General features: G+C 43.5%; 1 protein-coding gene and 1 long non-coding RNA gene across 2 annotated transcripts; both read right to left on the reverse strand.

The window, feature by feature from the left end:
- Positions 1-17,584: 17,584 nt before the first annotated feature.
- Positions 17,585-83,257, reverse strand: SLC6A17 (solute carrier family 6 member 17). Its single transcript, XM_021000881.2, has 12 exons — positions 82,257-83,257; positions 58,919-59,296; positions 51,929-52,086; positions 48,346-48,472; positions 46,288-46,469; positions 43,365-43,475; positions 41,288-41,529; positions 40,797-40,989; positions 38,326-38,518; positions 36,284-36,443; positions 24,295-24,457; positions 17,585-23,028 (listed from the first exon to the last, which is right to left on the reverse strand). Exons 2-12 carry the CDS (start codon positions 59,202-59,204, stop codon positions 22,660-22,662), a joined length of 2,184 nt encoding a protein of 727 aa, XP_020856540.1. The 5' UTR covers positions 59,205-59,296; positions 82,257-83,257; the 3' UTR covers positions 17,585-22,659.
- A 12,247-nt stretch (positions 83,258-95,504) lies between these two features.
- Positions 95,505-111,031, reverse strand: LOC110218492 (uncharacterized). Its single transcript, XR_002327316.2, has 2 exons — positions 110,347-111,031; positions 95,505-96,021 (listed from the first exon to the last, which is right to left on the reverse strand). It is a non-coding gene; the product is annotated as an uncharacterized LOC110218492 (long non-coding RNA).
- Positions 111,032-144,179: the final 33,148 nt, after the last annotated feature.

Below are 144,179 nucleotides of genomic sequence, written 5' to 3' on the forward strand. Positions count from 1 at the left end.
ATTTATATCCCTCTCCCTTAGGTTAGAGGGCTAAGTGTGGGGACTTAGGAGACCTGGGTGCCAGCAGCTAATCCAGTCTGCATAGATGCCTGAGTATGTGAAAAGGTGTCACCAACTCACATCTCTTCTCTTTCTCTCCCTGTCCCTAGCTCATGCACGTCTCCAGGAGGCCCAAAGAAGCTGGGACTCATCCTGACTGCCTAGGCCCCCAGGGCTTCCTCCCTTTACTCCTAAAATCCAGCCCTTAAAGCCATGATCAGAACTAGGGAACTCTAGCCAGCATCTTCCAGAACTGCTGTTTGGATCCATCCTTTCCCAGAATCCTCTGCTTGAAATCCCTTCTTTCTGCCTGGTTAATTTAATTACTTTATCAGACTCCTTCAGTCAGGCTGAAGGTAATAGACTCTTTTCCCACACAGAGACTCAACCCAAGACTTTATCTGATCATTTAATTAGCTCCTTCTAGTCTCCTGTGAGGGATCTTCAGTTTCTAATATGAGCTCCAGCAGGTTTCCTAGGTGGGATTAAGGTCAGGGCATTGATCTTTGAGGACATTTCTTTGGGGGATGAGCTGTTCATGATGAGGGTATGGCCCTTATTAAACAGAGTTGGGGAAGGAAATTTTTAAAATTAAAGAAAAGTGGGGCTTTTTTCCTCCTTAGTCTGCCCTAGCTCAATGGGGGGGGGGAATTGATCACAGATTTAGAGTTGAGAAGAAATTCAGGATTTATCTAGAGCAGCACTCTTATTTTACAGAAAAGGAAACTGAGGCCTGGGGAGATTACATTAAATTAAAGGCCCAAGATCACAGAGGTAAGTAAATTGCAGAGTCAGAATTTGGACTCCAAAGTCAGCACTTATCCTAATGTCCTGGCCCTTGGAGTGCGGGGGTGAGCAGAGAAGTACTGGGCAGCAGGATGGGAAACAACCTCAGAAAGTCAGACGTCTCTGAATCACAGCGTAGCAGCCCTTCCAGGGCCCCTTTCCCAATGCCTGCTCTGTACCCGTGGCCTGAGTCCCCAGAGGGCAGCTGCTAATACTACCCTCGAGGTTCAAGGGGTAATGCTGAAGGCCGGGGGTTTCTAATCCTGTCACTAGGAAGACTCCACCAGTGGGTTTACTTATTAGCCAGTAGTCTTAATTAACTTTTAGAAAAGATTATCTACTGTGGTGGAATAGCTAGCACAAAACATTCCCTTCAAACCAGGGAAGCATTCTTCCCTTGTAACACAAGGTCCTTAAGGAGAGTGGCCTCAGGTTTAAGGTTCAAAGGCAATGAGGCACACATGTTGGGAACAGGGGTGGCAAAGGGATACTTCAAAAGTCCTGACACTGGGACTTCTCTTCTCCTTTTGTAAGAATCCTTAAGAAATTCACCTTAAGTATAGTTCTCTACTGGGCATCAAGGTGGCACAGTGGATAGAGTCCTGGGCTTGGAATCATGACAATTCATCTTCCTGAGTTCAGATCTTGCCTCGGACACTTACTAGCTGTGTGACCCTGGACAAGTCACTTCACCCTGTTTGCCTCAATTTCCTCATCTGTAAAATGAGAAGGAAATGGCAAACCACTTCAATATCTTTGCCAAGAAAATCCCAAATTGGGTTATGAAGAGTCAGACATAACTCAATAACAACAAAACTCTCTAGTAAACTCTAATGATCAGTACCTTTCCAGAGTCTGTAGCAGATACCCTCTCCATTTTAGGGGCTTCTTCCTCCCTTGGGTGGGTATTGTCCCATATTTGTTTGTGTTTGTCCTTGGTATGTTTCTCTCCACTCCTAATTTTGTATGTTGTTTTCAACTAGTCCCTTCTCTCTAATAATATGGTCAATGGAAGGAGGGGAGGAGAGAGAGTGGGGAGAAACTCTTCCCTTCTGAAAGGTGTTTCTCTCTCAGGAATCCTTTACCACTGGATTTAATGGCCACACAACTAAGTGGCTTCCTAACTAGCTTGCCATTTGTATACATAGCCCATGGGGCATGACTTTGTCTTTTACTAATCACAAGATGTTTTCTGTGTTGAGTTATCTGCTTTCATCCAATGATCTAAAGTCTCTATGATCCTTTCAAATTAATTAAAGCCTTATTCAAACCTAGTCTGCCTTTGATTTATTGATTTCATTGAGATGTCGGGGTCTTCTGGGATAAATTGGGGTGGGGGTGGATCTCCATTCTTACAAAAGAAAATTTTTTAAAAAATTATTTATTTTCAGTTACAAATTCTCTCTCTCCCTCCACCCCTCCTCCTACCCACTGAAATGGTAAAAAAAATGATACCCCTTATACATATGAAGTCATGCAAAATGTATTTCTGCATTAACCACATTCCCCAAAAAGCGAGAGAAATAAAGATATAAAAAAGTATGCTTCAATCTGCAATCTGATTACATTAGCCTCTGGAGGTGGATAGCATTTTTCATCATGAGTCCTGTTAAAAAATTTTGGAGATAACCCTATTTCCCAGAGCTAAGACCCAGTAAGCAAGCTGTGCCCTGAGGTTGGCATAACAATAATCCTTTATGATTTGGATGATTTCCCCCCCCAGCAAAGTATATTGCACCTGGCATTCACTCCCCCTATTTCCCAGGGACCTGAGAGCCAACATCCATCATGTCTCTGACATGCTCATAATCCTTGTTCCTTGTACTGTACCCCCCTCTGGTTCTGTACCCCACAGAGTAATCATAGTCCCCAAGACTTGGAACAATACTATTCCAGGAGGACCCACCGGAACAGTAATTCAAGATCTAACAGTAACTCAAGACCTAAAAATGTTTATGTAATAATACATCCCTGTATGTATATAAGCACTGTATGTAAGCATGTACTCCAACACGTTAACTCCTCCTACTCTAGAGAACATCCATTTGTGTTTTCCTCACTCTAAAACTAACTAAACTGTTACTTGACTCCTGACACATCTGCCTCTGACTTGCTGTGTTTTGGCTCCCGACATTCCCAGGTTAGAGACTGGTCCGATCTGCACTGCATTCAAAATTCTGTTGACAGTCCTTTAGAGTTCTGGTGAATCATTGTATTGATCAGAGTCACTAAGTCTTTCTCAGTTATTTATCTTTACAATGTTGTTGTTACTGTGTACATTGTTTCTCTGGTTCTCCTTACTTCACTTTGCATCAGTTTCTATAAGTCTTCTCAGGTTTTTCTGAAATCATCCCCTTCTTCATTTCTTACAGCACAATAGTATTCTATCACATTCATATACTATAACTTGTCTGGCCATTCCTTAGTTGATGGGCATCCCCTTAGTTTCCAATTCTTTGACACCACAAAAGAGCTGCTATAAATATTTTTATGTATATGGGCCCTTTACCTCTTTTTAAAAAAAATCTCCTTGGGGTAGAGACCTAGTAACAGTATTGCTGGGTCAAATGAACAATTTTATAGCCCTTTGGGCACAGTTCCAAATTGTTCTCCAAAGTGTTTGGAAAGTTCACAGCTCTACCAACAGTGCATTAGTGACCGATTTCCCTTCCAGCATTTGCCATTTACCTTTTCTGTCATCATAGCCAATCTGAGGGATGCAAGGTAGTATCTCAGAGTCATTTTAATTTGCATTTCTCTAATTATCAGTGATTTAAAACATTTTTATATGACTATTGATAGTTTTTTATTTCTTCCTCTGAAAACTGCCTGTTCATATCCTTTGACCATTTATCAGTTGGGGAATGGTTCTTATTTTTTTAAAAATAAATTTGGCTCAGTTCCCTATATATTGGAGAAATGAGACATTTATCAAAGAAATTGCTATAATTTTCCCCCTAGTTTCTTCTTTTCTTCTAATTCAATAGAAAGTTTTTTCATTTTTTAAATGATTAAATGATGGTACTCTTTTCTTTCCTTCTTTCTGTCTCTCCCACCCCCATCACTGTCACATTCCACTAACTGCCACCCCTACCTCCTGGTAGCAAATAAGTATAATCAATCCAAACAAATTGATATATTGGCTTTGTCTGAATATGTTCCTCTAGTCCACCACCTCTCAGCTCAGAGGCAAGAGGCATGCTTTACCTTCAGTGTTCTGAAGTCACAATTGGTCACAACATTGATCAGAATCCTAAAGTATTTCAGTGTTGCTTTCCTTTACATTATTGTGGTCATTGTAGAAGTTGTTGTCCAAATTCTTCTTACCTTGTTTATTTGCATCAATCCATAAAATAAGGGTACGTTGGAATCAGAGGACCCTGGTTCAAATCCTGACTCTGCTACTTGCCTCCTAGGTAACTTTGGGCAAGTCACTTAATCTTCTTGGACCTCAGTTTCCTCATCTGTAGAATGAAGGGTTCACACTAGATGGCCTCAGAAGTCTCTCTTGGCTCTAGCTCTGTAATTCTAACACTCAAAGTTATTTTGAATTCTTCATATGTGGTATTTCTTACGGCAAAATAAAATTCCTTTACACTCATATAGCACAACTCATTCAACAATCAATAGATACCCAATTTGTTTCTAATTCTTTGCTACCACAAAAAAAGTACTGCTATAAATATTTTTGTATGTATGGGACCTTTATTTTTTTTAACCTTTTCAGGATGTGTGTCTAATCATAGTATCTCTGGGCCAAAAGGTTTATGCACTCATAAAGGACCCAACAAGAGAAAGAACTCTTTAGATTTACACGTACCCAGGTTCATCCCCCCAAAAGGAGAGATGTTCTCTCTACGGCTTATTATGGCCTACCTCAGAGCTGAAAGAACAGCCTCACCAAAGAACTGTCAAAAACGAAGACTGGGTATGATTCATGTCTAGTTTCTTCCTAAAATATGAGTAAAAGGGTCCCTTTTACTCAATATCATTATCAGAGATAGGGTAGTAGTTTATTTCTTCCTAGAAAATGCTTAAGAGACAAAAGAACTCAAAAGTGATCATGAAGAAATACATTTCACATAGCTGGTTTATATTCATGATACTCTCCTGAAAAGCAAAGACCCTTTGTGGGACTGCTGGACAGATACTTCATTTTCACTTCAGACTTGTGCTCATGAGATCCAGCTCTCCTGGTCAGGGCATGGCTTGGGCTTTCCTTAACTGGTAAGCTTCTGGATGATCTGGTGATGGTCACCTCATCTGAGAAGCTCTCTTCCCTCTGATCAACTGACACCCTCCTCCAATATTTTGGAACTCTTGATCCACAGGGTTACAACTAATACTGGAAAAGTCCACTTTGCAGGATCACTAATTTCTGGCCTTAACTCAAAAAGGCAGAAAAGAAGAAAATATTGATGAAAGAAAAACCCCCCCGCCAGGAATTGAAGCTCACCTAGGTATATGTGCCTGTGGCTATATGCTTGTAGCGACCATTTTGCTGGGAGTGGAGGAAAGAGAGAGAAATCCCTTCCTTCCCCCAAGTACTTTCTTTCTGGAAGTTCAAGATTTAGAAAGCACTGGCAAGAGTCTCCAACAAAGGAGAGCCCTGAAGAGCAGTCTTAGAATTTCAGAGCTGCGAGGAAACTGAACAACTGCCCAATATGGAATCTGCAGCCAGGAGCTCAGTGCTTCCCTCTAATACCTGACACCTCTGTGACTTTGGGCGAGCTATTTCCCTTCTTTTTTTTTTATCTGCATAAGTTAGATTTGATGGCCCTTAAATTCCCTTTTAGTTCTCCATCTATGATCCTATGAGTAACATTGATTTTTTTTAAAAAATTCATCCTTTTTCACTTTACAGTTTTCAAAATATTTTCACATGCACTCATTATTCTATCTTGTGATCAGAGGCAGGGCAGGGATTATCATCTCAATTTTTAAATATTAAAAAAAAACCAAACTGAAGCTCAGAGAGTTTATGAGATTCTCTCAAGGTTATCCCATGGCTAGTAAGTGGCAAGACTGAGACTAGAAATCCAGGGCATCTGATTCTTAATCTCATGGGCTTTGCTCTGCAGCCCATTGTCTTTCTGGGAAGCACTGTTGTGCTGAAGCCAGCTTGGACAGATTCCCAAGAGACTATTGCTAAATTTTCAGTGTGAGCATTTACACTTTGGAAATCAGCAAAAGCTACAAATCAGGATTTGATTTATTGTTTTGCTGGCTGTCTAAACTTTAAAAAGTGATGGAGAAAATGCTAATAATGCAGATTAACCTTAGAAGTACATTGTGGGTATAAATTTATATATCTATATCTGTACTAGGGCAAGGATAGCTGGATGGTGTGATCGATAGAATGCTGAGCTTGGAATCAAGAGGACTCATCTTCCTGAGTTCAGATCCAGCCTCAGACACTTACTAGCTGTGTGATCCTGAGCAAGTCACTTAACCCTGTTTGCCTCAGTTTCCTCATCTGTAAAACAAGCTAGAGAAGGAATAGCAAACCACTCCAGTATTTCTGCCAAGAAAACCCCAAAGAGAGTCACAAAGTCGGACACAATTGAAACAACTGAACAACAACAAAAATACATGCACATATGTGTGTGTTCATATATATATGTATGTATATGTGTACATATACATTTGTGTATATATACATAATCTATATTTTTATAATGTTGTTTGTCCATTTCAGAGAAGACTAATGACATCATGAGGTGATGTCTTGACTCACACATGGCTTGGATTTAAGTGAGGCAGAGTTGCACACTCTCTCTTCCAGAGTCATCAAAGTCCAGTGGCTAGACAAAAGTCAGGATGACTGGTGAAGGCCTGGGATGCAGTGAATGATCTTGGCATCTTCCATGTCTGACCAAGCTCCGAGCACTCCACAGTGCCTGCCTCAGCTACCTTCAAGACTGTTGGAACAAATTGTTCTCATCCACCCAATCTGCTGGAGGAAGTCTTCACATGCTTGGGGTAGACAAACCCCTAACTCCCTGATGGGTTTGAGGTCTGTCAGTTACCCTCAACCTGGTTTGTCCATCTGCTGAGATGGTTTTACTAAGGTATGACCACTGTGTATGCTATAGCTTCTTGGAGCCAAAAGTAAGAGTTGGGTGAAAGTGGACACCAAAGATGGGTGAGCATCCCTGAGAAGGGCTTAGCAAGCCCTCGTGCCAGAAGTGCTAGTCCTTTCTGAACACCCATACACCTCATTTATATAATATAAACAAATATACATATATTCACACCTACATGTTTGTGTATCTATGCATATATAAAATTATATGTATTTATATAATCATATTATGCTTCCCCCCAGAAATCTGGCTGTTAAATATTTCTTAGTATGTCCCTTGTGGGAAGAACTTCAGAGTTCATCTAATCCAATTTTTAACTGAAGCTTGTATCACAGTTATAAAATCTTTAGCAAATGGTCATAGATCCTTGGCACGTAGAGGTCCAGTGGCCAGAAGCTTATGCTATCAAAAGGTAAACCATTCCCTTTTTGGACAGCTCATGTTATAAACTATTTCCCTATACTCAGTCAAAATATTTTTACCTATAACTTTCACCCACTGATTTAAATTCTTTCCTTTGGGACAAAGCAGAGCAAGTCCAATCCTTTTATGGGAAGATCTATCTTGTCACCTCTCATTCTGGACAGGGTACAACTTTAGGGATTTCAAAGTCTAAGAGAGTTGTGGCTGGCCACATACTCATAGTAAAAGCAGAAATTTGGAATAAAGAATTTAAGACACAGAGCCATAATCTCAAAGCAGCCTCATGCCCATTGATTTGTGTGGGAGACCCTGAGGATCTCAGCATTGTAGAGAAAAATTCCAGGCTTGAGAATCTCACAATTCTTGTGATGTTTCTTTGGCATAGTCCATCTTGTCTCCTGGATATCCTAGAGACATCTTAATCTCAAAAAGTCTGTAACTAAACTTACTGTTGTTTCCCCTAAACCCTCCCCTCTTCCAAATTTCCCTCTTTCTGAAGAGAGCGCCACCATCCTTCTAGTGTCTCAGGTTCATAAACTTAGCATTATCCTAGCTTCCTCACCCTCCCTCACCCCATATTTGCCATTTCCTGCCAAATCTTTTTTTTTTAATCTTTACAACATCCTTTCATATCCAGCCCCTTCTCTCCACTGACACAGCTACCATCTTAGTTCATACCCTTATCACTTCCCACCTAGATTATTGAAATAGCCTCCTAATTGGTCTCCTGGTCTCAAAAGAATATTGAAGAATGCCTCCCTCCACTCCAGTCCATCCTAGATGCTGCCAAAGTAATTTTCTTTAAGTTCAGACCTGACCATATGATTCCCTTACTCGACCAATCCCAACTCTTTCCTGTTGCCTCTAAAATAAAATAGAAACTCTTCTGTTTAGCTTTTAAAACACTACACTATCTGGAACTAACTTTCCTATCTATTTTTATTGGATATTACTCTTCCACCACACCCAACACTAAAATCCAACCAAACTGGCCTCACTCATGACACCCTATATGATGGTTTTTGTATTGGCCATCATCCATGCCTAGAATGCACTCCCTCCTTACCTCTACCTCATAGAGTCCATTTCTTCCTTTAATATGCAGCTCAGGCATCATTTTCTTCATGAAACCTTTCCTGATCCCCCCAACTGCTAGTACTTTGCCTCCTGATCTGCCTTGTATTTAGTTACTTTGTATATCTAACCCAAGTCCCAAAGCCCATTGGTATGGAACTCTCTCTATATTAATGGAGATCAATCCCCTGAGCCTGCCTGAGGGGGCAAGGCAGATAGAACCGAGAGGAGTGGGAGAGAGGTGAGCTCTTCAGTCTTCTTCCAGTCTTTTAGGGTTCTTTGGACTCTGCATTGGTTTTAGGTGCTTCTGGCTAACAGCTTCAAGACATACAATGGATAACAACAACTCCACTTGAGGCTGCTGAAGGAAAAAGCTTCTGAGAGGAAACCAACATGAGAAAAGCTAGAAGCCTCTTCCATAGTGCTACCCCTAGCTTACTACTCTGAAGGCTTTGAAGAACTTCCCCTTGGGTGAGATTTAGGACTATCTCTTGTTTAAGCTGAGTTACCTCTCTCACAATAGGAGAGCTCTTTCACTTTGAATTGTCTGGTATACATTCCCCTATGTATACTTTTTTCTGAATTCTGTTCTGCTTTGACTTGAATAAATGGGTTTCTTTGCTAATTACTATGTGTGTTCATTGTGAAGTTGGTATTTTGTGGGAAGAGAGTCAGGCCTTTGATATAAAACTTGGAGTCCTGCTTTCTCCACTAATAAGACAGCAATTAAAAGTTAGCATCCTCTAGACTAACAATATTTAAGAGAGCAGATAGATATAATCTTTCTGAGCCTTCCGAGCTTGAACTGGTCTGATCAGCTACAGTCAGGCACACTATATACCTTGACCCCAACATAGTGATGTCATTTTGGTCCTCTTGTAGAATGAAGGACAATAACCAACCAACCAAGATATCATCCTAGCCTGACCCCCCTCCCCACCTCCGCTCTCTGAGGACAGAAGAGTAGCTTCTGGCCCCAGCTTCCTGCTTCCTTTCCTGGCAAGAATTAAAATCTCCCTTAGTGAAGGGTGGAGGATAAGGGGTTAGAGTTGTCTGTTCTATCTCCCTTTAAGCCACATAACAACACCCCCATGCTACATGTGGAGAACAGCCTTTGTTGTATGTATTTGGATTTACTTCATATTAATACTGTTTATGTTTTTATAAATATAATGTTTCTCCCATTAGAATGTAAGCTTCTCAAGAGCAGGAATTGTTGAATTTGTTGAATATTTGTTGAATGATTGATTGATCATTTTGGCACTCAGTTTTTATCTTTTAATTATACTGTTGGGCTACAGCATATACCCATGCAATTAAGTACAAGGTAACTGGAGGAAGATGGAAGTACTAACAACTGGTGGGGGGGGGGGTGGAGAAATATCAAGTAAAGCTTCCCATAAGAAGATGGCACCTGAGTTGAGCCTTAAAAATAGCCAAGGAATCTGAGAGGCAGAGATGAGAAGGGAAAGCATTCCAGACATGGGGGCCAGCCTTGGAAGAGTCATGGGCCGACAAGATGGAATGTCACGTTCTGAGAATAGCTTGTAGCCTAGTTTGGCTAGAACATAAAGGGAGAGTCTAGGAAGATACCTTGGAAATAAGATATCCAGGGTTTTAAAAGCCATGCTGAGTTTGTATTTTATGCTAGAAGCAAAAAAGGGAGGCACTGAATACTTTTGAGCAACAAACCTTTTTTAAGTACCCTGTACACTTAAAGAATTATGCTAGGCACTGTGGATACAAAGATGAAGAAGAGACCCTGCCCTCAAGGAACTTATTTTCTCTTAGGGGAATGAAACCCAGCTTTAGAGCTATGATACTGTAACCCTAAGACAAGAGATAGGGTGTAGGAGAATGTTGAAAGGGGGAAGTTCCAGGAAGAGACAGGAGGGGAAGGTGTTATGTGATACAGTAGAAAGAGGGACCAATTTAGAGTCAGAAGATCTGGGTTTGAATATCAGCTCTGTCATTTATGACTAGTCAAGTTGAGCAAATTACTTTACCTCTGTGAGCTTCAGTTTCCATATATGCATGTAAAGTTAAGTCTAGAAACCCTTGAGGTTTTGGACTGGCCTCCAAGAATACCTTAAAACCAGGGTTGCCTTACTTCAATGACCCATTAGGTGGGTTGGGAGGTGCCCCCCAAATGCTAGTCATGGCTGGTAATCTTTGAACGTTAAGCCTCACTGACCCTCACTGATTCCCAGGAACAGAGCAGAATAGTAAAGATCCAGTCTTTGGTTCCAGGGCTCCTTTCTAATCTGACCTTAAACTATAGATACCCAGGCTTCTGGACCTTCTTTTTACCCTCAACTGTATCACTTCCTTATTTTCTCCGAGTAGGTGTGTTTTCTTGGCTTGAAAGACCTATTGCACCCAAACCCTAATCATGGGTTCTTTTTCCTTTGTCTTACTTACCAGGTGTCCCCATTTTACTCTCTCTCTCCATCCCTACCCTCATATACTCTAGACCTCCAGTGACATTAACTACTCTCTATTTACAAGGAAAGACAGAATAAATATATAAACTCAGAAACACTTCACCAGGGTGAGGTATTGAGAGATACACACAAAAGAAAGCCAAAGAGGAAGAAGGAGTGTATTATATATTTTTTTTATCTTCCATGGTGCCCAGTGCTGTACAGAGCACACAGTTCACTGAATACATAATTGCTAAATTAAATTAATTAGCATTTAGGGTAGGGAGAGGGGCAGAACCTGGAGCTTGTCACTCAATCCTTTACTGCTTCTGTTAAGTTGTTTCAGTTGTATCTAATTTTTTTGTGACCACATTTGAGGTTTTCTTGGCAAAGATACTGGAGTGGTTCGCCATCTCTTTCTCCAGTTCATTTGACAGATGAGAAAACTGAAGCAAACAGGGTTAAGTGACTTGCCCAGAGTCATATAGCCAGTAAGTGTCTGAGGCTGGATTTGCACTCAGGAAGATAAGTCTTCCTGATTCCAAGCCCACCAGTCTATCCACTACTCCACCTAGATGCCCCTCAATCCTTTACTCCCTACCAAGGTGTCTCAGATTCCTGGTCTGAGTCCCAGTAGCTGGGAGCTGACTAAGGGAGAAGGGGGAAGAGCGACATCTGACTCTGGTGATGATGCTGAGAGCATTCACTGGGAGTTCAATGAAGCCTCTCTGCAGGTCAACTTAGTTTTAAGGTGGATAAAGGAAGGGTAAGAAACTAGAGCTCAGAGATGTTCTGCTCTGTGGAACTCTGCAAGGCTGGATCCATTCCAGGACTGAGTGGGGGCCCTAGGTGGCCTAGACTGAAAACAGGTTCCCAGATCTCACCTTCAAACCAGCCAAGCTCTAGGGGTAGCCTCAGATTTCACCTGAGGTCTCATAGGATCATAGATTGAAAGCTGAAAGGGACCTTAAAGTCCAATACCTCAGTTTTACAGATGAGCAGGCTGATTTGCCCAAGGTTACCCAGGGGGTAAGAAGCAGAGGTGAGATCTGAACCCTTATCATCTGATTTCAGAGGTAGTGTAACTCCCACCTTTACCTCAACCAGAGAAGCTTCAGGGCATGTTGGGAGCTCTCTTCTCCTGTGCTCTCTTCCTCTTAGAGGGGGGATCCAGGGGCATGCTGGAGCCCCTCCTACCCACTAATTGTTAAATTTTCAATGTGAGCATCTATGCCTTGGAAATCAGCAAGCCCTAAAAATTGGGGTTTCATTTACTGTTTTCTTCATTGTCTAAATTTAATAAAGTAAAGAATAGAGATGTTAATAATGCAGATGAAACTTCAAAATGTATCATGATTTTGAAAAAAATATTTTTTTCAGGGAGTCAGTTGTTAATTATTTTTACTAGCATACCACTGGCTGTTAATCCTTCCTTGGAACATGTTTGCATTTTAACCAGAGGATTAAAGAACACCGACACTGAATTTCAAATCAAAGCCACCAGCTTCAGATCTCACATCTGCTACTTGGAATCTATATAACCCTACTTCCCTCTCCTATCCTCAGTTTCCTTATGGGAATCTAATAGGCATCTCTAAGGCTTTTGGGAAGAGAATCAAGTAAAGGATGATGGTTGAATTCATAAACATGTGCACCCAAAAATTTCTAAGGAATCCTTAAGTTTCCATTTTTCCTTTGCTGTTCAGATTCATAAGAGACACCTAGTCATTCTCCAGTAAGCTAATAAGCACTTATTAATTAGACGCTTACTATATACCTGGCATTGTGCTAAATGTCAGAGATGCAAAAAAAGGGCAAAAACACTATCCCTTCCCTTAAGGGGCCCACATTCTAATGAGGAGACAACATGTAAATACCATAATACATAAAAATATACACAGTATGAATGATAATACTTATATATTATATATAAATAAATATCAATCAAAAATATTTATTAAGCACCTACTATGTGCTAAGGCACTTGTGCTAAGCTCTGGGGATCCAAAAAAAAGGCAAAAATAGTCCCCACCTTTAAGGAGCTTACAATCTAATGAGGGAGGCAACATGCAAATACCATAGTACATGCAATATGAAAGGGAGGTCATCTCACAAGGAAGGTCTTGGGTAGGTGGGAGACTACTGGGAAAGCCTTCTTTTCGAAAGTGGAATTTCAGATGAGCCTTCAAGGAAGCCAGGAGTCAGAGGCGAGTCGGGCAAAGCACCCAGGCCTGAGGGTTAGAGAAAGGCACAGAGAAAGGAGACCAAGTGCCATATCGGAGGAAGAGCAGGCAAGTCAATGCTTCTGCCTTGCAAAGTTAGAGGAGGGAGTCAAGACAAGACTGGAAAAGTAGGTTGGGACCAATTTGTGAAGGCTTGAAAACCCAAACAAAGGACTTTATCTTTGATCCTACAGATAATAGGCTGAGATTGAGTGAATAGCAAGGGCGTGGGAAGGAGGGGATGGGGAGGAGGAGGTGACACTGTCAAACCTTCAATCTATTGGTTGGATACCTGGGTTCCTACATCTCTGTGATCTCGTGACCTTTCAGGGCCTCAGTTTCCCCATTTGCTTCATGAGATGTGAAGGAGATAGGCATAAAGAAGACTAGGGAAACTATCAAGGCTGATGCTTAGATGAAACAGCAGAAAAGAAGGACTGGAAATTTCAGCAGACTTTTCTCCCCTCTGGTGGTCATGTATAGAATAGCTTCTTTCTGCCTATCTGAAATGAAAAGAGAGCTGATCCAGAGCCTGCCCAATCACAATATTATTGAATTTGGGCCCCAGAAGGGACCTCAGAGACTATCTCATCTAACTCAAACCAGACAAAAATCTCCATAATACAATAATAAAAATAGTTAGCATTTATGTAGCTCTTTGGGGCAGTTAGGTGGCAAAGTGGGCAGAATGACTGGCCTGAAGTCAAAAATACTCATCTTCCTGAGTTCAAATCTGGTCTCAGACACTTACTAGCTGTGTGACCCTGGGCAAGTCACTTAACCCTGTTTGCTTCAGGTTCTTCATCTGTCAAATGAGCTAGAGAAGAAAATGGCAAACCACTCCAATATCTTTGCCAAGCAAACCCCAAACGGGGTCACAAAGAGTCAGACATGACTGAAACAACCAAACAAGAATATAGCGCTTTAGGGTTTGCAAAGCACTTTACAAATACTGTCTCATTTGATCATCACAATGACCCTGAAATTGCTATTATTATCTCCATTTTGCTGATGAGGAAACTGAGGTTAAATGATTCTCTTAGAGTCACACAGTTAGTAAGAGTCTAAGGTCAGATTGAAACTCGGGTCTTCCTGACTCCAGGCCCCGTGCTCCATCCAGTGCACCACCAGCTGCCTCTATACCTAACTCAACAAGTTCTCATTCATCCTCTGCTTGAAGACTTCCAGGGAGAATGAACTCACTACTTTCTAAGGTAGCCTATTCAACTTCTGGACCAATCTCATTATCAGGAAGGTTTTCCCTCTCATCAACCTCAAAACTGCCCCCTCAAAGTTTCCATCCATTGACCCCCTGTGGCCAAAAGGACCAAGTCTGATCACTTTGGAACATCCTTCTGCCATTGTGGCATTGTTCTTCCATTGGTGAGTTTCTCTACTTGGGGGATAAGACCATGCCAGCTATGTTTCATTCCTGACTCTCTTTTGCCACCATGATTCAAGTACCTTCTCACCCTGGAACAACCCTCCCCCATGCTAGGGGCCTTCTCCCACTGTTGATTTCCTTCCTGAGCCTCCATTTTAGGGACAGGCCCAGGCTGATCACGTTTTATGTTCCTCCTGGCTCTTCTTCTGACTAAACTTTATTACTATGCCCTTGCAGAATTTGTCCCCATTTGAGTACTTCCCCCACCCCCACCCTTGACCTTTCTCCAGCTCCCTTTTATGTATTATCTTCCTCCATTAGAATGTAAGCTCTTTGAGGGCAGGGACTGTCTTTCTGGCACATATTTAAGGGCTTAATAAATACTTGTCACTGCTTGCCTGCCTTTCTCACACAAGAGCCCTTCTCGTACTTAAAGATACTGATCCTGTCCCCCAAGTCTTTCCCACAGGTTAAATGTCCTAATTCCTTCCATCAATCTTTACATGCCATGGACTCAATGTCTTTCGCCATCCTGGGTTCCCTCATCTGAATGTTTTGCTGCTTATCAGTGTTCTTCCTAAACTGTGATGCCCAGAACTGAACTCAAGAAACACCACAAGCCTAGTAACCTTGGACTATCCTTAGCTCTTGCCCGTCCTCAGTTTCCCCATCAGTACCACCCTGCCTGGTTACTATGGCTACATGTAGTTCTTTCTTCTCCCAAAGGTGCTACCATAGAGGCTTCATGCTTGTTAGCCCTACATGGGTGGAGAAGGATCAGATAGAAGGCAAAATCCCTTCTCTCTGGCTCTGTTTGCTCTCAGTGCTTGGCACACAAGAAGCACTTAATAAATGCTTAGCAACCTGATATTTTCCCACAGGGTCAGAAATCCTTGGAAAGGTGGCACTTCTCCAAGATTAAATATCATTTCCATTTCTTAGCCCATACTACTATACTGGCAGGGCAGGCTATTGCTGCAGCCATAGTCTACCTGGATTTCAGCAAAGCATTGCTCTGTCAGCTTGGTGATGCAGTACATAGAGTATTTGGTCTGGAGTCAGGAAGACCTGAGTTCAAATCTAGCCTCAGACACTTACTAACTGTAACTCTGGGCAAGTTGCTTAACCTTTGTCAACCTCAGTTTTCTCATCTGCAAAATGAGGATAATAATAACACCTACCTCTTAGGATTATTATAAGTTCAAAGAAGACAACATAGAAGATGCTTTTATATATAGTATATATGCATACACATTATATATAATATGTATATTTTGTATATATATATATATATATATATATATATATATATATATATATATATATATATAGTGGTATATAAGGTGCTTAAAGCTCTGTATCAGCTCTAAGCATTTGCTGTTGATATTCACTTGTTTTTCAGTCACATCTGACTCTTCCTGACTCCATTTCGGATTTTCTTGGCAGGGGTTTACCATTTCCTTCTCCAGCTCATTTTGCAGATAAGGAAACTAAGACAAACAGGGTTAAATGAGCCCACCTTTGTTTTCAGTCCTAGCCTCTTACAGGAAGTCATTTACGCCACTGCTCCTGTGAAAGCAGATCAAATGGCCAGTTCTCTTTCAGATGATTCTAATATAGATTCAAAATAGTGCAGATGACGGTCCCTCCTCATTCTGTCCCAGTCTGGCCACAGCTAGAGGGCTGCGTTCACTTCTGGTCACCATCTGTTGGACAAATCTTAACAACCTGAAGTGTAACAAGAGAAGAGGGACCGGGAGAGGTCTCCATTGAAGAAGCTGGGGAAGATGAGCTTGGTACAGATTGGGGGGGGGGTGTCTGTGACTGTTGTATTTACATCTTTGAAGGGGTCTGTGATACAAAAATTAAATTTGCTTGATCTCAGAGGGTTGGACTTGGGCTCAATATAAATAGAATCTTCCTTGCATTTAGAGCTCTAACAATTAGGTGACTTCCGGGGTTCCTTACAGCTCTAAGAAGCTGGTGACCTTGCATATCCCTCCTTCACTGCATGTCATGGCATCACCTTCCTGATGTCATGGTCTTCTTCAAGGACTAAGGGCAAACAACAAGAGTCAATGATAGTATGGGGCAGCTAGATGGTGCAGTGGATAGAGCTGGCCTTGGAATCAGGAGGATCTGAGTTCAAATCTGGCCTCAGTTACTTGACACTTACTAGCTGTGTGACCCTGGGCAAGTCACTTAAGCCCAATTGCCTCACCAAAAAGAAAAAAAAAGACACAAACAAAAAAGAGTCAATGATAGTTTTGCAACCAGCTCCGGAGGTGGGGGTAGCAGAGGCATCTCAAAGCTCCAAAAACCTTGTCCCTGCAGCCACCCCTTGAGGGAATCCTGTGGCAAGCACAAGCCCCTTCTCAATATCCACTGCATGGTGTCTATATGTGCCCCCCTCACCCCACCTTCTTTTCTCATAGGATCATAGATTGAACTGAAAGGGACCGACCTTAGAGGCTAGAGAGTCCAACCCAGAGAGATTTAGGTCTTTGCCCTGGGTCACATAGGTGGTAAGCATCTGAGTCAAAATTCAAAGTTTTGTCTTCCCATGCCAACCCCTTTGTTCGACTGGTAACTTTCTCCTGGGGCCTCCATTTTGGGGATGGGCCCAGGCTGAACATCCTTCATTTACCTCCTGTTTCTTCAAGCTTTAGCTGCAGTCTCTGAAATTTCCCTCAGTCCTTGGAATCCTCTCACCTTGTCACACCTCTCTGACACTGACTCCCTTCTATGTATCATCTTTCCACATTAGAATGTAAGCTCCTTGAGGGCAGGGATTGTCTTTGCTTTTGCTTTATCCCAGAGCTTGGTATAGTGCTAACATACAGTAAATAGTTAATAAATGCTTGTTGTCTTCCTGACTTCTGGTGCTCTGTCCTCTGCGTGGCTTGGCTCTGGCCCTTTCCTGGATACAGATTCCCCCAGAATCCCTCCCAGACTTTTGAGATCCCTCCCCTTAAAGCCAATACCTTCGTGCTGCCCATCATGACCATTAACTTCTCTACCCTACTTCTCAGTCCCTCCCCACCTTTTCCCTAGACCCTTCTCCCTACTCTCCCCTTATTCTGTCCCATCCTTCATCCTTCCCCCTCCCTCACCCTCCTCCAAGCAGGAAACAAAGTCAATGAGAGCTTGGTAAGAACAGATACTTTATTGCGCCCCGTTGAGGGGGTGGCAGGGGGTTCAGAGGGACTGTTGCATTCCCTCCTCCTGCAGTAGGGCAGCTTGTAATTAGAGCTCTGACCAGCTACATCAGGGGGAGGGGGTGGGAGAGGGGAGGGATGATATCTGCTGCATTCGATTTCAACTTTTACTAGAAAACCAAGTGACTGTAAGTTGTGTGCTTATATCTAACTATCTGTGCAATGGAACCTGGGCGAGGAGACAGCGGCCTCCGTCTGTCCTTGAAGACCTTCCTCCCAATCCCAGTCCTATGTTTGCAGCCTAGTTGGGAGACAATCCGACCCCCAGAACTCCAGGGTCTGGTAGAAGAGCTTGGCCTCTCCTCCTGCAGCATTTGCTTGCTTTTTCCCTCCAGGAAACCACTTCAGCTGCCTCCAGGCTGTGCAAAGAATTCTGGGCCAAACTTGGTGTCCTAAGCTGAGAAAGGACTTTAGAATGCTCACTGAGCTGGTGGGAGGGAGATGAGGAAATAATGTCGGGGGTGGGGGGGAGGGTGTTACGCATTTCTGAGAGGCAGAACCAAATGCCCCTCATTCAGAGCAGGTGGGCAAGCTAACAATCTTGGACAGGGTTGAAGGATGGGGAGGAGGGCTGGAATGTAGTGGCCACAGGGACCAGTTAGTAATACTGCAGCAAGCACTGGGGGCCAGGACCACCAGCAGCTTCTAACAACAACTCACAGGCCGCAAATTACGTAGCTAACATCAGACTTGTCCCAGCACTATGGGGAATTTATTGCTAGAAAGCAAAAGCTATCTGGGCCAGGAGCCTGCCCACACCTGCTTGGGCTCATCTGGCTCGGGGGGGGGGGGGGGGAGATGGTGGAGGGAAGGGAAGCCTCACCCTGCCCAGTGCCCAGCTGCTCCCTTCCAAGCTGGCACTGGTCTCTTCCCCATTCACATATACCTTAGGGGAGTCTAGCTTAGTGCTTGACATACTGCCTTTGCCAGAGGGGTGGAGGAAAAATCTCCCTGAGCAAGAAGCTGGTGATAGGAGCAGAAAAGGAACCAGGGATTTGCTCAGCTCCTGCCCAGTCTTTCTACGCAGTGCTGCTACAGCCCACGGTTCCCAGATGTGGGCTAGGTGAGCCCTGGCCTGCCAAGGAGGGTTGTGAAAGTAGAAATAACAAGGGTCAGGGGAGAGCTTTGTTTGGGGCTGTCTGTTTACCCTGGGCTTCTTCCATGTGAATTCTGGCCCCATGCTAGTGTTTTACCAAGTCAAGCAGTAGTCAGGGAAGTTAAGAGGACACAAAAGGCATCCCCCCCCCCCACCATTCCCATGAACCTGTCTCCTAGGGCCCCAGAGGCCAATCTTTCACCCTTATCACCCAAACTCTTCTGTTCCATCAAGGAGAAAAGTTGGAGTTTTGGCTAAAAACAGTCTGGCTGCCTCTGTACTTCTTCCCCCCACCCTAGTACTTTGTCCCCAGTAAGTATGGGATCCTGGAGTTGGAACAAAACTGGAACACTTTAAGAACAACAGAGGTTCCCTCAACTTGCATCCCACATACTCATGCCAATCTGCCAGGCTAAGCTTATTTCACTGTCATCATCAATAAGGACAGAGGCACGGGGATAGATGAAAGGACCTTCCTCAGTTGGTGACATCAAGTAGTTTATTCTCTGTTAAAATGGATTATTAATTTGATGGGAGCACCTAAGTTTTTGGTGGAAAGACAAGGTTCAGGGTTTTCTCTGTCTCTGAACAGTGGCCAGGAATGATGGCTTGCTCTGCTCAGTCCTGTTCCTGCTCATACACAAATGCAAACCACTTCTAAACGCACAGGATCCATGGAGCTCTAGCTCACTTTGGCTACTTACAGAAAAAGACAGACAGATAGACATCACCCTGGGGTAAAATTCACTCTGTAGACTAAGGCCTCTGTTGTCCCAAGGCAAAAAACTAATAGGTAAAGGGTACCCCCACCAGTGGGGGCCTTTTCTTCCCTCATTTCCAATACATCAATTCAAGGTCTAGCGTGGGACAGCAGCAGGCAGGAGTGGGTAAGAGGCCCAGAAAAGCAGTAGACACAAGGAATCACAAATCCTAACACACACCGGCAGGGACATCCTACTTACCTAGCAAATGAGCCCTATGGCTATAACACACAAGAACAACACAGCTGCAACTGGGCCCCAGCCTACAGCAAATGGTCACAATGCAATACTGAACCCCACATAAAACGAAAGAATGGTCCCCCCTCCCCCCACCCAGCCCAGTGCCCTGCCCCTGCAGGCTGTCAGGCTGGGGTCTGACCCAGCCAAACACTAAAAAAAATTATAAATATCAAATATACAATGAAAATATTATCTGTACAGCACTGAGGATGAAAATAGTCCACTAATTACTGCTTTGGGCTTCTCATTAAACAGCATTTACACAGACATGTACAGTTCATATATACAATAGAAATAGAATATATGGAATATAATATATATTATATATATAATGTATTGTCTCTCTCGGGTTTTTACATTTTCCCTTTCCCTACCTAAGTTCGCTGAAAAACAAGCATAGGGCAAAGGTTGGGGTGGGGGTGAGAAGAGGGAGGAGTAATCAATCTCTGAGAGGCGAGGGCACCGCAGATTGGGGCAAATTCATTCATATACTCACCCTGCTGTGGAAATAAGGCCCTCTCACATAGGAAGCCCTCAGAGAAGGTGGAAAAAAGGCAAGGAAGAACCATGAAAGAAGAGAGGATGGGCAGGATGAAAGATGAGAAGAAGGAAGTGGATGGCCAAGGTGCAGAAGAGGGAGAGAGGAGGAAGGGACCCTGGGCTCAGTCTGTCCCCTCCCAATCCTGAGTGAAAACTTGGCCACATCCAGGGAAGGTACTTCAAGGTTCTTCCCCTAGGGACCTGGACCAAGCACTGTTGCCTAGTTTGCTCACCTTAGAGGAAGTTTCTAAAGGCAGAGGATCACTTTCTAAGCCAGGGAAAGTTTGGGGGCAATTCAATCATTCATTCATTTGTTAATTCATTCAACAGATACTCCGTTCCCAATTCAATTCTGAAGCACTTCGGATGTTTTCTTTAATTGCACAACTCCCAGGATCCCTTCTCCCCACCACCATCACAGAATTGAGAGCAGGAAAGGACCTAGGAGGTCATATAGTCCAACCCGCTTATTTTACAGATGAGATATATGGGTAGCAAGTGACAGAATCAGGATTTGAACTCAGGTCCTGTGATTCCATGTTTATGCTCAGAAATCCTGACTCTTCCTAGGGGTAGCTAGCCCTCAACCAGGCAAGTCTGGATGATAATACTGGGCATGATGTTGCTAAAAGAACCCCAGATGAGTTGTCAGGGGACCTGAGTTTGAGTTCTGTTTCCTAAGCCACTGGGGTAAAGGAACTCACTCATTCGGTAACTCATCAGGGCAGGATCTATGTTTCCTTGCAACAGTGGGGTTCTGTTAAGTTCCCTGTAAGATGGGACCTAAGAGGCTTGGGAGTGGTTCTAAAATAGTAAGGGATGAGGAAGAGGAAGAAGGGAGGAGGTGGAGAGGAAGCTGGTGACAGTGGAGTGGTGGGGTGGGGTGAGGGAGGGCAGTCACTGGAAAGACTGGCCACTGGGATTATTCAGACAGTCCTGAAGGGATTGTTCAGGGTGGGAGTGGCCATCAGGGCTGAGGAGGCAGTGAAATTGAAACTCTTTTCCCCAGACCCTAGGACTTCTCCACCTTGTGCCTAATTAACCAATCACAGGCAAGGAAGGTCCTGGGCCAGAGCCCCCCTCCACTCCTAGGAGCACAGAGAATTCCCCAGATCCCAGGGCCCTCCTGCTCCAGAGGGAGTAGCTGCCGGAGGGAGATGACTGTCCCCTGCTTGGAATGATGGGGGGAGGGTAGGAGAGGGGGAAATAGTGTGCTTCCGAAAACAAGTTTGGGAGCAGCCTTCTGCCCCCACCTCACCTCACTCCCAATTGTCCTTGCTCCCACAACTGGAGAGAATCAGAGGCCACTGCTCTCAGGCTCCACTCAGAGCACTATATCCTGAGGGCTAAGCAAAGCATTCCCAAGCTGAGACACTGACCTGACCCCAGTCAGGGCTATTCTCACAGACATGATGAGACAGGCAGCAGGACAGATGCGTCCATGTATACACACACACAATAAAAGCAGCATCCTGTAATAGCTCACCTTCTGTCTTCCCCCCCATAGCTAGGGAGACCTTATACTGGTCCCTGAGCAACCCCTCCCATACTTAGGGCAGTGGCTGGAACATTACATCCGGATCTTAGACACAGCAACGAAATCCATTCATCATCAGCTGACCACTTTGCCCTCTCCTCCCACCAGGATCAGATGTAAGGGGAACCCTGTGCCAACTATCTGAGCCTCCAGAGGCAATTTCCCTGGTCTCTCTCACAGAACAGATACCCTTGGAGGCCTCCCTGTACCAGGGGGCTGCCAAGTACCAGGCCTGAAGACAGACTTTTAGCCCACTCACTGCTTGTGTCTGTTGGGGAGCATCCTCCTCCCCGATCATCAGTGGTGTAAAACCTGTTGGTCCCAAGAGAGGAACCTCCAGTCTTAATGGAGTCACTGCCTCGTCAAGCTCTGTCCAGGTAAGGAGCAAGAAAACACCAAGGAAAGAGACAACCAGAGTTGGCAGAAAACAGGAAGAGAGGTGAAAGAGATGCCTCAGGAGTCACCTGGAAGAGCTGCTGGGCTGGGAATCCAGATTCCTGAGTCATCTCTGACACAGCCACCACAGCACCTAAACTGTTGTGATGGCACCTCCTAGGGTGTGTAATTTGGCTAGAGGTATGAAGGGGACCAGATGGAGTTACAGAGACAGGCAAATGGGGGAGAGTGGGGAAGGGAATATGTTCCAAACCCCTTGTTCCTTACACTGAGCAAGGTCCAGGAATGATTCTAAGAGGTAAGGTGGTGGCTCTGAGAATCCCATGCCCAGCTGAACTGGGGATGGTACCACCACCGGTCAGGAATATGGGCAGTAGGAAGGTAGACCAGAGAGGCAGGTAAGGGATAGAGGGTGGGAAGTAGAGTGACAGTGGTCACAGCTCAGATTCAGGGGTGCTGGCCAGCAGGTATCCACTCCCATAGCGTCCATTGGGGGCACTGCTCATCTCCAGGGGGGATGTGTTTCCTGGGCCAAGGTAGGAGCGATGGGTGGGCATCGGGGAGGGAGTCTCGCTGGGCATCTTGCTCAGGATAAAGCGGGTTTCATCATTTTCCTCCAAGTTGGAGATGTCCTTCATCATCCGGCCCTTCTTGTAGGACACAGACAGGGTATTGGAGCCATCTGACAGCAGGTGGAACTGGCGGAGGATGAAGACCACGGGGATGGGCAGAATGGCCAGGACAATGAGAGTGATCAGGATGGCCATGGCCCAGTTGGGGAAATAGAGGTACCGTTCTGCAGCCTGAGAGAGAAAGTAAGGGGAGAGCATACTAAGTAAAAGCATCAGCCAGATGTTCACCCTTGTCTGGTTCTCTCTCTAGGGATAGGAATGGTTCCTCTCTGACCCTCCTCACGAATTCATGTAGGCATCCCAAGGGGACAACTTCCTCATGCCCCTCCATGCCACAGTATTGAAGAGACTAGATCACACCCCTTGGCATACAATCATAGTTCTAGAGCTGCACGGTATCTCAAAGGCCACCAAATCCAACTCCATCATTTTACAGATAAGGAAACTGAGGCCCATGGAAAATAAAACAATGTAGAAGACTTCACTGTATCTAGAGAAGGAAGTGGTCTCGGATTCATTACATTTGATGTAACTGCTGATCTAGAGAATATATTTGATTGGAATGTAAAGTCGATAATCCAAAGCTGCTGCTGAAAGATATGAAATCAAAAGATTTTATCTTTGACAATGGAAATGGTCTCAAAGGAAATAAATATGTTACTTTCACCTTCTCTTGGAATATTGTACCAAATGTTGGAACTCTACCTCTACTTGACAGGACTGGGACTTGTCTCTAGTCCATTCCCAGATACATATGAAATAACAAAGTTATTCAATTATTATTCTGAATTTGAGTAACAAATTTTTATACTTAATGAATTTCATCTCATTTGCCCCATTTCTTTCCCTGTTCCTGCTTCCTATTCTTTTGCCCTGAAAGGAAGAGATACTTCCTTCTGGTTGTAACTTTTATTAAAAAAAAAAACAGATTTCTTTTCTTTTCTTTCTTATCAGAGCCAACATTGAAAAATATAACTAAAATAAAAGGTAAATGGGTGACAAATTTTTTTTAAGTTGGCCATCTAAATGAAGTATCACCTTTCTGATTAATAAAAGTTGGAAAACTCTCCAAAAAATCTCCCAAACAACTAGGCAATCATTTGAAGCCAGGTTCTCTGGCTCCAGAACCAGTACTCTTAAATGACACACCCTACAAATGATAAGAAGCAACATAGTAGAGTGGACCAGGAATCAAGAGACTTAGGGTCTAGCTTTGGTCTCACTGCTAAACTTTTTTTGGTCATGTGGTTAACTAGTATGGCTTCTGTAAGCCTGTTTCCCCAGATCCAAAATGGAGCATTAACTTCCTGCTGAGAACAAATAAACAGGTCTGAGAAATTATGGTGACTGAGGAAGGATTCAATGGATCCAATGTGACTCTGCCCTTTGGAACAGGGAGAGGGAGGCTTGGGGAAAGGTGACCTGTTTTCTCCTTACCTCCTCCTTGATCCAGGCACTATAGCCCGGTGGGGTGACACCCAGCTGGATGATGCTGGCAGTGGTGAGAACAGCCATGCACAGGGGGGACACATACTTCCACATGTAGAAGTAGAATTGGTAGGGTCGGAAGCCCAGCATCTCTGTCAGCTCCTGCATGAATCTGGCAAGAGAAGAAAACAGAGAGGACAGGAGGAGATGGGGTAAATGTCCTACCACCAGCCCAGAGCCCACAAAGGGTATGAGAGGGTATTTTTCATCACATTGCTCAGGGACAAAGAACATTCTCACTCACCCTCATTCCCCATATCTGCCTGGCTCCAAATTCATCATCGGCAAGTTTTCTCAATTAGCTCCTCCCTACTCCTAGCAACTCCATCCCTTTCTGCTCTCTCCTCTACTCTAATCAACCATAAAAATCATATATTCCCAGTATCAGAGAGAATAAATGTCAGAACAGGAAGGGACTTCAGAAATCATCTCATCCAATGTTCTCATTTAACAGATGAGGAAACTGAGGCTCAGAAGTGAAATGACTTGTCCAAAGATACTCACAGGTAGTAAAGAACAGTCAGGATTTAAACCCAAGTGTCCTGAAGTCAAGGCTAGCCCTCTTTGTACTATATTAAGTTGTGCCTATTGATATGACCCTTGACAAACATTCACACATCAAAGTTTAATTCAGTTCAATAGCTACTGATTAAGCTGCCACCAGGTGCAGAGCACTACTCTTGAAGACAAAGTTGAGTTCAGACATGGTTCCTGCCTTAGGGCACTTACAATCTAACAGAGTATAAGATACCTGTACAAAACACCAGAATTAAGAATGGAACATAATAAATGTGTAAGAGAGGTGCAAAACAAGAGCTACAATTATTTACAACTAGATGAATCAGGAGAGGAGAGGTAGCATTTGAACTGGGATTTATAGGTTGTGTGTAGGATTAGGGTCTTCTATCTAGAGCTGGAAGGGATGGAGGTAGAGAGGGTGAATACCTCATTCTCAGGTACACTGAAAAGTCTTCCAGAGTACTTCTTTGGTCTCCATTCATAATCCTAGCTCAGAGCTCTATATATAATGATAACAATAGCAAGCATTTATACCATGCTTTTAGGTTTGCAAAATACTTTACAAGTATTATATCATGTTATCTTCACAACAACCCTAGAAGGTAGCTATTATTATCCTCATTTTATCAATAAGAAAACTAAGTCTGGCAGCCTTTGAGTGACTTGCCCAGGGTCACACAGATAGTAAGTGTCTGAAACCAAATTTGAACTCAAATCTTCCTGACTTCTGGCTCAATGCTCTATCCACTGAGGAACCTTCTGTTGTGGTTTGCTGTTCAGTTGTTTCAGTTGTGTCCAACTCTTCCTGACCCTATTTGAGTTTTGTTTTTTTGGGGGGGGTTTTGGGTGAGGCAATCTGGGTTAAGTGACTTGTCCAGGGTCACACAACTAGCGTCAAGTGCCTGAGGTCAGATATGAATTCAGGTCCTCTTGACACCAGGGCCAGTGCTCTATCCACTTAGCCACCTAGCTGCCCCAATTTGGGGTTTTCTTGGCAAAGATAATGGAATTTTTGCCCTTTTCTTCACCTCATTTGATAGTTGAGGAAACTGAGGCAAACAGGGTTAAGTGAACTTGCTCAAGGTCTGAGGCTTGATTTGAGCTCAGGAATATGAGTCTTCCCAACTCCAGGCCAGTCATTCTATCCACTTTGCCACCTAGCTGCCCACTGAGCCACCTAGCTGTCTCTAATGCACAATACATAATATATAATAATACAGTAAGTCTTCCATCCTTCAAAATGAATCATCAAAGAATTTATTAAGTACCCACTATGTGCCAGGCACTGTGCTAGGTGCTACATATAAAGCTTCCATAGAAGGAGAAGAAAGAAGTCCAGCCCCCTCTTCATTTCCCACCAGCTATACTCTTTGGATGCTATTCCACCATCATCATGACCTCCCCCAGGAAAAGCTCATCACCAGGAAACTCATCATCCCCATAGACTGCTTCAGCTTTAGTTCTCACACCTCATCAGGACCCTCAGTAGCATCTGCCCCTCTGATTGGAAGGCTGGAGGAAGGAGTAAAAACACTTCTCTCAAACCGTCTGATAAAGAGGGCTCAGAAGCCCAATGAACTCTCTGTTTCCCAACAGCTGCACTCTTTGGATTCTACACTACCATCACTGTGCCCTTGCACTCCAACACCATGCTTCCTCCCCCTCCCCACCTTTTAGCTTCCTTTTGTATGTTGGGTTCCCCCCCCCCAAGACTATATGCTCCTTGAGAGCAGGGTCTGTCTTTCCTTTTCTTATTGTATCCCCAGCACTTAGCTCAGTGCCTGGCATATAGTAGGTGATTAATAAGTATTTGTTGTATTGTATCATGTTGTGATCGAGTGACAAAGACAAAAGTGAAACAGTTCTTGCTTTCAAAAAAGCTTACTTTCTAACCAAGGGAAAAACTGTACACTTGTAAGTATATCCAAGACATATCCAAAGAAATACAAAGTAATCTTCACCCCGGGCAAAAGTCACTTCACCCCGGGCAAAAGTCACTTCACCCCATTGCCTTGCCAAAAAAAAAAATACAAAGTAATCTTGGCATAGGAAGAAACTAGCAGTTTAGGAGGATCTGGAAAGGCGTTGTGTAGGAGGTGACATTTGGGCTGAGCTTTGAAGATACACAGGGATTCTACAAGGCAGATGGGAGGAGGGAGGGCCTTCCAGGTAACGGGGGCAACAGTCTGTACAAAGATGTGTAGACAAAAGACAATGTGTTGTATTTGAAGAAGATCAAGCGGCCAGTTTGGCTGAACTACTGGCTGTGTAAAGGGCAGTAATATATAATAAGCCTGGCAAGGTAGGTTGAAGCCAGATGGTGAAGGACTTTAAATGTCAAACAGGGGAGCATAGTTTTGTTCCTAGAGCTAAAGGAGACCACTGGAATTTTCCAAGCAGGGAAGTGACAGGGTCACACCTGTACTTTAGGAATATAACTTAGAAAATTTTGTGGAGGATGGATAAGAGAAGAGAATGGAGGCAGAGACACAAATTAGGAACTAGTATAATAATTAAAGTGAGAGTCGATGGAGGCCTGAACTAGGGGTGATTGCAGGGTGAATGTTTAACTACTAGCTCTGGGAAGGAGAAAGGATGGAAAAGACACACATACAATATATTGTTTAATGTATTTTCTCCAACACTTTCTTAAGTCTAGAAACCAGCAAAACAATAAGTCAGGCCCTGGTTTGTAGGAGACATTTAAACTCTCACGCTGAAATTTTAACAAATGGCTCTCCAGCCTTAGCTGACTCAAGCACAGCCCTGGGTGATTGAGTAGAAAGAGACTGATGTGAGAACGTCATCGAGGAAGAAATGGCAAGACTGGGATTCTGCCTGGATATGTGGGGTGAGAGAGAGCACAGAACCGAAGATAAGTTCAAGACTGGCAATCTAGATTCCTCCCTTCATTCCTTTTTTTCTGTCCACATTTGTTAATTGTGTCTCATGCATAAGGCAATGAGCATTGTGATGTGGTAGATAAAGAATCCATAGTGGAGTCAGAAAGACCTGGGTTCAAGTTCTGCCTTTGATACATACCAAGAGCAGGTCACTCAACCTCTTGGTGGCACCGTCCCCCTACCCCCCAAAGCAATTCTTGAAGACCGTTAAGTCATCAGATCTGCATTGGTGAAAGGACTAGTGGCTCCCCACACTGGTGAAACCACAGGTCTGGACCAAAACCAGGACTTTACCAAAAAACACAAAAGGAATTATGCTCTTCTCTGGGGTACAGAGGAAGACAAGTAAGATAAGGTCTTCACTGTTAGGGAGCTTACAATCTAGTGGGTGCTCAGGAAGGAGGGCAGTGAAGCATAATGGAAAGAGGTCACTAGACAGGAATCACCAAGGGTTGTCGACCAGCCAGTACTTTAATAGCTTATCACAGGAGCCAACTGACAAGAAGGATTTCTGTCTGGCTCTATACTGGGCTGGTATTTTTTTTTTTTTAGTATTTGTGTCCTACCATACTCTAAGCAGTGTGCTGATATTGGTTAATGTCCAGTCTCCCATCTCCAAATGAATGTTGGAATTGGATGTCCCATCGCCGTCTTAAACTCAGCGCATCCAAAAGTAAACTCAAGCTCCCCCAAAGCGCCCCTCGCTTCCTAACTCCCTCCCCCGTTACCCCGGTTTGCAGCCTCCGTCTCTCCACTTTCTCTGACCTCCAACATCCAATCTCTTGCCAAGTTTTGTTGATTCTACTTTTTTATGATTCTGTCTCTTATATACTCCCTTCTCTCCTCTGACACTGTGTTACCACTCTGCAGGTTCTCATTACCTTATGCTTCACCAATCGTTTGGTATGATTGGTCTCGGTGCCTTAAGTCTCTCCCCACTCTAGCCCATCCTTCACTGGATGGCCAAAACAATCAGCACAGGTCTGACCAACTACCCTCCCCCTTTCAGTAAACTGCAGGGGATCCCTATACCACTAAGATCAAATCTAAAATCCTCTGTCTGGCATTTAAAGTCTGGTCCCTTCCCACCTTTCCAGTCTTCTTATACTTTCCTTCCCTGCACATACTTTGTGATCTGGGGACATTGGCTTTCTTGCTATTCCATCTTCCAACTCTGTGATTTTTCACTGGTTGTCCTTCATACCTGGACTTCTCTTCTTCCTCATCTCTGCCTCATTACTTCTCTTGTTTCCTTTAAGTCCCAGCCAAAATCCCATCTTCTACAAGAAGCCTTTTCTAGTCCTCCTCAATCCTTGTACCTTCCCTTTGAGGCTTCCCCCAATTTATCTTGTATATAGCTTGTCTGTATATAGTTGGCTCCTCCATTAAACAGCTCCTTGGGAATGGGGACTGTATTTTGCCTTTCTTTGTATCCCTAGTGCTTAGCACAGTGCCTGGCACATAGTAAGCTTTTAATAAATGCTCATCAGCTTGGCCTGATTGACTTGGGGCACTCTTGGTGATGTTCCATGTAATAGCTTTAAAAAAAAGTTTTGATCTGAGTAATGCTAGGCAGGACTGAGAGGCATCCTAGATACAGAGCTGGCCTTGGAATCAAGAAGACCCAGCTATGTGGCCTTGGGCAAGTCATTTAACCTCTCATTGCCCCTCCCCCCAGTCTACTCAAAGACTAGTTGCAGAGAAGGTGGCCATCTGTATCAGTGGAGGGAGTTTCCTCCCTGGGAGCTCCTTGAATGGATGAAATCACAGTTTTTGTCAAATTTCCCCAACAACAACAAAAACAAACCTAGATTGAGTTATGAAATCTGGGACTGAGTTCCAGAACTGCCACTAGCTATTTGCATGTGATCTCTGGTGCCCAATGAGTACCTTCACTGGTAAAATGAGGGAGGTGAGTCTAAAAGACCTCTAAGATTCCTTCTGGTCCTGACACAATACTCACTTCCTGCCTAAAGCTGACTCGGCGTTCATGGTCTCTGTAGTTATCCCACAAAAACAGTCTGAGAACCCACTTCTTCATTCCCAGTGAGACTGGAACCCATCAGTGTCCTCCCTCTTCTTCCCATGTATGCTCTACATTCTGCACAATAATGACAAGTCATTATCACAAGATTGCCTCTACTTATACCTCCATAACCCCTTTTACCCGAGCAGGTGGTGCCAATGCCTGTCCTTCACCAGTCATAAGAAGGGGATTCGCTAGTAGAATGGAAAAGGTACTGGATTTGGAGACAGAGGTTCTTAGTAAGAGATTCTGAGTTCTGATATTTATCATCTGTATGACCTCAGAGAAGTAGCTTAACCTTTCTTAGTCTCAATAAATAAATGTTTATTAAGTACCTACTATGTGTCAGGTACTGTGCTAGCCTGTTAGGGTTATTGACCCCTACCAAGACAGGCAAAATGTAGTCCCTCTCAAAGGCCTCTCAGTTTAATGGAGGAGATAACATGCAAACAGCGGGCAAACATGTGAACATCTGTAAAATGAGGGGCTTGGACCAAATGGCTTCTAAGGTCTCTTCTAGCTTGAAATCTAAGATCAAGTTTGTACAGTCTCAGATGCCCTCTGCTGTGGAAGTGTGAAAAGTACAGCTTCCCCAGAGCCTCCCAGGTTCAATCAGACAAATATTTACGCAGTACCTGGATGAGTCTTAGTGGGCTACAAGTTCAATATGAGCTGACAATAAGGCTGTGTTAATGGAAGTACAAGGGAGGTAGCATTTTGTAGTGGAGAAAGCCTTGAGTCACAGTCAGGTTTAGATCCTGGCTCTGACACGACCTTTGAGGAAGTCACTTTAGTGTCAGGCACTGTGCTAAATCACTGGGAATACAAAGGCAAAAGACAGTGCCTGCTCCCAAAGGGCTCACAATCTAATAGGGAAGTCAACATGCAAATACTATGTACAGACAAGATACAGAGAGGCTGAGCTGGGTGTCATTTCAGAGGGAAGGCACTAAGATTGAAGACTGGGAGAACTTTTAGCTTCTTGTAGAAGGGAGGGACTTTAGCTAAGACTTGAAGGAAGTGGGAGGTAAAGATGAGGAGGGAGAACATTCCATGTATTGGGGACAGCCAGTGAAAAGACCTAGAGTCAGAAGATGAAGCGTTTTGTGGGGAGGAATAGCAAGGAGGTCAGTGTCCCTGGATTGCAGAGTATGTGGGGTGTGGTGGGGGAGGGGGATAAGGAAGGTATAAGAAGAATGAAAAGGTAGGAAGGGACCAGGTTGTGAAGGACTTCAAAAGCTACAGGGGTTTCTATTTGATCTTGGAGGCAATAGGGAGCCACTGAAGTTTATTGAATGGTGTGTGAGTGTGTGTGTGTGTGTGTGTGTGTGCGTGTGTGTGTGTGTGTGTGTGTGTGTGTGTGTGTGAGAGAGAGAGAGAGAGAGAGAGAGAGAGAGAGAGAGAGAGAGAGAGAGAGAGACCTGGTCCAACCTATGCTTTAGGAACATCAGCTTGGCAGCTATTTGAAGGATGTACTGCAGTGGGGGAGAGACTTAAGGCATGTAGACCAGCATCAGGCTATTGCAATAGTCCTGGGGTGAGGTGATGAGGTTTTCATCAAGGTAATGGCAGTGTCAGAGGACAGAAGGGGCTTATTTGAAAGATATAACAGGAAATAACAGGACTTGACAAGAGAGTGTGCCTGGAATAGAATGGAACCGCACAGGCAGGGCAGGTTAAGCGTTTTATAAACCTTAAACATGAAAGATTATTGGGGCAGCTAGGTGGCACCGTGGATAGATCACTGGCCCTGGAGTCAGGAGGACCTGAGTTCAAATCCGGTCTCAGACCAGATACTTGACACTTAGTAGCTGTGTGACCATGGGCAAGTCAAGTTACCCTAATTGCCTCACAAAAAAAAAAATGTGAAAGATTATTTAGGGTCCAGAACAAGGGAGGAGACTGTCCCATAGAACCCTAAACTAGTGAGACCGCACCTACTGTGCACTGACTTCATCTCATACTTACAGAACAACCTAAGTTTCACAAAGTGCTTTCCTCATTTAGAACAACCCTAAATGGCAGACCCCAGCATAGTGACTGGCACACAGTAGGTGCTCAATAAATATTTGACTACTTCAAGTAGTATTCTTCCATTTTTATAGATGAATAAACTGAGGCCTGTCTTTAAATGTTTAGTTTGGAGCACCGTATTTTAGGAAGGCACTCTAAAATATGGAAAGACATTGACAAGCTAGAGTGGGGTCCAGAGCAGGCTACAAGTATAATGGAGTACTAGAATGTGTTGTATGAGGATTGGAGGAGAAAAGATGTGGGGAGTGGGAGGATGTGATAGCTTCCAGTAATGATAATAACAACAGCTGAGATTTAAATAGACCGAAAGATTTGTGAAGGGTACATGCATTTGATTCTTCCAAGCTTGTGAGGTAGATACTATTATTATCTTCATTTTATACATGAGGAAACTGGATCAGAGAAATTAAATAACTGACCCATTGTCACACAACTAGTAAATGTCAGAGGCAGGATTCGAACCCAGGTTTCTCTTGACTCCAAGCCCAGTCCTCTTTCATCTATGGGGCTATTATATGAGGGCAGGATTACACTCTGTTCTGCTTGGCCTCAGTAGATGGAAATTGACAGGAGGACACTTTAGATTCTGCATAAGAAGGACTTCCTAACAGGGGATTTGAGGAGAGTGGACAAGGTTCTCTGTACTTGCCAATCTCATGGATTTCCATGGCTTCAACTATCACCCTCACGTAATAACAAGAACTTTTCTATAGCACTTTGAGGATGACAAATTGCTTCTCTCGCAACAACCCTGCAAGGTAGGTTGTATAAATATTCTTCCATTTTGGGATGAGGCAACTGAAATTCAGAATTTACATGACTTACCCATAGTTACAAAGTCCCCAAGTGCTAGGGTCAATATAGAAACCTGATTCTTCTTACTCTAAGTGAATTACTGTTCCTCTTCCTCTCCCCTCCATTGCATACCACAATGCAGAAATCTATAAATCCCCAGCCTTGACTTCTCTTCCAAGCTCCAGACTCAGATATCTAATTGCTTATAAGACACATCTACCTGGATGTCTTAAGCATATCAAATTCAATGTGTCCAAAACCAAACTTACCATTTTTCCTCCTAAATCTACTCCTCTACATAACTTCATTATTTCTGCCAGTGACGCTATTGTCACTCAATAGCTCATGTTCAAAATGTAAATATCTTTTATGCTTTCTTCTTCTTCTTTCACCTCTCATGTCTAATCAGTTATAACCTCCACAATTGCTCTTATGTTCATTCCTTGATCTATATTTCCATAGCCAACACCTCAGTAATTTTTTGATTAGCATCTGATTGGACTATGGTAGGGATTTCATTGAGCTGATTCTATCAGCATCTTGGACAGAGACTACACAGAACTGGGCCAGGAATTGAGTGGGAGGAAGAAAGCAGGCTATAGCATTTGGGAAATAGCACATCACTTATTTTGATCCCCAGCTGCTTCCTGAAATAATAACCCATCTTTTAAAACATGAATATTCTTCCAGCATTAGCATGGTGGAGTGGATAGAGAACTGACTTTGGAGTACTGAAGACCTGGATTCAAGTCTTTACTCTTGACTGTGTTACTCTGGGCAAGATACTTAACTTCTCAGAGCCCCAGGCTACTCTGTAAGACTAGAAGTTGAAGAGAAAGTGCTAGTCTTCATCAGCAGAGGGTGCTTCTTCATTACCTATACCAATGAAATCCATTCTACCCTTAGAATCCACTTTCTATCCTTATCCTGTTCTTTTAATGATACCATAGAGCTGTAAATCATTGAACATTGCAATCTCTGAAGAATCAAAATCATGGGTGACCCAAAGACCAATAGAGAGACATATGGTGGATGTAAATGAGCTGCAAAATTACCAATGAAGACATGTGCACAAGGAGGGGTGTAGACACCATCACCCAAGAGCAAGAAAGCAAGATGTAATGGAATGAGACTTAAAGTCTGGCAACCTGGGTTCAAATCCTGGCTCTACCACTTAGTATCAGTGTAACCTTGGGCAAATTACTTTGCCTCCCTGGGCCTCAGTTTCCTTATCTGTAAAATGGGTGAGTTGAACTAGACAGATTCTAAGGCCCCTTCCAGCTCTAAATTTATGATCTTATGGGATTTATGATCAGAAAAGGAGATGAGCTACTCATGTTAGGGAGGGCTCAGGGTAACAGCTAGACAAACCAAGTGCTCTACTGTTCTTGGCCTGCCTATATAGCAATACCTACCCTTTCAGTTTATTCAATTGTTTTTCAGTCACGTCTGACTGTTTGTGACCCCATTTGGGGGTTTTCTTGGCAAAGATACTGGAGCGGTTTGCCATTTCCTTCTCCAGCTCACTTTACAGATGAGGAAACTGAGGCAATGACTTGCCCAGGGTCATACAGCTAAGTATCTGAAGTCAGAGTTGAACTCAGGAAGATGAGTCTTCCTGTTCCAGGCCCAGTGCTCTATCCACTGCTCCACCTAGCTGCCCATGCCTACTGTAGGAATGCCACAATATCAAGAGGAAGGCCTCTAATGTGTCAGATGGTCATGCAATGGAAGATTTATGGAGGAATATGAATGAAGCATGAGGAAGTGTAAATGGCAGGGAGCAGGCACCACCGGAAGGTGGTCCCACATTGATGAGATTTCAATCTAGACTATTCAGGGGTCATTCAGCCATGGAGGAAGGATTCCATTCTATTCTGCTTTTGGCCCCTCATTGCTGAGGGGAGTTGGTAGAAGATTATAAGTGGGATGTGGAGAGAGTAGTATAACCTCATGGCAGAAATGATATAACTTCTGAGCAGAAAAAAATACTGGGCAATTTCATTAGGATAATAGTTTAAAAAGGGGAGGTGGGAAGCAAAGAACAGCTGGATCTTCTTTCTTTTGGCCTTGTGAGGAGGGCAGAAGGATTTGAAGGAGGGCTGGCCACCAAAGGAGAGGCTTTCCAGGAATGTAGCATCCCTGAGAGAAAGTGAGGTTTTCATTAGTTTGAAGAGGAAGAGTGTGTGGGTGGAACGGAAAACAAGAGGAAAGGACTGGTTTTCAATAGCCTAAGGCCCTAAACTCTAAAGTATTCAGTAGAAAAGAGAGGGAGAGGAACTAGGGAGCATTAGAGTTAAATTAGATGGGGATTAGAATGGGAATGGGGTACAGTGGACAGAGCATTGGGCCTGGAGTCAGGAAGACTATCTTCCTGAGTTCAAATCTTGCTTCAGATACTTAGTAGCTAGGTGACCCTGGGCAAGTCACTTCAACCTGTTTGCCTCAGTTTCCTCATCTGTAAAATGAGCTGGAGATGGAAATGGCAAACCACTCCATTCTCTCTGCCAAGAAAACCTCAAATGGCATCAAGAAGAGTCAGATATGACTGAAACAACTGAAAAACAGAATGGAGGGAGACTGAGAGGAACTAGGGAGCATTAGGATTAAATTAGAAAGTGATTAGAATAGGGAGGAGACAATAGAGAGCAAGGAAAAGGTGCTTTTCTCCAGAGCAGCAAATCACAATAACAATTAGGGAATTAGGAGGTCGATTCGAAGATTGGAAGAACAGAGTTAGCCACAGAGAAGAGAAAGTTCTGATGAGCATTTATAAAGGGCTCTAAGGTTTGCAAAATGCTTTATATAAATTCTCTCATTTGATTCTTACAATAACTATTTGAAGTAGGTGCTTATATTAACCCTGTTTTACAGATGAAGAAATGGAGGCTGAGAGAGGTTAAATGACTTGCCCAGTGCCATACAGCTAGTTAGTGTGAGAGGCAGTATTCAAGTCTGTGGCTTTTAAGTCAGAGCCATCTTCCTGTCCCAGATGCAGGATCGGAGGCACAGCCCTTCCTTGGCTCTATCCTAATTTCCTCTACATTCAGGGCTGTGATGGGCTCCTAGTATTGCTTATACATCATGGAGCTAGAACTAGAAGGGGCCTCGGAAGCCATCTAGTCTAAGCCCCTTATTTTACAGATGAGGAGATGGAAGCAGAGTTGGTGAAATGACTTGCCCAGTAGGTAAGGGTCCGAGATACTAAACATCAGAGGCAGAAGTTGAACTGAACCTAGAACCAGTGCCCTTTCCAGGTCACCAAGTCTGCTCTTTGAACTACTCTCTGGTTGTTTTAGCTAGGCCTCCTCTCATTGGCTAGGCATCCTACCCTGAAGGAGAGTGCAAACATCCACTCTAGCTTATATCCTTCTCTAAGTACCATAGGTACTTGAAAAATGCACTGAATTCCATAACCTGACTTCTATTGCTAAAAATGAAGCAGGGAGCTGAGTGGCACCAGGAAGAAGGGGTCAGTGAGTTACCAGCCCACCAGCAATCGGTTCTGAGAATGAAAGACGCCTCCATACCTCTCCAGTAATTTCCAGGGCAGGGAGCAGGAACCTCTAAGGAGAAATCTTCCCTTTCTCAGGCTTCCCACACTTGGAAGGCATTCCCCGCCTACCCCCAACATCCCTCCCTGCCCAAATCAGAACCTTACTTCTTGGTTCCATAAATCCAGGATACAGCGATGTTCTCTAGGATGACAATGACAGTGAGGGGCAGAGTAGCTGAGTAGTCATCAAACATGGTGACAAAGTAGTTCCCAGAGCGCTGGACAAACAGGAGTCCCACAAGAAATGCAAAGATGCAGCACCCGACTGCAAAAAGAACAGAGATTTCAGAGCCCTTAAGATCGTGGAGGCTCCCACAGAGAAGGAGGTAGCCTGGCCACCTCTCCCCATCACCTCTCACTCCCAGCTAAGAGTCAGAACCACCATGGTTCAAAGTTGCATCCCATCCACAAGTACCCCCTATGCCAGTTGATAGCACTCATTTGTTGTCTCACTACTTGTGGTCTTGTAGGGAAACAGCCTGGGCTAGAGCCTGGGACCAGGCATCAGAACCCCTCAGTTCTAAGCCTTTATGCCCTCTATATTGCTCCCAAGGAATGCAGTGAAACTGAGGTCTGGGAAAGGAGAAAGAAGCCCCATGGGTAATGTCAGGTCTGTGGCCACCCTTGCCAGGTATCAAGCAAGAGTATGGGTACCAACATTGGCCTGGAAAAGTCCTGAATACCAACTTGGGGGGAGGGATTGAAGGGTTGGTGAAGGACATTCCCAGGGTAACACGGAAGTTCTTCACGGAAATGAAAGAGAACCCAGGAGGCCTGATTCTCAGCTCAGGTACTCATTCACCAGCTTTGTCTAGGGAAGGGCCAGCTGGCTCTGCCAGCTGTATCCCATCTACACCTACAGTCTACAGGATGGATCAGAAAGGGAGGGGAAACATGTTCATTGCCCATAGAAACAAGGCTTTGAAAAGTGGCAATGGAGCCCTACACCTCACCTATCATAGCCTTGACCTCAGCAGCAGCCTTTTTCCTACTTGCCAAGAAAGGTGCTGGCACAGATTGCCAAGGACACTATTACCAAGCTCACCCCAGCTTTGCCAACCAAAACACCAAGGTTTTGGTGGGGAAATCAAGATAGAGCCCAGCTAGCAACCAGTCACCCAGGTTCACAACATAGGTGTCACCTTCAACTCTTCACTTTGTCACCTCCCATATCCAATCCGTTGACCAGTCATGTCTTCAGAATATTTCTCATATGCACTCCTTTCTCTCTTCTGACACTGCCACCACCCTGGTAAAGGCCCTCATCATTACCCCATGCCTGGACTAGTGCAAGAGCCTGTTGGTTGGTTTTCTTGCCTCTTCTACTCCAGTCCAACCTCCACTAAAACTGTCAGTGATATTCTTAACTGACCGAGTCACTCCTCTACTCAAAAACCTTCAGTGGCTCCCTATCACCTCCATGTTCAAGTATACACCCCTCTATTTGGTGTTCAAGTCCCTTCATAACTTTCCTCCTTTCTAGCCTTCTTATACCTTACACTCTACCCCTCTGGGATTCAGTGACTCTGGTCTCTTTGCTATTCCTTCTGAAGGACACTACATCTCCTGGCATTTTCACTGGCAGTTTCCCATGCCTAGAATGTTCTCCCTTCTCATCTCCAACTCCTGCTCTCCTTGACTTCTTTTAAGTCCCTGCTAAAATTCCACCTTCTACAAGAATCCTTTCTTAATCCCTCTTAACAGAGCCTTTGCTCTGTTATTATTTCTAATTTATCTTGTTTGTAAATAGTTGTTTGCATGTTGTCTTCTCCATTAGACTCTGAGCTCCTTGAAACCAGAGACTACTCCCCCCGCCCCACTTTCTTTGTATCTTCAGTACTTAGCATAGTGCCTGGCACAGAGCAAGAGTTTAATAAATGTGTATTGATTGACTGACTGACTAGAAGTTTCCCTGAGGGCACCAGCTCACACCAGCTGTGAGGTTTCTGGGTACTTGGGGATTAAGTGATCTGTCTACAAATGAACTGAGTAAAGCAGCAGCTATTCTTGAAATCAGGAAATTGGGCACTGTTGACAGTGAAGCTTTTCATCCCTTGTCCTACTGCAGAGGGACAGAGAATGGGGGATGGAGGGGTGTCCTGAGGAGGAGGAACACAGGGCTGAAAAATGAGGAGGGAAGGATTTACCTGTGAGTATTTCCTTTGGCACCTTGAAGGTATCGATGATGGGTGTGGTGATCCCAGTCATGGTCCCAATCATGCTACCCAGGCCCAGGTTGATCAGCATAAGGAAGAACATGACAGACCAGAAGGGAGAGGCTGGGAAGTGGGTCATGGCCTCGGTGAAGGCAATGAAAGCCAGGCCTGTCCCCTGCACAGACTGTCCAAGGAGACAGGGAGGAGAAGGAAGGTACAAGATTCAGTATGCATGTGACAGGATACAGTGAGCAAACAAGACCACCCTAATGGCCACCAGCTGCCAAGCCCTCGGCCATAGAGCTGTGGGCATTCGCTGCACACACATGGAATCCCAGAATCGTAGACTCTTAGATTGAGAAAAGGGCTTTGAGCTCAACAGGTCAGCCTCCCACCCAGTCCACAAATCCCTTCGACATCCATGAAAGACAGTCCTTTGCTTGAGTATCTTCAGTGACTAAGCTATTTCAAAGGGTAGCTCAATCCATGACTGGACAACTCTGTTACAAAGTTCTTCCTTGCATTGTGCTGAAATCTTCCCTGGACCCATTGGGTCCCACTTCTGAAACACAGAACAAAATCTCCTCTCCCCTTCCAGCTCCCCTTTCTGTGTGGTTTTCTCCTGTGAGAATGTAAGTTCCAGGAGGGCAGATGCTGCCTCTCTCTCAGTCTTCCCCCTCCCCCCTACAAGCCAGTTTCAAATAGGGTTTCCAGATTCCATCAACATCCTGGTCGTCCTCCTTGGGAAGGGTTCCACCTTATCAATACAATTCAACTGGATCACACATGCATTTCTCAAGTGCCCTCTGCCCTCAGAGAGTTTACCTTCTACTGACCCTCTAAAGCTACAGTCCCTCAAATGTAACCAAATACTCCAGGTGTGGTCTCTTTATCATAGGGAACTGTAATATCCCAGGACACATTGCTGATTCACATTGAACTTGTGTCAGCTAAAACCTCCAGATCCTTTTCCAATGGAGCCACTATCAAGCCAGGGCTCATCATCCTGCACTTAGGTCACTGAATCTTTGAACCTAATTGCAGATCTGGTCTTTCCCCTTTCTAAACCATGTGGCACAATGCAGTTTGACTATTCTCTCTACAATGTTTCTTTTCAATCACTGCTTCAAAGGCTGACTATTGGTGGCCCGTGGAGTAAAATCCAAATAGCCTTGAATTCAGTGCCTTCTCCAGTCTTGCCTCAACCCATCTAGAGAAACTCATTTCCCAATACTTTTCATAAGGAGCCCTTCCTTTCTCCAGACAAACTGATCCATCCACTGAACATGTCATTCACCTTCTAGCCTCCACTCTTTTTCTTCCCACTTAGAATGCTTACCCTTCTTTTCTCTCTGCTTATCCCAATCCTATCCATCCTTAAAGACTATTTCAAGTTCTTCCTCCATGGAGCACTCCCTGAGCCCTCTAGTCCACTGTAAGCTCTCCCTCCCCAGAACCTCTAGTTTTTGTTGTCTGTGGATAGAAGCAAGGTGGATAGAATGCTAGTCCTGGAATCAGGAAGATCTAAGTTCAAATCTTGCCTCAGACACAAAGTGTGTGACCCTGGACAAGGCACATAACCTCTTTCTGCCTCAGTTTGCTCAACTGTAAATGGGGATCATAATAGCACTTACCTCCAGGGTCGTTGTAAGGATCAAATGAGATAATATTTGTGAAGCACTTAGCACAGTACCTGGCATATAGTAGGTGCTCAATAAGTGCTTATTCCCTTCCCCTTTCAGCCCCTCTTGCATCCTCCCTCAACACATCTATTTAACTTTTCACGTGTGGCCAGTTTTTCTACCCAACAAGATAGTAAGGGCAGGAACTTAGCTTTTCCATTCTCCAGAGTACTTCACACATTCAGTTTTTGAAATTTGGACCCTAATTTCCTGGGTTCTGTTCCTCAATCTGCTGTCCCCATGCACCCACAAGGGAATAATGAATGAGACTTGGGGGTTTCCTAGGTATCCATGAGGAGTCAGGGGACAGGGAACATTAAAGAATTAATGAAATTAATTTCATTAACGCTAGGCACTTATACTGTGTAAATGGCTCCCATCAAGGCTGAGAGGCAGATTAGCAATACATCTCCAGCCTGAGATCCTAAACAGCTGTCTGAGGCATTGAGAAGTTAAGAGAATGTACAGTTGTACACCATCACACAGCCAGTATAGGTCAGAGACAGCATTTTAACTCAGGTCTTCCAAACTCCAAGGCCAATCTCCTGTCAGATATGCTACACTACTCCTCATCTAGCACAGAGTGTGTGCTTTATGAATATTTGCTGAATGAATTAATGATGATATACCTGTCTTGCCTCATCGATTAGTCATAGAGTTCCCCAATGACAAGGATCCTGTCTAATCTTTCCCCTATATCCCAAACATCTATTATCCCTGACCCTGGACCCTTTCATCATTGCTGCTGGTCCCTGCAAAGGGACAGCCCTCTCTCCAAACCTTATTGAGTTCATCTTCCAAAAGACAAGGGTCCAGGCCCAGCTCCTGGAATCGGTCCTCCTTGACAGTCATGATGACTTTGTACATCTCACTGTAGTCATGGGCAGTAAGGTGGGAGAAGTTGACGTGGGGTGGGATGAGGTCATGACTCAGGACATTGGTGTTCAGGTATCCAAGGATCTTCTCAGCATTCCTGACAGTGGAGAGGGTGAAGGAGGAATGAGGGAGTTACTCAGGGTCAGTATCCCCAGTAGGGCAGCCTCCTTACACTCTACCCTATATATTTTACTCAGGCCTCACCCCAAAAGGGACCAAGTACAGGAAGGTCTCTGACCTTCTCTCTAGTAACCTGAGGGTGGAGAAAACAGGGTTCTTCTGTTCTGCTTTCCATAGCCCAAGGGTAGGGGTGACTATCCCAGGCTTCCTGCCCTAAGGGAGGAAGGGGAGATGGGAGAGGAGGAAGCTATGAGGAGGAGGGGAGTGTCACCTACTCGACCACACACTTCTCATTCATGATGTTGGCCTTGAAGCCCAGCACAGCAAAAACGACCAAGGTGGCCAGCACCGAGGTGAAGAAGTTGATGAAGGACACAAGGGCGGCATCAAAGTGGCAGTTGTTATCCTGTTTGTTGTAGCTGGAGAAGGCAATGACACCCCCAAAGCCCAACCCCAAGGCAAAGAAGACCTGGGCAGCTGCCTCCCGCCACACCTGGGGGTCAAGCATCTTGTCTAGCTGTTGGATGGTGGAAGATAGGAAGTAGGGAAAAGGAAGGAGGGAGGGAGAAGGAAAGGGAAGAGGGGAAGGAAGAAAAAGGGAGAGGAGACAATGGTTAATTGTTTTGTTTCTGCTCCTTCTCCCTCCCCCACGCCCAACACCACATAAACAACCTCCCTCCCCCCAGCTTCATCAAAAGGCATCAAAATGACAGGGAACCCAGACTCTCCTGTCTTCAGCCCTCTTCCACCCTAATCCAAAGCACCACCTCCCCTTGCTGGTCTAACCTGTCTCCTGACTCCTCATGCAAACCTGGGAAACCCTCAAGTCTCATTCATTATTCCTTTGTGGGGGCATGGGGACAGCAGATTGAGGAACAGAACCAAGGAAATCAGGCACCCTCCCCCACTTTCTCCATCATATCCTTCCCAGTGAGGGATGGTCCCTGACCAACAGTCTCCTTCCCAACCATATAATTACCCCAATCCTTCACATCCTTCCACTGTTGTAGCCTTTCACCCTTATCTCATTTAATCTCCACAACCTGGCAACTACATTGTTATTAATATTAATTAGTAGTTATTTAATAGTATGTAATTACATATAATTATGTAATAGTAATTAATTAATAGTATTAGTAAAATATTTGCCTGGCACATTCATTGTCTCATTGGTGCTAGTATCCATAACAATATGGAAAAAAGAGAGAGAAGTCATGGCTAGCAAGCTGCCATCAGGATAAGAAGGCTGTCTGGGGGAAAAGGGCTTGAACAAACTCATTAGTAAGATGACTACGTGATGTAGTGGGTTGAGTAGTGGAACTGAAGTCTGGGAGATCTGAGGTCAAATAGAACTTTAGATACTTTCTAGCTGTGAGACCGTTGGCAAACCTTGTTTGCCTCAGTTTCCCCATCTGTAAAATGGGGACAATAATAGTACTTACCTCACAGTTGTGAGGATCAAATGAAATAATAATTATAAAGCATTTAGCATAGTGCCTGGCAAATCGTAGGTGCTATAAAATATTTGTTGTTGTTATTGTTGTTGTTGTTATTTCTAGTTACTAGAGGTCTTTAAGTTGAGAAGAGATGAGTGCCCATCAGAAGAGATTCCAGTTCAGATCCAGGCTGGACTGGATGACCTTGAAAGTTCCGCCCAATTCCAAGCTTTTGTGATTCTCTAAATCTGTGGCTTTTGATTCCTAGTTTTCTGAAAGCTGTGAGCTCTGGGACAGCAGAAAGGAGGACATCTAACTAGGGGTAAGTAGAGGGAGGGATTCTGCCCTTCACTAGCTGTGTGACAAATCACTTAACCCAAACCTCAGTTTTCTCCTTTGTTAAACCAGTAATAATCATCCTTTGTCCTGCCTCTTTCACAGGGTAGTTGTAAGGATCAAATGAGGTAAGAAATGCAAAAGTGCTTTGTAAAGTGAAAAGAGCCTCCTTAATATGTAGGAGTTATTACAGAGGTGTATTGGAGTTAAATTCTCAGTGTGAGCATTGGGAATCAACAAATGCTACAAATCAAGGCTTTTTGTTTTGTTGATTGTCTAGAGTAGACCTAAGAAAGTGATGGAGAAAATGTTAAAATGCAGGTTAAACTCAAAATCATGTCTTGCTTAGATTTTTTTTGGGGGGGGTGCTGCTTGTTAAATATTTACCAGCACACCCCTAGTTATTAGCATAACTGAAATAACCGTCCAGTCAGAAGATTGTTCTGCAGATTCCTGGAGGAGACTTTCTTTTGAGAGCTTCCTGGTTGTAAGGTAGGTGATGAGTTTCTCTTGCCACAAGTGTGCCCAATGACACATGTCACAAGGTATGTGACTGCCAGGGAAGAATCCTAGGCTTTACCTTGGGAGTAAACATGTGTAGGATCCCATCCACAGCTCCCCGTAGCAGTAGCCCCCGGACCAGGAAGCAGGCTAGCACCACATAGGGGAAAAGGGAGCTGAAATACATCACCTGGAGAGAAGACAAGGAAATGCCCTAAGGTCAGGGCTGTGTGCCTGCTGGCAGCTTCCCTTCATCTCTTATGGCTCAAAACCTTACAAACTTGTAATCCTCCCACCTGCTCCCCAGGCTGATAGGAGAGAGTAGGACAGCTTCATACAGACAGAACTCCCCCTCCGAGGTCTATACCAGGCACCTCCCTGGGGCATCAAAGCTCCTTGGCATAGTGCCTAGATATATTGGCTATGCCCAATATATACCAGCTATGCCCATCCTCCACCCCCAGCTTTGGCTGGTATGCCTATAAAGTTCCCAAGGGATGAGGTAATAGAGGTTTCATGTAAGCATGGGCAGTGCCAAGGAACTGGCTCTCTCCTTAGGGCTGGTGGAATCCAGGCAGATTATAAAGCAATCACTTGGTTAAATGCTTCACCTGAGGTACACCCAAGGATGGCAATTGCACCCACCACACTTTGTGTCCTTTCTCTGCCTCCTATTACCCATGCCCTTTGTTTAACGTTCAACATACTGAGTATCTGATATGAGGCAACTAGGTGGTGTAGTGGATAGAGTCCTGGACTTGGTGTTCAGGAAGACCTGGGTTCACATCCTTCCTCAGACACTAGATGTGTGACCCTGAAGAGGTCTAGAGGTTTTGGGGTGCTGGAAACCCCAAAACTGCAGTACTGGGTCCTGTCTGAAAGAATTCAACTCAAATCTTCTTCAGCCAGAAGAAAAGTTTACTAAAAGGGAAAAAACACATAAGCCAGGTGATGCCCGTAAAAATGGGTGGGCTTGAGATTCTTCCCCCCTAATGAGGGCCAGGGGAGATCTTATATACTAAAATGTCTCTGGGTAATCAGGGGAGGGTCTGGGAAAAGGGGGTGGATGAGAATTCTGATTGGCTAGGGCTTTCAAAGGGAGATAACAAAGACCTCAACTTGTGCCCCACCCCCTCATTCCCTCCTCAAACAAACTGGGGTGTGGCCCAAGTTGAGATCTTTGCCCCTTGCCCCAAAGGGAATCTGGTTCCCAGTTTAGGTTCCTTATCTCCTTATTGAAAGCCTTAGCCCCACCTTTTTGATTTCATTATCTATTCCCATTGTCTACTCAATCTCTCAGCCAATCAGAATTCTCATCCACCCCCTTTTCCCAGACCCTCCCCTGATTACCCAGAGTCATTTTAGTTTATAAGCTCTCCCCTGGCCCTCATTAAGGGTGGAGAATCTCAAGCCCTAAAGGCTGAAACTTTCTCATGCCCACCCATAAGGACTGGCGTCACCTGACCTATGTGTTTTTATCACTAATAAACTTTTCCTCTGGCTGGAAGAAGATCTGAGTTGAATTCTTTCAGGCAGGGCCCGTTATCTCGATCTAGGGGTTTCCAGCACCCCAAAACCTCTAGACCTCTTCAACCCTAGATGTGTGACCCTACAAACTCAACCCTTCTTAGCCTCAGTTTGCTCATCTGTAAAAATGGGCATAATGAACTAGTCTCCCCCCCCAACAAAGTTGTTGTGAGGTTTGAATGTGATTATAACTAAAATGCTTTATATGCCTTAGAGTGCTGTATAAATGTTAGCAATTATATTTAGCAAGTTAGAAGGTTTAGCTCTATTTAAAGAGGTCCTGGGCTCCAAGGAAAATGGAGTGTTAAGTACATTCAAATGTACTTGTGTTTTACAGAAAGCTAGAGCCCTCTAAGGTTTCATCAGCATACATTACAAGTCCCACCTCAGCTAAAGCTTGGTTAGGCAAGATCTGCTGATTCTGTAACTAGACAAGTGGGGCAGGGGAGGCCTTTCTGAATTTTTTGTTTGGGAGTTTGAAGGTAAAGAATCTAACCTTAGATCACAGGGTTAATCTTTTTTGCTTAGGAAGACGCATCAGCTCAATAAAGTCTCTAACACCCCTTCTCTACTTTTATCCCATCTTTATCATCATTTTTAGGATAGGGCTGTCATATGGAAGAGGGAGGGAACAGATTTGTCCTGCTTGACCCCATGGGGTAGAGCTAGGAATAGGGGTGGAAGTTGCCGGGGGCAGATGTAAGGAAAAACTAACAAAACAAAGTAGAAGGAGTGCTGCCTTAGGAGGAAGAAGGGTTTCCCTCTCCCCAGGATCTTTACATGAAAGCTGTTTGACCATTTGTTAAAAATACTGTGGAGGACCTTCCTGTGGAGGTACAGGTTGGACTAGGAGGCCTCTGGGGCCTCTTCCAGCTCTGGGATTGTGTGGGTAATTCTGAGCTCCTAGCTCTCAGGTACCTAGAGGGCAGTACTGGGAGTTTTCTTAGCAAGCTTGACTGTCAGCCAGCCCTTGGCTTAGACTAGAAAACCACTTTTGCAATAAGAATAACCCCAGGGGGGGATTCCTCTCTCTTTGCCCAACCTCCTGCATCAAACCCAATTGACCTCTGACCATTAGTTCAACAAGGAGCAGTCAACAACTATTTACAAAGTCAAGGAACAGAAGTTTGTTCATCCACGTTTTGGTGACTCCTCCCCATCCCATCAGGCAACCTTTTTGGCCATGGAATTGTTCATTGTGGACCCATTAGAAAGAATAATAACTCATGATTCTATGTCACTTGAATGTGTATGTTTTTGATTCACAACAACCCTGTGAGGAAGGTAGAGTAATATTATTATCCCCACTTCACAGATGGGGAAACTGAGGCCCCCCAAAAAGGCTTAGATAAAAGCATGTAGTGAACTAATACAGATTCAGAACCCAGACCTTATCAGTTCCTGGTTAGTGTCCTCATCCCCTGACACCTACTACCCCTTATCCCTTCCCACCTCTGCAGCCCTCTGCTACTTACCTTTCCTGAAGACTGAATGCCCTTGACCACAGCCATACCCACAATGCTCCAAGCCACAAGGAGGCTGAGGGTCATCTTCCAGTTGAGCCCCCCACTCTCTGAGATGGAGTTGGAGATGTCCAGGGCCTCTCGGTACCAGAAGTAGGTGGTAGCTGAACTCTTTTCACACTCTTCCTCCACCACTGAAACCAATGATCAAAGCCATGGCGCCTAAGGACTGAGGAGCACTGGCAAGGACACTGCATTGTCCCACCCACCCAATATCACCCTGTGGGATGCGACAAAGTATTTCCTTCCAACCCATTAGAGAGCAGAGAGAGAAAAGGTCCCGATCTCATTCTGAGTAAACCAGGTTGTCATAGTTACAAGATATGCTGGGCACTGGGCACTCCTGGGTTCCCAGCAGTTCCTAGAGAACACTAGGACAGTCTGGCCTGGCTAAATTCTTGCCTCACATCACCTTCCTGACATTAAGATCATGAGGCAAGCCCAAGTTAGAAGGCTCAGCTTCCCGTCTCAGCTCTTCTGCTGACCAGATTGTATCCTTCTGGGAGGCAGGAGGATGAAATTTAAAAAGCAGTGGATTTGAAGTCTTTGAGCAGCTAGATGGTGCTATTGTGCACACAGTGCCCAGCCTGGAGGCAGAAAGACTCATCTTCACATGTTTGAATTTGACTTCAGACACTGGTTAGCTGTGTGACCCTGGGCAAGTCACTTAACCCTGTTTGCCTCACGTTCTTCATCTGTCAAATGAGCTGGAGGAGGAAATGGCAAACCACTCCAGTATCTTTACCAAGAAAACCCCAAATGGTGTCATGAAGAGTAGGACACTACTGAAAGGATTGAACAACAACAGATTTGGAGTCAGTGGACCTGGGTTCAAAGTACATTTCTGCTACTACACGTGTGCCCTTGGGCAAATCAATTAAACTTTCTGGGCCTCAGTTTCCTCATCAATAAAATAAAGGGCTGGACAAGATGACCCCAAAGGTCCCTTCCAGCTCTAAATCTATAATGCTATCATGACCTTGGACAAAGCCGGAGAAGGGGGAGGGGAAGCTAGGTGGAGCAGTGGATAGAGTGCTGGACCTGGAGTTTGGAAGACCTGAGTTCAAATTCGGCCTCAGACACTTACTAGCTGAATGACCTTGGGCAACTCACTTAACCTCTGTTTACCTCATTTTCCTCATCCAGTAAAATGAGGATCATAATAGTCTCATACCTTACAGGGTTGTTGTGAGGATCAAATGAGATAATGATAGTAAATTGCTTTGCACAGTGTCTGAAACATAGTAGGCGCTATATGTAGTTGTTAGCAATTAGCTATTAAATCACCTTTCCCTTCTAATTTTTCCTCTATTGCAAAAAGGGGTGGCAGTGTGGTGTCTGGCAGACCACTACCACATACTGACTATGGGACTGTGGGCTAGTAGGTAATTTAACTCCTTAGTGCTCTGGGCAAACTGTCTAAGACTGAAGGTGTACAGAAGTGCCCACCCGCATTGATGGAGGAAGTTTCTTTACCTGGAAATAGAAATCCAAGGTCTCCATCCTAGTCCTATCCCTAAAATGGCAATGAGAATCCTGACCACTTGCTCATGGGAGGGGTATGAGGACTAAAACGGATCAGAGATGTTAAAGTGATATATAAGCCAGAGGCAGTAGATTGTTATAATAATAATTCCTGTTAGCTAATATTACATTTTCCCCTTTGTCTTCCCACTGAGTTTATCACTGATTTCCTCTCCATTTTATAGACTGAGTCTCAGAGAAGTTAGGTGACAATGAAGGCGGCATTTTGATCTAATTGTACAGGTGGTATAAGACTCACTGTTTCAAATCTCCAACCTGTTCCCTTAGTTTAAAGGAGCTCTTGCTCTTTGGAAATTTCTTTAGTCAGGAAGAGTCCCTTTTCCCGGCCAATAAGCTACAAAGATCTATTACAAACTAAATCCGAGTTGTGGTTGGTAGGCAGGTGATGCCAGGCCAGGGTCAGCATACCAATGGTGCTATGGCTTATATCTCCATGCCTTTCAGCCTAGGCTCCCAGGGACTTACCTGTGGTAGTTCCATTCCTAATGACAGGGCACTCACTCCAGGGCAATGGATACTGGAAGGATTTGAAGAAATAAAATATACTCCAGGCAATGATCACATTGTAATACAACCCAACAAAGATGCAGACCTGGAAAAAGACAGATGGACAGAGAGCCCTGTAAAGACAGAAACTGCCTCTCTCTGACACTGCCCAGAGAGCTCAGGTTGAGATTACCATAAGTAGTGATGCTGTCCCCAAACTCTTACCCGATCTGACCTTTTCAGTATCACCTGCAACATCCTTGGTGGATCTTTCTGTGACAGCAATATTATCCCTATTTCACAGATGAGTAAACTGAGGCCCCAAAAGGCTTGCCGAAGTGCTCAAGCCTTATACAAAAAAACAAAGAATCTGGAGTCATAAGATTTGTCCTCAATGAATTTGCCTGATCTCCACTGGACTTTTACCTCAGCAAGGTAATTCTTTTATTCCTTCCTAATTGATTCCCTGTCTCACTCCCCATAGAAGCTGGTCCAAATCTTCTCTTTTTTCATCTTCCCTACCTCCTCCTCTACCCATCTTGTCAGTGGAGTGCCTCACCTCATATTTTATTGAGAATATCCAGCCCGTGTGCTGTGCTCCTTCTTTTCTCCTCTAACACCTCAAAACTCCTTTTACATCAACCCCTATTTTTTCCTACTTTATTCTGGTCTTTGTCAAGGCCAAGCCCCCTACCTATTCTCTTGATTCCATCTCCTACCCTTTTCTCTAGCAGATTGCTCCCACAATTGTCCCTTTTCTCTCTAATCATCAGTCTAAAGATACCGGTTTCTTTCCCCCTGCTTAAAAATGTGCCCACAACCCCCTCACCCCCATCCTTAAAAAAAAAACCCTCACAAAAACCTACCATACCTTCAAAAGGGTAGCTATGGCTCAGTGGATGGAACGCTGGCCCTTGAGTCAGGAAGACCTGAGTTCAAATCTGGTCTCAAGCATTTACTTACTGTGTGACCCTGGGCAAGTTACTTAACCTGTTTGCCTCAGTTTCCTCAATTGTAAAATGGGGATCATAATAGCACCTACATCGCAGGGTTGTTGTATCAAATGAGATAATATTTGTAAAGCCCTTAGCATGGTGCCTGGCACACAATGGGCACTTAATAAATGCTTGTTCCCTTACCCTCAAGCTATCATCCTATACCTCCCTTCCCTTTCTCAGCAACGCTCCTAGAAAAATGCCTCCACTTCCTCTCCTCACTCTTGCTTCTTGACCTTATGCTATCTGGCTTCTAGCTCCACCACTCAACTGAGATTATTCTCCCCAAAGTTGCCAGTGTTTGACGGCCTTCTCTCAGCTTTCATCCTTTCCCACCTTTCTGCAACATCTGGCGCTGTTGACCATCCTCTCCTTCTGGATGCTGTCTCCTCTCTAGGTTTTCACGAAATTGCCGTCTCCTGACTCTCTCCCTACCTGTCTGACCAGTCTTCTAACTCCTTTGCTGGATCTTTATACAGGTCACACACACTAACCATGGCTGTCTCCCATATCTCTGTGCTGGACCGTCTTCTCTATTCCTTCTACATTGTCTCACTTAGTGACTTTATCAACTCCCATGGATTTAACTAGCTTACGCAGATCTATGCATCTAGTCCTAATTTCTCTCCACTCTCGTCTTGAATCACTAACTGACTCTTGGATATCTTGAATTGGAAGTCCCAGAGGCGTGTTCAACAGAACTCATTGTCTTTGCCCCCAAACCCTTCTCTCTTCCCAGGTTTCCTGCCCCCATCAAGGGTATCACTAACTAACTGTTTTGTTGTTGTTCAGTCTTGTCTGACTCTTTGTGACCTCATTTGGGGTTTTCTTGGCAGAGATGCTGAAGTCATTTGGCATTTCCTTCTCCAGCTCGTTATACAGGTGAGGAAACTGAGTCAAATTAAGTGATTTGCTTAGAGTCACATAGTAAGTATCTGAGGCAGGATTTGAACTCAGGTCTTCCTGGCTCCAGGCTGAGCACTCTATCTACTGCACCACCTAGCTGCTCCTATCCTCCCTATAAGCTTAAGTAAGCTTATAACCTCTGCCTTATCTTTGACTCCTTACTCCTGCACTCATCCCATATATCCAATCTGCTGTCAAATCTTATAGCTTTTACCTTTATAGCACCTCTCATATATGTCACCTTTTCCTCACTCACACAGTCACTACCTTTGCGCTCGTTATCACTCATCTGAATGATTGCGATGGCCTTCTGGGTCCCCAATCCAATCCATCCTCCACTCGGCTACCAAAGGCATTTTTCTAAAGCACAGGTTGGACCTTGTGGTCCCAATGTCCAATAAACTCCAGTGGTTCCTTAGTACTTCCATGATCAAATCTGAAATCCTCTGTTAGGCATTAAAACCCTTTATAATCTACATAACCCCCTCCTATCCTTATAGTCTCCTCATACTTTCCTTCCCTTTGCATACTCTATAATCCAGCCAAGCTGGTCTCTTTGCAGTTCCTCCCATATGACATGATTCTGTCTCCCAACTAGGTATGCTTGTCATGGCTGCTCCCATGCCTGGAATTGTCTTCCTCCTCAATCCCTCCTTCTGGCTCCTCTGGCTTCCTTTAAGACTCAGTTCATATCCCACCTTCTGTGGAAGTCCTTTCCCAGTTCTTCCCTCAGGTCACTCTTTCCCTATTAAGGTTACCCTGCATCTACTCTGTTCACATCTTGCACATATCTATTGATGTTGGTATCTCCCCAGAATGTTGTTTGTTGGGGTCAAAGATTCTTTCAGCTTTCTCTTTGTATCCCTAGTCCTTAGTACAGTGTCTGGCACATAATAAGTAATTAATAAATGCTTGTTGGTTGATTAATTGATAGCCAGCATGATTCTTGTGATTTTTGTCTACACCACATAGTCCCTCTTGATGAGAACTCCCTGTCTCTGTTTGAAAGAACTATTCTGAGCCACCCACTAAGCTGCAATCCACACTGAAGGATGCCTGTAGTTCTCAGCTCATGTGCAGATGACTGATGAACCTTGGGGGCTGAATGACTAATCAAGCCTCTCCATTTTTGCCCACTCCTCCAAGTAAAAACAACAGACTTCTTTTTAACACGAGGGAGGTAATGAAACGATGAGCCAGACAGAGCATGTTCCCTTAGATTCCTAGAAAATAAAAGTCAGTTTTTCAGGATGGGGCAGAAAAATCTAGCTGAGGGGCAGCTAGGTGGCACAGTGGATAGAGCACTGGCCCTGAAGTCAGGAGGACCTGAGTTCAAATGTGGCCTCAGACCTACCACTTGACACTTACTAGCTGTGTGACTCTGGGCAAGTCACTCAACCCCAATTGCCTAAAAAACAAAAGATCCAGCTGAGTGGTCACTAGGAACATCAATCACCTAGACTCAATTCTTTATTCAACTATCAGTCCTTCTGGCACAGAACCTTGATGGAACCTCTGTGACCTCTTCTCTGGGCTCCAAGAACTGCTCTTTTTTTCTTTTGGGCTCAGGAAATAGCCTCAATCGCTTCCTCCTCCCTTCCCACTCATCCTCATCATTTTCTTCCATCTTTCTTCTCCCCATCCGCCCTTCCCTAACTCACAATGCAACTGGAGAAGCCAATGCCACCCAGCCGAGGGCACACATAGTGCCACACTCCAATGCTGCCCCTGCGTATCCTTTGGCCCACAGCCAGTTCTAAGAAGAAGAGTGGGATCCCAATGATGATCAGCAGCACCAGGTAGGGCACGAGGTAAGCACCTGCATGGAGAGAGAAGAGGTATCAGGGAGTTCAGGTAAGTGAGGCAAAGGTGAAGTGAGATAGAGAACATGCTTGGCAAAAAAGATCCAGATGGACTGGCAACCTCACCCTTAGAGATTCCTTTGCTTCCCTGATGTTCCTAGAACTCATTGAGGCTTTCTTCTACTTCCCATTACTATCCTTGGCCAGAGAGATGAAGCAGTAGAGTTGTAGGACTAGGAAGGCAACAGTTGCAGCCAAAAGCCCACCCAGGGGCACCATCAGGCTCACTTACAGCCTTTGTGAAGGCTGCTTATAAATAAAAAGGTAGGCTAGACTTCTGGGCTGGTTTATCCCCAGACTGACCCTTACACCTTGATGGTAGAATTGGATGCCCAATTTGGGCAGCGAGAGCCAGGTAAGATCTCACTGTGACAAAGCAGCAAAGGTCTGAGGAATTTATTTCCTTCAGTAGATTTCTCTCTGTGTCTGTATTGAGGTTCCCCTGAGTTGTGTATATCCCTGGGTGCCCTGTGCTGTGTTGTATTGACCACTCTTTTCAGTCTCAGGTAAAGAATGTATCAAATGGCTGGGCAGTGAGGACTTTATCTCACAGGATCTTGATGCCATCTTCTCTCTTCCTTGGGGGCATGCCCATGTTACAGACTATGGAAACTTGGCAATCAGTGGACCCAGGACCATGACATCCTATATGCATACATTTTGTCTCTATTGTACTTGCTTCTTCCTCCAAGGAAATTCCTAACGTGGAAGGTTCAGTACTAAATTCATGTGCATCCCAACATCTCAACAAGGCAAGCCAGTCTCAGAGGAAAATGCTTTTTTTTTTCACATGCCAACCCAAACATGGTGCATGCCTAGCATTGAGTAAAAGGTAGTCTTGCATAGACATAGTAATAGAAATAATGGCTGGCATTTATTGAAGGTTTTCAAGATGTCCTGCATATATTATCTCACTTAACCCTCACAACAAGCCTGGGAAGTAGATGAACTATTATCCCCATTTTACTAATGAGGGAACTGAGGCACACAGACAGATTAAGTGACTTGTCCAGGGTCACACAGCTAGTGAATGTCTGAGGCTGGATTTGAACTCAGGTATTCCTGAATTTGAGACTAGCGTTCTATCTACTGACACCCAGCTGTCTAACAGTGGCCTCAGTTTCCTCATCTGTAATAATAGCTATACTACCTGCTTGGCAGGGTTGGATTGAAAAGAATTTTGCAAACTTGAAAGCACCATAGAAATGTCAATTCTTAAATAGAATGCTTTGGAAATTGCAAAATATTACGTGAGTGTAAACTGATATTCTTCCAGGCTAACTAACCCACACAGCAGAGCATCCCCGGCAGATCCAGTCCATCATCTACACGGATAAATGCTCGGGCACCCTGCTAGGTACTCCTAGCACTACCTCTACTGCGTGGGCATTAACTGATGACACAGCACATTGGGTAGCTCCAGGAAAGCAGAGGCTGGAATCTTTCCCGAGAGCAAAGGCCCTGACTAGAAACACTATTAATCTACGACTAATTGGGGAATGTGCAGAGAAATTAGTAGCGCGGAAAGCATAACCAGGATGACCGCAAAGGATGAACCGGATCTTGCCAAAGATTCCAGCTGACGAATTAATCGCACCGCCCAGGGCATCGTTTCAGACACATTCCCGATTCTAAGTGACAGGGCGTTTAGCAGGAGAATTACAACCATGTTTGGACACGAGCGAGTACCCTCAGTGGAGAGATGTGCCAACATCGGCCTCTACCGTAGTAAATACACCCTCACCCTACAACTGGTCCAAAGCATTAGCTGTCAACTCTGCTTGTCAGACAGTCACCCAGTACAAGCTGCCAGGACCCCCTCACCATGCCAAGCCTTCAGGTGCCGTGTTGTTTTGTGCCTCTCTGCCCCATACATTAGACAGGGACAAATCCTCCATCACCCTCACCAGTCAATCAGCCTGTAGTATCCCACCCTGTGGGCACCTTCCTGGGCACTGGGAGAGAAATACCAATGAAAGATAAGAAATGGTCTCTGCTCTTGAGGGACTTAAAGGACAGGTACCAAGAAACAGACCTGCAGCAGTACATTAACACAGTGTACAATAAGCGCGTATTTGTAGAATGAGTGAATGCGAGTGTAAGATACTGAGGGGGACGCAAGGCAAATAGGTGCTGTTTCCTCTAGTCGGATAGGAATTCCTTGAGAGAGATGAATTTTTTGCTTTTCTATTTGTAACTCCAGTGCTTTCCACGTGGTAAGTGCCTAACAAGTACTTTTTCATTCATTCACCCATCCATCCATCCATCCATCCGTCCATCCATCCATTCACAGCCTAACAGATTTTATTAGGGAAGGCTTCCTAGAGGAAGCCAATTCACAGAGCTTTCACCATTCTGCCCCTCTTTCATTAAATACTAACCCCCTCCCCCAAACCTTGATAATGGTTAAGAGGTAAGTGATGTAGTGGACAGATTGCTACACCTAGAATTAGGAAGACCTGAGTTTGAATCTCGATTTACTAGCTGTGTGACTCTAGGCAAGTTAATTAGCCATTCTGGCCTTCACTTTAGGACAGCTAGGTGGCCCCGTGGATACAGCCCTGGGCTTGGAATCAGGACGACTCATCTTAATGTGTTCAAATCTGGCCTCAGACATTTACTTGTTGTGTGACCCTGGGCAAGTCACTTCCCCCTGTTTGCCTCAGTTTCCTCATCTGTAAAAGGAAATGGCAAACGGATCCAATATCTTTGCCTAGAAAACCCTAAGTGAAGTCACCAAGAGTCCACATGACTGAACAACAGTGTGCCTCTGTTTACACACTATTCTACCTCTGGGCAAGACACTTACGGTTTCTAAGTCTCAGTTTCCTCAACTGAAAAAAAAAGTGTGGGGCAGCTAGGTGGCGCAGTGGATAGAGCACCAGCCCTGAAGTCAGGAGGACCTGAGTTCAAATCTGGCCTCAGACCAAACACTTGACACTTACTAGCTGTGTGACCCTGGGCAAGTCACTTAGCCCCAACTGCCTAAAAGCAAAAAAAAAAAGTGTTAATAATAGCTCCTACCTCAAAAGACATTATGTATATAAGACACTTTGTCCATCTTAAAGCACTCTATCTAAAACGTCAGCAATTATGATTATCACTTCAACTCATCACTAATGAGAAATGCCACCAGCAGATAGTACGATACTGAAACTAAAGAGGATCGGTCGCTTAAACTTCTGGGTTCTGTTCAAGACTGGTTCTGTGTGTGAAGTGGAAGGTGGGGGGATGCTGAGACTTTAACTGGAGAAAGGGGGTTGTAGCCTTTCTATGCTTTGATTTCTCCAAGGAAAGTTTACTTTCAACACTTCCTCTAACAAAAGGACGAGAGAGAGAGAGAGAGAGAGAGAGAGGAGAGAGAGAGAGAGAGAGAGAGAGAGAGAGAGAGAGAGAGAGAGAAAGTGTTGTGGGGGAGTGGTGGCTTTTAACAGAGATCAGGAAAGTGGGAATATTCTGGTTAATCACATGGCCCTTTAATTTCAACTCTTGCTGAAAATCTTTTAAAAGTGCATTTGTTTTTTAAGTCAGGAGGGGGAGTATAAGGTAGATTTTCATTAACTGAAATAAATTAAATTAGAAAAAATAAAATCTCTATTTTTTTTCTTGAAGAAAATGCATTTGTACATTTTCCTTCCTTAATATAGTTTGCTTTTTGTTGTTGTTGTTTTCGTTTTACCAGACCTGAGATTTCATCAGCATAGGGAGCTCGAGGTAATGAAGTCTCTTTATTTTCTCCTTAACTTTTGGTCTATTAGAGAGTTGTTGAAGACAGTGAGAGATTAGGTGACTTGCCCAGAGTCACAAAGCCAGTACAGTCAGAGGCTGAAATTGAACCCAGACCCTCTTGACTGAGGTCAGCCCTCTATTGCCCATGCCATGCAGCCAAGTAAAGCATACTGGATGGGATATCTTTCTTTGATGATTTAGAACCTTGCAGCTTACGTTGGAGTCACTATTTTGAACATCAATGATGTTCCTTCAAGGTCTGATTCCAAAGACATTTTCCCCATGAAGTCTTCCCTGATTTCATCCCCCTCCCCCAAAAAATGTTTTTTTAAATCTGAAAGTGATCCGTTACTGTGAACTCATGAAAGTTTCTACCCCTTTTCTCGAACCTTCGCATTTTACCTTGAATTATAGTTATTAATCCAACTTGTACCCGCTCTCAAAAGCCAGCTGTTAAATTTTCTGTATGAGCATTTACACTTCAGAAGTTGGCAAATGCTGCAAATCGGGACTTAATTTGTTGTTCTGTTGATTTCTGGACTTAAGAAAGTGATGAATAAAATGTTAATAATTCAGATTAAATTTAGAAGTGCGCCCAACATACCATCTTTCCTCCTCCTTCACCCAGAGAGAATTTGTTGTTAAACATTTACCCACATAGCCCTGAATAATAAGACATTTACTTAGAGCTTTAAGGTTTACAAAATACTTAGCTTATCTCCACTACTATACTACAACCCACAGGACTGTGGGAACCATGTCTTCCTCTTTCTTATTCCCTCCTTCCCCCTCAGCAGCTGGTATAGTGGCTCATAAGTGTTAATAGTCAATAAATATTTGTTCAGTGAAAACATAGGACCATAGGAATAAATATAGAAGATAAAGGCCATCTAGAAATAAAGCGACATTGTGGATTTGTAGGAAAAGTGGTAGACTTGAAATAAAGAGACCTTGGTTCAAGCCTTACCTCTAATACTGAAGAGCTGACTAGCTGTGGACAAGTCACTTCACTCTTTCTGAACTTCAGTAACCTCATCTGTGACTTGGGCATAGGCATATTTGTCCTACTAACTTCATGGTATTATTGTGAGGAAAAAACCCTACTATACCTTCGGGTATCACGCCTCTGTGGGTAGTTATTATGATCTAAGCCTAGGACATACCTGGGAACTGATCTTGAAATAAAACCTTGGTTTCGGCTTGTTCTCTTGTCATGCATCTTTTTCTCACAGAAATGGAGGGCAGAAAAAATCCCAAGGGCTCTAGCTAACCAAGGTTTTTACTGGAATAACCATATTCACAAATCACAGAGTGACAGTTCTCCTGCCAAAATGCTTCCTCATCCTTATAAGTTCTTTAAGCACTGGGTCTGGAGTCAGGAAGATATCAGTGTGACCCTGAGCAAGTTACTTAACCTCTGTTTGTCTCAGTTTCCTCATCTGTAGAATTAGAATAATAATAGCACCTACTTCCCAGGGCTATAAGGATCAAATGAGATAATAATTGTGAAGTTCTTAACACAGTGAGTGGCACATAGTAAGGACTATATAAATATAAGCTGATCTTAGCATCAATATTATTATTTTGCTTTTTAATACCCTAGAGCTAGTGTGGTACTGGCGTTAGTCTGCACCCTCTCTTGATATTAAATGAAGTGTGGGCATTTACACCTTGGAAATTTGCAGACTCTGAAAATCAAGGCTTGATTTACTGTTTTGCTGATTTTCTAGACTTAAGAAAGTGAGGAAGAGAATGTTAACAATACAGATTGAATTTAAAATTGTGATTTGCATGTTTTCCCTTTGAGGGACAGTTTAACCAGCGCATTCTTGTCTAGAGCAGTCTATTTCAATCAATCAGCAAATATTTATTAAATACTATGTGCAAGAGGAGGGAGCTAGGTGCACAGTGTTAGAGTGCTGGGTGTTAGGAAGACTTGTGTTCAAATCTGGCCTCAGACACTTCTAGCTGTGTGACCCTGGACTAATGACTTACCCCTATTTGCCTCAGTTTCCTCAACCATAAAATAAGCTGGAGAAGGAAACGGCAAACCAGTTTGGTATCATTGCCAAGAAAACCCCAAAAGGGTTCACGAAGAGTTGGCCACAACTGACAACAACTAAACACACACACACACACACACACACACACACACACACACACACACACTCAAGACATTGTACCAAGGCCAGGGCAGAAAAAGATAAAAATGAAGGCATTTCTGCTCTCAGGAATCTTACAGTTTAGTAGGGAGAGGGATACAATACGTACACAGCTAAGTATAATTCAGGGTCAATTGAGGAGGGAAAAAGCACTGACCAATGGGATAGAGGAGGAAATCAAGCTAGGCTCTATGGTGAAGATGGCACTTGGGCCTTGAAGACAAGGATTCTGGGAGGTAGAGATGAGGAAGGAATATATTTCAGGCATGAGGGACTGCCAGTCCAACTGCACACAGGTGGGAGATACAGTGTCAAGGTCAGGAAACAGATTGAATATAGGAAGTAATACGAATTATGGTGGAAAAGACAGATGGGAACCAGGGTAGAGAATTTTAAAAGCTGTGCTAAGGAGTTTTTATTTTCTCTAATACACATTGGAAGCCGAGGGAAAGACGACTAGGTATATGAGGGCAGAGTAGTGACAAGGCCAGACTTAGGCTTTAGGAAGATGATTTAGGCAGACGTGTGGAAGGTGAATCAAGTAGGAGAGTCTGGGAGTAGGAAGACCAATTAGATCCAATTAGGAGGGTTAAAAAGAGCCCTTAAGTGGTAATTAGGACCTGGAGCAGGTTGGTGACCATGTGAGTGAAAAGAAAGGGATGGACATACAGGGGAAGTCAAGACTTGGTAACCGGATATGGGGGATGAGGGAGTCTGAAGTCATCTGAGTGAGTAGAAGGATGGGGGTGCTCTCTAGGAAAATATGGAGGAGGGGAGGGCTTAAGGGAGAAGATGCTGATGTCCACATTGAACACATCAAGTCTGAGCAGTTTTCTGCCCCTCAAACAGCAGCAATAATCTAAAGCCACCCCCCTCTAGCCTCAAGGCTGCCTCTTACCTCCACCATTTTTCTGGCATAAGTATGGAAACCTCCAGACATTGCCCAGGCCCACGGAGAAGCCGATCTGTGCCAGGATGTACTGCAGCTTACTGTTCCAGGCAGGCCGATCCTCAGCCTCCAGGTCTTCCTCCACGTCCTTCTGTTTGTCTTGGGCCTCTCCGGCCATATTCAGGACACTGTGCTTATAGTCCACTGGCTCCTCATGGGCCAACAGGTCGGCCACAGACTCGGTGACATGTTCATTACTGTGCTCACGCTGTGTTACTTTGCTGTTCTTCGGCATTGGTGACTCCCAAGGGCCCCAAGGCCCCCACCCCTGAGCTTACAGAGAAGGTGGGCAGGGAGCCACCTTCAGCTTTTTCTCATCCAGGGAACCTGCAAAACAAAGGAACAAAAGATGGTAAGGAGTTAGACCAGGCTCACTGAAGGAAAGTCTGAGAAACCAAAGGATTTACGCCATGGTATCCACTTGGTGGACTGACCATGGTCAAGGTTGAATCCCAGACTGATTGCTGCTCGCTGCTCAGCAGAGGAGTACTGCTAGCCTACCTGCCCTCCTCATCAGCTGGGGTGTGCTCAACTGCTGGAAACTCAGTCGCCTGAGCAGAGCAGGACTAGGAAAGTGAATCTGCTGGAGGAAAAGTCTGTGATGCAAACCAAACTCAAGTTTTAGGAATGGGGGGTGGGTCATTCCTGAGTTTGGATTATCCATTGTTCCCTTATATAATATTAATCACAGAGAATTGACTAGAGATCCACTTGATGAGGTCACAGTGGCTTTTCCCACTAAGATAGACAAGTCTGGGTCCAGATTAAGGGACTTTCACATGCTCACTTTGTTTTGTTTTTAGTAATTATTACTATTATATAACATCTCTACGGTTCACTCATCCTTTCAATAAGCAGTTATTAAGCACTTACATTGAATAAGCTGTTATTAAGTATTTACTGGTATAAGGCATTGAGCTGGATACTCTGGATAGAGACAAAAATGTCCCTGTCCTCAAGGAGATTACATTCTATTGGGGGAAATACTATATGCACATAAAGTAAATACAGTGCTTTCTTCATGTACTACATACATGTGCAAAGGACTGGGACAGTGCTGGGAATAGAATAACAAAAAATAAAACCATTTTTGCTCTCAGAAAGTTCATATTGTCCCTGAGAATCCAATAGGCACACAGAGAAGTAAACACCAAACACTTACAAAGTCAAAGTCATTGCAAAAGGAAGCAGCGAATACTAAAAACTGGGGGAAGGGCAGGAGATGTTCTTTGACATGCCCTCAGCCCAAGACGCTTGGATGGCAGCTTCACTGCTCCTGGACAGCTGCCTGGCCCCACGAGAAGGCTGACCCGTTGCAGAGGCAAGCTCCAGGGCAGCAGAAGCTGCTGGAGCTGGAGGCATTTGCTCCTTGCCAACAAATCCTAGGGTGATCTCTCACTGCTGACATTATCAGAGGACTGCAATGGCCAAGGACCTGCTAATTCATCCTTCAGTGACGGCTTTACAGAAGATAATGTCTGCACGACACCGATGAGCGATGCAAAGCCACCCCCTCCCTTGCTCTCTCCTCATTTGTCTTTCACCCTTTTTTTTCTTTTTTGGGAAATTAAACCTTTGAAGGCTCCCAACCTTCTGTTGCATTTCAGACTGCCTCCTCATTAAAGTGAGGATAGAGGCAGATTTTTAAGAGACAGAAATGCACAAAAATAACAAACTGGCTTACAGTTTGCCTACTGTCTATCCAGGGATGTGATGACCCAGCTAGGTAATCACTTTTAAAGCACCCCTCTGGGAGCTACTGTACTTGTACTTTTGAATTGAGTCCTTGAAAGATGACTGCACCTAGGGTCCAAAGGTGAGTCTGTACCTCTAGAACTGTAGCTCACAAGCCCCAACCAGTGCACTTAGCTGTAACAGTCATGCAGCAGATACAATTTCCTCAAAACAAAAGCATTTATTAAGATGGCATAGTAAGGATAGTAGCTACGCAATACTCCTTCTGCACACCTGGGGCACACACTTCCACAAGTGGAAGAGTGGGCACAAACTTAGATCAGGCTGATAGGCTGTTACACAATCATAGGCTAATACACATTTAGGGAAAATATTTGTGGCCAAGACAATTCATGACTCTAATAGGACAATGTCCTCCCTTATAATGACTTCAGGCTGTTCCTCCTGAGTGGAGTATCTCTATTGGGTAATAATAATAATAATAATACAATTATTATCTCATTTGATCCTCACAACAACCCTAGGAGGTAGATGCTATTATTATTCCCATTTTACAGATGAGGAAACTAAGTCATCAGAGATTAAGTGATTTTCCCAAATGTCTGAGGCCACATTTGAACTCAGGTCTTCCTGATTCCAGACCCAGCATTCTAACCACTGAGCCATATAGGTAGGCTGCTTAGCTGTGCTCCTTGATTCTGTTTTTTTTCCCTGCCAGAGCTAGTTTTCTTTTGAATCCTTAATCGTCCTTCTTCTCTGCTGCCAGAGGACATGTTCCTTGAAGCTGCTCCCTGCCTTTGTAGCTGTCTCTGTCTGTCTTTCTTACACATACATACACACACTTGCACGTACACACACACACACACACACACACACACACACACACACATATACACTCACTCACTACTGGAGGCAGTGTCTCTTACTGGGGTGGGTAACACCATTATCATTGGAGAAGGGGAGAAAAACATTTCTTGTTGCTTCCTGGTAGAGTCTCAGAGGTCGCAGTCCACGAAGCTCCTTCCTTGCCTTAATCGTCCTATTTGACTCTAAGGCTGGGACATTTAATTTTTCAAAGGCCACCTGTAATGGATCAATCTTCAAACAGTTAATGACAAGCTATCCTTCCATTTCCATCCCCAAAATTTCGTCACACTTCCTAAAGGGATAACCGAATATCTGTATGTACACATCTTTGTACTTCATTAAAAACTCATTACCTCTGTTATCTGACCCCTACTTTCTGTGATTAGATCCACTGGTCTGGGAAATGGGTAGGAATGTACATCTTATTAAGAAAAGTGTCATTGGAAACATTCTATTTCCCACCAGTTCTCACTGTTTTCATTCTTCATGCCCATTAACGGCAGGCTGGATACGAGCAAGGACACTGAACTGTACAGCGTATCTCCTGTGTTAATCTTACCCCGTATCCTGGCTTTCTTCAACAATAGCCCAAGCCCAAGAATAAATGCTAAGGCAGAGCCTGTTAGACATGAAACATAGAGTTGAACCTAATTTAGCTCCAGTAGGTAGAACCATAAATAGGGCAGGGCTAAAGGGGATTTTACCCAGATGCCAGTATTTAGAATGGCATACTTCTTTCCCACTGAGGTCTGAAGACTGTCCTTTCTGCATCCCAGCAGGAATGGAGGTGGGCCCCAGGACAGCAAGGGAGCAGACTCATTTGAAATGGAGGTCAAGGGGAGGGGACTGAACATTCCCACTTCCCCAGCAATTGATTTCCTCACCAATCCCTGTGAGTGGAACTGGCTCCACTGTCTGGGAGGTGGTCTCCACCCTAGCTGCCTTTGCCCCCAGGTGCCAGGATTCCTAGTTATGACTCTGACAGGATGGGTGGTGTTTGGATCAGGGCTCAGCATCCTCAGACTTGGACCATGTCACAGGGTGACAACATTCTACCCTTTTCTACTCCACTCAAGTTCAAGGGATCTTTGGAATCTTTAGAAACATCCGAGAACAGAAAAGGGTCCTTGGATTTTCATTTCCCAGGGATGACTCCTTGTGGAAGAGACTCCAGAATTCCCTTTAAAGGAGACATAGATGAGTGATTTCCTCTACTACTTTAGTCCATAGCTTCTTCATTGAGAGCCAGGGACACGTGAAAAGGGCACATTCGGACACGTCCAGAAACATGGGACATTGACTGACCACTAGATCCTCATCACCCCAGAAATGGCATTATGGTGCTGTGGCTGGATTATAACTGTCAGATTTCCAGCAGTATAAGTGTAAGTAAAGCTTAGGCTTGACACCAGAGATTCCTAATGAGCCATCAACCAACTTCCTAGTTGTTGTTGTTCAGTCTTGCCCAACTCTTTGTGACCCATGTGGGGTTTTCTTGGCAAAGATACTGGAGTGGTCTGCCATCTCCTTCTCCAGCTCATTTTACAGATGAGGAAACTGAGGCAAACAGGGTTAAGTGACTTGCCCAGAGTCATACAGCCAGTAAGTGTCTGAGGCTGGATTTGCACTCAGGAAGATGAGCCTTTCTGATGCCAGGCCTGGCTCTATCCACCGCATCACCTAGCTGTCCTAACCCCTTAGTATGGTGTGGTCAAACAAACATAAGAGCCTTGGGTCTGGAGTCAGAATACTTGGGTTCAAATCCATACCTTGCCACTAATTACCCAGCTCAGTAAATTCTTTCTTACTAGAGGTCTTCAAACAGAGGCTGGAAAACTATTTGTCAGGTACTTTGCATAGTGGACTCATGTTCAGTTATGGGTTGGACTTGCTGCCCTCTGAGGTCCCTCCCAACTGAGATTCTGGGTGACCCTGGGGCAATCACTTCTGGACCATAGTTTTCTCAACTGTAAAATAAAAGGGGTTGGACTAGCTCAGCACTTCTCAAACATTTTTGTGTCAGGATTCCTTTACAATAAAAAAAAAATTTGAAGACTCTCAAAAAGCTTTTGTTTATATCCTGGGATGTGCTGGTAAATATTTAACAGCCAGCTTTTCAGGGGGGAAATGTAGGCACAATGTGTTTTGAAGTTTAATCTGAAGGATTAACATTTTCCCCATCGCTTTCTTAAACTGGACAATCAATGAAACAATAAATCAAGCCCTGATTTGTAATGTCTGCTGATTTCCAAATTATAAATACTCAGACCGAAAATTTAACGATTGGCTCTTGTGAGCCAATATTTACTAGCTCCAGCACACCCATGGTAATATCCTTCAATATTTACCATATTAGGAAATTAAAATGCCATGGTATTATTATGAAAACAGTTTTGACCTTGAGAAACCCCTGAAAGGGTCCCTAGACCACATTTTGAGAACCAATAGACTAGAAAATAATAATGATTAGTATAGTGCTTTAAGGCCTGCAAAACACTTTACAAATATTATCTCATTTGATCCTCACAACAACCCTAGGAAGAAGGTGCCATTATTGTCCTGTTTTACAGATGAGGAAACTGAGGATGACAAAGGGTTAAGTGCCTTGCCCAGGGCTATACAGCTAGTGTCTGAGGCTAGATATGAATTCAGGTCTTCTTGACTCCAGGCCCAAGGTGGCCTCTATCCACTTTTCCCAAGCCCAAGTCCTATCATCCTACTTAACATCTTCCTGAGTTCAAATTCAACCTCAGACACTAGCTGTGTGACCCTGGGCAAGGCACTTAACCATGTTTGCCTCAGTTTCCTCATCTGTAAAATGAGCTGAAGAAGGAAATGGCAAATCACTCCAATATCTTTCCCAAGAAAACCCCAAAGGGGTCATGAAGAGTCAGACACAACTGAAAAATGACTGAACCAAGCACAGAGTTATCACACATGGCCTGGTGGTCCCCCTCTTCTGCACATATTTCTTCACTTTCATCTTTTACCTCTCCCCTTTCGCCCCTCCCTTTCTCCTTTGTCTCTGTCCAAGTTTCTACTACCCTTAAGCCCCAGGCCTCTCACCAAGACAGCCAGAAGTCAATGCCTAGACAGGGAGAGAACCTGCCCTTGGGGCAATATCAGGAATATCAGGAAACACCACACCCTCACAGTCCCCTCAGCCTCCAAAGAAGTTCTCTCTCTGCTCAGCAAACCGAGCTCCTCATCTCAGGACCTGGAAGCAACTAACTGCCCAGTGACCTGGGGAAGGGTATGGCAGAGCCCCTGGCCATGGAGCAACAACAGCTAATGAGGCTGGAGATGCCTGAGACCCCTCTGGAGGGACTTGAAGGAGGCCCTGACCTGTCCTCAAGGAAAGCCTCTGTCTTTCCACCAGAACTGGAGAGAAAAGTCAGGATCCCTCCAGAGACAGCAATTGCTGGGATATCCAGGGCCTCAGAACTACCTTCCAGATACCTCATTTGCAGCATGATTCAGGCAGGACAGTTTGCAACGCATTAGACATGATTTACTATTCATTATGCTGCAACTGGAAAATCTTGTGCAGAATTCCAGCAAGTCTGCATGCAGTGATGCCAGAGGACTAGAGCTAGAGGTTTTTGTTGGGTTTTTTTTTTCCTTTTAATAGGCCTGGTCTGGGTCACTGAGATGTGAAGGAACCTCATTAGATTTTACCCTTTGGGGAGCTGGCAGGTCAGAGCACTGCCAATTACAGCTAGAGCATGGGCCAAGCAGCACCAGGTGGTAGGACAGTCAGGAAGCCCTGGGCTTCTGCCGATCACTTTTTGTCAGTCCTCCGCTGGCCCGTGGGCTCCTCGACAGCCATTACTGGTGATGGGGGCCAAAGCATGTAGAGGTGCAGTCAGGTGAGCCCGGAGGGTAAATGCAGGCTGCCAGGGTGCAACTGCAAACTGCTGGGGTCAGTCAGGAGGCAGACCTTCACCTGTACCTTGAATGTGACCAAGTTGTCAGAAAGGTGACCCCTCCCCCAGCCCCTCTCATCACAGAATCCTTAAAGTCAAGATCAGAACAAATAAAAAGAGCCTTCCCTTGCCCCTTAGCTACCACCATCAGGAATAACAGCCTACAATGATGTAGCTCTAGATAGGGTTACATATTTATGGAGCATTACAAGGTGGTAAACTTCCACTGAAAATCTCCTCCAATGCCTTACTGCAGCAGGAACATGACCTTGAGTTCTCAGAGGCTATAGAAGCAAAGGGTGAGCTCTACAGGCCCCACCAAGCTGAAGGGCCCCAGGTCCCAGCCCAGCAGTGACCTGTATGAGGATCAGTCTGGCTAAAACTGGAAAGGCTCATTGGCAGAAAGTTTACTGTCTGCTAACATATTTTCTCTGGACACAGTTACTCAAAAATCTTCTCAGGAATAGGGGTTGCAATCTGAATTGGGGGAGGGAATGCCCACCCCAAAGAGGCAATCATAATGGAACCTTGAAGTCTTTATGGCTGCAAAGTGATTTACAGACATTGAGTCCTTGAGGGAAAGGACAATTTCATTTTTGTGTCCGTATCTCCATCATTTAACACAGTGCCTGGAATGTAGTATGTGCTTAATGATGCTTGGTGACTGACTGATTTGATCCTCTCAACAACTCTGTTAAGTAGGTAATGCATTTGAAGATGGGGAAACTGAGATTCATGGAGATGGAATGATTTGGACGCAACTTGGTACGATGAGGAGGCAGTAAGTGGCTCTGAGTGACAGACCTGAGTTCAAATCCAGACAATTACCAGCTATGGGACTTTGGGCAAATCATTTAACCTCTGTCTGCCTCAGTTTCCTCATCTGTAAAATGGAAAGAACAATAGCATCGACCTCCCACTGTTGCTGTAAAGATCAAATAAGGTAATATATGTAAAATGCTTGGCATGTAGCAGGCATTTAATAAATAATTGTTTCCTTCCTCTTTACGAGCCTGAAGCCAAAGGACCTAGGTTCATATCCCCACTTACCCCCTGTGTGACCTTGGATAAGTTATGTTTCCTGATCTGTTAAATCCGAGGGTTGGCCTGCATGGCCACTGAGGCCAGTTCTAGATCTGATTCTGGGACATAACCAAGGTCATTGGTTGCTGAGTCTGATGCTTTTTCTACCATGCCTCTACTTCTGGCCAATCTACCCTTGTCTTTCATCTCCCACGTTCTCCTAATATAGGACATAAGTTCCCAAGACTTTGGTTCTCCGTTTCCATCATTCTGTTAAACAGTTAAGGTCTCAGTGATAAGACAGTGCCCCGCATCCCAAGGAAGGTCCCCCAACAGAAGGCTCCCTCCACTGGGGTTCCATTCTGTCACTGGTCTCTGACTCACCTTTGGCTGCCACCACCCAAGGGTAAAGACAAGACAGGTTTCCCTCTCAGACGAGGTCATTTTCCCTTCCTCTCCTTCTCTTCCCCTTCGCTTCCTTTTCTCTCTCTGGGTATGACACTCCAGCACACACAGTCAATTAAAATGCATGAACTAAATTTGGTTATATGGCAGGGAATTTCTAAGTAGAAACTAAATTCATCTTCTTCCTCTAGTAAGTATTTAAGGCAGCTAAGGGATATAGTGGATAGAGCACTGGGCCTGAAAGACCAGACCAGGGGTGGGGAACCTGCAGCCTCGAGGACACCTATGGCCTTCTAGGTCCTTGGGTGAGGCCTGTTGACTAAGTCCAAGTTTTACTGAGCAAATCCTTTTATTAAGGGGAGTTGTCCTGTGAAGTTTGGAGTCAGTCAAAGTTGAGGACCTAGAGGGCCACATGTGCCCTCAAGGCTGCAGGTTCCCCCATCCCTGGACCAGATCCTTACTGGCTGGGTGATCTTGGGCAAGTCATTTAGCAGCTGTTTGCCTCAGTTTCTTCAATCATAAAATGGGAATCATAATAGTACTTACCTTCCGGAGTTGTTGTGAAACCCCAAAGCGAGATTTATAAAGTGCTTAGCACACTGCCTGGCACACAGTAGGCCCTTAATAAATGTCAGATTCCTTCTTTCAATAAACACTTACTAAGCGACTATGTGTAGGACACTGTGCCAAGCAGTGGACATAAAAGATGATAAATAGTACCCTGCCCGGCATACTCTAATAGGAGGGCTGAGACAGGTAGAAAATAAAGTACCTCTGAAGAGTCAAAGAGAAACTCAAGGAGGCAGAGATCAGACGTAGCTTGTGGGAGATCATGGCGGAGGTGCCAGCTGAGCTGGGCTTGGCAGAAGAATAAGGGGTTCAAGAGAGCAAGAGGGGAAGGGAAAGGGGGAAGGCATCTCTTCCAGCCCTTAAGAATGGCTTGTGCATGGGCATCCAAGTGGTGCAATGAATAGAGCACCAGCCCTGGAGTCAGGAGGACCCGAATTCAAATCTGACCTGAGACACTTACTAGCTGTGTGATCCTGGGCAAGTCACTTAGCCCTGATTGCCTCAAAAAAAAAATCACTTGTTTGCAAACACAAGGAAGGAAAGGGCAACATGTGATGAGGGAACTATGGCAAATCCACTTTGGCTAGACCATTGTATGAATTAAGAGCAGTAATGTAAAACAAGATTGGGGAATTTCTGTTTCATTTTGTAAGTAATAGGGAGCTACTGAAGGCTCTAGAGCCTTGGAGGGGCACCATCTGAGTTATACATTAGGAAGATTACTCTGCTAGGGTTGTGGTCGATGGATAAGGGAGCAGAAAGGATGAAGTTTCACATTACTCATTGCTCTTGATGTGGGCTTAAAACAATTACTACTCAGTGCTCTGCAAGCACTTTCTTCATTTCCCCTTTCTCCCTACAAGGGTCTCTCCTAGGCTCCCGATGAGAAGGAATTAAAGAGATTTTATCCAGTGCAGATGCCCTGGAAGAAGGCTTGGAAATTTCTCTGCTGCAGTGCGGTGCCTATGTGTATCTTGGAAATCGTTTGAGGCAACTTTGCCACCATGAATCTCCAACCCCATGGCACATTCAATCCCCTTGCTTTTGCACCTACTCTGCCCTAGCTGGGCTCCCTCCCACATTCTTACTTCCAGACACAGGGTGGTTTGTCCAGTTGGCCCCCTGGGCCAACAATTGGTCACCAGGAGAGGCAGTGCCAACTTGGATTTCCTCATTTCCTAAAGCTGGGAATCTTGATGCCAGCCAAGGGAATCCACACTTCTATTTTCAGACTGAAGACAGTAGACCAAGGAGGTAACATGATGTAAGTGGAAAGAGCATTGACTTTGATTTCAAATGTCTTGGGTTCAAATCCTGACTCTGATGCTTACTTTCTGAGTGATATTTGGCAAATTACTTAGTCTCCCTGGGCTTCAGTCTACCCATTTGTAAAATGACATGATTTCAACTGGTCTCTAAAGTCTCTACTATCTCTGCACCTATTATCCTATGAATGGGAATGATAATGAACTAGTGACCTGGTGTCTAGCCCCTCATTAAACTGAGGCACAGGGGTGAACAGGCTTGCCCAGGGTCTCACAGCTAGTTAGCAGCTGAGGTGCGATCATAATTAGCTCTCCCAGTTCCTACATCGGGGCTTATTCCATTTTACTACCATGTCTTTTTCATTGAGAATCTCCGGCAACTAAGCAATCTGGGTGCCAGTAATTCTCCTGTAATATCTCCATTGGGTTGTAAAGTCACCTTCATGAACGATGCATCAGGTGATTAAATTCTGTGATGCTAACTTAAAGGAATATCTCAATTACTTACGGCACACTTCAGAGACTGTCTCAGCACACTGTGCAAGCCCCTGGTTCCCAATCTATCACTTAGCAACAAAAGCACCGAGGAGCCCAAAATAGCACATTTAACAGAAGACATGAGTGAATTTTCTCAAAGGGGAAAAATATAGCAAGACAAATAGGTAAAAATATCTCCTGGTAGAGAGAGGGCTGATGCCCTTGCCACATTTCTTTGCCATTTTACGTAGAGGGCTGACTCAAACAGCAGAGAATGGCTGATCTCAAAGCCCTATTCCCAGCTCTGTTTAGGAACCTTCTGCTTGGCTGTGTAAGCCCAGGGAGGTGGAAGGAGGAGGGTCCCTGGGAGCTGAGTCACACTCAGAAAGCTCAAAGCAGTCACTAGGATGCTGGTGATGGTTTGGAGGGTTTCCTCCTGCTGAGCCTGGGATGCATTGCATGCAGAGAGTTGGAGGGGAGGAGGGATGTTTGCTATTTTTTAACTGAGCTGACCAACCGAAAGTGTAGATAACCACCATTTTTGATGAGGCCAGACAGATCTCGTGATGTCCTTCTTCCCCTTGCTCTAAACCATGACAGCTAATAATGCCACTCTCTGTGAGTCAGCCCTGATCATTTAGAAGTGCTTCTATTTTCTTCTGTGCCCTTGAAGGCATCGACAAAGACCAGGTGTAAATGGCCCTTACTGAGGGTCTGCATGACTTAGGGGTATTTGGAAATTACATGGGCACAGATAGGTCGTTATAATAGGACTGAAATTCATAAATAGAAATAGGACTGGATTTGGGAGTCCAAAGCCCTGGGTATGACCCTCAGTACTTGCTACTTGTGTGATATGGGGCATGGTCCTCAGTTTCCTTATCTGTAAATCAGAGGGATTACACAAGATGATCTTCCACCTCTAAATATAGATAGATAGATAGACAGACAGACAGACAGATTGATCTATAAAATATGACCTTCAAGGAGGGCTTATGGGCATTAGAGCTGGAAGGGACCTTGGGGAGCATCCAGGGCCACTGCAATGTTTTACAGCTGAGTAGATGAAGTCCAGAGATCATATGATTTTTCCCAAGGTCACACAGGTAGTAAGTGGAATTCAGGTCATCTGACTCCAAATTCTAGTAGTCTTTCCATTGTTATCATATTAGTTAGCTCAAAGCTTCCAAAATCCCCTGTGAATTGGGGCTTTAAAAGACAGAATGCTGAACACACATTTCCATATATTGAAGATTATTTCAAGAACCTTTATCAGGGGAGAGGGAAGGGTGTAGACGTTGGGACCTTTATTATGGAGGGGAATTGACAGCTTTCCAATGTGGCATAGTGGGGGGGAGTTCTGGTAACTATTTAACAACTGGGGGGGAGAATGTTTGCATGAAACACTTAAGTTTAATTAATTTAATTTAAAATTTTAATTAAAATTAATTTAAGTTTTAGTTTAATCTGCATCATTAACATTTCTCCATTACTTTAAGTCTAGAAATCAACAAAACACTAAGCCAAGCTCTGATTTGTGGGCTGCTGATTTTCAAGGTATAAATACTCAGACTGAAAATTTAACAACTGGCTCTCACAAGACCAAGTAGAGCTGGCTCTGGTATACCCTTGGTGGGTCTGGAACTTAAACTTGCCCTTCTAACAACCCCAGAACTTCTATTACTTGAAAGGAGCTTAAATTAGGTCGATCTATAGACAGGGGTTATAAGGGGAAATAGATTTAGAGCTGGAAGAGACATTAGAGATCACATGGTATAATCCCCCTTACTTCACAGATTAGGAAACTGAGGCCAGAGAGGTCCAGTGATTTGCCTGAGGCCCTGCTGTAGTAAGCAGCAGAACCAGCATGTGCATGCATGCCCCCTAAAGCCAAATCCAGTGCTCTATTCCTCTGTCTTGCTGCCATTCTAAGATCCAATCAGTCAAACCAATTTTAGTCATTTCAACTAACAGTTAATAAATCCATAGTATGTAGCAGGAATGATATGTTGTACAAAGAATATTCAACTTAGAGTCATAATATCATAGGTTTTGAGCTGGAGAATACCTCCAAGGTCATCCAGTACAATCCCCTCATTTTACAATTGAAGAAAATGAGGCCCAAAGAGATGAACTGACTTGTCTGAAATTACACAGGAAGTATGCAAGATATGAACTCAGGTCCTTCGCTTTCAATCCACTGTCTTTTCTATTGGACCATATGTGAAAAGACTCAGGTTTGAGCCTTGGCTCAATTAATAAGTGGGTGACCTTGAGCAAGTCACGACCTCTCTGGGCCTCAGTTTCCTCATTTGTAAAATGGGGATTACAACAACACTTATTTATATACCTTCCCCCCTCCCATAGGGCTGTTGTGAGGATCAAATAATAGTTCTATGCACAGCAATAATTAAGTGCCATATATACATATATACACATAATAAACACATATGCCTATGTACACATACACATGTATATGTAATATGCACACATCATTGGGACTGCTAGGTGGCACAGTAGATAGAGTGTCAGGCTTCAGGAAGACTCCTCTCCTTGAGTTCAAATCTGGCTTCAGATACTTACTAGCTGGGTGACCCTGGGCATGTTTGCCTCAGTTTCCTTATCTATAAAATGAGCTGGAGAAGGAAATGGCAAACCACACCCGTGGTTTTTGTCTAGAAACCCCCAGTGAAGTCATGATGAGTTGAACATAACTAAAATGGCAGAACAACAGCAAAAAAGCTATTATTACTCTACTAAACTAGTTCCATTTTGTGTTGGTTTTCTTAAAACTGCTGCCCAACACTGGGTATAAATTTCCCTCTTACGGATCTCTGGATGACTTAGCAACATTTGTTACTTACATATATTCCTGCCTCTTTCTGCCCCCACCTTTGGAGAGTGGCCTGAGTCTTGTAATGGAATTTGAATCACAGCCTTCCCTCCCCACACCAGTCCTTGCAACAAAGAGGTAGTGCTGAAAAGCTCTCTGTTGAGGGCTTAAACACACAACCCTGGCTAGATTCTACATTAGCGTTGGTCTACGTGTGGGGAGGTCCTCAGGCCTCACAGACCTAATTTTTCCTTAGTCTAAATAGATCCTCATCTGATAATAATAGATTCACTGTGTTGAAAGGATCAGAGAACTTAATGGATGGGAAAGCCCTTTAAAAAGTTAACCGGAAGGGGCAGCTAGGTGGTGCAGTGGATAGAGCACCGGACCTGAGTTCAAATCCGGTCTCAGACCAAACACTTGACACTGACTAGCTGTGTGACCCTGGGCAAGTCACTTAACCCCAATTGCCTTAAAAAAAAAAGTTAACATGAGCTCTATCCAAGATTAAGGCTCTATATTATCTAACTCCATGTCCCAGATCAATTTCATTTTTAACTACCCCTTGCTCTACCTTAGGCATCCATTCTACCTTACATTCTAAAATAGTACAGAAACATAGCCTTCTCTCTCTCTCTCTCTCTCTCTCTCTCTCTCTCTCTCTCTCTCTCCTCTCTCTCTCTCTCTCTCTCTCTCCCTCTCTCTCTCTCCCTCTCTCCCCACCAACCTACCCACCCACACATATAGTTTTTGTTCAGTAGTTTCAGTCATGTCTGATTCTTCCCCCATCTTGTAGTTTTCTTGGCAAAGATGATGGAGTGCTTTGCCACTTCCTTCTCCAGCTCATTTTACAGATGAGAAACTGAGTTAAGTGACTTGCCCAGGGTCACACAGCTAGTAAATAAATATCTGAGTCTGGATTTGAATTCAGGTCTTCCTAACTCCAGGCTTGACACTATCCACTGTGCCACCTAACTGCCCCCCTCACATGTCTGTAGATATGTGTGTATGTATACACATATATTTACATATATGTATGTGTATACATATATTGCATAAACAAATGGATGAATGAAACCACTGCTTCTTTACCTCCATAGATTTTGCAAGACCTGATCCTTCACCACCCCCCATCCCCAGCACACCCCATTCTTTCTTCTGAAAGCATTTGTGGTCTTAACCACCTTTGTACACTTAGAAAATTGTCCCCCTAGGAGCCAAGAAGCCCAATTCTGTCACTGCTGCTTGCTATCTTCTCCATGAAGCTTTCTCTGATTTTCTCATCAGAAATTATCTCTTCCTCTTCAGACCTTGCTTCACATTTCTTATATGCATTTAACCAAGGTCTACTGTATTCTAGTTATTTGTGTACTTGTCTTATTTCCCCCCACTAAATTGTAAACTCCATTAGGGCATGATTCATGCTTTAGTTATATTTTTATCTCCCTCACCACCTACTGCTATATTTACATATAGAAAAGTGCTGAATGAATGATAAATGAACAAATGAGTGAACAAGTCACCGCATAATAAATCTAGTAGGGAGGTACAGGTCCATGAATTCAATGTTGTAGAGAAATTCCTCCACCCATGCAAATTCACAACTCGTCTACAACTTAGCATATTAGAGGACTACTTGGGGGCACTTAGCTCTTCCTGCTAGAATTCCTCATTTCCTCCAAAGGTTGACTCAAGTACCAGCTACTATATCTACATGAAGATGTGAGATGGGTGTACTGGGTGAGGAAAAGCAAGAAGGTTAATTTGGCTGGACCATAGAGTGGATGAAAAGGCATGGTACCTAATAAAACTTGAAAGTCACATTAGGACGAGGTTGTAAAGGGCTTTATACGCCAAACAGAGGGATTGGTATTTTTTCCTAGAGGTAATAGGTTGTCACTGATGTTTTTTGAATATGAGAATGATACAGTTAGACCTGTGCTTTGGGGGAAATCACTCTGGAAGCTATGTGGAGGATGGGTCAGAAAGAAGAGAGACTCAAGGGAGGGAGGCCAATTAGGAGGATATCACAACACTTCAAGGGAGAGGCAATGAAAGTTTAAACTAAGGAAGTGAATAGATATGAGGAATGAGGAGGTAAAACTGACAACTTGGCACTGATTAGATTTGTGGGTAAGAAAGAATAAGGAGTTGAAGATGACTTCAAGGTTGTACATCTGAGAGACTAGAAAGACGGTGGTGCCCTCAACATAGATAAGGAAGTTACAAAGAAGTATGAGTTGGGGAAGGTGGAAAATTGAGTTCTGTTTTGGACATATTGAGTTTTACATGCCTATGGGACATCTAATTCAAGATATTTAGTAGGCAGTTGATGAGGTGGGGCTGGAACTCAAGATATCAAAATGATATAAAAAACTGGATATCAAGAGCTGGGGGCATGAAGATGATCATGGAACCCGTGGAAGCTGAGGAGATCACCAAGAGAAAGGAGAGAGAGAAGAAAATAGGGCTTCGGAGTGAGCATTAGTGACACAACTATAGTTCGATGAATGATATGGGTGATGATCTAGAAAAGGGGACTGAGAAGTGGTTATACTGGTAGGGAGAGCAACAAGAGAGAAGAAAACTCAGAGAAGAGAGAGTGTCCAGGAAGAGACAGAGAAGGGGCAGACAGACTTGGGAAAAGTGAATGAGAACAGGAAGAAAGAACTGCTTGACCTAATCAACTCATCCCCACCCTTATGTGTAGAAGAAATATGTGCCTTCTGTTTGCACTGGTAAGAGAAGTATTTTCTCTCCTATATAACCCCTCTTTTGCCACAGCATAAATACATTTAATATAATTAGTGGGAGATCCCAAGTAGATTACTACCACAAAAGCCTATTTATTTTGACATTGATGTTCTCCCAATGATACCAAATAGCTGCAAATCAAAGTATATCATATTCTAAAAAAAAAGAAAAAAGAAAAAAAGAAAAGAAATTTTGGGGAGGCCAAAGGTCAATGGAGAGAAACATGATGGACATCAACAAGTTGAGGCATATTGACAATATTGGAGCATAAAAGATATCATCAAGACCATATGACAATGGATTTATGTCATGAGAGTGAGGGACAATAGGAGAACAGACTAGTAACTACAGAGTATTAAAAATAACCAGAAAGAGGCAAAGTGAAATTTACTGTGTACAAAGTAATAGCAATATTGTGCGATGATCAGCTGTGAATGACTTAGCTATTCTCAGCCAATACAATGATCCAAGATAACTCTGAAGGACTTATGATGAAAAATGCTATCCATCCCCAGACAAAGAACTAATGGTGTCTGAATACAAATTGAAACATACTTTTTTTAACTTTATTTTTCTTGAGTTCTTTTTTGTCTGTTTTTTTTCACAACATGACTATTATGGAAATGTTTTGCATGACTCCACATGTATAAGCTATATTGAAGTGCTTGCCTTCTCAATGGGGGAGGGGTGAGGAGGGAGGAAGGGAGAGAATTTGGAACTCAAAGTTTTAAAAATGAATGTTAAAAAATTGTTTGTACATGTAACTAGGGGGAAATAAAATACTAAATAAAACAAATCTAAACAAAAAATAACCAGAGAAAGGCTTCTAGCAAGTTGAGTGGATCTTCTTTGAAATATTTACAGAAAATATGGAAAAGAAATATATAGGAAGAAGAGAGGTGGGTAGGCTGCAGTATACACCAGTTGGGGGGGGGGGCGGGTGGCAAGTGTGTATCTACATTAATGTGATCCTGGGTGCACTGAACTGTCCAAGAGGAACTGAAAACTCACCTATAGGAAGTATCTCTATCCTTGCACTTTATGCAGGTCCCTGAAAGCTATGAATAGCAGAGTAACACATAGGGTTGAAGGGAGAAGGACCTGGGCCCACAGATGGAGGTGAGGGCAAGGGGTAGAGGAGTAGGTGATATCAGCACATATATATTCAACCTGACCCTCATCTATCTCACAGTGAGAAACAGAGAGCTTAGGTGTTTGGAAAGTACAGATATTAGACAAGCTCAGGTTTCTTTTATGTCTCCATAATGACATTTTTCTATTAAACTGCTTGGAAGCATATGTCTATTTCCAGGAAGGGGACCAACATAATTCTTTCAATTTGGAATAAGGACATTTAAAAAAAAATCAAATGCGAAAGAAAAATACCAAGTCCAATTAATATACTCCCTTCCTCTCTTATTTAGTATGACAATCCCTATTGCTGACAGATGGGCCCTCATAGCATCTGCCCCCAAACCCTTTGACCTGAATTTTCTTAAGATGAATGTTTTCTCTTGACTCTGAGAAGGTGGCAGAGGGAACAGTGGGTGTCCAATTACCTGAGTTATACAATGGATCAGTGAAGAGCACTTGAAGGAATATTTATCAGATACTCTTAATCACATTCCTTGCTTGATGTTTTTTGTTTTGTTTTTGTTTTTTCAGATGAACTGAGAGGATTATATGTATTTTTCCTCATCAAGGCTTTTTGATGGGAGTGAGGAGTGAAATACAGCTATGAGAGAACAATTTACAGGACAAGTATCATTCACCCAATTATTAGTGAAACCATATCTTTTTGTTCCCATGTCAGTGTTCTCACATTGGGTCCTGCTACTTTCCTGAAAATGGCCAAAAGAGAACCCCTTCCAGCCACTCAAAGGACAGGATTCCAATAGCTGGCAGAGCACCCTAGTCATGGCTTCAACACATGGAACAGCACCAAGCATTCCATGAACAGAGGAAGAGAATGCCACCCCCAAAACCACCATTCTTTTACCTTCAGCCACAGGGGAAAAAAAAATAAGAAACATCACTTTCTTTGTTAAGTATCTATAAAATAGCATATCCTAGAAGTACAACACCAAACACTGGCTGCAACTCCCTTGATAAACAGTTTTAATATTATAGCACTTAATCCTTTGTAAAGCAAGTCTGGGGTTTTTTTAAACTTAAGATTTAAGGAATATTACAATAAAGGGGAAAATGCTAGCAGTAGAAAATTCATTTCTAAGCAGAATACCAGGCTTTAAATTAGTGAAATGCAGAACCTAGCAGAAACTCAATTAAACCAGCAATTAGAAATGATGAAGTGGTAGGAGAGGCAACTTGTTATTTTCAAATGAGTTCCAGCATTGGGCTCTATGAGATCAAGTGACATCCTAGTGGTGACAACTACATCTGATAAGAATCATCTGGGATCTTGAAAGCTGGAGTATCAGTTTCTCCCTTTAAGTGGCACTACTTTGGCCTTCAATCTACACAAAAAGGCTATGGAATTAAACACTTTGGGACCCCATGTTTCAGTAGTTAATAGGGAGTCAACTCATTCTAATTAAAAATTTACCTCTTGCAGGAAGTCTTCTTAGACAAATCCCATATAGCTCTAGTAATTGCATTCTAGCATCTTCTTAACACGTCTTTGCCGCTAAGAACAGATATCATTTGCAATGTGCAAGTGTTTGAACAGATATATGTTCTTTGCATGTATGTCCTTGTATATATGCATTTTTTTCTCTATACAATTAATACTCAATATTCATTTTTTTAATGACAGGTTCCTCCTGTTCTGGAATGTTTCTCAGAAAATTTTGGTGAGAAGGTAGGATGTGCTAAAAAAAGAAAAAAGTGGACACATCTCCACAAAATGGCCACTCCAAAATGAAGCTAAGGTTTCTGGAAAGTTTTCATTGTTCCAGCTGGGACAGGGATTGGGGAGGGGGGCCCCCTGATATGGGGGATGGTAGTGATGATGAATTATCCAACATTACTTACAGGAAAATGCCCTCACATTTTTCACGCTGGTCAGAGATGACGAAGTGGCTGTGACAGCAAAGACCTATTCCTGCTGGTGTTGGTGATTTCTCAGGAATACAGAGAGCCAGCTTCCTGGGAATATCATATCACTCAACCCTAGGAATGAATAGAGTTGAGGAAGGAGGGGCAAGGGTGTCTTCTCCTTAGGCTTCCTCTCAGTGGGCTACATATGGAGGAAGCAGCTTCCCACCTAGTGATGTGTGTCAATACCAGCTTATAAACACCCTTAGAGAATCATCAGTTTTACTTTGGATTCTGGGTCGTTAGCACAAACTGCTGCAAAATTCTTGGCACTCATTCCCTTAAACAAAGAAATCCGACACACTAGGGGTCCTCACCAGGAGCGAGCTACACCCTCATGATGCAGACTCAGAAGTTCTCAGGGACAATATCCAGGATCATAAGATCATTGAGCTGGACGATATCATAAAGGTCATTTAGTCTAAACTCCCCTCTCCTCATTGTACGGATGAGAAAACTGAGGCTTCAGAGAACTGGGATGACTTTGCTCAATTTTACACAGACAGAACTTCTAACTCCAAAACCAATGTTCTTGCACTTGTACTACAGACTAGTCTCAAGCCTTCTCTGATTCTTCCATAACTGCTCTTCGTTGTTATCAACTCAAGCAAGGTTTAAGGGAACAAAATTGGTAGGTGCTGGGAAGGAGGTGAGAAAAAACAGAGTGGACAACCAAAGGTAGGTCCTGTATAAAGCATTAAGATTTAACCTTGCTCTGGGTGTCCTCCTTTCAGCCCAGGGCCTGGCGCACAGTGCTTGATAAATGCTTATTGACTTGATTTATCTGGCCCCATAGACATCTGAATTAAAAAACAATGTCTCCCAGGTTCTAGATTGCTTTAAGCATTTTTATTCTCTGTCTATTCTCCATGTAAAGAAAGGGATACCCATCCACTTCTAGCACTTATATCCAGACTGATATCTTTGGTAAACATTAAAATACCCATTTCCCACTTTTCCTTTCACTGGATCATTCACTTAAAAAAAAAAAACTAAGTCACTCATAGAAATCCTAAAATCTCTGGGCATAGGTCTGAGCCAAAAGGCTTCACCTAAGCAGTCCTGGAAAATGCCTAGGTGACTAGCTTGAGTTTTCAAAGTTTCAGGTCCCTTCAGTTCCTTTCCCTCTCCAAAAAGAATTCTGAGTTCAAGTTTATCCATAGACCACCCAGCTAATATATGACTATCTTTGGGGGAGTCTCACCCATTCCATAAAGAGATAACAAAAGTCCCTTTCCAAAATACATCTTGCCAACATTGACCTGAAGCCAACTGGGATGCCAAGGAAAAGAAAGAGTGGTTTAAAAAGAAGCTAGGGTGCCTGATCTGATAGGTCCTTCCTTCCTCCATCCCATCATTTGCCTGTGGTATTTGCAGGACATCTGATTATTTGAGAACATGGGCAGCTTGGTCTGGAAATGAATGATAAACAGACAGGATTATGAGAAAATTCATTGAGGAGTCCAAATCCTTCCTCCCCTTAGATTTTTTCCATTGCTTATCTCAGTGGCTTTACAGTGGATTAGAGATGAAATTTCCTACTGCGGCAAAACTGGAGAGGAAGGACTGCAGAAACAAAGGAGATAGAACAAGGTGGAAAAAAGAGTCCAGTTTTCTGGGAATCTTCTCGATGCCTCCTTACTTCCCTACCAGATCAGGATTCCTCTCCAAGGGTCAATCATGGAGGATTAAGAGGAGGAGAGGAGTTCCCCAGGGGCAAATAATCTCCCATCCTTCGAATCACAGTATCTTTAATTTGGCATGCACTTCCTCTTCCCGGAGCTATGCATGATTCCTGACCCTAAGGACATGTAGATTAATTAATGAGCATCAAGTTCAGACACAGTGAGGGAGGAAATGAGGGAGGCCCAGGGTCCTTCTGGAAGAACATTATTGATACAAAAATAAAGCCAGCATTCTAAATTTCCTCCCTAGCACCCTCCCATCCTGACACTTTAGACACCCCCCTCTCCTTGGCAGCTTTAACCCAGTCTCCTAGTTTCATCGTGGAGTAGCAAAAAATAAGATGAAAGAAGAGCCCAGCCAAAGTGTTGGGGATTCACTGAATGAGCCCCAGAGGAGGCTAGAGTTGGGGTATGGAACCAAAGACTTGAATAAGGAGGTCATGATCAGAGTTGGGTTTCTTACCCTAATGCTTTTTAGAAAGAACCCAGATCTTTCTAGGTGAATTTGGTTGTCTATCCCCCTGTCCCCAACACATACAGAGTGGCTCTTCTTTCTCACTGCAACCCTTCATTGATACCTGCATCTGCCTGGGAATACTTGAAGGTGGAGAAATAGGTCACATTGAGGCAGTTATTGACCTTTCTTCAAACCATAGGAAATCCTGCATTTTTTAACTTTTGCCTCCCTTGAAACAGCATAAGGATCACATTCTTTTCATATCATGGCTAGCAAAGCTCCAGAGAAGAGGGTTTCTTTGAGGCTAGAACCACATCACACACACACACACACACACACACACATACACACACACACATACACACACACACCCATACACAAAGGTCAAGCTAGACATTTGTTCAGTAACTGCACTCCAGACAGTGACCCTAGTTTCTGGAAACTGCTTGGTAGTCTGATAGCCTGGCATCCTGAGGATGTGCCCAGCATTTTCTTCTATGGAAACATCCCACACCAAGTCTCATGATCTCATTTGGAAGTTTTGGCCTTTAACGATCACACTATTTTCCCCCTCACAAGTGATCTTTGCTAAATAGTTACATTCAGCACACACACAAAGACTGGGCACATGACTGAGTGTGACTCAGGGTAAACAAACTCACTCTGATCAGAACTGGTGGGCACAATTTGGCTTACACACTGAGTCACCCTCTGTGCTGAGCCACGGGAATCTGGTGAAATGTAACCACGCACTTGGCCATTAAATATACAAGCCAGCTGAGGAGTCAGAGTCAGAAGGGAAAGCTATCAATGATAATCGAACATACAACCTGAAAGCTTTTTTCCATTCATACAGAAACCACCTAGTCAAAAAACAGCAAAACTGCTTCACCTATCATCTGATAACCAGACAGCCTACATTCTTGAAGATTTTTTCCTCTGTGTCCTGAACACATATTTTTTTTAAGCTCTTGAAGTTCTTATCAACATAGGAAATCTCTTGAAAATAAAATCTCATTCTTTCAGTACCCTCCCAAACTGCCACCTTCCTTTTTTTTTCCACTGCCTTCACCGGCTTCAAGCCCATGGATTGAATGCCACCTTTGAATAGTTCTGGTAATAGCTCTTTAAACAAAGCCCTAAAGATATAACTCTCAAAGAATAGCCAGGGCCACATGAGAAAATCTGGGGCAAATTAAAAAAAAAAAACCAACCCACAAAACAACATAACACCCAACAGTGAAAGAGTCAAAGAAGGTCCTTGCCACTGGGATTTCAGTATGTTCACCAAACTATAAAGCAGCTTGGACTTGATAAGTTTGGCCTTCTAAAAAGAAACAGCAGGTTTGGTTTCCAAATCAAACCTCTGAGGTACTCCTGGAGTTAGGGGAAGCACCCAATTGTAGTTACATTTTAAAATAGCGTAAAAATCACGCACCCCAATAACTCCTCACCCCATCAATCACAACCCTTTTACAAATAGAAATTCCCCATGAGAGTAGATCCCTGCTCTGAATTCATGAAGGACTAAACTCGGGCTAAGCATTAAATATTCATCAAAGTGGTGAGCTCCCCTTGCCAATGTGATATTCAAGGTCAAATGGATCTGAGGCCGAGAGGCTGAAGCCGGGGTCCCTATGGTTTGCAGTCAGCAGACCCCATGTTTCAGGGTGGCCACTGTTCCTCCCATCCAGGGAGGTGCAACCTCAGAAGCAACCTCTTTGTGCTGAGGTGGGCCCCTGGATCTCAGTAAGCTCCTGGGTCCTACGGTCCTGTCCTCGGGCCTGAGCAATTTTAGCTGCCCTCTCCAGGCTCCTTAGGGAACTCAGGCGTCCTCGACACCGCCCCCCACCCTCACCCCGCCCCAGAGAGTACTTCCGTGCTCTGCCCCTTAGAGAGCGGTCAGCTCAGTAACCAGGCAACAGACGTGGGAGCAGCTATAGAGGGACCGGAGCCCGAAAAGCCTGACACCGAGATTGGGGAGAGGGCTTCCAGCATCACCATTCCCAGGCCTGGCTGGGCAGGTTCAGGGAAAAGGGCTGGGGGAAAAATGCAGCCTGAGCTTTGCTAGGAGAGAACGTGGAGTTATGGGCTGGGGGGGGGGGGGGAGAACAGTGAATGGGACAATGCTACGGCCCAGAGGGAAAGTTGCAACGAGAGACCCTTGCGAAGACTCCAGAGCTCAGGGAAATGTTCGATCCAGCTCCGAGGACAGTCCGCGCCGGGAGGGGAAGGAAGAAGGGAGGAGCACAGCGCCGCGGCCATCAACTCACCTGTCCTGGGGACTCCGTGGAGCCTCCGCCCTGGTGGCCAGCACTCAGCGCAGCCGGGGCAGCTGAGATTCTAGCTGGGTCCTGGGTCCCCAGCTCCAAGCTCTCGCTTATTCACACCCTTGTCCAGACACCCGACAGTCTGGGTGCAGCACGGCGTTAGGAAGACTGCCCAGAGCCCCGGGGCTGCGTTTCCAGGCGGAGCTGCGCGCGCCGGCGCACGCGACAAGCACCCCCGCCCCCCTCACTTCGCTCTTCCAGTTCAGGAGTGCCAATCCTCCCCAGCCAAGCTATCCTGGGCCAGCTGCTCCAGGGGCTGCTGTACAGAGCTGGTGCAGGCTTGCTTGGAGTGGCCCTACCTCGAAGTCGCCACTGGGGCAAAGAGCCTGAAAATGGTGATGGAGGTAGTGGCGGCGGTGATGGCGAGGTCCCTGGCCACGGTTCCCTCCTCCCGGCAAAAGCCGAAGTGAGGCTGCCTAATTTGGAGATGTGCACCCTGTGCCTTGCTCAGCTTAGCCCTGCCCTGAGCCCTGGAACTGTGTCTGGACTCCCCTATCAGCACGGGGGACAGCGGCACTTTGTACTGTCCCTGGTTTTCCGGAAGGCCACTCTTTCCGCTGAGCTCGTGACGCAAGCTTGACTCACTCGCGGTCCCGCGTCAATGGGAGAGGCACGCGTGCTGTAGACGGAGCTTGGATGGGGACAGGAGGCTGAGGAGTGGGAAGAGAGGAGGGGTGCGCTAGTATCCATCTGTGGGGATGGAGGCCCAAGCTGAGGCCAACATCTGCTGGTCTTCCTTTCTCAGCAACAGGAATACATTCACGACACTTCAGATGGTTGTCTCTGCAAGCACTCACCAATGACCGCCTGGGTACACATACATCCGGCAGGTGCCAGTAAGGCTATCTCTACATCTAAGGCTTCCTAGGTTTCCAGAGAGAGCAGGCTGTAGTTCAGATCCTGTGCCTCATTGATCAAAGCCCTGTAGGAGAGGTAGCCTCCCATTTCTTGGCTCTGGACTTCCCGGACTTAGACAAAATCCCTCCAATCTAGCCAAACTGGAGTATTCACCATTCCCTTAAAGCGATTTGTGCGTTCTCAGCTCCTTGCCTCTGCTCTTTTGACCCTAAATGCCCCTTTCCCTTTTCTGCTTTCTCCGCCTATAGCATTGATGTCAATGCCTTAAGGACCAAATCAAATCCTTTTACTTACTGCCTTCCCCCGAGCATCCTAACAGCAGGTGACCTCTCCTGCCTCCAAACACGTAAAGCACTTAAGATCTGTATCATTCCTTAGTGGAGAATAGAAGGGCCTGGAGTGCTATGGTCCATGGAGTCAGACACGACTAAATAACGACTACCACCACTATTCCTTTGATTCTTAGGAGGTAAACTTTTCATGAGTCCATTTCTTCTCTTTCCAACTAAAGCTTAAACCTTTTGGTCGAGGTGAAGTTGGGTCACAACAGTTCGGGACTTGGTCAGGAAGACCGGAGTTTGAATCCTGCCTCTTTCACTTACTAGGTGGGTGATAAAGGCTAAATCACAACCTCCCTGAGCCTCAGTTTTCCTCATCTGTAAAATAGAGGTGATAATGGGGTGCCACCCTCACAGGTCTGGGATGAGGCTTAAAAGGTAGTGCTTAGTAGAGTCTAATCAAAGCTGGGGTCTTTAGGGACCTAAAAGACAGACACTGAAATGTAAAACAGAAAGCAATATAGACTTTCTCCACTGGGGAAAAGGACTGCGGCTTGAATTACTCATTAGTATATGAAGGGGCCAGCTAGACAAGGAACGTGCCTCCAGGGTACAGACTTCATTCATAGCTTTGTTCCTGGTCACTTATCTGCATAAGATCCTTAAAGAAACATAGGAAGCATAATTGACTGAATTGAGAACGAACACCCTGAGGTAAGATAAAGGAGAGGGTTTTTGAAGTAGCTAGGATTGTCTGCATAAGGGAGATTCCATCTTCTTCTCAAGTCCTTTAAGTTGGTGGCAAATAACCTCTAAGCCGAAAGAGTCTTAAGGAATCCAAGAGGAAAAAAAAAAGGGTGTTTCTGCCAATCTGGAACTGTGTTGTAGTTCTCCAGCTGAAGAGAATGCAGCTCTTAGCCAGTCTGTCAAAGGAGCCACACGCTGGGAAGATCTCAGTAGCTGCGCAACCTACCAGGCCTAACTTGGGCAGCTCTGACCCAGTCAGAGCAGTCTATGGGGCCTGGTCCAGTCCAGCAGGGCAAGAGCATGGCTGAATGGACTGCTTCATTATCTCAGGCCAGCAGCACATTTGTCCACCCGATCCACCGCACCCTGAAATGACCCAGCTCAGTTGGGCCACAGAGCAATTCTGTGGACAATACCACACTCCGAATTAAACTTGAAAGGTCCAAGACATCCCCTAAGGCCCTTGAGATTCTGTGGTATTTGAAGGAGAGTGAGGGAAGAGATGCTTTTTAATTACTCTTTTTGGTGTGCTATTTGAGTAAACACCTTTGCTAAAGAACTGAGTTTATTATCCTGAGTTTATTATTTGATTGTTAAAGGAAACTTCACCTAAGGACCAGCCACCCCTGTGGTACCCAACCTGCCTGGTTCTAGTTTGAGTGGAAGGAGGGAGCCTATAGCTGGCTATTGCATATTTATAGTGCTTTGCAAACATTAAATGGCTGTATAAATGTTGATTGTTACAGAAGGACCATTATTTCACATTTCTTTGTATCTTCCACAGCACCTAGCACCCTATTGTTAGTTGGTTGACTGATTGAACCATTCTTTTTGCATTGGTGTTACATACCTCAGTCATCCAGGTCTTGAGTGTTTCATCCCTGGAAGAAGTGGGATATTTGACCAGTCTCCTTTCCCTGCTCTCTACTTTTCCTCTGGATCTTTGCTGCTGATCAGTAACAGGCAAGGCAACCTTAGCAGTGCCAACCCGGAGCCTTGTTTTCTCTCTCTTTTACAAGGGAAACCTAGGCATACTTGTTCCAGTTGTTTTCAGAAGTGAGTAATTGGTGGGAAATTTTGGGCATGGCTTTCTGCCAGGGGAAACTGAAGCGAATCAAGTCTATATTTATCTGTTATATTTGCATCTTCAAGGAAGGAAAAAAGGAAGGGAGGGAGGGAGGAAGGGAGAGAGGGAAAGAGGGAAGGAGGGATGGAAGAAAGGAGGGAAAGGAGGAATGTAAGGAAGGGGAGAGGGAAGGAAAGAAAGAAGAAAGAAAAAAGGAAAGATGGAAGGAAGAAGCAAAAGAAAGAAGGAAAAAAATTACTAAGCACTTACTACGTCCAGGCGCTGTATCAAGCCCTAAGGACACTAATACAAGCAAAAAGAAAAAAGAAACAACAGTCCCAGCCCTCAAAAGGAGCTTACTTTCCATGGTGAGCAAGCTGCAGGAGTGGTAGGATGTTCCATGAGGCAAATACTTGAATCAGACAGACTACCATTCTGGTGCAAGACAACATATAATTTTAAAATGTTTTCCTGATTTCATAGCTGGTGAAATAGAGACATAAAGCAAGTACAAAACAAAATCTTATTTTTTTATTCAATACACATTTATTATGCATCATCTGATGTGTGCAAAGCACTTTTCTAGGAAAGATACAAAGTTTACATAAGATATAGGTCTGGGTCCTCATGGAGTTTATAGTCTAGAAGGAAAATAAGGTAGCAAAAAAAAAGTATAATGCAAACTATCTACGCGCATTTGAGAGGAACAAAACCATGTGCCCAGTGAGGCCTGAACGGGAAGGTTGCTGCAGCGGGAGGGATCAGTGAAAGTTCCATTAGTGGGTAGCAGTTAGGTTGGGCTTTCAGAAAGGGATAGCAGTTTTGCAAACAAACAAGGGAAAGGGGGTGGGGGGTTGGGGGGAACCCTTGACAGAAAGCAGAGCAAGCAAATGTGACAATCCAAAAGCATTTATCGGATGTTTACCCAGAGCAAGAATGTAAATTCCTTGAAGGCAGGTGTGGGTTTGTTTTTGATTAGTATCACCAATGTCTAACATAATGCCTGGCCCATAATAGTCACTTAAAAAGTACTAATGAATGAATAAATGGATATAAGGCACTGGGACCATAAAGACAAAAGGAAAAATAGGGGTTTTTTCCCCTCATAGAGTTTATATTCTATTGGCATTAAGCTGGGAACCAGGACAGGAAGTAGGGACCAAATGGTCATAGGTACAGATACAGATAGATGTAGATGTAGAACTGGAAGGGACCTTCAAGGTCACGAGTTCAATCCCCTCATTTTATAAGTGAAGAAATGAAGATAAAGAGAAGCAAAGGGTCTTGTGCAGAACACAGCTAGTAAATGTCTGAAGCAGGATTTGAACTCAGGTCTTCCTGACTTGAAGCCCAGTGTTCCATCCACTGCACCATCTGGATGCCTCCAGTCCAATTTTACTGGTGCATAGGGCAGCTAGGTGGCGCAGTGGATAGAGCACAGGCCCTGGAGTCAGGGAGACCTGAGTTCAAATATGGCCTCATACACATAACACTTACAAGCTGTGTGACCCTGGGCAAGTCACTTACCCCCACTGCGTAGCAAAAACACCCAATTTTACTGGAGCATCAATTACATAGAGAAAAACAATATGACATATGACTGAAAAGGTAAACTGATGTAAATATCAGTCAAAAGAGTTTGAACTTTATTCAAGATGCAAAGGAAGCCACTGAGTATGTTTGAGCTGGGGATTGACAGAACCAGATTCCTGCATAAGGCGGATTAATTTGGCAGTTGCATGAAGGATCTGGATCTGACTTGGGAGTAATAAATCCTAATCATTTTATGATTGGTGTCAGATTAGAAACCAGAATAAGCACATAAACACATGAGATAACCTAGTCAGATCAGGCCTCTCCCTCAGTGAATGGGGTGCGGTGGGGGTTGGGGATGAAGATTAAGGGAAGATACAAAGAAAAAGCTAAAGTGACTGCTTGATATATCCATAGGGGTAACCACTGTGTACCCCATGAATTTTTCCAAGGGTCTACTTATCCTTCCTTGGTATATTTATAAAGATCTTCAGTTTCTTTTGTCCTGAGTATAAAGCAGCGTAAGATGCAATATTTCAGGGCCACTCAGGGCAGTCTGCTGAACTGGCAGAGCTGAGTAGATCTGGGTGGACCTTATGTGTGCTGTGGCAAATTCCAAATCAGAGGAGACCCGAGTGGCCATGTTATAGGCCTGCACATATCTTCATTGCATCCTCTTATAATAATAATAGTTACTTATAACAGTTATAGTAATTATAGTTATAGTTAGTTATATCATTAAAATAAATAAAATAAAAAAGTTTAAATAGTTATAAGAATAGTTTAAGGTTTGAAAAGTTTTTCATAGGACCTTTTGATCCGTATGACAACCAGGTACCAGGTTAGGTTCTATTATTATCTCCATTTTTACAAATGAGGAAATTGAGGTAGGCAGTGTTAAAGTGACATTCTCAGGTCACTCTGCTAGTAAATGTCTGAAGCTACTTTCAAACTCAAATCTTCCTAACTCCAAGCTCTGTGCCCTATCCACTTCACCACCTAGCTGCCTATTGACATCAACACAGTGTAACTAGGTAAATTCTTTGTCCTCAGAGGGGACAGGATACACCTGAAATTTAACTGAAGTATAGGAGCCTTGGGTTTCAGGGGAAATCACCACTAGACTATAGCTGGAAAAAGAAAGGGATCCAGCGAAACACAACCTTGCTGACCTAGCATCCATGTTCTACAAGGCTCTTATGACTCCTAGTTACATCCAAACACACCTGGATAGTCAGCAAAGAAGAAGAGAAAGAAATACATATTATACTAGGCTCAGGCCTAGTTTCCTACTTCTGATGTCACAGGCCAGGTACTGCCAATTGATATGTAGAATGAGCTGTGAAAGTTTTTTTTTTAATCCTTTCCAGCCTCATTTCACATTACTTCCTTTCCCAAACTCTATGTACCAGCCAAACTGGACCATTACTTGTTTTCAGAACTTAATATTCCATCTATTGCCTGCTGGCATTTGCCCAAACCACCCCTCATTCCAGGAGCACACTTCCTCCTCAGTGCCACCTCTCAGAATTTTTATCTTCTTTCAAGGCTCAGCTTAGGTGTCATTTCCTCTGGGAAGCCTTCCCTGATTCCTCCAAGTTCTGGATGCCCTCTTGATCTTCAAATTATATTCTATCTACTTATCTCTGCACACATTATATCCCTCTAGAAGAATGTAAGCATCTTAAGAATAGAGGGAGGTGACATCGGTAACCCGGAATGTAGTTTTTTAAATCTACATCTTTGTGAATAATATTTTATTTTTCCCAATTACATGTAAAAACAATTTTTAACATTCTTTTTTTTTAATGTTGAGTTTCAAATTCTCTTCTGACCTCCCCCCTTCCTGAGACAGTAAGCAATTTGATAATAGGTTATACATGTGCAATCATGCCAAACATATTTTATATTAGTCATCTTCTGAAAGAAAACACAGACAAAAAAAAACCCTCACAAAAATAAAGTGAAAATAGTACACTTCAATCTGTATTCAGACTTCATCAGTTCTTTGTCTGGAGGTGGATAGCATTTTTCATTATGAGTCTTTTGGAATTGTCTTGGATCATTATATTGCAGAGAAGAGCTAAATCATTTACAGTTGAACATTGTACAATATTACTGTTACTATATGCAACATTCTCCTGGTTCTACTCAGTTCATTCTGTATCAGTTCATGTAAGTCGTTCCAGGTTTTTCTGAAAGCTTTGTGCTTGTTATTTCTTATAGTACAATAGTGTTCCATTACAATCATATACCACAGATTGTTCAGCCACTCCCCAGTTGATGGACATCTTCTCAATTTCCAATTCTTTGCCACTGAGTCATAGTTCTTCTGGTGTTGGGTGGCTCAAGGTAGAAATGCTTAATGTCCCACCAACAATATCCTTTTCTCTGGACGAAAATCTGAAGCTCAACTGTGGCCACCCAGATAGTCAATGCCAGATTAAATCTGGTATTACAGTTTCACCATCACCTGATCCCCAAACTGGTAAATGCTACATGGCAAGGTTCAGAAACAGCACAAGGCATAACCCAGACTGATGCTAAAACCTGCAAACAGCCTATCACAACATAACGATGATGCAAAGGACGCCCAAGGCAGAATGGTATGTCACTCAATTGCCCAGGGTCTTCCAAACTCTTGGTCTTTTCTCAAAAAATCCCCCTCATTTTTTCTTGTAATGCTCACTGAAGATTGCCTCCACACTAAATTTGCCTCTTCATAAATCTCAGAGACAGGATTGAAAATGGGGGAGGTGAAGATATCCTGCTGCTTTATAATTTTATGAGGACTAATAAAAGATGAGTTGCAGAGGGTTTTGATAACTGGACAGCAGGCACACAGGCTTAAAATCTGAATGTTCCCATATAGCCTTTGAGTTTTAAACAAATTGTATTCACAAAGCATTCTGGCCTGTGTAGGCTTCTTTCCCCAGAGAGAAGAGGGAGAGAAAGGAAGATAGAATGAAGAGGGAAAGAAGCAATGAAAAGACATTAATTAAGTGTTTGCTATGTGTTGCTTTTGACTTTTGTCTTGCCACTGGACTTTGATAACTCGGGAAGAGAACACGAGGCTGACAGCTTTGTGTAACTCTGCCTCACTTAAATCCAATTCATGAACGTGTGAGAAATCACCTGTGATGTCACTGGTCCTCTTTGAAAATGAAGGACTAACAACAAAACAAACAAAAAAAGGAGAACTCATACTCTAATTGAGGCACATAAGAAAGATATGACCCATCATTGTGTATCTCCAGGAAGCAAAGTCAAGCACTTTGGCAAAGGCTTTTTCTACATCTATTGAAATGATCTTGTGGGTTTGTATGTTTGCGTTTTTAATATGATCATGTTGATTGCTTTTCTAATGTTGAGCCATCCTTGAACATTTCTGGTATAAATCTGACTTGGACATAATATATGATTTATGGGATAAATCACTATAATGTGACTGGATTTTGTTGAAAAATTTTGAGTCAATATGCATTGATGATATTGGCCTATAGTTTTCCTTCTGTGTTTTATCTTTCCCTGGATTAGGTATTAGAACTGTGTTTATCTCACAAAAGGATTCTGGTAGGGTGCTTTTTTCCCCTCAAATTTTGAGAATACTTTGTGAAGTATTGGCATTAATCCTTCTTTAAAACTTTGATAGAATTCTGCTGTGAGTCCATTAGGACAAGGATTTCCCTCCCCCCTTTGGGTAGATTTTTACAACTAGTCCTATTTCATTTTCTGAGATTGAGTTAAGATCTCTATGTGGACTTCTGAGAGTTTTTAATATTACTTTTAAAGGTAATCCTCTATGTCTTTTGTGTTCTCAGGTTTGATAGAATATAATAAGTTCTGATTGTTCTTTTTATTTCTTCTGGTTTTGTTGTGGTTTCATCTTGCTCATTTGCTATTTTGATTTTATTTTCTGTCCTCTTTTTAATCAGGTTAGCTAAAGATTTATACATTTTATTAGTTTTTCCAAAGAATCAACTTTTAGTTTTATTTATATTTCCTATGAATTTTTATTTCTTATTTATTTCCCTCTAATATTTAATATCTTCTCTTTTGTGCTTATTTTAGGTTTGTTCATTTGTTGGCTTTCTAATTTTTTAATGCAGTTTTTTTATTCAGTTCATTAATCATCTGTTTTTCTATTTTATTTAAGTATGTTTACAGAGAGATGATTTTTCCCCCAAGGACTGCTTTAGGTACATCTTGGAAATTTTGGTGTGTTGTTTCATCATTATTATTTTCTTTCACACAATTGTTAATTGTTTCTTTGATTTGTTCTTTGACCCACTCAATATTTAAGTTTTCCTTGTTAAATCTCCTTTGGGGTTTATGTCCTTTTTAAATTGTGATGCCTGGAACTGAATACAGTACTCTAAATAATGAAGACACAGTACAGTGGGGACTATCACCTCTCTATTCCTAAAAAGTATTCCCCTCTTAATGCAGTGAAATAATATCTTCTTTGCATTACACTGCTGGCTCCTATTGAGTTTGAAGTCAACTAAAGCCCCAAGATCTTTCTCAGTACAATTGATGTCAATTCATGCCTCCCCCATGTTGTACTTACGGAGTTGGTTTTTTGAACCCAAGTACAAAACATTTACCCCTCTTCCCTATGTCATTATGTTGATCTCGGTAGTAAATGTTTTAATGAACACGTTTTTCAATGATCTTCTGAAGGTCATACCTTTTAATCCCTCTTTGTTTGGCCCCTACTATGCACTTATCACATTCTACTAGATTGTTGAAATCTGGTCTTAGACAGTTACTAGCTGTCTGACCCTGGGCAAATTACTTAATCCTGTTTGCCTCAGTTTCCTCATCTGTAAAATGAGCTAGAGAAGGACATGGTAAACTACTCCAGTATCTTTTCCATGAAAGCCCCTAAATGGGGTCACAAAGAATCAGATGCAACTGAAAATGACGGAACAACAATAACAACACTAGATGGTAACTTTCTTGAAAGCAAAGACTGTTTTGTATCTCTAAAGAGCACTTACCATGGGGGTGGCGAGGTGGCGCAGTGGATAGAGCACCAGCCATACAGTCAGGAGGACCTGAGCTCAAATTTGGCCTCAGATGCTTACTAGGTATATGAGGCAAGTCACTTAACTCCCACTGCTTCAAAAAAAAAAAAAGCGCCTACCACATAGCAGATACAATCAAGTCTTGGATTCATAGCTTTCGTGGCTGGATGTACCTATCTTGCATCAGGGCTAGGACTGAAAAGGGTGTGTAACTTTGGATCTGTTTTCAGGAAGGTGGTGTCCACCCATTACTACAGCTCTAGCATCTTTCCTGCTCTCTCTGGATTCCCAGGCTCTGCTGCCATTTTAAGCAAATCCTTTTATCTCTCCAACCTTTGTTTGATCATCTGTAAAAGTCAAAGCCCACCTCCAAAGGCTCCTGATGTATATTATTATAAAGTTTGGAATCCTGAACCAGAATCCCCTGGTGGGCAAGGTACAATGAGAAGTGGAAGGTGCTTCTACTGGATTTATGCAGGGTGAGGGAATCGACAAAAGGGAGGTGGGGAGAAGTCAGGGGAAGGGGCAGAAGGTACTGAGGAAGTAGGGAGCACAAAATTATGATCTTGATTCTTCCTTTCCATGTGACTCAGGGCAAATCATTCAATCTCAGTGTCCTTTCATCTCCATTGGAAACCTGAGGTCAGACCTGCCAAATGACTAAAGCAAGAATGGGGAGAGAGCTGTGTAGGCACAAGATGTGTCATGCAAGATAGGTAACAAAGTCACAGACACTCAGAGGTCATTCAGTCCAAACTGTATCTCAACAGAAATCTCCTCTATGATGTTCCAGCAATCATCTACCTGCCATGCGAACCAGTGTGATCTTGGACAGATCATTGAGCCTCTCTGAGCCTCAGTTTGACCATCTGTAAAATGATTTGAATGGCTCTAAATCGTAAGAACACTTCCAATGATGAGCAGCTCTCTACTTACTGAGGTAGTTAATTAATCCCACCTTTTGACAACAATAATTGTTAGTAAGTTTAGCATTATTTGGAGTTGGAATCTTCCTCCCTATAACTTCTCCCCATTTGTCCTGGTTCTTCCTTCTGAACTAAACCTTCTTCCTGATGATCTTCCAACTTTTGAAGGAAGCAATCATATTCTTAAGGGCAGCAGGGTGGCTCAGGGAATACAGTGGTAAGCCTGAAGTCGAGAAGATTCATCTTCCTGAGTTCAAATCTGGCCTGACTCTTACTAAATGTGTGACCCTGGAAGCAAGTCCCTTAACCCTGTTTGCCTCAGTTTCCTCAGCTGCAAAATGAGCTGGAAAAAGAAATGGCAAAGCACTCCAGTATCTTTGCCAAGAAAATCCCAAATGGGGTCCCAAGGAGTCAGACACTAGCGAAATGGCTAAACAATAACAACAACCATATTCTTGGTGTCTCCTACCCCAAGATTTCTCTTTGAGTAAAATCTCCAATTTCTTCAATCAATCCCCGGTTACTCTTAATGGCAGGGTAACAGCATGTCCTCAGCAGTTTAGCTCCTTCCTATCAAACCCTGTTTACACCAGAGGCAACCACAAATAGCCAGTAAACTTTATCAAAATAAGAACTAAACAGAAATCAGAGTGGTTATACAGTTTAGGTTTAATGGTAGAATATACAAGGTTAAATGACCTCTTCAACTGGGAGCAAAAGAGAGACAATGGCCTCACCGGAGAGAGTCTGTTCTTAGTGGTCTCTAGGGTTACAGGTGATAAGAACCAAGGACAATGGTGGGAGCTGGCTTCCCTCCCTGTCTGTAGCTTTGAAATATCCAGTATCCCATTCAAAGGTTGATGCTTGACTTCCTTAATGTCTTCCTTAAACCCCTTTTCTGAAGTGCATCTGCCTTGTGCAGCAGCTGGACTCAGAGATCTCTCAGCCAATCAGGAGTCATATCCTCTTACACATGCGTAATGCAGCACACAGCCTCCCCGGACTGTCCTTAGGGAACCACCTGACCCATGTGAGCTAAGGTGTTAATATATGCCAAGCATTTTGTGAGCCTTAAAGTCCTATGTAAATACCAGCTGTTATTATATTATTGAACAGTGTAGGTGTATCCAACTGAAACAAATCTGATCTGTCTGGGCCATGATTTCCTTATCTGTGAAATGAGGGTATTAGATTAAGATGATTTCCAAGGTGTCTTCTAGCTCTAAATCCTATGTTCTTATGACGTGCGAGCCCAGATTTTTTTTTGAAGACCAGATAAAATAGTGAGTCAACACTATGATAAAAGATTTTTCATTTTACAAAAAAAGGATTCAGTATATATTTCTTTTAACTAGACAGCTCTCATCATGCATATAAAACCCTAGTTTTGCTGCTAGCTATCTCTGTGACTTTTGGTAAGTCTCTGGACCTCAGTTTCTACATCTTTAAAACAAGAGGATTGGACTAGGTGATCCTTACTGAAGTCCCTTCCGGCTATAACTCTTAAGGATTCTATTCACAAACACTCCACACCCAAACAACTTTTCTGGAACGTGTCTATTGTGTAAACAGAGGTCCACCCATAAGAATATCGCTAAAATAATCATAAATAGCTAACATCTATATATCACTTACTATGTGCCAGGCACTGTGCTAAGCACTTTACAATCATTAAATCGTTTGATCCTCGCAACCCTGGGAGGTAGGTGCTATTATTATCCCCATTGTACAGATGAAAAAACTGAGACAACCTGAGGTGAAATGACACATCAGGTTTACATAGCTAGTAAGTGTATGAGGCTGAATTTGAGCTCAAGTCTTTCTGACTCCAGGCACAGTGTTCTATCCAATGCACCACCTAGCTAGATTCTCTGAGTCTTCATACTAGTCTCCGTACTATATTGTATTATGAGAGAGGCAGGACAACCAGATAGCCTAAAGAAGTCTGAGATGCCATGTGCAGGTCAGCATGCTTGAACCTCCCCAATTTGTTTAAGGTTTGACTCAGATGCCAACTACCTCAACAAACATATGAGCCACATAGGTGGCTCAGTGGCTAGAACACTAGACCTGGAGTCAAGAAGACCTGAGTTCAAATCCAATCTCAGACACTTATTAGCTGTGTGAGCCAGGCAAGTCCCTTCACTGATGTCTGCCTCAGTGTTCTCATCTATAAACTGGGGATAATATTTAGCACCTACCTCCTAGGATTGTTGTGAAGCAATATTTTTAAAGCAATCCACACACATGAAAGCAGTATATAAATGCTAGCTGTTGTTGTTCTGAGTGAGGTACTATGTTAGGTGCTGCAAAGAAAGGGATACAAAGATTGAAAAAAAACAACTAGTTACTTTAAGTGCCCCCCAAAATTTACAGTATTATAAGGAGTAATCATAGAATCACACAGATCTAGGGCTGGAAGGGATGTCAGAGTTCATCTTGTCCAACCCCCTCATTCTAGAGATGGGGACACTGATCAAGTTAAGTGACTTGCCCAATGTCACACAGTCAGTAAGCTTCAGAAGCAGTATTTGAATGTTTGACTTCAAAGATTTGGCAAGAGATTGATTATGAACCCCTTGAAGGCAAAACCTGCATCTAATTTCATCTTTGATTCCTCAAATTCCTCCTGGACCACTACTCAGCTTTCTATAGAAAATACTTAATAACCGTTTGTTGAATTGAACAGGCTGGTGTTCCTTGGAAGCCAAACCAGACTGCTTGTTTTCATTAGAGACATGTAAGAAAACCCCTCCCAAACTGCCAGAATCTTCATGTCACAAACAAGGCTTGCTCTCACTCCATTCCCTTGACTATCGCAGAGGCATTTGCTGGGTCCCCGTTTGCAAGGGCAGAAAGGGTATCCATCTACGAAAGAGCTGCAGCAGTGGCAATGGGGGTGCATTGGGGTGCCCTGGGGGAGATTATGGGAATAAAAAAGGTTTTGTTTTTCTGCCTAGAAACGGGGGAGTCATGGGCGAGATCAATTTCAGATGGAGTGCCTTGCCACACCCTACTAGACAGTGCCTGGGGATTGAGGGAGAGAGACAGCATGGAGGCTTTGGTACCACAGTCAAATATAGACCCATTTCCATAAAGGCACCAGCAGCCTACCATTCTATAAATAACTCAGCCAATTTTCCATGGCTCTCATGTGACTTTGATGCCTGCATCTTCTGCTGGGATCCGTCGTCATGGTGATGAGGCCATGTGATCATCCCCTCTTCATTCATGATGACTGTGAGCTGTCCTGGGGAAGGAGGAGATGGGCTGGTGGGGGAAGGAGAGAGAGAAAAGAAATGAATTTATTTTAAAAAATAATCAGGCTAAAAGTTTCCATCCGTTGCAAAGCTGGGGCTTATGGCAAAGACATGCTGACAGCCTTATCGATCTTCCCTGATTGTTAAAGAAAAAACATGTTTATTCTAGAGGCAGTAGGGGAGGGTGCCTTTGAATCACAGACTGTTAGGGCTGGCTCAGGGATCAGCTGGTCAAACCCCTTATTTTACAGATGAGGAAACTGAGTTGAGGTCACCCAGTTTGTTAGTGTCAGGACCTGGGACCAGAACCCAGGCTTCCTGACTCCTAGTCCAGGAGGTTTGATTCTTTCTTCATTATCCTACAGCCCGTGCTTGCGCCATGTTGATAATCCAAGGGTGCTGGGAACTCTTGTGGACCCGATGGCCCCTCCAGAATTCCATGTTTTCTCTGACCTTGGGCTGATGTGCTCCTCATCCTTTGTGCTTTCCTCTGAGCAGGTGAGGTGAGGATGGGGAGCCCAGGTGGGCAGAAGACCAAGCCTAGGTTGGATTTCTTATGGGATTTTAACCAAAGATGGCTGAAGGGGAACAACTCTGTGTTCTGTAACAGTATCCCCAGTACAGGAAATGGGAGGGAGGAGAACCACCTCACTGCTAGTAATTAGCATGGCTTTGGGGAAAGAAATGGTGGCTATGGAAGCCAGGGGGATCTGAGTTTAAATCTCATCTTTGCCTCTTATTACCTTATGTGACCCAGAATAGATCATTTTGCTTCTCTCTCAACCTCAGTTTTCTTACCTCTAAAATTAGGGCATTGTACTAGATGACCTTAGCAGCTCTAAATTTTTTATCTTTTAAAATGGAATTGGGAATATTTGGCCAAGAGGTGAGAAAACTAGGGGATAAGAGTAGGAGATGATAATTGTATTCTAATATTTTAAGAATTAGTCTATAAAAAAAAAGATTAACAACTGATAAGTCAACAAGCCTTTATTAAGGACCTACTATATGGCAGGCCCTATGCTAAAGATCAGGGATACAAAAAAAGGCAAACAAAAAACAGCTCCTGCTCTGATAATAATAAAACAGAATGTGTCCAGAGGAAGGATCACAGGACCACAGATCTGGAACTGGAAAGAATCCAAATACCTAATTTTACAGATGGCAATCAAGATAGCGAAGGGTTTGGAGACCCTGATAGATGAGCACAAGGGACCTGGGAATGTTTAGCCTGAAGTAGACAAGCAGAGGAAGCCTGGAGAAGGAGAAGGGAAGTGGGAACAAGATAAGTGTCTTCAAGTTGGAGAGCTGTGACAAGGAAGCTGGGTTAGACTTGGCTCTGGAGAGCAGGGGCAGGAGGGTGAAGGTCGCAAAGAGGAAAATTTACGTTTGATGTGAGAAAAAAATGTCCTGTTTTTACTGCCCATAAGTGGAATGGGCAGCCTTGGGAAGTGATGACTTCCCTCCCGATGAAATATTTTACCTGAGGTTGGATGATGTTGGATGGTTTATTCACTGATTATTGCCACATCCCTGTGAGGCAATAGGGTAAATCAATCATCGTCCTCATCTTGCAAAGGGGAGAACAGAGACATGAGGGGATGCCCAAGGTCGCTGAGTTGTTTGGGATCAGAGGAAGCACTAGACACCATGGTTTCTGTATTCCCGGTCCAAGGCCATCTCCACAACCCAGGTCCCATGTGCCTTGATGGTTCCTAAAGACCAACACTCCCAGGACTCTAAAAGTTGGCTGCAAGCCCAGGCCTGAGCCCAAGGAGCTTGAGAACACAAGGAAATTTGCTTCCGAGCCCAGGGAAGGGAGGCAAACTTGCTGGCAGGAGATTCCATTTTCTCCTCCAGACAAGCACGCGGCTGCCTCTGCCTCTGTGATGAATCTTTTCAGTTAAAGATGATACATCACTGGGGGTGAATTATAAGCCAGGAGGCACTGGATGCCATACAAGTCAATTACTGAGGCTGAGAGACCTTTGTATTCTAAACCCAGTGGAGATGATGGTTCCCTCAAGGTACCTTAAACCAAGCCGGCTTCCCCTTGGGCCCCACTTGGAAGCTTTAACGCTCCAGGGTCCGTACACTGGGCCACTATAAAGTAACCAGACCCATCTCCACAGGTTCCATGCGGAGATCCATCTCATCTTTTTATAGCCCATCACTTTGCCTCTCCTGCCAGTGAGACCAGGTTCTTTCTCTCTGCTTTATGGATAAGAAAGCCAGGCCTTAGAGAGTGTCTTGTCCAAGGTCTGCCCAGCTCAAATGGGCCCCGAGATCTGCTCTCCTGTGCCAGCAGAGTAAGCTTAAAGTTGTGGAAAGTGTATTTCTTCTTCCTACTCTCTTCCACTCTATCTCTCCATCCCCCATCAAAGGTCTTTGTCCTGAAGTGGGATGCAGAGCATTGACAAAACAAAAAGGACATTTCCTGTCTCAGGGGGTTTTGCCACAGATTCAGCTGAGGTTCCTGATCCGGCTGAGGCCCCCCAAATTCTCAAAGTAAGCAGAGATCACAGTTCTACTGTAAATTCTTACTTCAGGCATTAACGAATGAGGAAGGAAGGAAGAAAACAAGCATTTATTAAGTTCCTATTATATGCCAGGCACTGCCAGACACTTTCCAAATATTATCCTGTGACTGCTTATGATGTTCCACTCAGCCCCTAACAAAAGGACCTATGTCCCCATCCCACCTGCCTGCTCACAAAGATGCCATCTCCAAAAGTGTTTGTTACATGTGGGGCAGGGGGAAATGTGTCATACTGGGAATGAGAAAATCTGGTGTCTTGTTTCAGCTCTTCCATGAACCAGCAGACCCCTTTCTTTCTCTGGGTCTCAGTTTCCTCTTCTGTAAAATGAGTGGATGGGAGGAGGGAGGAAGTGTGGAAAGAAAATAAATACTTGTTAACTAAAAAAAAATTTTTTTTAGATATGAGGAGGTTAAGCTAGATGACCTTTAAGGACTCCTGCCAGAATGGAGAAAATAACTTACACAATAACATTGCAAAGAAAAATAACTTTGAAAGACTTAGAAACTCTGGCAAAGCAATGACTAACCATTGACTTTAGAGGACTGCCTATGACGTTTGCTACCTGGCTCCTGACAGAGAAGGCATAGACTCAAGATGCAGAATGAGACATATGTTTTTAGACATGGATTGCGTGGGGATTTGTTTTGCCTGACTGTTATATTTATTATGAGGATTTTCTTTTGTTCAATCATGTGGGAAGAGGTGGGAGAGAAAGAAAATAAATGTTTGTTGATTTGGAGAAGAAAATGCCAAAAAGGTCATTTCATTTAAACAGTGGGAACAAAAAATCTTGCTAGTGTTAACATCCTCTGATTCCAATGACCCTTACCAGGAACAGGAGAGAGAGTGAGAGTTACAGCTTCCATACCTGCCAGCTAAAGGTGAGGGGGAGATTAATCACCCTCTTCCTGGCTGCCAGTGAGCTAAGAACAGCTGTTTGGGAAGCAGGGGGTCTGGGCAGCAGTTCACAAAAATAGGAATTACAAAGAGGTGGGGTAGCCGATAGAGAATTGGCCTTTAGCCAGCAAGACTTGGGTTCAAGTCCCACCTCTCAGATATACAGGCTGTGTAAACCTGCACAAGTCATTTAGTACTCTGAACTGCTTTTTAGAAGTTGGAGAGAGGTACCAGCCTGAATTAGTACAGGGAGATTTCTCATCTGGGAGTTCTCTGTATCACTGAAATTGTAGGTCCACCCTCTATCCTCTAGAATTGTCCAGGACAATAAAGAAGACCTATACCTGGGGAAAGTTGCATATGTATGTGTGTAAATTTGCAGAAACAGAAATAAATGTAATATAAGACTTGCATACTCGTACCCTATTCTGTGACTGCACATGGCTAATGGGAAAAACACTGAACTGGGTGGAAGAGACCTTGATAAGAGTGCTGGCTTTGCCACTAACTACTTGGGAAGTAGAGTCAATATGGTGTTATGGAAAGTGTGCTGGGCCAAGGTTCAAATGAATACTGGCTCTGCCCCTTTACTACCTGTGTCACCTTGAAGATGTCATGTCAGCACTCCAGCCCGCATCTCCTCTTTAGTAAAAAGAAAGGCTTAGACTAGATACCTAATGTCCCTTTCAGTTCTAAGTCTATAATACTCTATATACCCCTATAACTTTTAAGGTCCCTTCCAGTTTTAAGAGTCTATGGTATTTAGTGTAACTTTCCCCCTTAAATCTCGGAGGTATCTCTGACTACCATCGACCTACTTTGCTTAGCCTCAATGGGCAAAGCTAGGACCCTCCAGAAATTTGGAGGGAAGCTGATTTAGGGTTGAAGTAAGCAAAAACTTCCTAATAATTACAGTTATCTCAAAATACCTATAGCAGTAGATATCCTCAAGCAGGGAGAGATGGCCATCTATCAGGATGTTACTGAGAATTCCTGTTGAGACATAAGCTGGGCTAGCTGGTCTCTGAGGCCCCTTTCAACTTGTCATCCTGAGATGCTGATCAGGTCAGCTACCTAGGATTCTTCTTCTCCTCTTCCTTTGGGTCATGTTTTCTCATCGTTGAGCCAATGTTGTTTGGCAGCTTTATCTCATACTACACCTCACCAAGAACTTTTGTTGCTGTTCAGTTGTTTCAGTCATGACCCTATTTGGGGCTTTCTTGGCAGATAAACTAGAATGGTTTGCCATTTCCTTCTCTAGCTCATTATACAAATGAGAAACTGAGGCACACAGGGTTAAGTGACTTACCCAGGGTCACATAGCTAGTAAGTGTCTGAGGCCAGATTTGAACTCAGGAAGATGAGTCTTCCTGACTCCAGGCCTGGTACTCTATCCAATGCACCACCTAGCTGCCCCACCAAGTACTTCACACTTCAACATAACTGGGATACTTTTTGGTCATGCACTCATACTCTAGTCAAATGAACTACTCTGTTTCTAAATATGCCCTGTATTTTCCCCTTTGCTCAAATTGCTCCCCGTGAGTAGAAAATTCTTCCTTCCTCTTTTTTTGTTTTGTTTTGTTTTTGCATTCCTATCCATCCTTTAAATCCCCACTCAAATACTGGCTGCAAGAAGCCTTTCTCCATCCCCTACTCCCTGACCAGTAATGGCCTTTCCCCCATGGCTTTACATACAATTTAATTTTTTTCATTTCTATAATGCATTTTCTATTATGCACTACAATTACCTATATTTTTGTCTTATTCTCTAGCTAGACTGTAAGCTCCAAAGCGGAAGAGACTGGTGCTGTCTTCAAAACTTGGTTCGTCTTCCTGGGCTCACCACACTGTCACACACAGGGTTCATTCGTTGATGGCATAGACATTTGTTACACTACCATGTGCAGAGAGCTCTTATACGCACTGAGGAAGATTCAAAACTTAGTTAAGACATGCTCTCTGCACTCATGGATTCTACAGCCTAGTAGTTGGGTAAGACATCAACACAGTTGTAGTACACAAATTTACAGGCTGAGTGCCTTAGATAGTAACAAAACAATGTGGTATTGAGGTACAAGATGGGGAGGTCACTACTTAGGGAAGGAGGTACACTAGAGCTCCTACTGACTCTTGAGAGCTGATTGTTAAATTTTCAGTGTGAGCATTTACACTTCAGAAATCTGACAAATGCTACAAATCAGTGATTGATTTATTGTTTTGTTGTCTAGACACAAGAAAGTGATGGAGAAAATGTTAATATTGCAGATTAAACTAAAAAGTGTGTCCTGTATGTATGTGTATATGCATATACATACATGCATATAGATAGATAAATATTCCTATGCGTGAATGAGAGCTGGTTGTTAAACATTTACCAGCACACCATTGGAAAGAGGGGGGTAGAAATCACAGTAGAAGACCCTAGAATCACAGATTCAGAGATGGAAGGGACCACAGAGGCCATTGGTCCAACCCTTTTATTTTACAAATAAAGGAACTGAGCCCCAGAGAGGTTAAGTAAATTCCCAAGTCACATAGCTAGTAAGTGACAGAAACAGCATTTGAATCCAGGTTGTCTGGTTCCAAAGCCAGTCCTCTTCCCACTGTACTGATCAGGAAAGACTTCATGAGGAAATGGCATTTGAATTGGGCTTTAAAGGATGGATAGGAATTTAACAGGTGAAGATGGAGGATAGAGGACAGGTGGACACAGAAAAAGTGTGTGAAAAGGCAGGAAGGTCACAGAAGCACTGAAAATATTCAGGAACCAGAGAATTGTCTCAATGCTTTAATAAATATTTAAATTGCAAGATGGATTAATAAATATTTATTGAATTAAATTGCTTCCCCTTCCCTTATCCTATGCTCTTCTCTTCCTTTCCCCTTTCTTTTCCTTTCTCTTCTCTTCCCTTATTTTTGTCCTCTTTTCTTCCTTTCCTTTCATTTCTCTTCTCTTCCCTTTCTTTCCCTCCCCTTTCTCTTCTTTTCCTTCTTCTTTCTCTTCCCCTCCTAACTTCTCCTCTCTCCCTTCTCTTCTTCCCCTCCTTTCTTTTTATCTCCCCCTTCCCCCCACTAATTCCTCTCTCTTGTTTCCCCGAGTTTCCCAGATCACCTGACAAAGCACCCAGCAGTGCTCAGGAAAGTGTCTAGCACCTCTGGGATAGCCATGATGGAGACAAATGTTTCCCAACCCAAACCATAGCCTTCCTTTCCTGCTTCCTGCCAATGATGTCACACACACACACACACACACTCCCATCACATAGAGTCAAGCTCACCTAAGCTCATCCTGGCCAGGCTCAGCCATGCACTCCCCGTCTCCCCAACCCTTGCCCCCTCCTCCATTCCCGAATCCCTAGCATTCCTCGCCAGAGGCAAGCTGCAGGGGTAGCAGGAGGGACCCCAGATGACAGGCAGGCTTTGGCCTCAATAGCCTGGAAATGTACAAGGCAGAATACCCCAGGGACTAGGCGAGAAAGTGACGTCAAACAGAGGCTTAAAATACAGCCTGGAAAAATCACATGACAGCTGTGAAATATGAGCCGCCTTTTGGCTGCACAGAGACGGAAGACTGGTCAGGCAAGAGGGATTATACATCCAGGCTTTTTACAGTTTTTCGTATCTGCAGGTACCTCCTCTATTGTCTCTCCCTGCCGCCGCAGGCGGTGGCTTCAGATGAGGCTGCCCAGCTTCAAGGGGCCTCCTCTCTTCCCAGATTCCCAGGCTCAGTCACCCCACACCCTTGGCCAGCCCCAAGCAGATGCTCAGCAACCGGCCTCGTCGGGCAGCTGCAGGTGCCTGGGCCCCTCCCCCACCTCACGCCCTGAAGAGCCCCACCAGCCGCCTCCCGAGGAACGATGGCTCCTCTGAGAGCACACCAGCAGACGTTAGGAACAGACACGGAGACGCAGGAACAAGCTTCCCCTGCAGCAGCTGATTGCGAACTGCTGCATTGCCTGCCTAGGGCACGCAGGGCTGCAGGAGCGTCTTTGCCTTTCCCTGGGGCACAGCATCCCAAATTGGCCAGTAAAGAAATTTGGAGGGGCTACAGAGTGGAGACGTCAGCACTTAGTGCTTGAGACTTTTCTTGACATTCTCAAACCTGTGTTCGATCAGGTATAACCTAAGACCTACCCAAACTAAGATCTTATTTTCACCCTAAATAGTAGACATCCCCGTTTTACAGCTGGGGAAACTGAAGCCCAGAGATTTAAGTGATTCTCTCCTGGCCAATTAGCAAAGCAAACACAGAGTCAGTGAGAGAGTGTCAGTCAGTCAGTCAGTCAATAAACATTTTAAAGTGCCTACTGTAGGCACTGTTCGAAGTTTGGGGGATAAAAAGAGAGGTAAAAAAATTCAGTCCCTTTTCTCTAGGGGCTTACGGTCTAATGGTGGAAGACAACAGGCAAACAACTACATACAAACAAGATACATACAAGACAGATTGGAGATAATCTAAGAGGGACGGCACCAGAATTTAAGGGGACCAAAAAGACTTCTTGCAGAAGATGGGAATTTTGCTGAGGCTTAAAGAAAGCCAGAGATGCCAGGAAGCAGGGATGAGAAGGGAGAGAGAGGCACACTCAGAGAAAATGAACAGAGCTGAAAGATGAATACCTTGGGAGGAGAACAGCAAGGTTAGTATCACGATATTGTAGAGGACAAAGAGGGGAGTGAGGTATAATAAGACTGGAAAGGTAGAAATGGTGTAGATTAGCAAGGACTTTAAAAACCAAACAGAAGATTTTAGATTTGATCCTAGAGATAGTGGGGAGTTGCTGGAGTAACTCAGGGGTCATGTAGCCAGTAGGTATCAGAGATAGGACTTGAGTTCAGGTCTTCCTGACTCCAAAGCCAGTTCTCTGCTCTCCATTCTCTCGAGGTCTCTATCCCTCTGTCTTTGACTCTGTCACTCTCTCTCACCTTCCTTCTCTCCACTTTATATTCGTATTCCTGTTTGAACCTCACAACAACCCTGGAAAGAAAATTTCGGTCATTTCAGTTATGTCCAGCTCTTCATGACCCCCTTTGTTATTTTGTTTGTTTGTTTTTGTTTTTGGCAGAGATACTGGAATGGTTTGCCATTTCCTTCTCCAGCTCTTTTGACAGATGAGGAAACTGAAGCAAACAGGGTAAAGTGACTTGCCCAGGGCCACATAGCTAGTAACTGCCTGAAACCAGATTTGAACTCAGGTCTTCCTGACTCCAGACCCTGCTCTCTATCCACTGCACCACTCAGCAGAGAGTACCATTACTATTCCCATTTTACAGATGATTAAAACTGAGGCTCAGGGTTGTGAATGGATTTGCGTATATATGTATCCCGACATCTTTGGAGACCAAATTTCAAGTCAGTTCTGCCCTGTGGACATGAATTTTCCTTGAAGACTCCAAGACTGGAGATTTTTATCTAGGCACATGTGTTCCACAGAACCCCAACAAGATGAGTGCCCCTGTCTTTCCAGAGAAGCTCTCCTGTTCCAACTGTACCTGGATCTTAAACCAGGGGTGCTCTTGGTCCTGTTCTTCTGGACCCACAATCCCACTTACCAATCACAAAACAAGCCTCTTGTGTGACCCGTAGGGTATAGCATAATTTAATGTTTGAATCTAGCAATGAGGAGTCTGAAAGAGCTGCCAGGGATAAATGCACGTGGAAGAGACACAAGAAAATCCATGTGGCCAGGGCATCCTTGCTCCAGAACTAGGGTATATTTGATCTATACACATTTCAAAGGTCCCAAAGAGATAGCCACCCTGTAGGGTGACTGGGAAACAAACACCACTCTTCTAAATAACCTAATTAAGGCCAGTTCCCTACTTTGCCCACAAAACCAAAAAAAGAATAACATTTTGCATTTACTATAACACTTTACAGTCTCCCCAAGAAGGGTTTTCACATGTACTATCTGGTCTGGGTTCTGGGCTTGGAATCAGGAAAACCTGAGTTCAAATCCAGCCTCAGAAACCTCCTAGCTATGTGACCTTGGGCAAGTCATTTATTCTCTATTTGCTACTGGAGAAGGAAATAGCATCTTTGCCAGTATCTTTGCCAAGAAAACCCCATGGACATGACCAAAAAGACTTAACAGCAATAACAAAAGCATAAAACAGCATGAAGGCTTTTGGGACACCTTGTACAGTTGCCTCAATGGTGTAAATTGCAGCAACACAAATGTGCTGACCTCCAATAAACCTTCAAAAATTTTCTTTCCATGCTGGATTTCATGGGGTCCAGTGCAGCAGCATTCAGACCATCGTCCATCCCTCTCTCTGGCCTCATGACCAGCTCACCTCTTCTTCCAATCATACGTTTCCTGGCTGCTATTGTTTTTATGCCACTTCTTGCTGGCAAGTCAGGGTTGGCACCACGTTATAGCCTACTTATGCCCATCAAGTGTCTTTCTGTGGCCCTTCTAGTTCTGTGCAATGTCGATTCTCTACAGAAGGTAGTGTCCCAGCGATTCACAGCCACATAGCTGAGAATTATTTTAACACTGTTCTCACAAATAAGGTGACTGTACAGGGTTATTAAGGAGGAGAGTGAAATAAATTTTTAAAAAAATGTGCAGAGGCCTGGAAATGTCCAATTATGAAGACATTCTCATCTTCAGTTAGCCCTGCCTGACCCTGTCAGCAGAGTTATATTTTCTGTCTTGATCCATCTCTGTCTGGGTCAGCTACCTGGCATAACCCTCTAGACAAAGATAAAATGAGTTCTTCATTCACCTTCACTTAGAGGAAACCCAGCTCTACACAGCAAACTTTTCCCATGCAGAGCACTATTCTAGGGGCTGAGGGAAATACCAAGTCTAGCTAAGACAAGTTACCTGCCATCATGGAGTTTACAGCCTAGAAGGAGGATAAGAGGCAACTAGGTGGCACAGTGGATAGAGTGCTGAGCCTGGAGTCAGGAAACTCATCTTTATGAGTTCAAATCTGGTCTCAGACATTTGCTAGCTGTGTGACCCTGGGCAAGTCACTTAAGCCTGTTTGCCTCAGTTTCCTCAATTATAAAATGAGCTGGAAAAGGAAATGGCAAACCACTCTAGTATCTTTGCCAAGAAAACCCCAAATGGGGTCACAAAGTGTTAGATATGACTGAAACGATTGAATAACAATAACAAAAGGAGGGTAAGAAACTCACACACACATATACATATATATACACACACATATATAGTATATACACATATACACACATACACATATATAGTCATAATACAATAATAAATAATTGCATTAGGGAATTACAAAACAAAATTCAATGTGAGCTCTGAGGGGGAAGGGTGTGTGTGTGTGTGTGTGTGTGTGTGTGTGTGTGTGTGTGCCTGTGTCTGTGTATAAGGAGTAGAGGTGAAGGCTGAGGAGGAGGTGGCATTTGGGTTGAACTTTGAAGGATAGGTAGGAGTCCTACAGAGAAAGAGGGAAAATGAAGGCATTCCTGCCAAAGAGAGTATGAGCAAAGGCACCACGTTGTGAAAGAGCAGTGTGTGTCTGGTAAAGAGAGTAGTCCAGTTTGGCTGGCATAGAGTGCATGGAGGGAGTAATAAGAGATGGGTTCTGTTGGTAGGGAGACAACAAATCATGGAGAGCATAGAATGCCAGGAAGAAGAGCTGACTGTCTACTTGGTAAGTGATAAGAAGCCACTAAAGATGTTATGAGCCAAGAAATGATGGCCAGATCTATAAATAAGAAAGATTTTTCTGGCAGTGGTATGAAGGACACGTTAGAGATGGGAGGGAGTGGAGGCAGGGAGGACAATCACAATAGTCCAGATTGTGGTAAAAAAGGCTTATACTAAAAGAGTATCAGTGAGGACAGAGGAGGGAACAGAGGGGAGAGATGCCAGAAGGGTGGAATTGACAGGGCTTGGTAACTGACTATGAGAGATGTTGGAAAAGGAAGATTCAAAGATAACCCCAATGTAACAAATAAGGGAGCCAGGGAATATGGTGATGCCATAGACAGAAATGCTGAAGTCAGGAGGAGGATCAGGCTTAGGAGGAAATGTAATGAACTCCATTTATACACACACACACACATACATATATTTGAGATGCCACTGAGGAATGAGGTTGCATATGTTCTATGAACAATTGGACATATGGATCTGAAGTTCAGGAGAAGCCAATGCTGGAAATATGGATTTGCAGAAGTGGTGGTTGAAGTCACAAGGCTTAAAGAGATGGCCAAGAGAGCAGGTGTGGAGAATGTCTAGAGAGGAGAGGAGAGGGCCAGGGAAAGACCCTTAGGAAAGATTCCCTCTGGGGAGTCAGGAATAGGAGGATGAGGAGCCAGTGAAGAAGACAGAAGAAATGGCTAGGGAGGAGGAAAAACAATGCTCTTTCTAAAGGAGGAGAAAGAATCCAATAGGAAGAGAATGATGAACAATGTCAAGAGTGGCTGAAATACCAAGGAGGAGGAGGAGTTTTAAAAGGTCGGTAGATTTTGGAACTAGGAGGTCATTGGTGACATCTGAGAGGGTAGTTTAAAATAAGTGATGGGGGCTGGAGTTAAGGAGAAAGTAGGAGGTGAGGAAGTGGAGGCATTAGGTATAAATAACTTTTCCAGAAAGTTAGCAGCCAAAATAAGAGGAAGAAGATAGGACAATAGTTGGATAGAGTACGAGGGTCGAAGAAAAGGCTTTTGGGGGAGGGGGTTGTGGAGGCTTGAACATTTTGAAGGGAAAGAGCCAATGGTGAGCAATAGCAAAGATCCAGTTGAGGTTATCTACCGTGAATTGTGAGGCAACATAATATAATGGCAAGAATGTTTGATTTGGAATCAGAAAGAACTGAATTCAGATTCCAATGTAGATATTTACCGACTCTAACCCTGGGCCAGTCACATAACTTCTCTGGTACTCAGTTTACTCATCTGAAAGATAAAAGGGCTTGGACTCAATGATGTTTGAAGTCCCTTCCTGCTCTAAATCTATGAATTGGTAGTGGGCGAAATCATGATGTCCTTCAGCAGCGCTCAGCAGGCTTGCTGCTAGAGCAGGAGAACTGGATTTTGAAGGGTTACTCAAAGAATGAGGGTTGGCAATTGGGGAATGGAAGAAGATCAAAGGAGCAAGGTTTCTAGGGGCAGTAGTGAATGTGGTATAAAATGATAGACCTAGGAGTCCAATCTGGGTAAGGAGACACGTAAACTCAGAGTAAAGGAGAAAGACAGAATAGAGGATGGTTCAGAGGACCCAAGGTCATGATGAAGGCAAAAAGTAGGCTACTAGTGTGAGGGTCATGTATAGCTAGGAGTTTGTGATCAAAGGATGGAGTTTCAAGTCTAGATCTTGGATATGGTGTCATTCTAGGAAGTGACCAGGTCTAAGATGTGTAGGGCCATAACTAGGAAGTCTTTTACCTGGAACAACAGAAGACTGTCCAGCTGTGGGCACAGTTGCTCCAGGAGTGGGAAAAGTCCATGCCCCTGAAATCCTGTGACTCAATGAAAATTGAAAGGGAAGGCAGGACAGGGAGACGTGGGGATAGGACACTAAGTTGTGATGTTGATGAAGGCTCAAGAAGGACCATGAAGTGTGAAGATGTTGGGCTCTGAACCACAGAAGGGAACATGTGACTTCCTGCAATAAGCATGGCCTTCCCACCTCATTTCAACACCTGGGGCAAAACTCTGGCTGCCCTGCCCTAGTTATGGTGTGTGACTGAAGCAAGATTGGAGGAATTGAATGGAGTAAGTCAGATTGATAGAAGAACACTTGAAGAAACTGGTAAAATATCCTGGAGGCTATGACCTCTAACTATAGTCTCAGTCCAACTTGGGCTTTATCTCTGTAATCATAAATGACTATATATCTATATCTAGATAGATAGATATAGATATAGATATAGATATAGATATAGATATAGATATAGATATAGATATAGATATAGATATAGATATAGATATAGATATAGATATAGATATAGATATAGATATAGATATAGATATAGATATAGATATAGATATAGATTTTTTTTTTTGGCTAGGCAATGGGGTTAAGTGACTTGCACAGGGACACACAGCTGGTAAGTGTCATGTGTCTGAGGTCAGATTTGAGCTCAGGTCCTCCTGAATCCAGGGCCAGTGCTCTATCCAGTGCACCACCTAGCTGCCCCAATGACTCTAATTTTTAAACCCAGAGACAACTCTTAACTATCCTTTGTCAGTGGCCCTTGGACGTTAGAGACCAAGGTGTTTTTTTTAATAGTTTCAAAGCTTCTCATGCCTCTTACCAATTTCATGCTTCTAGAATGATACTTCACACTTAGCTCTTGAGGTAAAATGGAAAGATTGTGGAGGGGGTACTGAACTTGGGCTCAGAGGTCCTGAGTTTGAAGTTTGACTCTGCTTACTATCCCCACTATCCTTTGTGACATTGGGCAAATCATTTTCCCTGTCAGGCCTCAGTTTCCCTTTTTGTAAAAGGAGGGGGTTGTAGTAGATGACCTCTAAGGTCCCTTCTAATTATAAATCTATAATTCTATGATCCCTTCCTTCTAACTTTGTGTATGATTCTAAGGAAGATGCCCCAAGAAAATTTCCCTCCTACCCTAGCTCCACTCATTTCCCTTTGTTGACAAGTTGACAAGTCATTCACCCCAAGGAGGTGTCTTCACCCCAGGCCTAACTTACCGTTTTGACAGCAGCACACATACTTTACAGGTATAGTAACAACATCAAGAGTTTGCAGCCACAAAGGCAAGTGATCTCATCCCAATGTTGATCTAGGTTTCAGCTGCTAGTGCTGTTTCCTTCTTTCCTGCTGGGATCATTTCTTCTAAGATGATCCCTAGGAGGTGGTGATGTCGGGGGAGGGGAGGGGAGGGTAGATAGAGGATGCTCAAGGCTGGCTGCCCCAGGGCTCCCATGAAAGTTTGTCTCTCACCTGGAACCACGTCTTCCCTGGCTTTAGCATTTCCATTGTCTTTTCCACTGCGCTTACCGTTTCTTTTAACAAGACCCGGAGGGAGGCTCTCCAGAGACTGCAACTGGGATGGGGGTGGGGGAGCCATTTTTGTTGGCGCTAATTGTTGATCTCCACTACACTCGCAGGTTGCCAGATCCTTCCTCCCTCAGGAAGAGCCGAAAGGAGGGAAGAGTAGGGAGAGGAGAAGAGAAGATGAAGGCAGGGGAGGAGAGGGGAGGGAAGAGACAAAGGAAGGGAGAGGCAGTCAAAGGGAGAGAGACAGCAGTGGAAGGAAAGGAGAGAAGAAAGGGGCAGAGGAGAAAGAAGAAAGAGACAGAGGAGAGGAGGGAGAGAGCAGTGAAAGGAAAGACAGAGATAGAGAGGAAAGGGGGAGAGGAAGAGAGAGAGGAGGAGAGAAAAGGGAATGGACCCTTCCAGGGTCAGTGCTAGTCTTCCCACACCAATGCATTAAACCACATTGTGAATGGGCATTTGAAGAAGAGCAGCCTCCATAACTATATTCCCCATGGCCCTCGCCTTGCTGCTGAGCAATGAATCATACTCTCAGAAGCAGCAGGGAGGGTTGATTTCCTCTACCTAGCTAGCTCTCCTTCCCTTTTCTGCCTGTCCATTTCCCTCCCCTCCCCTCCTCTCCCCTGTCTGTTGGCTCCCTGTCTTCCCTTATGCACTCCCTCTCCTATGACACCAAATCTAGAATTTTTCCAGCTGCATTCCTTATCCTCTAAGGTTCCTTCTAGCAACAAATCTGCTAGCCAATGCTCTGTTGAAAGGAAAAAGGAGAACTTTGAAATCTTTAGGTTGCAGTGAGAAGCCATGTGACACAGTACAAACACTCTGGGGCAGAAACGTTGGATTCAAGCGTCTCTTGGACCCCTGAGCTCTGCTGCGTAACCTTGGACAAAGTTCTTATGTTTTCCAAAGCTCCGTTTCCATCAAAAGGAGAGAAGAATGTTCCCAGTGCCTCCTTCCCAGGGCTGTTACAAGGATTGAATGAAATAATAAACAAAACAGTTCTTCACATTCAATGACTCATAGAATCATTGAGAGCTAGAAGGGGCTTTAGAGATCATCTATTTCAATTCCTTCATTTTAGAGATGAGGAAGCCCAGGGAGGTGAAGAGATGTGAGTAGGGTCTATCTGGTCCGAAGTGTCAGAAATGGGACTTATTCTTTTTTTTTAATAATATTTTTTCTCAATTACATGTTAAAAACAATTTTAAACATTTTTTTTAAAAGTTTTGAGCTCCAAATTCTATCCCCCCAACCCTCCTTCCCCTCCCCCCCTTCCCTGACAGAACTGGAATTTAAACTGAAGTTTTTAATGGGGAGGGGAACAATCATTTATATAACACTTATTATGTGCCAGGCACTTTACAAACATTATTTTGTTCGATCGTTACAACAACCCTGGGGTAGGTGCAATTGTTATCCCCACTTTACAGCAGAGAAAACTGAGGTTAGCACAGGTTAAGTGACTTACCCAGGATCATACAGTATCTGAGAGCAGGTCTTCCTGACACCAAGCCCAGCGCTCTATCCACTGTGCCGCCTACCTTCCTCACCATGCTTGTAGTAATAAAAGCAATTCATATTTCTAGAGCACTATCACTTTTGCCAAAGTGCTTTTCTAACAACATCCCGGTGAGGCAGGTGTGTAATTATCCCATTTTACAGAGAACTTGAGGCTCATAAATGACTTAGAGGTAGCCCTACTATGGGAGCCCAGTTCTCCTGACTGTTAAAGGCTTCTTTCCATTGGACATACTTCGTAACTATAAAGCTGTTGTTTGTCCTTCATTTTTGAAGAGGACCAATGACATCATAGGTGATGTCTTGAGTCAGGGATGAATTGGAGTTAAGTGACACAGAGCTGCACAAAGCCTTCAGCTTCATTCTCTCTTCTAACAGTCATTGAAGTCCAGTGGCAAGACAAAAGTTAAGACAAATGGCAATAGCCTGGATGCAGTGGGCTTATTTGTGTCTGACCAAGTTCTAAGTGCTCCACAGCACCTGCTTCAGCCACTTTCATGGCCATTGGAACAAATTGTTCTGATTCATCCATTCTGCCTGGAGAAAGTCTTTACATACTTGGGGTAGACATCTCCCTAACTCACTGATGGATCTGAGAACCGTCAGTTACTCTCAACCCGATTTAGCCCATCTGGAGAGATGGTTTTACCAGGATGTAGCCTCGTCGAATGCTACAGCTTCTTGGAGTCACAGGTGAGAGTTGAGTGAAAGGTGGACTCCAAAGGTGGAAAGCAACCCTGAAAAGGGCTCAGCAAGCCCTCGCACCAGAGGCACTAGTCCTCCTGAACACCACATATATTCCAACTATAAAGTACCATATAAATATAAGTAATTATTATAATCACATGCCTCCAGCCACAGTGCCTAACCCAAGGTAGAGCTTAATAAATGCTTATTGAATTGGATTATATTTAAGGAAATAAATACACCCCAGCCGCACTTGCTCATTGATGCTTTAAACCCAGAATAGTCTTTCATTGCCTTAGAGAAACATAAAAATAAATAAATGCCTGTGGGGAAAGTAAGAAAGCATTTCAAGTTCACAGCAAAGTGTAAGTGATGCTAATATCCTTTGGGGATGGGATGTTTGGCTAGTGAGGATGAGGGAGGACATTGGGAAGGAGGAAGAGAGCACAGAAAGAGAACTTACTTAAGGAGGATATGCTTCAATTATGCTAAGCTAAAACTCCAAATGACTACTGGAGGAAGATGCTATGTGATATGTGGAAAACACACTGGCTCTAGAGTCCAAGGAGCTGAGTTCAAATCTTGTCACTGATGATCACTGCCTGTGTGATGTCAAGCAAGACATTGAACTCCTCTGAGCCTCAGGTTTCTCATACGTAAAATAAGAGGCTCAGACTGGCTTTCTGAAGTCCCTGCCAGCTCAGGGTATAATATAAGAGAGGACTGTCTTGGTAAGTGACAAGGAAAGACAGTGGGAGCCCTAGACTGTGGTCAATACTATCGTGCCAAGAAACAAGAGAATAGACAAGGGAAATTTCAGAGGTCCCTTCCAGGAACCCTCTTTTAAAAGTTTCACCTTGGATAGAGCACTGGCCCTGGAGTCAGGAGGACCTGAGTTCAAATCTGGCCTCAGACATTTACCAGCTGTGTGACCCTGGGCAAGTCACTTTCCCCTGATTGCTTCCAAAAAATAAATAAATAAAAGTTTCACCTGATCTCAACTCTTCCTGAACCAGCCAAAAGCCCCTGCAGACTATATAGAATATAGAACAGGAAAGAGTTTTAAAAAAAGTAGAAAGATCAGCAGCTGTGGGTTCAAATCCTGCCTCTGAAATTTACAATGTAATTTCAAGTAAGTCATCGGACCGGGGTGGCTTTCTGTGTCAAAGGAGGGGGTTGGACACGCCTGCCTCCTTCTGAGATTCTTTCCAGCCTCGGATCTGTGATTCTGTGATCTGGTCCAATGCCCTCCTTCAGTGCAGAGAGGAAATGACTTGCCCATGACCTTGGATGTCCAGCGCTTTCTGCACAGGCACGAGTCTCGCACTTGCCAGTTTGCCTCCTGGCCTCAGTTCACACCACATCCACTGGCTGTCATTTAGGCTGCTGCTCAGTCGGTGTGTTCTTCAGCAGTTTCATGTGTCTGGCTCATGTCTGGCTTCTGTCTCCCATCCCCCTAGCCAGATGGAAGTAAAATGCCTTCTGTTTCCTTTGTAACCCTCCTAGCCTAGTGCAGAGGACACTTTAAAACCAAAATGGGAACTCACTAAATGTCACTGTGATAGCTCTCACGTTTATGTGAAGCTTGCAAAGATGCCTTCCTCAAAACTGCCCTGGGATTTGGGGGTTTCAGGCATTTGTATCCCCTTTTTCTGCATTAAGAAACTCGAGCTCATAGGACCACAGGGTATAGAGCCGGAGGGGACCTGAGAAGTCATCTAATCCAACCTTCTCATTTTACAGAGGAGGAAACTGAGGCCCAGAGAGGGGAAGTGATTGAAGACGACACAGCTAGTGCAGAGCAGAGCTGCTATTCAAAAACATATCTTTCCATGCAGAATCTCATTTTGAGTTCGTGGTATATCCAGGGCAGCTAGGTGGTGCCATAGTGCATCGAGCACCATCTCTACAGTTAGGAAGACTCATCTTCCTGAGTTCAAATCTAGCCTCAAGCACTAGCTTTGTGACCCTGGGCAAGTTACATCACCCTGTCTGTCTCAGTTTGCTCTTCGGTCAAATGAGCTGGAAAAGGAAATGGCAAACCACTCCAGTGATTGCCAAGAAAGTCCCCTGCTCCCAGCTACTTTACAAGCATTTGCAAAGTGAAGTTGAGGATGAAAGTCTGGGGTTTATAAGAGAAGTCAGGACTAGAGACACAGATTGGGAGGTTGCTTGCTAAGGTGGGGGTAGAAGCAGACAGAGTGAATGTGTGTATGCAACTATGTATGCAATAGTTTAGATATTAGATTTAGATTTAGATAATAGAACTATGCATGCAAATAGTTTACTAAATCTTATTATTTCTATCCCATGACATCTCTTGAACCTGTTCCCCTTCTCCCCATGCACATAATGTACCTCAGGCCATCATTGCCTCTCCCCTGCATTTTTTCATCAATCTTTAATTGGGCTCACTGTCTCAGACCTGTCCTTTCTTCAGGCCATCTTCCTGCTATCTTCCAAAGTGATTCTCCTACAGCATAGATCTGACCCTATCCATACCCCAGGACTTGATAAACTCTAGCCAATAATGGCTCCCTAAGACCTCCAAGATGGACTATAGGTTCCTCTGCTTGCAATCCAGTCCCAATCTACCTTTCTAGTCTTATTACATACTGCTCCTCTACACACACACACACACACACACACACACACACACACACACACACACACACACTGTACCATCCAGTCAAACTGTCCTCATTCCTGTTCCTTTTATCTCCTATCTCCTGGCCCCATGCTTGGAATGGGTTCCCTTCTTTCTTCTGCTCTCTTAGAATTCCTAGTTTCCTTCAAGCCTCAGCTCAAGCTCAACATTTGACTTGAATCTGTTTTTGATCCATCCACCTGCCTTCCCCCTCAAAAGTATCTTATATCTACTTTGCATACACCTACATAAGTAGTTCATGGTTTCTCCCTTAATTAGACTGTAAGCCCCTGGAGAACAGGGGCTCTTTTACTTTTACTCAGTACCTAGCACAGTGCCTGGCACATAGTAGGTCCTTAGTAAATGTTTATGGATTTTTTTATGGAGAGATTGAGTGTCCAGAGAGAATAGAAGAGGGCAAAGGACAGGTCTTTGGGGAAAACACTAACATTAAAAGGTCAGGAAGAAGATCAGACAAAGAGGTTAATAACACCAGGAATTAATAACACTAGGAATGAATCTAAACTTGGTTTCTGAGCCCTGTGGGGAGACAGGAAAAAAAAAGAAGCACAATTCCCATTCTCTGTCTGTGGAAAAGAGGGAGCGGTCTGGGACCCAGATGGCCAGCAGGATTTGCCAAAGAAGGAAAAAGGAACAGTTGGAAAATAACTCACTTTGATGAAGATGAACATGCTGTCTATGTCAAACTTGGACAAGCTGTGGAGGATCGGTGGAAGGAACCTGGGTTTTGGAGTCCAAGCATCTGGGTCCGAAATGCCAGCTGCCATTTACTCATTGTGAGAATGTGGGCAAACCACTTAATACTTCACCTCCCACCTGGGTGCTTTTGCATTGTCCTGGCCATCCTCCATGCACTCCATCCTCACCTGTGCCTCATAGAATCCCTCTATGCCTAAAAGAGACAGCTCAAATACTGCTTTTAACATGAAACCTTTCCTTCAATCCTGCCAAATGCTGGTGCTCTCCTTCCCTCACTACTTTGGACTTAACTACTTTGTATTTATTCTTTTAATGCTTATTTTGTATATGCGTGCACATGTGTGTGTGCACGAGAGAGAGGGAGGGGGAGGGAGAGAGAGGGAGGGGGAGAGAGAGAGGGAGGGGGAGGGAGAGAGAGGGAGGGGGAGAGAGAGGGGAGGGGAGGGGAGAGAGAGGGAGGGGAAGGGGGAGAGAGAGAGGAAGGGGGAGGGGGAGAGAGGGAGGGGGAGGGGGAGAGAGAGAGAGAGAGCAAGCTAGGTGGTGCTGTGGATGGAGCACCAGGCCTAGAGTCAGAAGGACTCATTTTCATGAATTCAAATCCAGCCTCAGACACTTACTAGCTGTGTGACCCTGGGCAAGTCACTTAACCCAGTTTGCCTCAGTTTCCTCATTTGTAAAATGAGCTGCAGAAGGAAATGGCAACCACTCCAGTATCCTTGCCAAAAAAAAAAAAACAAGGTGGGGAGAGGTCATGAAGAGTCAGACATGACTGAAAGCCAACTGAAATGAGATGATGAATGATGTATGTGTATCTATTAGTCAATTTATCTATCTCTATCTATGTACCTAGACTTGTCTCTCTCATTGTAAGGTAAAGCTCCTTGAGGGCAGGAATTATGTCATTCTTTGTATCTGATTGATTGATATTCTGGGCAGGGAGGGACAGCATGTACAGACAGATACAAAATAAATACAAGTGGGGATCAGGAGAAGACTCTTGTAGGAAGTGTCTCTTGGGCTGAGCCTCAAAAGGAATTAGGGGTTCTTCTAAGAGGCAAAGGTGAAGGAGGAAGTACATTCCAAGTATGGGAGATGGCCAGTTCACAGGTATGGTGATGGAAGATAGTTTGTTCATCTGTAAAATGAGGTGACTGAATGAAACACCCATTAAGCTCCCTGCTCTAAATCTATGATCCTTTGAATCAGAGAGACCAAATATTTCCTTCCTGCTGATCAGAGATAGTCCCTGTGATTATTCATCCTGATCCTTTCCCACCTCTCTCATCCCCACCCCACTTGGGAACCAGAGAATGTCCCTGCCCTGCCTCAATTTCTCCATTTCCCCCCAAAAGTGAAGGTTTGGGAAGGCTTGAAGGTTGAAGAAGAAAAGAGAATCCCATCTCCATGCACCTACCTAACTATAGAGCCCAGGGGGTCTTCTTTGCTGGCCTAGACCAAGGAGTATCCCTGCTGTCAGGCCCTTTGGTGGGAAGGAAGAAAGGAGAGCAGAAAAGAAGAGGAGGAAGGCAGGGGCACGGGTTGGGGGCCTCTCTGGGGAAGGATCCCCCGGGCTTAATTGTTCTCAATCCTTCCTTCCCTGATTGAAAGCAGCTTTGTTCCTGGGTCCTGAGGTCTATAAACAAATTCCCTTGTTCAGCGTAACTTGTGACCTCTCAAAGAGAATGAGGATCAAGGAGGGGCTGGGGAGCTGCTGCTGAGGGGAAGGGGGGAGACAGTAACCTGGGGGGCCTGCAAAGACAAAGCTTCAGAATATCAAGACAGGCCCTCCCCTCCTCCAACTGCCATTAACCATGACTGGTTTACAACCAGGTCTGAACGGTGGTTAACTGGAGATTGATTACCTCCCAGGGAGGAAGGGGGGTGTGGAGGGGCTGCAAAGGGCAGGGAAGGAACCAGTTAAATCAGCATGATGAGAGAAGCTGCCAGGGGAGGATGGGACAATTCTGAGGCCTCTGGTCTTCCTTGGGCTCTCCTCCAGTTATACTTTGAGGCCCTTCAGAACAGGGTGGGGTGGGAGAGGCAGGAAAGGACATTAGGAGGCTGCAGAGAGCTGGGCAGGTGGGGTGGGAGGACTCGTGGCTAAAACCGAGAAGCCAGACTCTGCAACAGCAGCAGCAGGGAGGAGGGAGAGAGCGGCCAGCTTGCTTCTTCCTCCCGGGTAATGCTGCCTGAACCGTGGCTGTGCACAGGCACACATGTCTGTCTGAGTGGCCATGGATCCCTTTTGTCAGAGGGTGTCATCAAAGGGGGCCTGTGTCCATATGAGTATGTACTGGGTCTGCCTGTATTGGGCATATCTGTGTGCCAAAGAGAAAGGACGTGGAGAGACAGAGAGACAGGGAGGATACAGCAATACAACATAGCCAAAAGAACATCTGATCTGGAGACAAAGATCCTGGGTTTGAATCCTGGCTCTGCCACTTGCTACCTGGGTAACTTGCAGAAGACACCCTGTCTTGGCCTCAGTTTCCTTATCTGTAAAATGAGGGAGTTAGACTAGATGATATCTAAGGTCCCTCCCAATTCTGTAGCTATGGCTCTATACCCCAAGAAGGAGGAAGAGATGGAGGAAAGCTATGTCTCCACAACAACAACAGTTATTTCAGTGAAATTCCTGCTTATTGGGGTATTTGCCATTGGAGCAATAAAATACCCAGATTTTGTAGCTTTCCCTGGAGGCCTGGAGATCCAGCCATCAGGAGGAGGAAGAGGGTAAGACAGGAGGAGATGAGAGAGAGTGGGGGGGGAGAGGAAAGAGAGAGAAGAGAAGGGAAGGGAAGAGGAGAAGAAAAAGAGAAAGAGAGGTTGAGAGAGAGAGAGAGAGAGAGAGAGAGAGAGAGAGAGAGAGAGAGAGAGAGAGGGAGGGAGGGAGGGAGAGAGAGAGAGAGCAAAGAACAGAAAAAGGAGGAGGAAAGGTGACCCAGAGTGAGGAGAGGAGACAAGGAATGTGAGGAACAGGGAGAAAGGCAGGCTTGTCTGGGAGCACCATCTGCTGCGGGCTCTCGGATCTCATTTCTGTTTCAATTTTCTCACTTTATCCCAACACCCAGAGTGCCTGCTGGCTGGCAGCTGGCTCTGCAGCCCCAGACACCCTGATCCCCACCCAGAAGTGGTGTGAGGGAGCAGCAGGAGCCCAGCCTGAGTCAGGGTGGCTGTTGTCTGGCCTCTTCTCCACCTCCTGCAGAATGGTTTGACCCTACCCCCCAAAGCTGCTTGATTAGGCTGAGGCCCTTTGCCTTCACTGGATAACAAAAGCCTGAATGGAGGGAATGAGAACTGCTGTGGGCACTAGGACATGGCCAGGTCCTAGAGTCCCAGGGACTGTCCTGGACACAGAGTGGACTCTGGGCTCCAGGGCCTTAGAGTCTGAGACCAAATAGAATTAGAGGCATGACTAGTTTCTGGATTCAAGAGAGACATTGCTCTCATGTAAAGGGAACTTCTCTAATTATAGTGTAATGGGGTGATGAGGCTAAGGATATACCCTGACTCCTTCTGGTGGGCCACATAATCTGGCCCATTGCCAGCAGCTTCTGGTTGGTCCTGGCATATTGCTGTGCCTGGAGGCTGTGTCAAAGATGAATGGAAAAGCTGCTCACTGTAAGCCATAAGCAAAGGGAAGAGACAGCTTCTGGCCTCTTTCAAGGGGTGGGGCCTCTTTGTTGGGACAGGGCCAATTCCAGCTCTTCTTAGGACTTCCAGCAAAGTGGGGAGGGGGTGATTTCTCTCCCTTCCCCCAACCCCTACAGCAACTACGTGCACATGGCAGTGAGAACATGAGCTTGCTTCGGCAAGTCTGAGCCTGGACCTCAAATTTTCCCAAGGCTTCTCCTTTTTTATTTTTTTTTCAATTAATAAGCATTTACTTTCTCTTTTTCTTACCTCCTCTCCATCAATGAAAAAGAAAATGAAAACTCTTGTGACAAATATTCAGAGTCAAACAAAATACATTCTGACACTGGCCACATCCACAGGGGACCCTGAGTGCATCTTCTGCTCTGTGTTTCTCAGTGAGCCCAGGTCACCAGCCCTGGATGCCCTCGTTTTGAGAAGCTAGGATTCCCTTTGCTAGGGGGCTGGTTGTAGGTGATGACCACCATCAGGAGGCTGCTGCACCTGAAAGGATTAAGGATGCTCAAACCTGGCTTGCCAAGGCATTCAGACCTGTGAGCTGCACAGACAGCAGATGGTGAAAGCCAGTGGGGAAAGTGAAACATCTTTCTTTTCAGCAGTTTCTACAAAGTTTCAAAATAAGTGTGATGGGTTACTGTTTCATGTGTTAGGTGTTGTCTGGGTATGGCACCAACTTCACCTAAGCAGGCAGCATAGTCCATAGGCATGGCATCTGACATTGTGCCTGTCTTTCTTATCTTCCCTCTAAGCTCCCTTACCTCAACTTGACCACTTAGCAATTATTTGATCTCAGTGTTCCAGGTGCTACCCTTGTGTGTGTGGGATACACTCTTACTATTCATCATTAATCCTGAGCCCCTACCAGTGTGCTTTGTATTTATACAAAATCAGTCACTATGATGTCATTGATTCTTAAACATAAAACACTTACTTAACAATAAGATAAAAATTGAAATAATCAAAACATTTACTTAGTAGAAGGTAAGAGCAAAAATAATACTAACTTATTCAAAAGACAATAAGAGCACTAATAATCAAAACATGATTATCAAAACAAAAAATCCATCCATAAACCTGGCCCATGCTCTCTCTCCCTCTGATACACACATCATCAGTGGGGGGAAGTGGCACATACAGAAAGCTAGCAGAGAGGCACATGAGTAAGGAAACTCGTGTGCCCAGGGCAACTCACAACTCTTGGATGACAGACCTTGATGTTCTGGTCTTTTTATTTTTTAAGAATGGGGGGGCGGGAATCTCTTTAGCCAACAGCTTGTAGCACATACCAACTGCTAGGCAAAACCACTTCTCTACTAATGCTAAAGCAATGACAAACTCTTTTAGCACCCAGCCACCATTGGCTGGGTGCTGAGAAAGAGTTATGCTCTTTTAGCAGCATCAGTTCCCTTAATCTGGAAAACTGCCTGTCTTCTCAGATATGTTCTTGGCTTCTGAGGAGTTGATCTTTCTCAAATTGTAGAGATCAACAAAGCAATTCAGTCTCTTTTTTTTTTTTCAGCCAGCTCTTCAAGTAGCACAGGGTTCTCCTATATCCAATCAGCCTTTTAGTAAGCCAAACCTCTTCTCCCAGCAAAGTTTATCTTTCTTCCTCTGTTTCTCCTCAAAGCAAAGGACAGTAGAGAGTAATATAGGCAGGAGTGTCCTGGAGCCAGCTTCTACTGGCTCTAGGCTTTGGAGAGCCTGTTGTTAAATTTTCAGAGAGAGCATTTATAGTGTGGAAATCAACAAACACTATGAATCAGTGCTTGAGTTACATTTTGTTTATTGTCTAGGCTTAAGAAAGTGATGGAGAAAATATTGATAATGCAGATTAAACTTAAAATTATGTCATGTGTACATTTTTTTTTCCTGGAGAGGCAGTTGTTAAACATTTACCAGTATACTATTACATACAGGTTACCTCTGGGAAGTTTCCTCTCTCCCAAGTTCTAGATAGTGTTTGAAAGCAATAAGCCAGATAGCTCTCCACATAGTAACAGGATTCATCTGTCTCAACAGAGGCAACTAGGTGGCAAAAGATACAGTCCTGGACCTGGAGTCAGGAGTTCAAATCTGGCTTTAGATACTTACTAGCTCTGTGGCCCTGGTCAAGTCATGTCACCTCTGTCTGCCTCAGTTCCCTTACCTCTAAAATGGTAATAATAACAGCCCTTACTTCTTAGGGTTGTTAGGAGAATCAAATGAGATAATGTTTGTAGCCTTGTGTATAATGGATGCTTACATTTTTATTTCCCTCATCTCTTATCCAATGAGCTTCCAGCAAGTTCAGAGCCTATCAGACTCAAGCTCCTATCACTTTGTTTCAGTCTGTCTTTTGTAAACAGCTTTTCTCATCACCTTCAGTGCCTTCTGTCACTACTCCTGCCTTCAGCTTCTCCCTTCTCCTCTTCCATTTTTCTTTAGCTGACTTGTTCCTAGAGCTTCTTCTCTGGTTTCTAAGGCTCAAATCAGTGCCTTCCCCATAAGCAGTGACCCATCTCTATCTTATCATGTCAAATTCAACAATTCCAATTTTCCATAAGGTATGACCTCAACAGTCCTTATGTAATCTTCCCATCCACCCCAAAGTTATTTGCCTAATAATTTCTTAATTACAACCCTTAAAACTGAAAATAATAGCACGTAAATGAGTTGATGGGTCAAATGCGCTGCAGCCATCCATATTACTTCCATCATTGTTCTGTCTACAAACGGGCCTCTAGGTACATTCATCCTGCCCTGCAGAATGGTCCTCAGAACAGTACATCTCTCCTTAATCTAATAGGCTGCATATTTCTTCAAATTATTTTATACATTTTCCTTACACAAATATTCTCTTTTTGCCCCTTTCAACAACGAAAATGGCCACTTGTGAAGTGAGGCAGTACCTTATATAAGTATTTGTTAATACACTTTTGTTTTTTGTGTCTTAATCATTTTGTGTCAGACACTTACTGGCTATGTGACCCTGGTCAAGTCACTTCATCTCTGTTTGCTTCAGTTTTCTCATCTGTAAAATGGGAATAATAATAGTACCCACCTCCCAGAGTTGTTGTGAGGATCAAATGAGACAATATTTATCAAGTACTTAGTACAGTGCCTGGCACATAGTAGGCACTGTATAAATGTTAGCTCTTGTTATTAGCTATCTTATGAAAAGAACTAAGAGGCTAGAATAGAAATGACCCGGAGCATATTCAGCACTTGAATTTGGGGAGAAGAGAAGGATAAAGAAAGACAAGATGGGAATAGCAGAGAGACAACCTATTTCTAGTCTTGAAGCTGTTTTTCCACAATGAAATTGTATGTAATAGGAAGGAAGTTACACCTCTGGGCAAGAACAGAACTGAGAAGGCTAGTGGTGAGCTGGGAAAGGCTAGACACATGGCAGGAGGAGGGCTTAGCATCTGAATCCAGGTGACTACTCTTGAGGAGGACACAGAAGCCAGTTAAGTACAATGCATCCCAATTTCCCCAATTGGCTGTAGACACATGGATTCATTTGAATTTACACCTTTCACATTTACGGTAATGAGTCAATCACTGCATGTGGTCCAACCCAATTATGCCATGGCTACATGGATGGGGTCCGTTGAAATATGGTAGGAAAGGAAAATAGGTGGCATTCTCCAGTGAGTAGTGTTGTTTAATTGGAAAGAACCAAGTTGAAAACATCCACAACTGCAGATTAAAGAGACGAGCACTGCTACCTTAAAAGGGGGAAGAACCAGGCAGGAGAGCCACAGAAAGCTTAGTACTTCTCCTTAGTGCCTCCTGGTTCTGAGTGAGGCACGTAACTGTCAAGGGGAGCTTGGGGCTACCAACACCTGGACCCTCATCACTGACAAGAATTAGGGAAATGGATAGCAGTGCCTACTAATACTAAGTAAAAATAAGAAAACCCCACATTTTTATGACCTTGTTACTCCCTACCATTTGGGACAAATGTACAAAGTGTAAGTATCTAAAGATACATGCAGTCTGAATGAGTAGAGTTGTGTCATATATGCATTTAAATTACATAAAGGGCTGAAAAAAGAGAGAAACAGAAATAGAGATAAAGAGGTGAGGGAAAGGCAAGAGACAGGCAGAGATAGTGACAAAATCAAGACAGAAGGAGAGAGAGGGAGAGGGAGAGAGAGAGAGAGAGAGAGAGAGAGAGAGAGAGAGAGAGAGAGAGAGAGAGAATTTAAATAGGGCAGGATATCCCACCTTTAATTTCACAATTCCACTCAATGAGCACATACTCTGGAGTGATGTCTAGTACCTTTCCCAGTGGACCCTGACACTCTTACCCACCCCCCTACCAACTCCTGACACCTCTTAAAGTGGAGAGGGGGCAGAACAAAACACCAGGGATAGAGTAAGCAATTTAAGGAATTTGAGAAAGGGTAATTTTGACTATATATGATTTTCTCCTTATGTGTTGATTTTAGAATTTGACCAGCATATAATATGAAATTCCACTGTAATGGTTTGACTCCCTGGTGTTGGCTCGTATGTGTTGTGATAAAGATAAGCAAGCATCCAGACAAGTGGTTTGAAGTATCTCAGAGTGTAATATCTGAGTTAGCCCCTGGGCGGGGTTTGAGTTGTTCCTCTGGGCCTGCCCCAGCTATGCGCTGTGGCCTGATTCCTTGAATGGCTCAGGAGGGTTTTCCAGGCATTCTCTCCTGGTTCTTAGGTCCCAGTCTAGTCTAGGAATTGAAGTATTGCTCAGATATTAAATATGAAATCCAGTGTTTAGATTTTTGGCTTGCTGTCTCTCTCTCTCAGGAGCATTTTACTCAGATCTCTTCCCCGGGCACCCATATATTGAAACACCTATTATGTTGCGATTATATAGTTTTAATAACATGGAATTAAAATAAGAAAGGAAATATAAATTCTCCTCATCATGTTATTCTGGATCTGATTCTTACTAGCAAGGAACTGGTGTCTCTGTTGGAAATGGTGGGAACTCACCAACTTACTTAAGTTTATAATAGGTGTACAGAAAATATAAGCAAGGGTAGCTAGTGGAGAAGGAATATGAGCATGGTGCCATCCTCCCTCATAGGGGTTAGGCTTCTCCAAGATTGAGAAATATTTTTTATAATATAGAATAATGTCCTGTATTGAATAATATTCTTCTCCAAGAACTGCCAGGCATGCTAAAGCTTAGAATGAGCTGACACTAGTGAGTTAAGCTAAGGACTGGATACCAGAAAAGGGTTGGTTTTTTTTAAAGAATATGAGGGAGGGGGAAGGAGAATCAAAAAAGGGTTAGGATCACTACTGCTCTTTTTTTTTCTTTGCCAAAGAGAATAACCTTTGAACTGGAATAGGCAGAATCAAAATAGCCAATAAGAAGTTAATGTCCAAGGCAAGTTAGAAGATAGTAAGATTTTTGATGAATTCAAGTCACCCAACTGAAATGAGCTACTGTCTCCCATATGTGGAAGAATTCTCAGGTAGCAGTGTTGGGCCAGGGCCAGCAGGTTTGCCTGGAGCCAGCTCACAGAGGTTGCTAAATTTTCAGAGTGAGCATTTGCCCCTCAGAATAAGGGATTACCTATTGTTTTGTTGATTGCCTCGACTAAAGAAAGTGAGGGGGGAAATGCTGATGATGCCAATTAAATTTTAAAGTGTGTTGGTGAGTACACTTTTTTTCTTTTGGTGAGCCAGTTGTTAAACGTTTACCATCGCACCCCTGATAATTAGTGATAAATGAAAAATCATGGAGAATGAGGACTAAGGGAAGAGCAAATGTTACATTTTTTTTAAGGGAAGAGAATGAAGTTTTTAACAATGGACTTGACTTCAATCTATGACAAAGCTATTTATTTAATATAAAGTTAAATATAAAATCATATTAAAAATGTCAAAAACCATTCTTAGCTCAGAGGTGATTTGGCCTTTGGGGTTGCGGTTTGCTAGACCCTTAATCTAGATTCACTTTAAAACTCTCATCCACTTCTGTAATCTGGATATGGAGAGTATGCCCTGTGCTCACTGTCTCAGAACCAAGCTGCTACATCTCACCCTTAGGGTTCTAAGGGTACACCTGAGGGGCTTGAGGTACAGTTTCTCTAATGCTACATTGGCTCCATCCCCCTCCAGTTGTGGTTCCCCACCATTAGCCACCAGTGAGTGACTAGGTCTCCAATTCCATTTAACAACTCAACCTAAATTAGCTTTCAGAAAGAGATATTTACTTTAAAGATTGATAAAGAACCATAGTACAGACCTTTCTACCTGACACCTTGGGGGAACACTCTCTCCATTTCACCTTGGTCTCTGGGGAGAATGGGTTCAGAAGTGGCAGCTAGGTGGTGCAGTGGATAGAGCGCTGGCCCTGGAGTCAAGAGGACCTGAGTTCAAATACAGTCTCTGACCGAACACTTACTAGCTGTGTGACCCTGGGCAAGTCACTTAACCCCAATTGCCTGGGGGGAAAAAAGGCAACAGAAGTGGCACTGTTTCTGCATAGTACTGATGCCACTAAATTCATTTCCAAATGCAGATCACTGCCAAATGAATTCTAAGCTCAGCTATGACTAGGTTCAATCTAAAGGTTGCTCCTCACTCCTTAAAGCATCAATGCTGGGCTGGCTACAAAATCTAGCATGTCCAGACTGGACAGCTTGCTTTCCTGACCTTTCAAAATTCACAAGGTCATAGCTTCCAATTTCCCCAACTAAAACAACAGAACAAATTCTAAGGCAAAAGACTAAGGACTATTTTTATGAGATAACATGTCAATCTCAGAGGGAGAGGGCTCAAGTCCTCACTCCTTAGAGTACTGTCTATCACTAGGTGTCACCCACAGAGTGAGATCAAGAACAGAGATTCGCCAAGAGAGAGGGCTGAGGCAGATGAAGGCCTTTTGAAGGCACTGCCAGTTCTAGGGCCTCAAGTCAATCGAAGAAGCTGCTGCCCACTACATGGTTAACCAACTAGGACCCATTAGAGAATGTCTGCACATGCTCCAAAGTGTCTCCTGTTTCCATTACATATCACCATGACTGCTCTGAATGTAGGCTTTCCAGCCTCTTCCAAGTGGAGAAGAATGTCCAATCACTCAGTGCACATGCTAGTCCCCTATTATAACCCCTATAAAACAAGGAGAGTAATTTTTGTGATACTTTCTTTATGGGGTTGTCCTGACCAAACTGTTTTAACAATTTTTGAAATACTATATAAAATGAGTTATTATTATTCTTATTTTTAGTTAATCTTTGTCAACTAACAAGCATTTATTATCTCTCCCTTAAGAGAAGAAAGAAGAAAGAAAGGAGAAGAAAAAGAGAAAAAAGGAAGAAAGAAAGAGAGAAAGAGAGAGAGAGAGAGAGAGAGAGAGAGAGAGAGAGAGAGAGAGAGAGAGAGAGAGAGAGAGAGAGAGAAAGACCTTGTAACAAACATGCAAAGTAAGCAAAGCAAATTCCTACATTGGCCATGTCCAGATATGTGTCTCTGCATTTTGAGTTCATCACCTCTCAGGAAGTGGGTCGCATATTTTATCACAGGTACTCTGAAATCATGGTTGGTCATTGTATTGATCAAAGTACTTAAGTATTTCAAAGTCTTTTGCTTTTGACCTATATGTACAAAAACATTTATAGCAGCTCATTTTTAAATATAAATTTATTTATTTTTAGTTTTCAATATTTACTTCCACAAGATTTTTGAGTTCCAAATTTTCACCCCATCTCACCCCTGCCCCCACCCCAAGATAGCATGCATTCTGAATATCCCTTCCCCCAGTCTGCCCTCTCTTCTATCTCCCCCTTTTCTCTTATCCCCTTCCCCTTCTATTTTCCTGTAGGGCAGGATAAACTTCTGTACCCCGTTTCCTGTATTTCTTATTTCCCAGTTATAGCAGCTCTTTTTGAGATGGCAAAGGATTGGAAATGGGGGGGATGCCCATCAATTAGGGAATGGCTAAACAAGTTGTGGCATATAATTGTGATGGAGTATTATTGTGTTATAAGAAATGACAAGGGGATGATTTCAAGAAAAAACATGGCAAGACCTACACGAACTGATGCAAAATGAAACGAGAGATCATTGTGCACAGTAACAACAATGTTGTAATGAAGATCTACTGAGCTACTCTGATCAATACAATGATCCAAGACAATTCCAAAGGACTCATGATGAAAAACTGCTATTCAACTACAGAGAGAGAACTGATGAATTCTGGGTGTAAATTGAAATATAATTGTCTTGCTTTTTTTTTTTTGGCAATATGGCTACTATGGAAATGTTTTGCATGATTTCACATATATAAAACTGCTATCATTTCTCAGTGGATAGGGGAGGGGTCAGAGGGAGGGAATTTGGAACTCAAAATTTAAAAAGAAAAGAATGTTAAAAATAAAAAAGCAAAGTTGTTTACTTTTTACAATTATGTTGTTACTGTATAAAATTTTCTTCTGGCTCTGCTCATTTCACTCTGCATTAGTTTATTATATATTTATATACATTATATATATATATAATATATTTATATACTATATATATATATATATATATATATATATATATATACACATACATACATAAAACCATCCCCTTCATTATTTCTTATGGCAAAACAGTATTCCATTACATGTACATGCCATAATTTTTGTTATTTTTATTCCAGTACTTAGCACAGTGTATGACACACAGTAATAAATGCGTAACTTATGAGTGCCAATAGGAAAGGAGAGCTCTCCAAGGCAAAGGACAAGGTCATATGGACAGGTTCCAAGGAAGAAGTCGACATACTTCTATAAATCCTGGGGCCCAGGGTCCAGAACAGTATGCTTTATTAACACCAAGTCCTCTGTAGATTATATATAGTGCCCTGCATACTGTGAGGCAACAGCAAATTCAGGTCACAGAGTATAGGCAGGACAACAAAGTACAGGCTGGTACTGTTCTCTGCAGAAAGAGTACTATCTATACCATAAGTAGGAACAGCTAGGTGACCCAGTGGATAGAGTCCAGTGGCTTGAAATCAAGAAGACTCATCTTTATGAGTTCAAATCTGGCCATCAAATCAGACACTATGAATCCCTGGGCAAATCACTTTACCCTGTTTGCCTCAGTTCTTCAACTGAAGAAGGAAATGGCAGACCACTCTGTATCTCTGTCAAGAAAAACCCCAAAACAGGGTCATAGAGAATCATATATGACTGAAAACAATAACATACCATAAGTAAAAGAAGGAAAGAGGGTGCCTTTTGATGAAGTCCCTTCATTACTCATTGACTTTCTGTTACCATGGTCTCGGTGGCCACGGTGACTAAAAGGAAGTTATCTGGCTATGGAGTGGCTGGGGAAAAACCCGGTTTTGAATTGTGTATCTAGATTTTCCTCCTACCAACCCCCACCCCAACACCCAGGATAATTTAAGCTCTGGGTTTGATAGCTCCTTCCCAATCTTACATGGAGTATAAATGTATTTACCTTGCTGAAGATAAAAGCTAGCTTATGTCTATGTAAATCCAAGTGATTTATACCTGTAAAGTCTTGTTAGCTAACACAGCAAGCCAGGGATCATAAGGAGGAGATTCAGAAGAGGAAATGGTGGGAAGATGAGAGAACAATAAGGAATAGATGACTGGAGCAGGCATGTGAAAGGGAAACGACTTGGAAAAGAGCTGAAAAAGATGAGAAATAATCACAGAATAAAAAAATCTTAGGATGGAAGAGATCTTAGAGACCATTTAGTTTCTCTCTCTCTCTCTCTCTCTCTCTCTCTCTCTCTCATTCCCTATAGACATGAACATCCCCATCACGTGGTCTTCCAGCCTCTGATTTATAAATTATTGATGGAATGGTGAACTGGTCCAATAATTCTGCAGAAATTTGGAACTATGCCTGAAGAACGACAAAACTGTGCATACCCTTTGACGAAGCAATATTATAATTAGGTCCATACCCCAGAAAGATCAAAGGAAAAGAGAAAGCACCTATGTGTACAAAAATATTTATAGCAGCTCTTTTGTGATGGCGAAGAATTGGAAATTGAGGGGATGCCCATCAACTGGGGAATGACTGAACAAGCTATGGCATATGATTGTGATGGAATACTATTGTGCTATAAGAAATGACAAGGGAGGTGGTTTCAGAAAAACATATCAAGACTTACATGAACTGATGCAAAGTGAAGTGAGAAAAACTGAGAGATTATTGTGTACAATAACAGCAATATTGTAATGATGATTGACTGTGAAAGATTTGGCTACTCTATTTAAGACCTTGATCTAAGACAATTGCAAAGGACTCGTGATGAAAAAAATGCTGTCCACCTCCAGAGAGAAAATTGATGAACTTTGAGTGCAAATTGAAGTATAATTGTCTTGCTTTCTTTATTCTTCTTGCTTTTTCGTGATATGGCTAATATGGAAATTATGTTTTGCATGATTTCACAAGTATAATTTATATCATATTGCTTACATTCTCAGTGGGTGGAGGAAGGGTGGGAGGGAGGGAAGAAGAGAATTTGGAACTCAAAATTTAAAAAAAAGTTTAATCTGTATTATTAACATATCCTCTATCATTTTATTAGATCTAGACAATCAAGAAAACAATAAATTAAGCCCTGATTTATACCTTTTGCCAGGTGTAAATATTCAAAATTTAACAATTGGCTCTCATGGGCCAATAAGAGCTGGCTCCAGCATCTCTCTCTCCCTCCCTCTCTCTCTCTCTCTCTCTCTCTCTCTCTCTCTCTTCTCTCTCTCTCTCTCTCTCTCTCTCCTTATCTATCTATAATTATCCATCTACTTATACTTATCTATCTACTTATCTATTTATCTATCTATACTTATCTATGTACTTATCTCTCCATCTATTTATACATGCTTATCTATTTCTATATCTGCTTATCTGTCTATGTATCTATCTACGATCTATGCTAGGAAACAGTGATACCAAAATAAAAAATGAAAAAGAGTGCCTGCTCTCAAGGCACTCACATCCTGAAAGTGAGCCATCCTGGTTACCCTCCACTGTATCTCTCCAACACGTCAATGTACCTCCTAACATATGGTGCCAGTACTGAACAGAAGCAATATTGGTATCTACTTAAGTCAACATAAAATAAAATGGGACCATCTCCTCCCTCACTCTGGAAACCATACTTCTATTAATTCAGTCCAAGATATATGGCAGACAATGAAATCACTGAGAATTTAGGCTAGTCGTGAAGACAGAGAGCAGCTTAAAGAAGGTAACCTAAGCTAGAGACAAATGCAAGAGAAGAAACTAGAATCAGAAAATCTTTGAACTTTGCAACTGGGAGGAACTTCAGAGATGATCTGGTCCAACATTCTCATTTTGTGGATGAGGAAAATGAGGTCCCCAGAGGTGAATTAATTTCCCAAAGTTACACAGGTGGTAAATGGCAGTGCCTGTCTAGAGTTCAGGCTTCTTGACTATATTCTAGTGCTTTATTCCCTTTACTATTAGTTGAAGAGTCTCCAGGGATGGTAGCTAGGGAGGACAGAACAAACAAGGTGGAGTATTAGGAGGATTACAGGGAAAACAAGTCCTCCTAAACCAGTCTGGGGTGAAATAGTGTGGAGTGAAAGAGAGATGCCAGATTTACCTGTTACACTGGACCCAGCTAGGTTCTCTAAGGATGCTGTCTACCTGTAATTTGTCAACCTGTGTATGGCTGATATCCTGAGATTCCTCAGAGTGAATTAAAGCCATTTTTGTGCCTAAAATGATGGTCTGAATTTGTAATGATTCATTATGGAGGAGGGTTGCTGAGGAGAACAAAGCAACAGAGATGCATTCCCCCAAACTGAAACTTAAAAAGGGGAGAGACCCCTTTGAGTAGTGGTGAACCAAGATATAAGCAGTGAACCCAGAAAGACTGGCTTTGGGACACCTACAATACTTTATTATAGGATTATATCTGAAAAATGTCTGGACAGAGATACATACTACAAATAGAACTGTGAAATCTTTAAAAAGATGTGTTCCTCATCAGTGAAAGTTTATAATGATACAGAGGAGCTACTAATTCCTCATGTTTTTAAAATATAAGTGAGAGGACCATCCCATGAATAGAAAACTAGGTTGTCCCTAAGTACAAGCCTTCTGTTGATGCAATTGTAGCCCTGGGAAGAAACAAAGGGGAGAAAGATTAGTTCCTCTCCTTCTTGCTCCCCTCTCCTTCACCTCAACCCCACTACCCACCAAAATCACATCACCAAATAAGGATAGAAAGAAGCATAGATTATGTTTCAGTTAAAGCAGGATTTGAATACCAGTGTAGCAAGATTTGGTTTTTGTTCCATTTTTAAATGTCATGCAAGATGTTTTTGGCTCATTTCATTTTAATCAGTCTGATAAGAAGTAGGAATTTACTTATGTTTCTGTTGGAAGGAGTTTGAAATATTAGCTGACAATTGGAGAGAAAAAGATCTGTGGGTTTTCATGGACTCCAAGTTCAATGTAATTCAACAACATGGCACCAGACCTCCAAAATGTTCATTTGACCCGAGGTGCATTGAGGCATGATATCCAGAACAAGGGAGGTAGTAATACCAATGGACTCTTCCCTGTTCAGAGCACATCTGGTTGGGTGTTCAGTCCTGGGTACCACATTTTAGGAAGGATGTTGACAAGATTGCATCCATGCAGAGAAGGACAAACAGGGCAGTGAGGGGATTCAAAACCATATCATCGTAAGAATTGGTGGAGATAATGAGATTATGCTAAAATTCTATTGTGTTCTGGTCCCCCTGACCTCATCCCCAGTCAGTATAATAAGTAAGTTTATAAGTAGCAAGTATAAAGTGATAATAAGCAAGAAGTAAGATTGCAAAGAGGGACCTAGAAGTCACGTACAACACAGTAACATCAATATTGATAGATGAAGAACTGTGAATGACTTAGCTATCCTCAGCAATACAATGATCTAAGACAATCCCAAAAGACTAATGATGAAGCATGCTATCTGCCTCCAGAGAAAGAACCGATATTGACTGAATACAAACTGAAGAGTGCTATTTTCACTTTCTTTCATTTTTTTCTTTTATTCAAATCTTCTTGTGCAAAATGACTAATATGGAAATATTTTACGCGATTGTACATGTATAACCTATATCTGATTGTTTACCATATTAGGGAGGGGGGAGGGGAGGGGAGGGAGAGAAGAGTAGAATTTGGAACTCAGAACTTTATATAAATTTTTTTTAAAAATTGGAAAAAAAGAAGTCACATACAAACCGTCCCAAGAATAAAAGCAGCACAATTTACAAACTGTATCATACCATCTACCGCTGTACTCTTCCACCCCTTTTGCTGCTTGTCTTGGTATTTCCTGTGCTGTTTTACCCTATATCCTCTGTGCCTTACAGCCCCTTTTCCCACAGCTATTGTGGTCTTTCCCAGCGAGCACCCCAAGAACTGGGCATGCCTGCCCCATTTCATAATTTCGTAAATTAACTATCAATTCAGAGATAATTTTTAAGGGACTTTGCAAACTCTAAAACATTCTATTCCAGCTATCATTATCATTACTGTTTTTATTATTGGAGGATCTGAAGAAGAAAAGACTTGTTAGAGCAGAGAGGAGAAGGAAACATGATAACTCTTTATAAGTATTTAAAAGGTTATAGTGTTATAAAGGGTTTAGACTTGCTTTGCTTGGCCCCAGAGAGCAAAGCTAGGAGCAAGTGATAAATGTTGTAAAAGCAGATTCCCGTCCTGTGTATGGCAAAACTTTTGAATGATCAGAACTGTCCGAAAGAGGAATGAACTGCCTTCAGGAGGTGCTGAGTTCTCCATTTCCATAGGTATTCTAGCAAAGAATGGCTGCCCACTGGTCACAGATGTTATTGATAGACTTCATGGTCTTCCTTGATCCTTTCCAACCCAGAGGTGCTGTGATCACACTAGCTTTGTTCCAAAGAGGGAATGGAACCCATGGCATCGGCCTCATTAACACCACGTCTTAACTGTCTGAGTTAACTATCCACGGTAGAACCAGACCCATGTGTAGTCTGAATTGCCTGGTTATTTCTCTGTACAATTTCAGGGGCGACTTTCATTACTCTACTGGAATGTCTCTCCTGCCTTCTCTCTGATGCCTGAAACCGCTTCCCAGTATGGTGGAAGATGACCTGGGCAAATCTTGGGCAAGTCACTCGACCTCAATGTTCTCATCTACAAACCGAAAAGGTTATACTGCATGGTCTCTGAGGTCCTTTCCAGTTCTAGATCTATAATCCTTTCCCTCCACAATTAAAGAAAGATTAAAAATGCAAAAAGTCTCAGTCAAAAGAGACATAGTGACTTAAATTTTCGCCATGGTATATGTGAGTAATCTGAAGAGCAGAGGTTGAAGATGGTAGGGGAGGGAATGAGGGAGATGAAAGGTAGGAGAGAGGTATGTAGAGAGGGCATTAAATAGAAGAGAGGTAATCTCCTGGGTACCTTGGGAAAAGGCAGATGGGAACCACTTGGAGTCACAGGGTACCTAACCAGCCCCTCCCTCAAGATAGGAGACTGGGGAAAGGGGGTTGGCCAGTTGGCCTCCATCTCTTGGCCTACTTTTCTGACACCCTTGCTGATCAACCTAACTAGCAATAAAACAAATGTTGCCATCCTCACTTACTCCACATTCCCATCTTAGAAAAAGGAATAAAATGGCCCACTTATTTTTATTGTTCACAGATTTCCTGGGAAACGGGCTATTAGGTTCTGTAATGTAAAGATAATAGGAACATCCCCCTTGGCAAACAGCGCATACTAAGCAAGTGCAAAATCACTGCCCTGTCAAAGGCCTTGTCTGCTGATGACTCCCTTGGGAGTAGAGCCAGGAAATGGGGCCAAGAAGCAGACTCAGCCATAACCCAGCTAGCCAGCAGGGAAGTTGGGGCTAGACCGGAGAGTGAAGCTGAGTTGGTCCAAGGGAGACTGGTGTCCAAACCTGGGAATGCCCAATAGTCCTGGGAATTCTTGCCATTTACAGAAGCCAGGACTCAGAAAGTCCCAGACAATCCCAAAATTTTAGAGTGAGAAGGAACCTCAGTATTCATCTAATCCGATCTATGCCCATAGAGAAGCTAATATTCTCAAGATCTGGAGTGTGATAGAGATTGTTGATTCAGGCTTCTACTAACATAGCTTACAAACCCCTGCCAGTGAGCTCTCCTTTAACAACCAGACAGTAGGAACAAAGTAAAAGGCATTTACTATGATACAGTAGCTGTAAAACATGACACTCAAAAGACTGGGGTGTATGCTGCCCCAAGTACACACATAGTCCATGGGAAGATTAAGCATAAATTTGAGGACAGTGGCAGTAATTTAGTGGATACATGTGGCCAAGGCAACTGCCATTGCTGGCACTGCAGCCCTCACCATCCTGTCTCTGCTAACAAAATCTTCCTGACTTTCCCCACTGCTTTCGGTGTGTCTGAGGACCAGGCAGCTAAACTGGGCTTCCAGGGCCCACACCTCTCCCTGGCTCACCTCTCATTGCCAGGGTAATAGTTTAGCCTTAAATCCACAGTCGGCTCTCTTGCCTACTGGCAGAAGTCATGCCTCCTTTGAATGCCTGACTCTATGCCAATGTATGACTAGAGAACTCGCATCTCTCCTCCCTGCTGGATACATCTCTACTATGCCCCAACCCGACTCTGCTGACCCTCAAACATTTTTCACTATCTTGTAAGGGCCGGCAGAGCATGGTCAATCTTTTCTTGGTTAATGGCATTTCTCCTTCCAATTCAATTTAAAAAAAGTTTTCATAAAGAATACAGGGCAGAGACACATCTTTACAGTTAGTTTAACATTTAATTATCTGCCTCTTTCTGTGATTACATCCTGCACTCAGACACAGGTCAGAGCCCAACCTGCCTACATATGGAATCACCATTATCACTTTCATTTTTTTTGTGATCACCTCCAGCCTTTGTTTAGTTAAGAATTCTTCTCCTAGCCATGACTGTGAAAAGTACTGATCTTGTCCTCTTTTGATTTTTCTGATGATATTAACTTCTACATTAGGGTCTCATATTTGTTTCGACTTAATTGTTGTGTAAGATATGTTAGTCTAAAGCTAACTGCTGCCAAACTGCCTTCCAATTTTCCCAGAAACTTCTGCCAAGTAGGAGTTCTTTCCCCAAGTAATTTATGTTCTCAGATTTATTGAACACTGTGTTATTAAGTTCATAGTTTCTGGCTTTTCTTTATCTAGTCTGTTCCACTAAGATTATTTTCTATTTTTTTTTCACTAGTACCAACTAGTCAGTCAGGCAATTAGCATTTATTAAGTACCTACTATGTGCCAAGCATTGTGCTAAGCACTAAGGATACAAAGAAAGACAAAAGATAGTCCTTGCTTTCAAGGAACTCACAGTCTAAGTAAAGGAGACTATATGATAGTTTTGCACAAAGAAGATATATATATATATATATATATGGTAAATGGGAGATAATCTCAGAGGGAAGGTAAGAAGATTAAGAAGGATTGGGGAAGTCCTCTTATAAAAAGTGTGACTTCAGGTGACACTTGAAGAATCCAAGAAGTGGAAGAGGTGACTATCAGGAGGAAGAGAGTTCCAGATATGAGGGACAGCCAACAAATAGATGACAGTGACTCTGTGTGTGTGTGTGTGTGTGTGTGTGTGTGTGTGTGTGTGTGTGACAGTAAAGAGGTCAGTGTCACTGGCTCACACAAAGTGGGACGGATGTAAGGTATATGAAGACTGGAAAAGTAGGAAGGGGCCAAGTCATGGAGGGTTTTTAAAACCAAAGAGAGGCTCTTATATATGATCCTGGAGGCAATAGGGAGCCACTGAATTGGTTCATTTGTGGAGGGGAATGGCACGGCCAGACCTGCACTTTAGGAAGAGCAATTGGACAGCAGAATAGAGGATGAGCTTGAATGGGGAGAGACTTGAGGCAGGGAGACCCAGCAGCAGCAGTTATGAGGTTACCCTGTACCAAGATGGCGGCAATGGAAGAGGAGAGAAGGGGCAGTATAAAAGAAATATTTCAAAGGTAGAATTGACAGGACTGGGCAACTGCTTGGCTATGGGGTTTAGAGGAAGGGAGGGGCTGAGGGTGGCACCTAGGTTTTGAGCTTGGGTTGATGGAAGGATGGTGGTGTCTTCAACAGTAACAGAGAACTTAGGAAAGGGGAGGGTGTGGGAGGGAGGGGGGAAAGATATTAGTTTGATGATTACTGCTTTATTATATGAGGTCTGCAAGTACTTTTATTCCTTTTATTTGTTATATCCCCTTTTATTCCTACTTTTAGCACTGTCTTTCCTAATGTTGTTGAAGGTCACAGTCCCTTCTTTTGGCCTCCAATATCACATTCCTGACTCATAATGGGCTTGCAGTCCATTAAGAACCCTACCAGAAAGATCATACAAATGGGAAAAGAACCCACATGTACAAAAATATTTATAGCAGCTCTTTTTGTGGTGACAAAGAATTGGACATTGGGAGGATGCCCATCAATTGGGGAAAAGCTGAACATGTTGAGGTATATGAATGCAATGGAATACTATTGTGCTATAAGAAATGATGAACAGGCTGACTTCAGAAAAACCTGGAAAGACTTGTATGGTCTGATGCTGAGTGAAGTGAGCAGAGCCAGGAGAACGTTGTACACAGTAACAGCCACATTGTGCTGTGACTAATATTGATAGACTTAACCCTTCTCAGCAATACAAGGATCTAAGACATCTCCAAAGGCCTTGTGATGGAAAATGTTATCCACATCAAAAGAAAGAACTATGGAGTTTGAGTGCAGATTGAAGCATACTATTTGCTATTTTTTTTTCTTCTGTTGTGTTTTGGTTTCCTCTTTGTGGTGGTCCCCCCCTATTGGCTCTAATTCTTATATCACTAATGTGAAAATATGTTAATAAGAATGTATATGTATAGCCTATAACAGATTGCACACAGTCTTGGGGAGGAAGGGGGAGAAAAACTTAAAACTCAAAAGCTTATGGAAGTGATTTTTGGTAATTCAAAATAAATTAATTAAAAAAAAAGAACCTTCGATCTTTCTCAGCAAAAATGCTATCTAACCTTGTCTCTCCCAAGGCATATTGATGAAGTTGATTTCTTGAACTCATATGGAAGACATTAGATCTTTATTAAATTTCTTCCTTTTAGATTCAATACAAGGTTCTAGCCCATAAAGATATTTTTGTGTACTGACTCTGGCATCCAATCAGTCAAGCAACAAAAAACATTAAGTACCTACTGTGTGCCAGGTGCTGGGGACATGAAGACAAAATGACCTCAATAAACTTGTATTTTATCAAGGAGATAATACATATGTGTGTATGTATAGTATGCATATATGTGTAGCAGACATATATGGATGTATGTGGATGTACAAGATAAATGATATAAAATTGGGGAGGGGATATTAGCAAATTAGTAAATGAAAAAAGGTTTCATCTAGAATAAGAGGCTCCTAACATGGTGTCCATGAACTTGGTTCTTTGTTTTCAATATTCTGATAACTTTTTTTCAATATGATTGGGTTTTTTTGTGATTTTGTACATTTTAGTTTATGTGCTTAAACATATTATTCTGAGAAGGGGTCCCCAGGCTTCGCCAGGCTGCCAAAAGGTTCATGATACAAAAAATGCCGATGTCAAAAGTGAGGCTCTAGTGGCATTTTGAAGGAAATGGATTCTAAGAGATAAAAGAGAGGAGGGACGACATGCCAGGCATGAGGGACAGCCAGTGCAAAGCTAGAAACAGGAAATGGAATGTAACATGGGAAGAACCTCAAAAAGGCCAATACAGGAAGGGGAGTAATATATAAAGTTGGAAAGGTTGGCTGGGGCCAGGTTGTGAAGGGCTTTAAGTGAGGCCTATGTCCAATTCTAGAGGCAATAAAGAGTGAGTGGAGCTAGGTAGTGCCATAATGCATACAGCGTTGGGCCTGGAGTCCAGAAGACTCATCTTCGTGAGTTCATATCTGGCTTCAGACATTTACTAGGTATGTGACCCTGGGCAAGTCACTTAACCCTGTCTCAGTTTCCTTATCTGACAAATGAGCTAGAGGAGACAGCAAAGCACTCCAGCATCTTTGCCAAGGGTCAGCTCAGGTTCAGAAGGAAACTCAGTCATCTAGACTAGAGGTCAGAATCTATCTAACCCAACCCTGACTTAAGCAAGCCTTCTACAACATCTTTAGCAAATGATCGATCTCTGCTTCAAGGCCTCTAAGGAGGAAGACCTCACCACTTTAGGAGGAAATATCAGCATATGTTACCATCAGAAGGTGCAGGCAGATGGGAGGGGTGGTGGGAGTGTTGGAGGAATTTTCTTTAGTTTTATAGATTATTGTCTCTTTTACCATATATAAAACATATACATGTGTGTGTGTGTGTGTGTGTGTGTGTGTGTGTGTGTGTTCAGGGATATTGATGTCACCTCAGTGGAATAAAGGACTAACAAATTTAAAAAAGAAGAGTTGGACAGGATTGAAAAATGACTGAACAGCAGCAGAAATTTAATGAGTAAGAGTGCCATGATCAGGCTTGCACTTTAGGACAATCATTTTAGGAGTATGTAGGATAGATTGGAGATGGGAGAGATTTGAGGAAAAGAGTTCAATTAGAAAGGTATTATAATAATCCAAGTGAAAAGTCATGAGAGTCTGAACTAAGACGGTGGCTATGTGAGTAGAGAGAAGGGGACAGATGCAAAAAAACAAAAAACAAAAAGCAAAAAAAAAAAACCGTGGACTTAGAAATGCCAAGATTTGGCAACTGATTAGATCAGTGAGGAGTCAGAGACAATGCCAAGAGTGTGAACTTGTGTGACTAGAAAGGATAGTGGGGCCCTTGACAGATATAAAGCTCCGAAGAAGGGTAGGTTTGGGGGGCAAGTTATTGAGTTCAGTTTGGGGCATGTGAAGTTTGAGATACCTGTGGGTTTGAAGTATCTAATAGGCAATTGACGATATAGGACTATAAGGAGAGAGACTAGGGCTGGATATTTTATTTGATCTACTTCCCTTGTTTTCTCTCTCTATCCCCAACTTTCTTCTGGCCCAGGCCATCCCAGATGATCTTGGTCTAAGATATCTGGGCAATGGGAAGAGCCACTACCACCAGGAAGCCACCTCCTCCCCTTGTGTTTGACATCTTCATTCATTTTGCTGAGACAGAGGGCTACCTGGCCCTACCACTCCACTCTTTGGATTTATGGACCTTTTATCTTCCCTGAAGCTTAACTTTCTCTTACATGTAGTCTTCCCTAATTAGAATGTGAGCTTCTTGAGAACAGGACTGTCTAGCTTTTTCTGGTTTTATGCCCAATGCTTAACATGGTGCTTGGCATATAGTAAACACTTAATACATGCTTTTTTCATTCATTAATTCATCTGCACAAAAATCATCATTGAATCCATGAGCACTTATCAGGTCACTGAATGTATAGACAGAGAACAGAAGGTCCGGCACAGAGACTTGGGGAGCATCCACAATTAGGGGCATGATATAGATATGGCAAAGGAGACTGAGGAGTGGTTAGACAGGTAGAAGGAAAACCCATGGTGGGGTCATGAAATTCCAGAAAGGAGAGAATATCTAAAAGCAGACAGTGGTCAACATTGCTAAATACAATAGGGAGGTCAAGCAATACTTGGAAAAGACAATCAGATTTGGCCATAAAGCGATCACCGGTTACTTTGGAGAGTGTGTTAGCTAAGTCTTCTCTGATGAGAGTGATCTCTATGCCTCTCTCCAAGTCTCTGAAAAAGTAAAAAGGCACAGGGCCAAGCACAGATCACTGAGGAACTGCATTAGAGACCTGTAGCCAAGCTAGCATGAAACCATTAGCACCTACATCTTTGAGTCCAGCCATTCATTTAGTTCTAAATCCAACTAATGACACTTAGCTAGCTCACATCTCTCCATCTTTTCCATAAGAATATATGAAATATTTTAGCAATTGTTTTGCTAAAATCTAAGTAAACTAGATCTAAAGAGCTTTCTTGACCAATCATTTTAAGTAATCCTATCAAAAAAAGGAAATAAAATTAGTCTGGCTTGACCTGTTCTTGACTGAGCCATGCTGGCATTTTCACTGGCCGTCCCCCATGCCTGGAATCCTCTTCCTCCTATCTCTGCCTCATGGCTTCCCTGACTTCCTTTAGGTCCAAGCTAAAATCCCATCCTCAACAAGAAGCCTTTCCCATCCTCTTTTAATGTTAGTGCCATCCCTCTGAGATCCTTTAATTTATCCTGTATATATCTTGTTGGTACAATTTATTCAGATGCTGTCTCTCCTGTTAGCCTGTGAGCTCCCTGATAGCAGAGACTCTTTTGCCTTTCTTTGTATCCTCAGTGCTTAGCACACAGTGCCTGGCACATAGTAGGTGACAAATACATTTATTTGTTGATTGACTAACTGAATGCTAGCACTTTGCAATCATTAATCCTGTTTCTAGACACTCACTAACCATTTCTTTAATGATCTTTTCAAATACATCCCCAAAAATCAAAGGAAAATTTGCTGGTCTATGATAGTTTGTAGACTATTCTACTGGACCAATAACAGCCTTTCTTCATTCGTGAAAGACCTCCCTCAGTCTTCATATCTCTCAATTATCACTGATATAATTTGTTCTTTTGGAACCCAAAGATTTAGCTCATTTGAGCCAAGTGACTTGAACTTATCAAATGCAATTATATGTTCTCTTATCTTGTATCAACTCTATTAGCTATTTTTTATTCTGTTTCCAAGATAAAGGTCATTCTCCTTGGCAGAGAAAATAGAAGCAAGATAAAATTTGAGCAGTTCAGCCATTGCATGTCCTGTATCAAGTGCACCACCATCCTTACAGTCACCCAAGTTCACAACCTTGGCTCCTTCCTCCATTCTTCACTCTCCCTCACCTCCTATACCCAATCAGTAGAAAGTCTTGTTGATTCTACTTCTACATCATCTCTTGAATCCATCCATCTGCTTCTCTACACACATGGCCACCACCACAATATAAACTCCCATTACTTTTCCCTTCAACTATTGTAATATTGCCTACTGATCTCCCTGATGTCTCTCCCCTCTTCGATCTATTCTCTATACAGCTACCAAAATAATAGTCTTTTTTTTGCAGTCATGCAAAATATATTTCCATATTAGCCATGTTGTGAAAGAAAACAGACAAAAAAAAAAGAGGGGAAAAGTAAAGTTTTTTCTTTAAAGTATGCTTTGATCTGTATTTAGACTCCATCAGTTCTTTCTCTGGAGGTGCAGGGGATTTTTCATCATGAGTCCTTCAGAATTGTCTTGGATCTTTGTATTGCTGAGAATAGCTAAGTCATTCACAGCTGATTATTGTATAGTATTGCTGTTACCATGTACAATGTTCTCCTGGTTCTGCTCACTTCACTCAGTGTTGGTTAATGTAAGTCTTTCCAGGTTTTTCTGAAAATATCCTGATCATCATTTCTTGTAGGTACAACAGTATGCCATCACAATCATATACCACAACTTGTTCAGCCATTCCGCAATTGATGGGCAGCATCTTAAATTCCAATTCTTTACCATCACAAAAAGAGTTGCTAATATAAAAATATTTTTGTAAATATAGGTCCTTTTCCTTTTTTAAAAAAATGTCTTTGGGATACAGATCTAGTAGTGGTATTGCTGGGTCAAAGGGTATGCACAGTTCGAAATGATATTCTTGAAGTTTGAATCTGACCACGTCACTCCTCAAGAAGATTTGATGGCTCCCAAGGACCTTTAAGTTAAAATTCAAACCTCCCTTTAGCCCTTCACAAGCTTCCCTTTTCAGACATATTATACATTATCTCTTTCATACACTACAGTTCAGATCTACTGGCAAATATCCCCTCTTCTATCCAGATGTGTTTGAAAACGCTGCCCCCCTGTGCCTAGAACACTCTCCCATCTCACCTGTACCTCTTCAAAGGTGTTCACCTTTACATTCAAAGGCGAACTCTTATGTGATACCTTTACCAATCCCCCCCCCGCCCACTAGTGCCCCCCTCCAGCTATCTTGCAGACCCTCTATTAAGAGGCAATTCAAGTCAGTCAAGTCAATTGGCATCTATTCAGCACCTGCTATGGGCCAGCCACTGTGGAAAACTGGGGATACAAAGTCAGGCAAAAAGTCCTTGTTCCCCAAGAGCTCATAGCCTAATGGAGAATATAACACGCAAACCAACAAGACATATTATACCAGATAAACTGGATGAAATCTCAGAGGGAAGGCACCAAGATTAAGGAGGGCTAGGGAAAGCTTTTTGCGGAAGGTGGGATTTTAGCTAAACCTTTGAAAGAGGTCAGGGAAATGGAGGGAGAGTTCCAGGCATAGGAGACAGCCAGTGAAAATGTCCAGAGCTGGGAGGATGGAGAGTTCAAGGAACCGAAAAGAGACCAGGGTTACTAGGAGTGGTGGGGGTGGAATGAAGTGTAAGAAGAGAGGAGAGGAAAGAAAAAGCCAGATCATAAGGGGCTTTCAAAGCCAAACAGAAGATTTTTCACTTGATCTTGGGGTCATAGGGAGCCACTGGAGTTTATTGAGGAGGAATATAACACGCTCACTTTGGCAGCTGAGTAGAAGATGTACTGGAGTAGGGAGAGACTGGAGGCAGGGAGACCAGTCTATAGTCCAGGGATGAGGAGACGAGGAGCGGTGCCACTGATGGCAGTGTTAGAGGAGAGAAGGGAGGAATCTATGAGAGAAATTATGAAGGCAGCATGGTGTAGTAGATAAAGTTGATTGTGGAGGCAGAAAGACTTGGGTTCAAGTCTTACCTTTGTTACATATTGTCTATGTCACACTGGGCAAGTCACAATTTGTCATTTCCCCTGGCAACTCTCAATTTCAGAATAGGTGCCCTTTAATGGAGGGAGTTTCCTCATTGGGAGTAGACTGTTCCTCATGGGAGCAGACTGTTCCAAATTTTTTGGTTTTTGAGGCAATTTGGGTTAAGTGATTTGCAAGTAAGTGTCTGAGGCTGGATTTGAAGTCAAGTCTTCCTGACTTCAGGGCCAGAGCTCTATCCACTGTGCCACCTAGTTGCCCCCTCTATTTATCTTTGTATGCCCAACACCCAGTACAGTTCTTGGCATTTTGTTTGCATCTGTTGATATGACTGAATACTGTATGTCTGGTTCAGGTGGTGGACAGGACCACCAGAGTGGCAGCAGCTTCTGAGGCATGATTGTAATGGCACCGGTCCTAACACTACCAATTGCAGTTGGCAGGTCACGCAGATGTCCCCCAAGCCACTGAATGTCCTCATATGTGATGTCAGTGTTTAAATGTTCAGGGCTTGTATTGTTCAATACAGTGCCTTGTATTGTTGTATTGCATTATTCAATACAATACCCCCTGGGCTTGCGGTAGTAATTTCAGAAGTCTACCCAGAAATCCTATTCAATATCAACTCAATCTGAACTTCATCATCTCAGGCTCATCCTTCCCATGAGCTGACCACAGACTCTGGGGCATGTGTCAAGGACAGTCCCAGCACGAGAATACAGGACCATATAAACCTGGAAGGAACCTTGGAGGTCATCTCATCCACCTCTCTTCCCT

Source organism: Phascolarctos cinereus, unplaced genomic scaffold (genome assembly GCF_003287225.1).
Source record: "Phascolarctos cinereus isolate Bilbo 61053 unplaced genomic scaffold, phaCin_HiC Scaffold_5;HRSCAF=322, whole genome shotgun sequence".
Lineage (NCBI taxonomy): Eukaryota > Metazoa > Chordata > Mammalia > Diprotodontia > Phascolarctidae > Phascolarctos > Phascolarctos cinereus.

Bases quoted from the DNA above. Each gene is read 5' to 3' on its own strand.
- SLC6A17 (XM_021000881.2), bottom strand. From the start codon at position 59,204: ATGCCGAAGAACAGCAAAGTAACACAGCGTGAGCACAGTAATGAACAT. The intron at 52,087-58,918 runs GTAAGAGGCAGC...CTCTCCATGCAG, and splicing joins ATGCCAGAAAAATGGTGGAG to GTGCTTACCTCGTGCCCTAC. The intron at 40,990-41,287 runs GTAGGTGACACT...CTCCACTGTCAG, and splicing joins AATGAGAAGTGTGTGGTCGA to GAATGCTGAGAAGATCCTTG.